The 136,567-nt window shown below is 39.5% G+C and overlaps 1 protein-coding gene across 8 annotated transcripts; it reads left to right on the top strand.

Moving 5' to 3' along the window:
- Positions 1–31,082: 31,082 nt before the first annotated feature.
- Positions 31,083–106,310, top strand: FAR1 (fatty acyl-CoA reductase 1). 8 transcript variants are annotated; one of them, XM_049649698.1, is made up of 13 exons: positions 31,083–31,323; positions 33,111–33,208; positions 71,457–71,652; positions 75,490–75,665; positions 82,594–82,773; positions 84,976–85,153; positions 86,186–86,230; positions 86,344–86,462; positions 87,584–87,651; positions 89,137–89,308; positions 96,986–97,115; positions 103,162–103,289; positions 106,033–106,310. In XM_049649698.1, exons 3-13 carry the CDS (start codon positions 71,464–71,466, stop codon positions 106,193–106,195), a joined length of 1,548 nt encoding a protein of 515 aa, XP_049505655.1. In that variant the 5' UTR covers positions 31,083–31,323; positions 33,111–33,208; positions 71,457–71,463; the 3' UTR covers positions 106,196–106,310. The 8 variants fall into 8 exon arrangements, with proteins under 8 accessions (XP_049505655.1, XP_049505645.1, XP_049505636.1 ...); XM_049649712.1 differs by lacking the exons at positions 31,083–31,323; positions 33,111–33,208 and adding exons at positions 63,607–69,559; positions 69,657–69,822; XM_049649688.1 differs by lacking the exons at positions 33,111–33,208; positions 89,137–89,308 and adding an exon at positions 89,618–89,789.
- The last annotated feature ends 30,257 nt before the right edge of the window (positions 106,311–136,567 follow it).

Below are 136,567 nucleotides of genomic sequence, written 5' to 3'. Positions count from 1 at the left end.
GAGAAGGGTACTTCAGACATATAATAATTAGACAAGGATTGAAATAGAGAAAACAAACCCCACAAACGAAAAATCTTCCTGGAGGTGGAGGTAAAAGGAAAGGATTGCAAAGTCCATCCTCTGGCTCTTGTCCGTTGTCGTCTGTTCAAGCTTAAAAACAAAACAAAGTAAAATAAATTGTAAAATAAAGTCCTGCTAAACCTGGTTCTAAGCCAGATGCGTCCATAGAACAGCTTGTCCCCCTTTCTTCTTTGCAGGCACAAAGGAAACTCAAAGGACCAGATGAAGGGCTATATTGCTAGCGCTGGAGAACCAGTCACCTCACTCCTGCCAAATGACCAAACACCTCTACACTCCCTCACGATTTAGTGAACTCCCTGTTTCACCTGCTCTGTTCTGCTCTTTGGACACTCACTCCTCCTGCAGTACAGCCTATGGCACACACACGGTGCTACCCTGGAGAAGGAGAAACCCCAGTGAGGAACTTGGGTTGCTGCCTGTACTACTGTTTATGGAGGGACAGGGAGAGGTTTTACAACAACTCTTAGCACACTGTGTCATTCTCTGTGTCTGTTCCACCAAGCTCCTTGTTGTGGCTGTGACTTACATGTAACGATGTTGGATACAAGAGAGAGCATTTAACATATGTGCCATGTTCCCAGCCCTATCAATGGCCCATATGGATCGAGTAACCCTGTTTTGTATCATGTGACCACTTCTCCCCATATTCTCTGCTAACTGAGGCCAGTCGTGCCCCTAATTGAAAAACCACCAACACATAGGCTGGCTCATGTCCTGTGCAGTGAAATGGCATGAAATGCTTTACCTTACCTGAAGTAAGGGTTTGCTTACTGAAGATTGAATCTTATAAAAAAATGAGTGCAGTTAAATTTTTACTTTATATATTGCAAGCACTTCCTGCCATCCAGGATGGAAACACAGCTTGCTTTTGGAAGCGGACGAATGGAAATTGACGAATGGAAGCCTAGGGAGGAGAAATTTGTTCAAGCATACTCTAACAAAGAATTGGGCTGCCCTTACCTGGGGGGTAGGATAATTCACAGCTTCTAAACACTGTACCAAGGAAGTGCAGGGCTAGCACTAGGGTAAAGCAAGCAAGGCACCCAGGATGCAACATTTCAGGTGCTCCCTCTCAGGGTTGTGCAAGTGCATGGTTGGTACATAGAGTTGAAAATCTTCTGAAATTTTACACCCTGGGCACTTTGCTTGCTTCACCCTAGTCCTGGGTCCATGTGGCACTCTAGATTATTAGGTAATGAGCTGTGGCAAACAGATTCATAGTCACAGGAGTTTAATGGCAGAATATTTGAAAGATTCAGCAAGTTGAGGCACCTGTGTGGCTCAGTCGGTTGAGTGTCCTACTTTGGTTCAGGTCATGATCTCACGGTTTGTGAGTTTGAGCCCCATGTCGGGCTCTGTGCTGACAGCTCAGATCCTGGAGCCTGCTTCGGAATCTGTGTCTCCCTCTCTGTCTCTCTATGCCCCTCCCCTGCACACCCCTCTCTCTCAAACTAACTAACTAAATAAATAAATAAACATTTTAAAAAGAGAGAGAGAGAGAGAGAGATTCAGCAAATTAAAGATGAGAGCAGACGCTCAAAATTCTGATCTCTGAGAGGATAAGAACATGCCAACCCAAAATATGCCACTTTTGTGTACTGATGATTTTGAGCTGAAGGCAGCTGAGAAACAACAGATTAAGGAAAGGCTCTCTGATCTCCCCCTTCCCACCTAAAAGCAGATCAGAAATTTTCTCTTTAGAAAGGTACTCTACTAGGAAGAGAAGAAGAGTGTCACCATCAGACACTAGGAGTCAATGCCAAGATGGATATGTACAAACAAACCTACTGAAATAACCCTTAGCTTCTATTAGTTTCCCTGTATATCCTAGTCACTTCCTTGCAAACTACCACTCCTGAAAGAGTAAACTCTTCTTTGTCTTGTCACTTCACAAATTTATAATTCTTTGTTTGTTTTTTAAAGTATATAAGCTGTTGGTACTAAACCACTACTTTGGTCTTCGGTTTTCCTATAAAGGCTCCAAGTGCATGTAAAAATATTAAATGAAAACTTTTTACTTTTCTCCTGTTTGATCTTATGCCAGTTAATTAATTAATTAATTAATTAATTTTTGAGGTGTTCTAGAAAATTTTTATTTTTTATACAATTTATTGTCAAATTGGCTTACATGAAACTTACCCAGTACTCATCCCTCCTCAATGCCCATCACTCATTTTCACCTCTTCCCCACCCTCTGATCCCCCCTCAGTTTGTTCTCTGTATTTAAGAGTCTCCTGTGGTTCCCTCCCTCTTATGTCAGTTTAACTCTCAGGTCCAGCTACAGAACATAAGAGGGTAGAGGAAAGATTTTCTTCTGCTATATGGGCCAAGAATATGTTGAAGAGAACAAACGAAATTTTGAGTAATCTGAAAATGCAAGCTGGAAAAAAGATAAAGAGTGAGGAGATCAATGGATAGTAGAGAGAGAAAGAGATCCACAGAGTAGCCGATAGGCAGAGAGTAGTCAGTCATGTCACATTAGACAGATAGTTGTTGAATTTCTACTCCTGAAGGCCCTAGAGCTATTTTGGACCATCTGGCCCTATGGAACCCAGCCCTACCATGGCTTCTGCCACTCATGAGTGAATCTTTCTGTGGCAAGCTGCAGAAAACAGCTCCAACCTTAGCAGAAGAGAATTTATTGAAAAGGCATTGGGATTAGAATCCAACTGACTAGGGGCGCCTGGGTGGCGCAGTCGGTTGGGCCTCCGACTTCAGCCAGGTCACGATCTCGCGGTCTGTGAGTTCGAGCCCCGCGTCAGGCTCTGGGCTGATGGCTCGGAGCCTGGAGCCTGTTTCCGATTCTGTGTCTCCCTCTCTCTCTGCCCCTCCCCCGTTCATGTTCTGTCTCTCTCTGTCCCAAAAATAAATAATAAAAAACGTTGAAAAAAAAAATTAAAAAAAAAAAAAAAAAAAAGAATCCAACTGACTAGAGGTGGGTGAGTCATGCCTGAGAACCAAGACATCCCTGGAGACAACAGCGGTCTCAGTAGCAAGAAAGGTCTGGTCAGAATGTGTAGTACAGACAGAGTAAAACTTGATCATTGATAGCTTTAGTGTGCTTTCCCCCGTGTTAGAGATTCACATTCCAGGGTGGAGGGGAATATACAATGCCCTAGTTTAGCTTGGGTCATAGGCCTGCCCTCCTAGCTTGTGTCACAAGCCAAGTCCCACATAATGGTTCTATTAAATTAAGTGGAAGAGGTGATAGGGGCAAAAGGTAATTGGGCCACAAAGAAGGTTGAAACGATGAATATCGGGAAGCCCAAACAAGAACTGTCCGCTGCCCAACAACATGGCTTTTTGTCCTTCCAGGGGTTCCCACAGACCTTCCCACATGTCCTAGATCCCTATCTTTTATTCCTGTGAGTACCATTACCCCAGCCACCCCATAAATGTTATTTTTGAATGATTCTCTGTTCCTTGCAACCAACACAGCTGAGGCATATTGCTGAGGAAGACAGTGCTTTTCTGTATTTTCCTTTGTCTGTATCCTACAGAAATTATCAAAACTTCTGGAAATACTCCAAACTTCCTTCTTCAGGGGGTATTTTCTTCTGGATACTTTGGTCTTTTCTGTCAGCTTTCTCTTGGAACTTTTTCCACATGGGAAGGTGTGATGAGAAAAATAAATTTTGTTTTTCTAAGTTGCTACCTAGGCATTTTACGGTACGATGACCTTACTCACACTGAGTCTGAACATTTAGATAAGGACTTGAGTTTAGGATTCCCACCATAAATTCCCATTTTGCCGTCCCCAGAGCACCTTTTAAAATAACCACCTAGTGGGGTGCCTGGGTGGCTCATTTGGTTGAGCGTCCAACTCTTGGTTTCAGCTCAGGTCATGATCCCAGGGTCGTGGGATCAAGCCCTGTGTCGGGCTCCACACTGAGTGTGAAGCCTGCTTGGGATTCTCTCTTTCCCTTTCTCTCTGCCACTCTCTCTCACTCATGCTCACTATAAATAAATAAATCATCACTTAGAAATAAACAAATAAAATAACCACAGTTATTAAGGCTGTGAAAAGTTGGTGACCTCTGCCCCAGCCACATTAGTGAGTAATAGGTGCATGCTACCCTATTCTATTTCCTGCTCGTTCATGACCTGACACAGAGGACTGCCCTTCCCCTAGCTCATTGCACACCCACTCCCATTTCTGGGATTTATAAGTAACAAATCTTAGCGCTTTACTTCTTTTGTGAGTGTACTAAACCTGCTTCTTCAGTGAAAACAACCCTGGGGTATTTTACTTGCCCAAAATTGGAACTCCAATGCTTGAGGAGCTATGTGCTGACTCCTGTGGGTGGATTGTGCCCCCTCATGCAGCAGGTCATTTTCTGAATGTTCTTAATTCAATACACCAGCTCCAGTTTTCCAAAACAAAAGGGAAAGGGTCATAATATTATAGCTATTTCCTTTCTCAGTTAATGTCTTAGCCTGGTATTGCTCAGAGATCAGCCCAAGCAGGGGCAATATACATGGGCCCTCCTGCTCCACTGCAAAGGAAACAATCAACAAAACTAAAAGGCAACTGATGGAATGGGAAAAGATATTTGCAAATGACATTCCGGATAAAGGGCTAGTATCCAAAATCTATAAAGAACTCACCAAACTCCACACCCAAAAAACAAATAATCCAGTGAAGAAATGGGCAGAAGACATGAATAGACACTTTTCCAAAGAAGACATCCAGATGGCCAACAGACAGATGAAAAGATGCTCAACATCACTCCTCATCGGGTAAATACAAATCAAAACCACAACGAGATAACACCTCACACTGGTCAGAGTGGCTAAAGTTAACAACTCAGGAAACAACAGATGCTGGAGAGGATGTGGAGAAACGGGAACCCTCTTGCACTGTTGGTGGGAATGCAAACTAGTGCAGTCACTCTGGAAAACAGTGTGGTGGTTCCTCAAAAAATTAAAAATAGAAATACCCTATGACCCAGCAATAGCACTGCTAGGAATTTACCCAAGGGATACAGGAGTGCTGATGCACAGGGGCACTTGTACCCCAATGTTTATAGCAGCACTTTCAACAATAGCTAAATTATGGAAAGAGCCTAAATGTCCACCAACTGACAAATGGATAAAGAAGATGTGGTTTATATATACAATGGAATTCTACTTGGCAATGAGAAAGAATGAAATCTGGCCATTTGCAGCAACATGGATGGAACTGGAGGGTATTATGCTAAGTGAGATGAGTCAGTCACAGAAAGACAGATACCATATGTTTTCACTCATATGTGGATCTTGAGAAAATTAACAAAAGACCATGGGGGGAGGGGAGGGGGAGAAAAGTTACAGAGAGAGAGAGAGAGAGAGAGAGAGAGGCAAACCATAAGAGACTTATATACTGAGAACAAACTGAGGGTTAATGGGGGGTGGGGGAGAGGGGAAAGTGGGTGATGGGCACTGAGGAGTGCACTTGTTGGGATGAGCACTGGGTGTTGTATGGAAACCGATTTGACAATAAATTATATTTTTAAAAAAAGATATAATTCACATGCCATAAAAGTCATCCTTTTAAGGAATATAATTCAATGGTCGTTGTATAGTCACAAAACTGTACAACTATCATTACTATGAAATACAGAATATTTTCATCAGTTACTTCCCATTCTCCCCTTCTCTCAACTCTTGAAAATTACTAATTTAACTTTCAATCTCTGTGAATTTGCTTATTCTAGACATTTCACACAAATGGAATCATATAGTATGTGACATTGTGTGTCTAGCTTCTTTTACCTAGCATAATCTTTTTGAGGTCCATCCACACTGTAACATGTATCAGTACTTACTTCCTTTTATGGCTAAATAATATGCCATTGTATGGATACATCACAATTTATCTTCTCATAATTGATAGATATTTGGGTTGTTTCCACTTTTTGGCAATTATGAATATTGCTGCTATAAAAATCATGTACAAATTTTTGTATCAGCATATTTTCAATTCTATTTGGTATCTATGGTATACAATTACTGTGTCAAATGGTACTTCTATGGATAATATTTTGAGAAACTGACACACTGTTTTTCAGAGTGGCTGCACCATCTACAAAATATGAGGGTTCCATTCTACATCCTCAACAACACTTGTCCATTATTATTTATATTTCAATCATTCTAGTGAGTGTGAAATGGTATCTCATTGTGGTTTAAAATTTTTTCTTTTAACGCTTATTTTATTTTTGAGAGAGAGAGAGAGACAGACTGTGAGCAGAAAAGGAGCAGAGAGAGAGGGAAACATGGAATCTGAAGCAGGCTCCATGCTCTGAGCTGTCAGCACAGAGCCCCATGCAGGGCTTGAACCCACGAACTGTGAGATCATGACCCAAGCCGAAGTCAAACGCTTAACTGACTGAGCCACCCAGGCACCCTTCATTGTGGTTTAGATTTACATTTCCCTAATGGCTGATGATGTTGGGCATCTTTTCATGTGCTTACTGGCCATTTGTGTAACTTCTCTGGAGAAATGTCTATATGCTCATATTTTAATTGGATTATCTTTTTTTTAACATTTATTTTTATTTTGAGAGAGCTCAAGAAGAGGAGGGGCAGAGAGGGAGGGAGAGGGAATCCCAACCAGTGGCAGTGCAGAGCCTGATGCGGGGCTTGAACCCACAAACCGCAAAGTCATGACCTGAGCAGAAAACCACCTGTATTCTGTATTTATGTATTCTGAATACTGGTGTCTTATCTATGAGTTGCAAATATTTCTTCCATTTGGCTTGTTATTTCACTTTCTTGACAATGAAGCACAGATGTTTTTAATTTTGATGAAGTTCAATATATCTATTTTTTATTTGTTTGCTTGTGCTTTGGGTGGTGTATCTAAGAAATCATTGGCTAATCCAAAATAATAAAACCTTACACTCATGTTGTCTTCTAAGAGTTTAATAGTTTCAGCTTTTACATTTATGTCTTTGATTCATTTTGAATTAACTTTTGTATGTGGTGTGAGGTGGGGGTCCAAATTCACTCTTTTGTGTAAGGATGTGTACACTCTTTTGTGTATATCTAGTTGTCCCAGCATCATCTGTAAAAACAGATTATTTTTTCCCCATTGACTTGTTTTGGTAGCCTTGTTGAAAATCAAATGACTGTATATATAAGGGTTTATTTCTGGACTCTCAATTCAGTTTCATTAACCCATATTGCTATCTTTATGCCAGTATCACACTGTCTTGATTACTGAAGCTTTGTAGTGTTTGTCCTCCAACTGTGACCTTTTTCAAAGTTATTTTTGCTATTCTTGGTCCCTTGCTATTCCATGTAGAATTGTAGGATTAACTTGTCAATTTCTGCAAAAGAAAAACTCCTAGGATTTTGATAGGGATTGCACTGAATCTGTAGGTCAATTTGAAGAGTATTGCCATCCTAACAATGTTAAATTTTCCAATCTGTGAACACATCTCTGCATTTATTCGGTCTTCTTTAAGTTCTTTCAAAAATTTAATAATTAAAAAAATTATTTCTAAGTATTTTTGATGCTATCACAAACAGATTTTTTTTCTTAATTTTCTGACTGTACTCAACTGATATTTGTACATTGATTTGGCATGATGAAACTTCAGTAAGTTAATTCATTTCTAGTTTTAATGGATTCCTTAGGTTTTTCTATATACAGGATTATGTTCCCTGAAAGTATAAGTAGTATTACTTCTTCCTTTCCAATTTGGATGCCATTTATTTATATTTTTTGCTTAATTGCCCTGATTAGACTCTCTAGCACTATGTTGAATAGAAGTGGCAAGAGCAAACATCTTATTATTCCTGATCTCAGGAGAAAGCTTTAAATCTTTCACCATTAAGTATGACGTTAGCTGTGGTCTTATCAAATTGAGGAAATTTCCTTTCTATCTTAGTTTGTTGTGAGTGGCTCAGTCGGTTAAGCATCTGAGTTCAGCTCAGTCATGATCTCACGGTTCGTGAGTTCAAGCCCTGAGTCGGTCTCTGTGCTGACAGCTCGGAGTCTGGAGCCTGTTTCTGATTCTGTGTCTCCCTCTCTCTCTATGCCCCTCCCCTGCTCACACTCTGTCTCTCTGTCTCTCTCTCTCTTGAAAATAAACATTAAAAAAATTTAAAAAAAAGAAATATTGAGATGATCATGTGGGTTTTTTCTTTTTAACTTTATTGTATTAATTTGGTGTATTACATTGATTTGTAGATGTTAAACCAACCTTGCATTCTTGGGATAGGTCCCACTTGCTCATGGAATATAATCTTATATGCTACTGGATGTGCTTGCAAATTCACAAACATGCAGCTAGTATTTTACTGAGGATTTTTTTTTTTTGACTATATTCATGAGGGATATTGGTCTGTTCTTTCATTTTTTCCTTGTGATGTCTTTGGTTTTGAGATTAAGCTGATACTGGCCTCACAGAATGAGTTGGGAAGCATTCCTTCCTCTTCTATTTCTTTAGAGAGTTTGGTAAAACCCTTAGCAATAGAACTAAGGCCAAGAAAATGAAAGACTGCTTTGTGCTAAATAATTCTACCCTTCTGGGTTATAATACAAAATACTATATACAAAGATGGATTCTAATGAATAAGGTAATAAATATTTAAGAGATAAAAATCAAGCCAACACATTTTGTCCTAGATAACGTTTACCCATACCTGAATTTTCTAGAGGTAATCTACTTAAGCCATATCATAAATTTATTTTTAGACTAATTTAGTGTTTGTAAAATGGAAATATAGCATATTCCTTGAAAAGCATTCAAGCCACAGAGCAACATATCAATAAATTAAAAAAATAAAATCCTATCACCTAGAAATAAACATCAAACTATTTGGTGAACACCATTTTAGATTATGTTTGATATCGCAGCTATTTATGTATTTCAATGTACTCATTGTTTATCTCCAGTCCTTTTATCTTACCTTCACTATACTTAAATTTCATGGATATATGGATTTTATTGAAAGTAATTTTTTTCTAGGACTCCTGGATACAGTGATTTCTAAGTTTCTTTATGCTTAGGAGTATAAATATGCTTCCTTATATGCAAACAACTTGCCTGTGTAGTATTCTTGTCTTCTATTTCAACTTTCTAGGCGTTGCTCTATCTTCTGGCGCTGAATATTGCTGTGAAAGAATCAAAGCATAATCCAAATTTCCCATTACAGATCACCTTCTTTTTCTGTGTGGATGCCTGAAGAACACTGTTTAATCCTTGAAATTTAACTGAATTTGACATGTTTCATCTCAGTTCAATCACTCATTTCACTTTTTTTCAGAAACAAGATCGCCTTTTAGTTTGCAGATCTAGTTTCTTTTAATACTTTTTTTCCCCCCCTTCTGCACATTTTAGGCTCACTCTTTTAGGGATATTAATTGGACAAGGTTCTCTATAATGCTTTAACATTTGTTTTCTTTTCCTCTTCCATTGTAGTGATTAATTAGGCCTTCTCTTGCGTTAGAAATCTCATTTCAGTTGCTCCTGTTGTTTCTTCATATTTTATATTAATTTGTTAGGTGAAAGTTGGTGTTATTTTGGTCCTTATATTGTCTTCTTAACTCTGAAATCTCCTTTTTCTGTCTCCTATGGTCATTTTATATCGTGTTCAAGCTTTTGCTTTATTAAATTAATATTCTTAGTAAATTTTCTTTAGGTGTAAAGTATCGTGAAATTTTTATTCTGTTCCTTAGTACCTAACATGCATAGTATTTTAAACAGTTATAGATGTTTCTTCTTAAACATTCCCCCATCCCTCTAAACTTTCACCATTCCAGTATGTCACTAGGAAGGGGAGAATGTTTAATGTGTTTTTCTATTTCTACCATATTTTAATTCTATCAGTTAGGATGCTTTTGGCCACAAATAACAAAATCTCTAAAAATGTTTCAAACAAAAACTGTAGTGAAGCCCCCTGATATCCCCCCCTTTTTTGTAATACAAGTGCCTGACTTAAGCTTTGACTGCTGAGACAACCATTACAAAGAGACACCCACTTCAAAGAGGGCTATCTCAAACACAGGTCAGACACACAAATACAGAAACCACCAGGCTCCTTCCCTGTACCAAGGCGCCTTTGTTTCAAAAATCTTGGTAGATTCCCATAACTGACCTTTTGGGCCACTTGTTTTTCCTCTTCCCGTGCTTTAAATCCCTGCTCTTATGTTTTAAATTCACCATTTAATAGTGAGCCCATGAAAGCCTAGGCCCCGGCCCTCAACTCCAATAAAGCAGAACCCCAGGCCAGTGTGCACTCAGTCTATCTGCCTACAACCTTGCTGTGTGGTGCCATGTGTGCTATGTAATTTACAGGTCCTGTAGGTGCTAAGCCTTCATTTTTACAAAGTTTCTTGATGATTATTGCTGAAAGCCATCTTGCAATCATAATAAAAAGCACAAGGGCCCATTCAGCCACAACACTGATTACGGACAGTCTTGGACTGGCACAAAACAAAGACATTCTATCTACTATCTAGAGGTAGTCAGTTCCAAGGCTGGCTCCACAGTTTATGTCATCAAGGATGCAGGCTCTTCCCATCCTTCTCTTCTGCTGTACTCAAAATCACAAGATGGCTGCCACAGCTCCAAAGTTCAAATCCATACATACCAGCATCCCAGGCTGCAAGGTGGGGGAAAGGACTCTGAAGACCTTGTTATTTTTTTAGCTCTCTCTTTTTTTTCAGAAAGGAAAATCTTCCTCAGAACTTTTCTTCTTTATGCCACAACACTTAAACAGACTTCTTCCATTTTGCCAGAAATAGATCGTGTGCCTTCCCTAAATAAGTCCCTGATAAAGAACTGGATTGTCACGATTGGTCTTAAGACAGCGATTCTCAACTGAAGGTGATTTTTGCTTTCTGGCAATCTCTAGAAATAGTTTTGGCTGTTGAAACTTGTGAGAGATGTTACTGGCGTCCAGTGGGTAGAGATCAGGGATGTTGCTAACCATTCTATGAGGCACAGAACAACCCCCCACAACAAACAGGTACCTGGCCCCAAACATCAATAATGGTGAAGTTGAAAAATCCTGGTATGATTATGGTAAGTCATAATTCATCTCATTCTCTGGGGCTTGGCACATTGCCATCCAAACCAAAATCAGGGTTCTATGGGTATAGATGAAGGGGAGAATATCAGTTGAGTATACATACTACCTATCCACACACCATTATCTAGTGAGAGGAAACTGATTTTCAGTTAGAATACTAATCAATAATTTATTTTTCTTACCAAAAGAATTGTTAGACTGTCCTTCCTCTGCCATACAAAGGACAAAATAAAACTCAGAGAGAAGTAAAAGGTCTCAGCTGTATACAGAGAAATGCTTCGGAGGTATGCAGTCAGAAAAAGAGAGAACAATTGGGGTTTAACAAGTGAAAAATACTTTTACAGAGAATTAGAAGAATAAACTTATGAAAAATAAACTAATCAAAGTAGTCCTTAAAGTGAACTTTGTCAATAACTTTATGAATAAAAATAAGGAGTACATAAAATACAAAATAAATTAGGAATAAAAAAGACATTTATGGTAGAGTATCTCAAAAATATCCATTTCCTAATCCTTGGAACCTGTGAATGTTACTTATATGCAAAAAGGTTTTTTTGTTTGTTTGTTTTGTTTTGCTTTTGGATATGATTAAGTTAGATTGTCATTATATGGGGAGATTATTTTGGATTATCCTGGAAAGCCCAATGTAATCACAAAGGTTCTTATAAAACGGAGGTAGGAAGGGTCAGAGTCAAAGTAAGAAATGTGATGACAGAAGCAGAAGGTGAAGTGATGTGATGGGACCATTAACCAACGAAAGCTAGTGGCCTCTCAAAACCAGAAAAGGCAAGGAAATGGATCCTCTCCCTTAAGCCTCCAAAAGCAACATATCCCTGCTGACACCCAATCTGACTCAATCTCCAGAACTGTAAAATAATAAATTTGTGTTTATTTATCATTAAAGCCACAAAGTTTGTCATTAATTGTTATAGCAGCAATGGGACATCCAAGTGCAAAATGACATAGAATAAGAACAGCATGAGACATAGCATAGAAAATCTACAGGACTTGCAAAGACAAGAGGAATTGGAACTGGATCAAAAGAGAAGCAATATGTAAACACTAAGTAAGAGTTTTTACCATTTCTCATAGTGAGAAGGGAACTGGATATTTCTGTGGAAATTCACTGTGTATTTGTTATACTTTGATGTATATATTAACCACAGTTCTCCAGAGAACAGAACCCATTGGAGTTTTATGTCTGTCTGTTGTGTATGTGTTTGTAAGGAACTGTCTCATAAAATTGCGAGTGAGGGTAGGCTGGCAAGTCTGAAATCTGTAAGGTAGGCTGGCAGACTGGAAATTCAGGTAAGAGTTTGAGTTGCAGTTTTGAGAATTCTGTAGGGCAGCAAGCTAGAAACTCAGGCAGGGTTCCTATGTTACAGTTTTGAGGACAATTTCTTCTTCATTAGGAAACCTTAGTCTTTGCTCTTAAGACTTTGAACTGATTAGATGAGGCACACTCACATTTTAGAGGGTAATCTGTTTTTTGTTTTTTTTTTTTTTTTTTTTTTTTTTTTTTTTTTTAGTTTTTTTATTTATTTTGAGAGAGAGAGAGAGAAAGCTCAAGCTGGGGAGGGGCAGAGAGAGAGAGAGAGAGAGACAGAGAGAGAGAGAGAGAGAGAGAGAGAGAGAGCCTGATGCATGATGGGCTCGATCCCATGAACTGTGTGATCATGACCTGAGCTGAAACCAAAAGTTGGATGCTTAACCTACTGAGCCACCTAGGCTCCCCAATGATAAGCTGGTTTATCCAAAGTCTACTAAATTAAATATTAATCATATCTAAAAAATACCCTTACAGAACATCTAGACTAGTGTTTTGACCAAACAATTATGTACTACAGCCTAGCCAAGGTGACACGTAAAATTAACCATCACAATGTATATGTGTACATTTAATTCTATAGTAGAATACACTCATTTATTACCAGCAAATCCTTTGTTATGTTCAACAACTTGCCTTATAGTGTTCAGATCTAGATTCTTAATCTGGAATCCATGGACCCCTGTCGGGTCCCCTATCTTCAGGTTAGGGGAGAGGGTTCATGAATTTTTCTGGGGGAGAGATCCATAGCTTCACATACTCTCAGAAGTCTAAAAGGGTCTGATGCTGGCCCAGAAAGGTACAGAGTCCCTATAGACAGATATCTAAACTGAGTGAAACATTTTTGAAATTTGAAGGCAGGATTCTGGTGTCGAACAAGCAGCACCCTTACAGACTGCTCTGGGAGTTGCTCATTACATAAATACAAAGTCCTCACCAACTGTAAGTAATAGATTAGATACATATCGTTGCTTTCCAATAAGGTTTTTCATATCTTACTCATATTACAAGAGAGATGGAACAGTCCAAAATGAGTCTCTTGGAAGCAAGTTTTTGGTCATTACAGTTTTATGAGCTATTTAGTTAATACATGGCCAGAGTGAGCAGCAGTGAGGAGCTTTCCAAATTCTTAGAGATCAGAAAGAATGCTGACCTCTGAATCCTAAACTTATCAACTCAGCACATATGAGAAGCTAGCAAAATGTCTCCAGCACTCTAAGGACAGCTGTGTCCTTTAAATGAATGAATCAATAGAAGAAACTTAGTATTTTAAAGTAGTTCAGACTGCAAAGGGGCTGCACAAGGGAGTTTCTAGGATGATGGAACTATTCTATATGATACTATGGTTGTAGACCTATGACTTAATGCATTTGTCAAAACCCACAAAATTATACATCACAAATAGTGAACTTTTTTACATGCAAATAAAAAAAAAGTCAACAGGATATCCAAGGATCTCAGGATGGAATGCAGTGACAAATGAATCTGATTGTATTACAAATATATGATATAACCTCACTGAAGGAAGTGGGGAAAACAGAAGCTGACCTAAGGAACTTTGGAAAACCATATTTGGACTGGATACTTTAAGGCTAAAGACAAAAAGGACAGATATAAACACTATAGTTGGTAAGTGTCAGCATTTCTGAAACTGCTTTATTTATCTACTAGGATAAAATAAATAAATTAAAGACAACGGGAGCCAGATTTCTCACTTTAAAGAAAGAAATTAAGAAACAATCAAGGAGAGAAGGCTAGAATGAATTCTGTAGTGCTGTATTAGAATTGGAGATGTCTATATGAACTCATGTTCATTTTAATATATATTCATATAGATACAGAAACAAATATAGATATGTGTTTATATGGGTTAATATCTGTGTGTATGTAAACAAACACACACTTATTTGCTAGCTCTGTTCATTGAGTAGACCTGGAAGCAGTGGCAACTCAGTAGCAATGAGCACGTCCAGCACCCAAATCTTGGTTCCTAAATAACATTCTCCAACAAAAGGACACAGGAAGTAACCTGAAAGAGCTCTCAAATCTGGAAGAATTTGGCCAAAGTTGGAACAATTTGAACCACAAAGTAATAATAGTATTCTATTATAATCCAAAGAATAAATATCCATGAGTCCATACTAATATAAACAATTGAATAAATAAGTAGGTAGGTAAGTGCCAGAGAAGAATCAAATTTTCTTTACAGAAGAATTCAAGACAATATTTGTAGCTACTCCCCTCTCCAGGAAGTTGAGCTGATTCTCCCTTTCCTTGGGGGTGGGCTAGACTTGGTGACTTGCTTCCAAAGCACGGAATAGAGGAAAGAAAAACAGTAATTCCAAGTGGAGAAAACTGGCAAGTACCATCTTAAACAAGTGGGTAAGGTTAACATTATCAGTGATAAGTTACATTGATATCATATATATCTCCTGATACGATGGGAAGAAAAAGCACTTCACCTTTGTTGTAAGCTTCCTCCAAACTTAATAATCTAGTGTGATCATAAGAAAAACCCAAACTGAAGGACATTCTACACAATATCTGACCTGTACTCCTCAAAAATGTCAATGTCACAAAGGACAAGGAAAGACTGAGAAAGTGTGCAAGATTGGAGAGGATTAAGCAAAATATGGTAACTAAATGCAGTGTGGGATCCTGGATTGGATCCTTGAATAGAAAAATGACATTAATGGAAAAACTGGTAGGATTGGAATAAAGTCCATGGTTAATAGCATTATACTAATGTGAGTTTCTTAGTTTTGACAAATGTACCACGATTATGTAAGATGTTAACATTAGGGGGCACTAGATGAATGAAGGTAACCCTCAGTACTAACCTTGCAACTTTTTAGTATATCTAAAATTATTCCAAAAATATAATTAGATTCAGAAAAGCAAAATCTGACAGAGTGTCTAATATAAGAAAAATGTTCTTCCGTTGGTCAGGAATATTTCTCCAGGCCTGAGTGGGCTGAAACACGCCTCAGGTCTGGGTAAGAATTCTCTGTTTATCCAACAACTTTTGGATTGCTGACTCAGCCTAGAGGGGACTGTGGTCCTGTGAAAAGGAAAGCTCTGAAGAGGTCAAATGAGCATACTGTGACAAGAAATATATATCCCCTAATTATAAATCAATCAACTGGCATCCAGGCCAATTGCATCAACCTCAGAAAATTTAGTTATAAATCTCTCACTGAGAACGTGCTCCTCCCAAGGTCCAAACTATACTTTCTGGACTAGCAAATCTCAAATTGGGAGCCTACGATCTGATGGGTTCCCCCTCTAACTCCTACACACCTCCGTCCTTTTATCCACATTGTTGTTCCAGTCCATTAGGCCTCCTGGCAGCCAGCTCTCCTAGCAGACCTCCAGTAACATCATGCTTGCTTTATACAATAAAACCTATTTCTGATACCTTAGCATCCCTGTTACTTTCTTGAATATTATGAATACCAGTTGCAAAAGTAAAATTCCCGGGGTGCCTGGGTGGTGCAGTAGGTTGAGTGTCTAACTCTTGATCTCAGCTCAGGAGCTCACAGTTCATGAGCTGAGCCCCGCATTGGGCTCTGGACTGATATGGAGCCTGCTTGGGATTCTGTCTCTCCTTTTCTCTGCCCCTCCCTCACTTGCGTGGGCGCTCTCACTGCTCTCTCTCGCTTTCAAAATAAATAAACTTAAAAAAAAAATCAAAAGTGAGATTCCCCCAGGCCCTTCGATGTTTTTATTAAGTAAGAGTTGTGCCTGTATTCTGGAAACATTAGGGTACAATACCATTAAACAATTACTCTAAAATCTAGCTTCCACCAGGTTTTTACTGAAACCTGAAAGAAAGAACATGATTCTCTCCCTGATAATACAACATAATACAACTAACTTCTAAGACTTCGCCTTGAACTTCAAGTTCTTCTGGCCAACATTACTCTAACCTGGTTGTCAATAAATTTTAGTAACTATTGCAATGGAGAGCTTTTTACCACTCAAAGCTCACCAAACCCTGTGTATTGAAAACTATAATGTGTTAATGAGTCAACCAAAAGAATGCAGAGCATTTTATTATGTAATAAGCCAGAATGAAAACTAAGGTTTACAAATATTTGTTTCCTCTTTGTTGTCCAAACTTTATCACCCATAGTTTTTTGTGTGATTATTACAGTCTAAACACGTGACTGTAAAGAAACGGGATGAGTAATTTTTGACTGGCAGAATTTTTGTTTTATTACTACAGACACGCCTGTATTTAGACTGTGTGCCTGACTTGTGTGTATTCTCCCCAGGACTAGGTAGAGGGTGGGATATTTCCTTCCCTTTACACTGGGGATGAGCAGTTAATCCCTCCTTACATTCCTCTTCTCTGGGGTCTGATCCTAGTCAGGGTCTCAATGCCTTGACTCAGTTTCCCTTCCATTCTGGTCCCCATTTCTGTGCTGTGCCCATGGTAGTGAGAGAACAGTCACTTGAATTTTGTCATTTACCTTAATAAACCTAAATAAAGTGCATATAATGCAATCTCTTTTTAAAAAAAGTTTTTAAAGTTTGAGAGAGAGAGCACAAGCGCGCACGCAAGAGAGTGGGGGAGAGGAAGAGAGAGAGGGAGAGAGAATCCTAAACAGGCTTCTGTACTGTCAGCACAGAGCCTGACACAGGGCCGATCCTATGAACCGTGAGATCCTGACCTGAGCCGAAATCAAGAGTTGGATGCTCAATCGACTGAGCCACCCAGGCGCCCCTTGATACATCTATTTTATTTACAAATTTATTAACTTCCTACTCTTCCCATCTTTTTCATGTAATCATATACTTTCAAGTAAAGATACATAGTAGGCAGAGTTCAGGGGAGAAGATAAGCCTGGATGTTTACATTTGGGAATTGTCAGCATCCATAATCCATATGACTTCTGAAATTCACCCTGAATGAAGGCACCAGCTTCAATCCTTACACTAAATTTTAGTAAAGCTCAATTTCTTTTTCATTTTTAAATAAATACATTAAAAAATATATATGCAATAAGAAGCTCTTCTATTTTCCTCCTGTACATGCCTGGGGTGCTTGAGTTTGGCTTTGCAAAGCACTGTTCGGGGACAGAGAAATCCAAAGGCTGAGTTCTATGAAATCTCCATTTTCAATTTTATTACAAACTGCCAATTGCTTTTCAAAATGCAATGTACTAATTTATAAGCAATTAATGAAAGAGTTCCTATTTCTTCACATCCTTCCCTAAACTTTATATTATCAGACTTCATACCTGTCAGTCTGTGCACTGACCTCTCCCCTCAGGGACCAGATTTCTGCTCTAACTGGCTAGATGAAGATTCTTCACTCTCACCTTAGCACAAGACTTTTTATCCTTCAAGGTTTGTGAGAGTAAGATATAGTTCTAGAAAAATAAAATTCATTAGTGGACCAATAATTAAATATGAATTTAATAATTTATTCTTTTCTCATCCCTAGCAAATATTTTAAACATAGTCACATAAATAAGTAATAAATATGTAAAAAAAAAAAAAAAGCGTTACAGAGAGGACGCCTTGGAGGCCCAGTTAAAGCCTCCGACTTCAGTTCAGGTCACAATCTCGCAGTCCATGAGTTCCAGCCCCACGTCAGGCTCTGTGCTGACAGCTCAGAGCCTGGAACCTACTTATTTTTCTATTTATTTATTTATTTACATCCAAGTTAGTTAGCTTATAGTGCAACAATGATTTCAGGAGTAGATTCCTTAATGCCCCTTACCCATTTAGCCCATCCCCTGCTCCCACAACCCCTCCAGCAACCCTGCTTGCCTTTCTTTTTAAAAAAAAAAATTTTTTTTTACGTTTATTTATTTTTGAGACAGAGAGAGACAGAGCATGAATGGAGGAGGGTCAGAGAGAAGGAGACACAGAATCTGAAACAGGATCCAGGCTCCGAGCTGTCAGCACAGAGCCTGATGCGGGGCTTGAACTCACGGACCGCGAGATCATGACCTGAGCCGAAGTTGGCCGCTCAACCGACTGAGCCACCCAGGTGCCCCCCTGCTTGCCTTTCTTAAGTCACCAAGGCAGTTGCTCCTCTGAGTTCCCATTGAATATCCTTTTAGTTTTTAAAAACTTCATTTTGAGGGAGAGAGCAGGGGAGGGGCAGAGACAGAGAGAGAGAGAGAGTGTGTGAGTGCAGGGGAAGGGCAGAGAGGGAGAGAGAGAATCTCAAGGAGCCTCTGTGCTGACAGCATGGAGCCCAACACAGGGATCAATCTCACAAACTGTGAGATCATGACCTGAGTCGAAATACATGCTTAACCAACTGAACCACCCAGACACCCCCCCCCCATAGAATATTCTATTGACTGTTCTCATAGCACTTATATTTTATTGTGTTTATCTCTTTTTGCCATCTTGACTGATGCTGTTCAATAGAAACCTACCACAACCCACATGTAGTTTTAACTTTTCTACTAGCCACATTAAAAACAGATGAAAAGATTTTCATATTTTTATTTAACCCATTATATCCCACATATTGTCATTTCAACATGTACCTGATATAAAATTTATTAATGAAGTAGTTTAGCTTACTTTCTGGTACTATGCCTTCAGATTCCTATGTGTTTTTTGAACTAGCATATTGCATATTAGCAGATTGCAATCTGGACTGGCCACATTTCAAGTGCTCAATAGTCACATATATCTAAGTGGCTCCCAGATGGGACAGTTAGTGTGAGCTTCAAAAGGAATCCTATCTTGTTCATTGTTTTATTCCCAGGTACCTGATTTGTAAGAAATGCCTAATAAATGCTTGTTAAATGAATGAATGAACAAATGAACAATGATAAAAATAGCTAGGGTTGATTGCTTGCAATGTGAAAAGTCACTCTGATAAGCAATGTACATAACTTTCCTTATCAGCAAATGCTTGGTTGGCATTCAATGGCTATTTAACAGTTATTAGATAATTATGTAGTCTTGGGAAAGCCACTTAACTTCTTATAATCTCAATTTACCTATTTGTGATAGGACAGAGGGTATGGCCAAAGTGACTCTGAAGACCAGTTCTAAAATAGGGTGGATATAAAAAAAAACTTTAAAAAATTTTTTTTATATTTATTTTTGAGAAAGAGTGAGCCGGGAGGGGCCGAGAGAGAGGGAGACACGGAATGTGAGCTGTCAGCACAGAGCCAGAAACAGGGCTCGAACTCGTGAACTGTGAGATCATGACTTGAGCCAAAGTGGGATGCTTAACCAAATGAGTCAACCAGGCGCCCCCCCCCCAAAAAAACTTTTTTTTTTTTTTTTATGTTTATTTTTGAGAGAGACAGAGCGTGAGCAGGGGAGGGACAGAGAGAAAGGGAGACACAGAATCTGAGGCAGACTCTAGGTTCAGAGCTGTCTGCACAGAGCCTGACTGGGACTCTAACTCACAAAGAGCGAGATCATGACCTGAGCTGAAGTCAGACACCTAACTGACTGAGCCACCCAGGCGTCCTTAAAATAGAGTGGATTATAAATAAATGCAGGAGATGGGTAAGAAGTTTAAGGAAACAATGCTGCACAACAGAAAGGTGCATGCTTTGGAATTAGACACATGATATTAGAATTCCCAACTCTGCTACCTCGTATATGCTCTTAGGCAATTTAATTAGATCCCCTAATCTTCTATTTCCTTATCTGTTAAATGGAGACAGTAAGACCTACCTTGTTGTGAGGTTTGTAAATAATATCTTCAAAGTGTTTGGCACTTAGTAAATCTTCAAAAACTAGAAGATAGGCATTATTATTGGCTCTAGGAAGTCTTTTGCACTTTTTTCAAAGATTTAACAATTTTAAAGGTAAGTGTTTAGATAGGGCTTATCATGTGTTAAGTGCTTTAAAATATTAACTCACTTAGCTTCACAACACCCCCATGAGATAGGTGCTATTATTGTCATTTCCATTTCACCCCTGGGAAACTGAGGTATAGAGGATTAACTTGCCCAAGGTCACTAGGTAAGTGGTGTTGCTAGGATTCTACACCCAGGAGTTCAGTTCTGGTGTCAGGGCTCTTAATCACTATGCCTTCTTATTCTCAAGCCAACCATTGCCTAATTCATGAGAAAAAACCCTGCAATTGGCTGCTCTAATAAATATAACATTAATGAACTGGTTTTGTTTATGGAAAACTAATCTGTGCACTCTGCTCTGGAGAGTAAGAGATTAGAGACTGCATCAAATGTAAATCTTAGTTCCTTGAAGAGTCACACCTTTGTATTTAATGACAAATTCTTATACATAGGTGTGGTTTTCTGCCTGAGGTTCTCCCAGTTTGGGGCCTTTGTTTGCAAATATTTCTGGAAGCAGACCTCTCCTTAGAAGCTCAAGGATGTGACAGCACTTATCTTTAGAGACTTAATGCAGAGTTCTCAAAAAGCACCACCCAAATCCAGGAAGTAGGTGAGTCAGAGTGTATGGCTGACACTTTGGACACATGTGATGCTGGAATACAGATGATCATCTAGTCATCCCCATTTTTGGGCATCTACAGGAGCTCTGTCCTGATTTATGTACAAAGAGAGTTAATCTCCAAGAAAGAAAGAAAGAAAAAGAAAAAAAGGAGACAGGAAAAAGAAAAGAATAGTCTCCAGGTCTCAGGGAGACCCTCATTGCCCCCAAACGAGGTCTGAACAATGACAATGCCACCCACAAAAAAGGGGAAAAACGAGGAAAGAAACTGACCAGCAAGATGGCTTCTTTTTTTTCACAATTATTCTTGCAAAAGATAACAGACAGTGTATCAAGAATATTACAAATACTGTTCCTCTTCTTTCCAACATCTGTGAGCTACCAGGACACTTTAATCAATAGAGGAGATAGTTGAGAATGTAGGGGAGGCAAAATTTTACCTCTACTTTAGCCAGGCCTGAGATTAAACTGATATAAGACAGATTAACAGGAGAAAAGTATATAAACTTAGATGTTTTATATGACATGGGACCTCTCATAAGAAAGACCCACAGAAATGGCAAACCCACACGCTTTTACATTAGCTTGAAAAAAACAAGGCAATTGTGGAAAAGTAACTACACCATACGGGGAGGCTAAAGGAAGATAAGTGTTATTTTAACATGGTCTATTTATACAGGATTCTCTTGGCTTTGATTCCCCCCATTGAAGAATGTTCCTTTTTTCCTGGTATAGGGAGCACACTTTCACACAGGAGTGTTTATCTCCTGCTTTCAGGAAGAACAGGGGAGACTAGACTACCCTTCTTTGCATCTGCTGTTTTTGAAGTGCCTTCAGTTCAAAATAGTCCTTATGCCAAAGTGGCATATTCTGCCTTCTTTCCTTCTCCCCCTTTGACAATTCCCCCAAAAGATTCATGGTCCAGAATCTGAGTTTCTATTCTATTTCTCAGTGATTTAGTCTCTTAGTCTTGAGGATAGGTCCGTTCATTTAAAGAGCTGTCCATTCAGGACGCAGTGGTGCAGATGAGGGTAGCTGTTCATCTCCAGCAATCTCCATACGATATGAGCAATCAGGCATTTACTGAGGGGTATTTTTCACAGAAACTAAAGAAAAACAAATATTAATGGTTAAAAACTTAGTTTCTGAGTCCAGAGGACAGCTTAAGATTTAAGCAAGAAGTTTCTTTATATGGTAGAATGAAGATGTCAGTTGTAATTTGACAAATTTCCTGGTTTGTAGTTTGAATGTCCCTTGTTACATTTACTGGGTGTTCCAGTGAATTTTCTGAGTGGCCCACATGAGTAGACATGAAGGTTGTTTATCTGTGATCTGTTGTGGTGATTTTCTGAAGTTTATATCAGGTCATCCAGCTTTAGCTTGTAGGACTAAGGGAAAAGGGAAAATCATTCTTTGTGATATCAAGTCAGAAGGGTGGGAAAAATGGTAAATGTTAGTTTGGAGAGTTGTGGCCACATACTGGAGGAAACTAGAATTTCAGGATCCAGACCAATTTGTAGTCAGATAACTAAACCTCGAAGACAATAAACAGGGCTAGTCTTTTTATTTATTTATTTTTTTGAGAGAGAGAGGGAATGAGTGAGTGAGGGGGAGAGAGAGAAAGACTCCCAAGAGGGGCAGAGAGAGAGAGAGGGAGAGACAGAAGCAGTGCTCACCCGAAGCAGGGCATGAGCTCACCGGATGCAGGGCTCAAACTCACCAACCGTGAGGTCATGATGGCCTGAGCCGAAGTCAGATGCTTAACGACTGAGATACCCAGGCACTCAGGGCTAGAATCTTCATTGTAAGAGTGGATAGCTTTTCACGGAAATGTAGTTTTCTCTCTAGAGTCAATCCCATTTTTATTAAATATAATTACAGTGAAACTATTTTGTTTGTAAAATAAGTTTAGTCTCATTAAACTTGGCCTGATTATTTACATAAGTGTGGCGAGAATAGTGATTTATCACATAGGTTCTTTTCAAGTCTGTTCTGTTGGAACTTTTAATAAGGAATCTTAGATTGAGCCTTTAAAAGCCATTTAAGGCTAAGATATGAAGCCAAGAATTTGCTAGCACACTTTGCCTGTAGCATACATAGATTTGGGTGAATTCCTCTCTTCTCAAGCACCCAATACATGTTAAGGTTTTTGGGCCTGCCAAGAAGTAACCTTCCTTATTCACCTGTAGGGCTGGGAATCCTGTAAACAAGATATGGGGCTGGTATTTCAAGAGGCTTTATAAGCATTAGCTCCCTAAAGTCAACCTTAGTTCCTTAAATCCATCTGGTCACATTTGAGTCTATGTACATCATTGTCAAATATGACATTACAGTCCAAGCCTTGATAGTGTAATCAATGTTTCCAATCATGTTCTATTATATTGAACCTATGAAAACAACTATATCATCATGAATAAGAATATTTATGAAGAGCCTCTAAATTTTGGAGGGATCAGAGAGAAAAAGATAAATATTTTAAGTTTTGTTCACAAAGGCATAGACTATCAAATTGAGATAAGTTACAGATAGCTTCAGAAAAAGAGAGAAAAAGGTTTTCTTAAATCTGGAAGACAAAATATTAAAGGTCCAACAATGCTTTAAATAAGAAGTCATAAAACTGTAATCATCATCATCAGTTCATTCATGTACTTTCTTTTTTTTTTTTCAAATAAGCTCTATGCCCAAAGTGGGGCTTGAACTCCTATCCCTGAGATCAAGACCTGCATGGTTTACCAACTGAGCCTGCCAGGAGCCCCCATCTATTTACTTTCTGTTTGCTTGATCTTGGGTTAGCAGTTTTATGAACCAATCAGTTTCTCCATTAGAATTCTAGAAATTCTGGAGCCCAGATGGCTCATTGGTTTAAGTGTCTGTCTCCTGATTTCAGCTCAGGTCATGATCCCAGGGCTGTGGGATCAAGCCCTGCATTAGGCTCTGTGCCAAACATTGAGCCTGCTGAAGATTCTCCCTCTCTCTCTTCCTCTCTCCCCTTCTCTGCCCCTCTCACTTGCCCTCTCTCTCTCTCTCTCTCTCTCTCTCTCTCTAAAATAAAAAAAAATTAAAAAAATTTTTAAAAAGAATTCTAGAAATTCATATCCCCTTTAGTGATATAATCTTAGAGTTATCAGAAACCTGTATTTTAGAGTACTTGTCAGCGTCCTTTCCATGATCTCTTTAGAGATGAAGCAGTTTTGCTTGTAGTTGACTATAAGTGTTCTCAGAGAACAATCAAGAGTAAAGCAATAATGATTTATGAATGACAAAAGACTTAAAAATAGCCATGGTTAAAGATCTGCTGAGAGTTCACTATTAAAAAATGATACAATTAACAAAGAACATTTGGTTATTTCTGTGACATGCAATGTTTTCAAGTAATAATTAGAATTATGACTGATTATACAGACAGTAAGGACACTCACAGATTCCTAGGAATTTTGTACAATTTTTGAAATATTGGTAACATACACAAATAAGATCTAAAGAAAGTTAATTATCACTTGTATTTGACAATGTTTCTCATACAATTAACATCTCAAAAAAGCTGATTAGTTTAATCTCATTTCATAAGGGTAGACAACAAATCTTTGAGATCACCTAGGGACCCTTATAGAAATTCCAAAGTTGGTTCCAGGTCAAAAGACTTCATTTTGAATTTGATTTGGGGAAATTTGTCAAAAACACTTAAACGTTTAAAATACTCCATTAAGGGGGCGCCTAGGTGGCTTGGTCGGTTAAGCATTGGACTTCATTCAGCTCAGGTCATGATCTCACGGTCCGTGAGTTCGAGCCCCGCGTCGGGCTCTGTGCTGACAGCTCAGAGCCTGGATCCTGTTTCAGATTCTGTGTCTCCCTCTCTTTCTGCCCCCTCCCCTGTTCATGCTCTGTCTCTCTCTGTTTCAAAAACAAATAAACGTTAAAAAAAAGTAGTTAAAAAAAAATACTCCATTAAGTAGTATCCCAGGGACAAAATGCTTAGCTATTGATCTAATTAAAGTGGCAATTAAAAGATTTTAAAGGTAAATATAGAAAGTCATATAATTGTTAAAAAAACAAACAAACCCTCAGCTCCTTTCGTATCGAAGACTCAGTTTTCCTAAGTAATCAGATCTGACAAAGACAACGTGAAGTACAGGAAATTATTCCGCTAAGTCATAAAATCTTTATTTCCTTGGCAGATAACACAAAAGAAAAACCTTTTATAATCTCTTATTAAAAGCAGACCAATAATCTAAGAAACTGTCATTTTAATGGGGAGAAAATTAAATTCATTTTCTATATTATTGAGGTCATTTTACAAAACTCTTATATTTGATCCATTTAATTTTGGCTAGCTTTGACCTTGTAACATAAAATTTGTTTTCCACAAAACTGCAATTTTCTACATCCATTTAGATTTTGTCTTATTCCTTTTCTCTTTCTTATTCTGGAACACTTAGTCATTTTACTTTAGACAAACTACTCCTTTTTTTTTCCAAAAACACATCCTACATTCATCATACACTCTTTATTTAAAAACACATCCCATTCTCCTCCTATACTTTGTACACAAAGGTTTTTTTCCCTTTGTTATTATTTTTAGTAGTTTTATTTTCATATATAGATTATGAATTTTAACCATTAGTAACCTTTATTTTCCAGTGAAAATCAGGAAGCAAGTAATTGTGAACTATTATATATTAACATCCTGCAATAGGTTAGTAAACTTGTGACTACATAATTATACTTACAAATTATAATTATAAAAATTTATAATTTTTAGAGACTTATGCTTTTTCATAGTACAATTTTTTAAGGTGGTAAAAGATATGTTTACTATCTTAAATATCTTTTTTCTCTCTATAAAAATTAAGAAGCCAAAAGTGTAAAAACTTTTGTTCAGCAATTAATGTTTTAGTATATTTCCTTATTTGAAAATGATCTAGATATTCAATGAATATCCACAATTTAACTTAATATAACTTCAAGGTTTCAAGTTTCCAAAAAGATTTTGGAAACTACTTTTAAGTAGACACAATACTTTGCTTACTGAAACAAAGGTAGCATAATCTTAAGTTATTCTTCTGTAGATAAATCAGCCAAATAAGAAAAAAAAATCATAGAAGGAAAGAACTTAAAAGTGAAAACATATGGCTCTCTCCAAGTTTTATTTTGTACTGCTGTGTTTGACATACATAAAGAATTTATTTTTATTGTACATCTTATTTTTAAACTGAATTTATAATTTTACAATCTTAAACATCTAGTAGAGATAAACTCATTGGATTAGTAAACCCAAGTAGAAAAAGTTGTATGTCTTCATTTATGTTTAATGTTTACAACTCTGAAGACATGATTGTTTTTATTAAACCAACTAGCTTTTATTTACCAAAAATTGTTCTAGATCTTGTGAACTTGAAAAACACTTGGGTTAGTTTCTGTATTTCTGAGTTTTGGGTATACTTAATTTATACAAGTGCTTTTTTTTTTTACCTGACTAAATAGAGCTCTTTTACAGAGTAATTTTGGCAATATCATATGAAGGTAGAAAAATATCATATTACATAACATATATACCTAGACACAGACCTGCAAAAAGAGATCTTAGAGTTTTCATTTTAAATCTCAGCCATAAGTTAGGTATAAACTCAGAAACATAAAACTTACTAACTTATATGAGAGTTATCTTTGCCTTGTTAATTTTTTAATTTGCTCTTCCTATCAGTATCAAGAGGGCGTTTATTTAGGGATGAGAGCTCTGTGAAAAACCTTTTTAAAAAAGATAAAAGTCTAAATATTCAAGAGTATACTGTCTTTTTATTTAAAAAAAATTTTTTTTAACGTTTTATTTATTTTTGAGACAGGGAGAGACAGAGCATTAACAGGGGAGGGTCAGAGAGAGGGAGACACAGAATCTGAAACAGGCTCCAGGCTCTGAGCTGTCAGCACAGAGCCCGACGCGGGGCTCGAACTCACGGACCGAGAGATCATGACCTGAGCCGAAGCCGGCCGCTTAACCGACTGAGCCACCCAGGCACCCCTATACTGTCTTTTTAAAATGAAGTATAATTGACATACAACGTTGTGTTATATTAGTTTCAGAGGTATTTTGATTTAACAATTCTATACATTACTCAGTGCTCACCAACAGTGTAGATACCATCTATCACTATACACTATTACAATATTCCCTATGCTGTATTTTTCATCTCCATGCCTTATTATATAACTGGAAGTTTCTACCTCTTAATCCCTTTTGCCACTCCTACCCCTATCTCCCCTCTGGTAACCACCAGTTTGTTCTCTGTATTGAAGGGTCTGTTCATTTGTTTTGTTTTCTAGATTCCACATATAAGTGAAATCACATGGTACTGTCTTTCTCTGTTTGACTTAATTCAGAAAATATACCTATTTGAATCAAAAAACAGTATTCCTCTTTATGGTTTAAAATCAGTAGGCCTGGGGTGCCTGAGTGGCTCAATAGCTTAAGCATCTGACTTCAGCTCAGGTCATGATCTCATGGTGCATGAGTTCAGGCCCAGTATCAGGCTCTGTGCTGACAGCTCAGAGCCTGGAGCCTGCTTTGGATTCTACGTCTCCCTCTCTCTCTGCCCCTCCCCCACTTGCGTTGTCTCTCTCAAAAATAAACATTAAAAAAATTTTTTTTAAATCAATAAGCCTTTTATCCCTTAACCATAGACATAAGAGGAGTCCCCAAGGAGTGCAAAAGATGCAGCCCTCCCCAAATCCAGTAAGTTCATTCCCAGAGTCAGCTTAAGAACGCAGACTTTCATTGTCACAGGCTTAAGGTAAGAACAGTGTTTATGAACCTGATGTCTCTTGTTATCTGTGGGAAGATGAGATGCTTCCAACTATAGACCAGCTAATTTGTGTATTGGGTGGATGACATTAGGATGAGAGTTTCCTAACACTAATGAAGGTGAGGCAACAAGCCCCCTCATGGACAGGGACCTCTCATTAAGACAACCTTCCTTAGGAGCTGGTAATGTTGGACAAAGAGAATGCTGCTTGTCATGTTGTATCTTGGGTTGCCAGCCTGTTTGTCTGGTTACCTGACTCAAGCCAACACTTGTACCTTCCGGCTGGTGGAGAACTAAAGCCAAACTCTGAAGACAGAACAAGATGAAAGGAATATCCCATCTTACGATTTTTCCCCCTTATGATAAATACCCCAAAAGACAGACAAGGAAAACAAAGACTAGCAACCTATGGATAATACCAATGGGTGGGGCGCCTGGGTGGCTCGGTCGGTTAAGTGTCCGACTTCGGCTCAGGTCATGATCTCTCGGTCCGTGAGTTCGAGCCCCGCGTCGGGCTCTGTGCTGACAGCTCAGAGCCTGGAGCCTGTTTCAGATTCTGTGTGTCTCCCTCTCTCTCTGACCCTCCCCCATTCATGCTCTGTCTCTCTCTGTCTCAAAAATAAATAAACGTTAAAAAAAAAATTAAAAAAACAATACCAATGGGTAACCAGGACCAAACTTACAAGAGTCACAATTCAAAGAACTAATTTTTATAAATGTCTTTATCCTGTCAATCTTCCTTCCTTCCTTCCTTTCTCTTTCTTTTTTTTTTCTTTCTTTCTTTCTTTTTAAGTAATCTCCATATCCAACATGGGGCTTGAACTCACAACCCTGGGATTAAGAGTTGGATGTGCTACTGACTGAGCCAGCCAGGCACCCCTGCCAATCTATATTTAGAGAGAAAAAAAGATGCTTTTATTATTCTTGTTTTGGCTGGGCCTATAGGCAGAGATCTGAGATACTGGTATGTGTAGCATATGTGTTTCTGGGTTTATTCTTACATGTTTTCTCAGTAATACATGGTATTTCTCTTTAGGTTGTAAACTATTTTTTAATAGGTTTAAATTATTTTTGTTTGGTGTAATTTACCTTTGTTTACAGAACGGTGTTTCTATAGCAAGGATCAAAAGCACATACAGTATTTTATATTTGAATAAAATTACAAGGCAGTTGATTCCAATATATATGGCAGCCCAATTCTCAGGCCTCTTGTTGAAAGATGGGGAAAGCATTTGAATGAATGATTACTTTCTTTGGTATTACTATATTTTATAGGTTAGACTCTAGGCAAAATCCTTCATCACCTTTTGTGGAGACTATTACTCACTCTTTGTAGATATATGAATTCTTTGGATCCATTTAAGAATGATGGTGCACTGAGGGACACTGGCCAATCCAACAACATGCCCTCCCGGTGAGTTTGTACCATGTTGGAGAGTGAACCATTGTTTTAATTTTAAGTCCTCCTTCAGAAAGCCCATCTTGGGGGGCCTGTGGTGGGGAGTGTCTCTGCTGGAGGTGCATGTTACATACACAATGACTTTAATCAAATGAGATGCCTTGATGCTCTCAAACCTAGTTATTTTTGAATTTCATAATGTACTCATTCAGCAATTACTTAATTTCTTCATGTGTTTTCCTCAGAACTAAGTAATAGTTTGTATCTATCTATCTATTGAAAAAAATCAAGATGTTTGCACAGAAACTAAAAAATCTGCAATGAAAGTATTCTCCAGAAATAGTGTCTGAATTGCACATGCCGATAAATCTCAGCAGTGGTGGACTTAGTTCTTCTGAGAATATGCCCCTCAATTCCCTAGGCTGGGCTCGATCCTCTATATATATTCCCTCACCCTGAATTATATAGGAATGATCCATTTGAGGTCTTCCTCTTATACCCTATGCTCTATGGAAAAATACTGTCTTACCTGACTTTACATGCCTAGTTCGGGGGCAGGTACTTTAAACCAAGGCATTTATCTGAATTGAACCGCTTAATGACTCAAGTAGTAAATATGAATCATGTAATCTGTTTTGCTGCCGGTGCGTGCTCTTTCACAAGCTAGAATTTGGCCCACAGGTCTTATGTTTGTTCTGGAAAGGTGGTTATTGACCCATTTGTAACAAGTGTTTCACCTTGGCCCGGCGATTTCACAATTCTGCTTCTGGACTGGGTTCTAGGCACACACTATCTGGCGTCACCTATGGGAATGCCTCATCCCTGAGGGCAAGCGGCTTTGTTGGCTTTGTGGTCCTGGGCCCTCCTGCAGGAATGACTGTATCTGGCCCGCTGGGCTGGTCGGTGAGCTCCTCCAGGGCAGAAGCCATGATATGTCAATGAAAATTTCCTGGGTTCGGAGCTCTGGTCGGCCACAAAGTAGGCAGCTAGGTAAATTATTGCAGTTTCCAACTAGGTGAGGCAGAATGGGTGCTTTGGGGCCACTAACGGGGCCAGGCACTGAAACAAGCCCTACACCCTCAAAGAAAAATCACTCGGAACCATCTTCGCGCATCCTGAAGTATCAACCCTTGCGCGCTAAGTCTCTGTGCCCAGAGCTTTCACTCATTTAAAATTCTCAACAATCCTTTTCTTTTTCCTCCTCTGATTTGCAGTTTTTGAACGATGGCTGGCTAAATCCTAGTGAGACTGTTGATACCGCGGGAGTCTCACCGTCATGGGAATGTTATTACAGTTATTCTCACAATCCTTTTATTTTTTTTTTATAAAAGAGGGATTATACAATATTCTATATTAAAGTGTCGTGAGTGCACTAACCTGAACTGTACGGCTGGGTACATTTTTACATACGGATACCACCCAGATCGAGAGACAGAACGTTTCCAGCTCCCCGTAGGTTCCCTTGTGGCCCTGCCATCCCCCTGAGGTAACCGTTATTCAACTTCTCTCACCAGCGGGAAGTTTTGCACTGCGGCCTGATTTGGTCCACGGGGCTGGACGAGGCGCACGCTCTGCTCGCTCCCTACAAAGCATCGCGCCGAGGTTCCGGGAGTCCACCACCGAGCGACAACTCCCCGCTCACAGACCCCGCGTAGGCGGTGCGGGAGCACGCCACAATGGCCGCCCGCGCTCTCCCGCACGGGCCTCGCCGCTTCTCCCACCCTTCCAGCGGGTACCTCTCCCGCGCCACCGCCAGCCGGGTGTGGCCCTGGGCGCGACCCGCCGGAACGCTAGCGGCCAGAGAGGCGCTCCTGAGCCCGGGATGTGGGGCGCGCGCCCATTGGCTGAACTTTCCTGCTTGGGCCGGCCGGCGGCAAGAGCCCGCCTCCCGGCCCTCTTTCGGCGCTCCCATTGGCCGTTCGCGTCCCACCCGCGCCCGCTCCCGCCCCCAGCCCGCCCAGATGGAAACGGGGTTGAGGGGGTGGGAGGGCGAGGCGAGGAGGGGGGGTCGAGGTATCCTCCCGGTAAGGGGGCGCGAGAGACAAGACAGGCCAATCCAGACAAGACGTGGAAAAGAGGCTCCGCGCCAGCCAGTCACATCGCGAGGTCCGGGTCGGGGAGGCTGACGCGAGTGCGGGCCGCAGCCAATGGGCGTGCCACTACCCGTCCGCTCTTCAGCAGCCGGTCGGGGGTGGTGGAGGAGCGAGTGAGGAGAGCGCGACGGCGGCGGAGACATCGCTGGACGGCCAGGGGGAAAGCGAGGCCCGAGCCTCTGAGTCTAGGTGAGAGACAGCGACGCCGGGCGGGAGAGGCGGGCTGCGGGCCCCTCCTCGCCTGGCCCGGGCCGCGGTTGCGGGAGCCGGGGCGGCAGGCCGCCGGAGGCGACACCCGCCGCCCCGCCCCGCCCCCGCCCCCACCCTGGGCCGCCCGCAGCCGGGGGCGCCCGCCTGTCTCTGCCCGGATGGTCTGAGCGCTGCTGGGACGGGGCCGCCGCCTTCCAGACTGCCGGGCTGGCGAGCGGGGACGCAGGGAGGGGCCTGGTTTGCAGCCGCCGAGCCTTGGGGGCTCAGTCTGGTGTGGGGAGGCCGCATAGAAGTGGCGAGGGTGGGGGGGGGGCGGGTAGTTAACGGAGGAGCGGGCTCTTGTGCTCCAGGGGGGCAAAAGAGGCCTGTGATTGAAGGATTTTCTGGTCCGACGAGGAAGAAAGTGATGGGGAAAGGGTGATGCTCAGAAAAGGGTGCCCGGGGAGAAGGTGCGGAACCGGGGAAAGTGACTGGCCTTTTGGAAGTAGGCATTGATAGAGGATGGGGGGAAATCAGCTGGGAGTGAAGGGAGGTAGGGTTTGTTTGTTTCTGTTTTTGTTTTTTGGAAGGTTAAGATCTCTGGACAGACCGGGACACGTGGGTTTGGAGTAAGAGGCACCTACTCCAACCGGAAGGCCCCTGAGAAAAAGGTTTTAGGTGAGGTGTGGATGGAGGCTGTTTGACTAGAAGGCGTTAGGTGGCCAGTTAGGAGAAAGTATACAAGGAGCAGATGAGGTAGGCTTATTATGATAGCTAAAAGGTGTGGATCTTTTATGACTAAGTGAGCAAGAATAACTGCTTTTTGGGAGAGACTGGAGAGTGTCTCAGGTAGGAGTTAGTCAAGCCAGGTTTATAGGTTCATTCACTACTCATCGTGGGCCAAGCACTCAGACTTAACTCTCACTACTACTGACGCTGATTGTGCCCCCCACCCCCACCATCCCGGGACAGTTCATCTGATTGTTTTGCCACAGCAGCACACAAACTCACCCTCTCAAAAGTAAAGGCACAAATATTGTTTGCTTTCGATTGGATGGCAGTGTGGAATCGTTTAATTTCATGTTTAAAAAAAATTAGACCATGTTGGTTTAAAGCATGAAGATACTTTCAGAAAATCTGACCTGTAGGGGAATTTAACTGTCTTGTTGAGCGCATGTAATACAGCATAAAAATGATGCAAGATCTCTTACAGTAACACAGTGACAATTAACACATAAGTACAATTCTGTTACTGTAGGATCAACCAGTTCCACGCAGTAGAATTTGATTACGCATCATGCTTGTTGGGGAGGTTTTTAGCCTTGGGAAGAGTTTTGTACCTAAGTAGGTTCAACGTTTTTTTTCACTTAGAGGAAAGAAACACATGGTATGTGTGTGTCACCTCTGCTACCTTTCTGTTTGATGCCTTTGGGAATTTTTATTTGTGGGATGTGGGCAGAGGTTGGGGGCAGAGAAGAGGTAGAAGAAAAGAAAGCGGCCCACTGCCACATTTCCAGAAAATTTAAACGGCCTCGAGGAGGTGATAAGCACTGAGATGTAGTTTCTGCTTGAGGATAGGTCAGAGGTTTGTGAACAGTTTAGCACTTCTTGACAGACGAGAAGTCCCGAGGACGGAAGCCAAAGAGGGCATATGTTCTATACGATAGTTCCTTCTTAGCCAGCTCAACAAAGCATCATAGCTAATGGACCGTTCTTTAGGAAGTAGAAATAATTTTGTGGAAGAAATTTCTTGGTATTGCTATTCACTGATCACATTTTACCCTTAGGATGACAGAATACCTAAGTGCTGAGGTGCTGAGGTGACTCGGGGCAAAGAAGTAATCTGAGTGGTATGGAGTTAATCAGGGAAGGTTTCCAGGAAGGGGTGAGTTTTGAGACACCTTTTGAAGAGTTTGGATATGGGTTATTGGAAGACTTGAGGATGACATTCAAGAAGTTTGGACAAGCTGTAAGCAACTGTGGATGAGAATGACACATAAAAAATGGATTTTAAGGAGGATGGAACATTTGAATGAAGATTTAAGTGTGGAGATCAATTAAGTCTGTGGTTGTAGCTTAGTTTTATAAATAATGGTTCTGTATGGTGGTTAGGAGAGAAGAATTAGAATAGTTGACGATGGGGGTGCCTGGGTGGCTGAGTCCGTTAAGCTCCTGACTCTCGATTTCGGCTCAGGTCATGATCCCAGGGCAGTGGGATCTAGCCCCGCATCAGGCTCCATGCTGAGTGTGGAGCCTGCTTGGGATTCTCTCTCCCTCTCTCTCTCTCTCTCTCTCTCTCTCTCTCACTCTCACTCACTCCTTCCCTCCCCCGCCTCCCTCTGTCCCCCTCCCCTGCTCGCTCACTCTCTCCAAAAAAACTAAAAAAAAAAAAAAAAAAAAAAAAAAAAAAAAAAAAAAAATAGTTGATGATGGATTGGAGGGGGGGGGGGGGGGAAAGAGGATGAAAATACTTTTTGATTTTTGTGGTAAGAGAATATGTTGAAAATAAGTTGGGTTATTGAGAAGTAGATTTGGTGTTCAACCAAAAAATAATCAGGAACATTTTTGAGTCCTATACTAGATTATGTTGATAATAATAGCAAAATTTAGTGGGTGCTACTTTGTGCCAGACGCTGTTTTGAGCTTTCCGAGTATCATCTTCCTTTGATTATCCCTGTTCTTTAGATGAGGGAACTGAGATTCAGAGAGATTTAATTTGCCTGATGCCACACAGCTAATAAGTGGCAGGTCAGTATTGACAAAGTTAATCAGTAAATTTTAACTGAGCGTATGTTTCATGCCAGGCACTGTGTTAACTGTTGGAGGTTCACAGTTGACAAGCAAATCTAAAGGTCAGGCCTGGGCCATTTTATTTTATTAAAAACAATTTTTTTTTTTTAACATTTATTTAGTTTTGAAAGACAGAGACAGACAGAGTGTGATTGGGGAAGGGGCAGAGAGAGGGAGACACAGAATTTGAAGCAGGCTCTAGGCTCCAAGCTGTCAGCACAGAGCCTGATGCGGGGTTCGAACTCACTGACGGCAAGATCATGACCTGTGCTGAAGTCAGCTGCTTAACCGACTGAGCCACCCAGGCACCCCTGGCCTGAGCCATTTTAAAATAAATTGTCAGGAATTAATAGAAGAGAGACAGTGAAGGGAGAGAAGAAGAGGAGTTGGAGAGACTTTTGTAGATACTGAAGAATATACTGTTTTGGAAAACTTAGGATAGAAATAGAGAAAGTAGTCAACAACAACATGTGTAGCTGAGAGACTCTGACGAACCATTGAGTTAAGTCAGGAAAAAAGTTATGTGAATTTAGTCTCAAAAACCAGAATGGAGATACTAAGGTATAAGCTGGTAGTTACTCATATTTAGTGGCAAGTTACTCATATTTAGTGGCTCTGTACAAACTTAAAATATGGTGTACAGATTCATAGGAAAGATGTTGGTATGTTCCTTTCTAATATTTTAATCTTTGGCTGGTAAGATCATGGGTGGCTTAAAAATGCTCATATTCTTTGTATTTTAAGTATATTAAGTAAATGGGCATTACTTAATATATGGGGGAAAAGTCATTCTACTGAAATGAGCTAATAGGAAATATGTGGGTGAGCTAGTCTGAACTATGTTTCGGATAGAGGAAAAGATGGCCTTATTTCAGTGTATACTGCTGCATGTGAGATACTTTGGTAGATACTTTCCTGTCTTGGAAGTGACTAGACACATCCTGAAACTGTACGTACTGAAAGATGGCATTTGTTTAATCTGAGGGATCAGGTTACTAAATCACCTTGAGGCTTGGAGATATGGTCTTGGCTCTTCTGAACTCTGAATGTTGTTCTTTTAGGGTTTAATACATGAATTTAAGGTTAAACAAAGCAAACCACTCACTTGAGTGAATCATTTCAACTGTGTCTTTTGGACTTTACACCCTTTCCTCTTCGCACACATTGGTTCTGTAGTTCCTCTCTTCTAGTGGGGTTGTAATGGGCTTAGAGTTTCAGTTCAGTAAGACAATATGAAAGTGCTGAATTTACATGTAACCAATTTAACTTAAAATTTGCCATTGTTTTCTGTTCCCAATTTAAAGAAGAAAAGAGATGAATTTCAAGACAATAAAATAAGCTTTTCTTATCAAATAATTATTTAAAAGCAAACTAGTAGGATTTGCCCCAGGATCAGTACAGGTTTATTCCGATCTCTGCAATGGAGATGGAAGAATCTTATAAGTCAAGAAGAACAGGGTCTAGTTTTTAGTTTAATTTGGCCCATAGGGATCATGGGAGGAAATATAATATTTCATCTGGGTATTGTACTGTTCCTTTACATAAATTATTACCTTTAGCTCTCATACAGTTCTCCAAAGTGGATAGCCTGTTACAGATGAGACAATGAGGCTCAGAGAAGTTAGTAAGTAACTTTCCAAAGGTTGGAGAGCTAGGAGGAGAGCTGAGATTCAAACCTTGCTTTGTGAAACTCCAAATCTCATGCATGTAAGATCAAGGGCAAGAAATACTTATTTATATTAATAACTACAATTGAAAAAAATGCCACATAGCCTTAGGTGTTCAGTAACTGTTATGTTAGAAGATGGGACTGTTGCTCTGTGTGTTTGTCCTGTGACACTGGCTCTTAAATGATGGTGATTATTGTGTGTCTTTTAAGGGTGCATTATATTACTTTGAGAGGTGTATGTTTTCATATTTTAGTAGTTTTTTGAAATGAAGGTGTAATTTACAGAGTTTATTTTAAAATGTTTATATGGGGCGCCTGGGTGGCTCAGTCGGTTCAGTGTCCAACTTTGGCTCAGGTCATGATGTCAACAGTTTGAGTTTGATATTTTTGATATCCATGTCAGGCTGTGTGCTCAGAGCCTGGATCCTGCTCCGGATTCTGTGGCTCCCTCTCCCTCTGCCTCTCCGCCACTTGTGCTCTGTCTCTCTCTGTCTCAAAAACAAATAAACGTTAAAAAAAATTAAAAAATAAAATGTTTTGGGGCGCCTGGGTGGCTCAGTCAGTTAAGCGTCTGACTTCAGCTCAGGTCACGATCTCGCGGTCCGTGAGTTCGAGCCCTGCGTCTGGCTCTGGGCTGATGGCTCAGAGCCTCGAGCTTGCTTCCGATTCTGTGTCTCCCTCTCTCTCTGCCCCTCCCCCGTTCATGCTGTGTCTCTCTCTGTCTCAAAAATAAATAAACGTTAAAAAAAAATTAAAAAAAAATAAATAAAATGTTTATGCAATGGATACTATCTTTTTTTTTTTTTAATTTGACGATCTAATTGTCTCTGTTAAATGGTTCATGGGACGCCTGGGTGGCTCAGTTGGTTAAGCATCTGACACTTGATTTTGGCTCAGGTCATGATCTCATGGTTTGTTAGTTTGAGCCCCACATAGGGCTCTGCACTGACAGCACGGAGCCTGTTTGGGATTCTCTGTCTTCTTCTCTCTGCCCCTCCTTCTCTCTCTCTCTCTCTCTCTCTCTCTCTCTCTCAGATTAATAAGCATTTAAAAACAAAACAAACCAAAAAAAACAGAAAAATGATTCATGAATTGGACAGCACTCCATCTAATAAGTAGAGAGGGACTCCCAATGGCTACTGTGTCTTAAAGTCAAATGTGTGTCTCAGAATTAAGGAAGAGTGGTATATGCATGTAGTCTGCATGTATATTGCCTTAGCAGTTTGCTGTGTACAATTTCTTCTCATTTCCTTCCTCTACTTAGCTTATAACCTTTTTTCTTTTTAGTATGATGTAATATATAGAACTCAAGTATATATTAATAATAAAATAGTCATTCTTTTTAGCTAATGAATATTATAGAAGAAAGTTCTTTGATGTGGAAAATTAAAATTGTACTGTGAATCAGCAGATCTGAGTTTTAATTTTGGTTTTGCTAGCAACTTGATGTGTAACTTGAGGCAAGTCATTTCCCCTCTCTGAGCTTTAATTTCCTCATCTGTAAAATGGAGTGGGGAAGGGAACCTTTAGACTTGTCCAGCCTGAACAAACTGTATGCCCTCTGTTTAATTAAAAATGTGGGTGCCTTAGATCTCTTTTTAAAAACTATAGTAGCTTTTTACTATTTTTTCTTTCACTTCATCCCTTTGCATTCTCTCCTTGCCCTTTTTTCCCATGGATCCTTGAGAGTACTATTAGCTTCTCAATGTATTAGAGAGGATGTGTTATTTTTGATATCCTACATTTACTAAGACAGGATATTTGAGAAAGTAGTAGGTACTTAGTAAATAGTTAAAAGTGAATATATGTTTTGTCTGAGTTTAATCAAAGAATTATTTAAATAAAGTATCGCACAAAAGCTGTTAAAGTTTCATTGAAAGTTCTGTGTAAATAATGAAATGTGTTTTGAAGTAAGTTTATCTACTCTCCACTGGGCAGATGTACAAAGATGAAAACTATTGGACGTGTCTTTGTCAAGTGCTGTGTTCTAGTAGAAGAAGGAATCTCCTTTAAACTTTGTATTACGGAAAGTTGCCAACATAAAATGCACATCACCAATTTTAAAAATTATAAACCGATTTTTATTTTGAAGCAAATCCCTACACAACATTTTTACCAGTTATTACTAAACAGCATGATGAGTGTAAAAATAGACATGCTAATCTAAGTGAAGTGGAAATTGTTTGTATAAATTGTTCATATTTTGAGACTTGTATATTATACTGTGCTGAGCAGGGGAAATTATATAAAATAATCTGTAATTCAGGAGTAATGACTGAGTATGTGTATATAAAACAGAATGTGGCAACATGATATCATATACCAAAATTGGTGATAGAGATTCTAAATGAGAGATGACATTATTTCTGAATGAAAGTAGGATTTAGACAAGGAGAAAGAATGTTAGGGGGTGAGATGAGGGTGATCACCTGGAGAAAGCATGTAGTTAGAAAAATCTAACTTTAGCTTCATAGAAAAAGTCCCATCTTTTAAAAAAAATGTTTATTTATTTTGAGAGAGAACGAGAGTGCACGCGTGTGCACGTGTGAGGGGGAGGGGCAGAGAGAGGGAGAGAGAGAGAATCCCAAGCAGGCCCTTCACTCTCAGTGCAGAGCCCAATGTGGGGCTCGATCTCACGACTGAGATCATGACCTAAGCTGAAATCAAGAGTTGGTTGCTTAATTGACTGAACCACCCAGGCGCCCCTAAATCTGTATCTCTTTATATCTTTTAGAACCCTACGGCATGTTATTGACATACTTAGATCTTAAATCAATATTTGAAAAAAGCCAATTTCTGTATTACAAACATGGACACACTTCTTTATGACTGTATCACTGTCTGTCTGGTGAATTATTTGACATGTTCCATTAAAAAGCCTTCTGAGTATCTTAGTACCTCGTGTTAATGGATCCATTTTATCTAGAATGTTTGTGTGTGTGTGGCATCAGCTTTCAAATATAAATCACTTTGAGATTGTAAATGGTGGCTTGTATGTGTGTGTTTAAATGTTAATCGTTTGACAGTTTTTAGATTACTTTGAAATACCTAGTTTATATCATTCTTGTCTTTTATGGAATTTTTGCCAGAAATGTTGGCATGACAGTCATATGAGAAATCCTTGCATTTAAGGAATTTTTACCATTATATATTATTATTTTGGAGTATTGACTTAAATACTTTGAAGTATTAACTGAGAATAAAATCTTAAAATATGTTCCATAATGCGGAGATGTTTAGCCAAAGGTCATGAACCTCTTTGAGCATCTCCTCAAATCTTTGTGCTTTAGCCTCAGAAAAATAAACAGTAATCCCCCCTTGTCCATAGTTTCGCTTTACATGGTTTCAGTTACCCATGGCCAACCTCGGTCTGGAAGCAGATGATCCTCCTTCTGACATATCAGAAAGTCAGTAGCAGCCTAATACTAAGTCACGGTGCCTACACCGTTTACCTCACTGCATCTCATCATGTAGGCATTTTATCATCTCACATCATTAGAAGTATGATAAAATATTTTGAGAGAGACCACGTTCACATAACTTTTGTTACAGTATATTGTTATAATCGTTCTATTTTATCATTATTGTCAGTCTCTTATGTGTCGAATTTATAAATGAAATTTATCATAGGAATATATGTATATATAGGAAAAACCAGTATGTGTAGGGTTTGGTGCCATCTGTAGTTTCAGGCATCCACTGGGGGTCTTGGATGTATCCCCTGCAGGTAAGGGGGGATTACTATGCTATACATGCATACTTAGTTTTTCATATAATTCTAATAAGACTCTCAGAACTCATTCAAATACCCTTACAGGTTTATGGATTCAGTTTAATAAACCATTCTCTAATGTATAGGCAAAAGCATACTGCTAAAATTCAACTCAAATTTGTTTCTGTGTGTATTGCTCACCTTTTACAAGCAAATATTTTTCATATTTGAGTGATAAAAATTGTGAAACTCATTATACATATGCCTAATTAAAAAAAAATAGATCAGTCCCCTTTTTTTTTTTTTTTTAAAGATTTTATTTTTAAGTAATCTCTTCACCCATTGTGGGGCTCAGACTCACAGCTTCGAGATCAAGGGTTGGATGCTCTACCAACTGAGCCAGCCAGGTACCCCCAAAATATACCAATTCTTAGCTGGATTCTTGGGGAAAAATAAACTATCGCCAGCATAATACATATGTTGAATGATTTTACCAAAGATTTTGGAATATGTGTTTGGTACTTCCTATAATAGCTCCTGATGAGGGAAACAAAGGCAGAGAAATGTAGCTTAAATTAAATCCCCTTACAGCTTGCAGTCCACTGATAAACACCTGAAACATGCAGAGCATGATCTTCCTCAAACAACTCATGGCTGCCTTACTTCCTTTATGTTTTTCTTTTATTAAACACTAAAAGTAACCTTGTCTTAATAGTAATTAGCCTCTTAAGATCCTGAAAGCCTTGCTTTCAAATTCCTTAGACACTTGAGCTATCCCTAAACCCCACTAACTTAAAAGTATATAATCAGTTACTCCTCACAACCCCAGTGCATATCTTTCTGCCCACGGGTCCTGTCCCTGTGCTTTCATAAAATCACCTTTTTACACCAAACACATCTCAAGAATTCTTTCTTAGCCATTTGCTCGTGAACTTCAAATTTCATCATCTGGCGCCCAGGGTGGGGCATTGAGTCTTCCCTTCTGGACTCTGAGCCTTGTTGCAAAGTTGGTGAATACTTTCTCTTTTCTTCCTTTACTCCTATTTCAGGGGCTTTTCAAGGAGTATGATCTTATTGGAACACTTTCATGTCGATTGCTCAGGCTGTAATCCTCTAGCCTGTGGAGGAGAAATTCTGCCTTTTGGCTGGAAGTTGGTACTCTGGCCGGGATGGTAATAAGACCCAGATACTTGATGCCCTCTCTTTATTTCTGTCCTTACAAAGTTGTCTGTGCTGGGAACGAGACAGCCACCTAAGTGACTAGCACGACTGCTGATCTTAAAGACTCCTGTGTGAGGTTTCCTCTTTATTGGTCTAATGTGATCCCCTCCACATCCCTGGTCTAGCTGCTTCTGGCTGAGAAACTTCTACTGGGAGCCAGCTGAAACCCAACCGGGAACTGTTTCCTAGGGAAGTTGTCTGTAAAGACTATATGTGTTGGAATGTCACTTACATCATGATGGATTTCTGTCTTTACTATTTTCTGTCACTGTCCTCTACTAACTACAGAATGGTGAAACTTTTCTAGTGTTTTCCGTTGGTTAAAAGTGGCACAGCCTTCAAGGAAACTAAGGCATGACCTTCATGGCATGCTCCTCAAGACAAGGTAAACTAAGGCACAGCCTTTTACAGCACGGCTTTCAAGGCATGGCATGGGCACAGTATTTTGGTCCATATACCAGGCACCCATTTGTAGTATAGGATGCAGTGGGGAAGCTAAGGGACGCTAGCATCCCTTTTCTAGGGCCCCTTAGTGACTGGTTGGTGATCATAACAGTTTTGTTTGAGGGACGCCACTGGTCGCTTTGACGCCAAGAACCTGTGATGTATCCTTCGTGGTATACCCCCTGGAAGTTGAGGGCGGGGATTTTTGGTAATGGACCCTCTCTACTTTTCTAGAAACATGGGATCTTCAATCCCCAGGGACTGTCCCTTGGGATGCCTTTTAACCCACTAGAATCAATTCAAATTGGAAAATTTAGGAAAGGACTGATCTTCTGTAACACTGACTAGCCTTAATGCAATCTATCGGTTAAATCTCTTCTGCAAGAAACAGGGCAAAATGGACTGAGGTATCCTATGTCCAGACTTTCATGGCCCTAAATCAGGATCCGGACCTGAGGGCCACTTGCAGAATGTGTTTGCCCAAATGTGTTTGGCCACTAACCAGGCCGATAAACTTCCTCCTGATAATTGGATGATTGTCTAAACAGGTCTCCTCTGAATGAACCCAGGTTGCTGGAGGAAACACAGGCCATCCCTAATGAAGGGGACACTGACACTCTCTCTTTCACTGTTCCTCCTTTGTCATAGACTCAGGTTACTCTAGCTGTATGTGGGGGCTCTTACTATTCATTTCTTGAGTTAATGACTATGATAATTGGAACCAATTGTCTCTTGTTAGTCTACCTCAGGAAGGAGACTTTTAAGGTATATTCCCAAGCAGCTGCCGTTGTTTCGGGGAAGTTCCCTGTCTCTGGCCTGACATGGACTGCCCATTTCCACTTGTTGGTGGGGAAAAAAAAATAATCTGCATATGCTCATTTGTCCAAGCTGACGGCTTTAGGATTGGGAGACCTCTTTCTCTCTCCATTGGCTTTTATCCACCTCCAGCATTCCTGGAGGCATCTCACTTCTTCTGCATTCCACTCCCCCTTTTCCTGTTTCTGCACAACTTTGGGTGCAACCTGCATCTTCCATGCTTCTGGCACCATTAGCCCCTCCTCCTTCCCTCGCTATCAAGGAGTGAAGAGCACTCCCTTGGACTTAATGCTGCCCACTTCAGATTTCTTCACTGGGACCCCAGGTAAAAATTGACAATGGTGAACAAAGTGATGGACTTCATGAGGGGACCCAAGTGGAACATATTTGGTATTTGAACTAATTTATTAAGCTTGTTGGTTTAATTCAGATGCACATGTCTTTAGAATTATCAGCACTAAATACAAGACTTTTTCTACCTAGGTTTACTGAAGGTCAGATAAGCTCTTGAATATCTCTGTTGCAATTTGTCAGCAAAAAGATGGCTAAAAATGATGGTTAATTTTATCTGTCTCAGGGTTTTCATGGAAAATTGTTAAGTTAGCTTTCAAGGTCTTTGGTAACCCGAAACTTTTGTTTGGATGATAAACTGGATTGAATTCATTGAACATCCAGGTCTTTAACAAATATGATAAAATGCTTAAGCATTATTAAACATAGGTTTATGTTTTTGACTTATTGCAGAGAAACTAAGGATATTTGGGTCTGTTGGAAAAGCTGCTTTGTGCTTAGTTGATTTATAAATTTGCCATCTAAAAAATTCTGGTGTCACAGTTCCCAATTAGTTACCACTTAGTTTTCACTGGAGACTGAAGTTTCTAAGACTTAAAATTCTGCTAGATGTAACTAAGACTGATGGAAATAGGAAAAGGCAACTCTGTATGTAGAAAAGTAGGAGATATGTAAGAAAAATATAAGGAATGAAAATACATTTTTGTTGAAGGTAAAATAAAGTAATTTTGTCCTAAATGAGACTGGTTGTTTGCAGAGAAAGGGCTTGGGACAAAATCTGAATGCAAAGGAAAGTTGTAGAAGGTTCGTGAAGGTAAATCTTGGGAAAGGAATTTTATGTGTGGTTAGGACAGACTAAGGTTGAAATGAATGGATTTTAAAAATACACTGGTATAAGATTAAAATTCTGCTTTTCTCTCTGTTTAAAAGACAAAGTTTTCTTGGATTGTTGATCTGCTCTTGATAAAAATAAATTTGTAAACAAAGGTCTTTTCTCTTTTGTCTGCTGGGAGAACCAAAGCTTATGTTTTGTCTTTTTCAGGTCTTTGATTACTTAAAACTTCAATGTTAAAGGAGCTAGGTTTTGCTAACAACTGTATAACTCCACGTATTTGCCTTTAGAATCTCTTATTGCCACCGTGGTTAAATAAGTAAGATTTGTGATGATCTGTAATCCTATTTAGGATGTGCTTTATAACTTTTTAAGGTTTTAACAAACTTTCCAGGGTTTTAAATTGTAAATGAAATCTTTTTGACCAATTGGATGTTTTTATTTGGTACGTTACTTTGGAAAGCCCTGTCAAACATGATGGTAAGCCTTTGGTTGTATTGCTTGGTAAATGCTATAACTGCTCAAATATATCCATAAAATTCTCAAAGTTTTAATATGTTTCGGCATAGGGTCATCACTTGATATTCCAGTTGTGGAAGTGTTATGTGTCACAGAAATAACGGAGTTTCCTTGTCAGTTGCATCATACTGAACTCTCCTATCAGATTGTTAACCATGTCCATTTTTGAGTCTTTTGTCATTTATAGTTATTGTTCTGATGCTCTTACAAAACGTGTTTCATCTTCAAGGATGTTTATAAAAAGGAATTTTAGGACAAATACATGTATTTGACATCTTTAAGATCATAAAACAAATGGGTAAAAATTTACAGAACTAAAAAGTTGCATTCAAATTGAGCAAGAATTGGTAACATGGGACTAAATAAACGGAGGGAGATTATAGTTTTGTGACTCTTGTTGGAAATATTGTTGGTTCTCTAATGTTTGCCCTTCCAGATTAAGTAAACTTTCTCTTAAGATATCTATGATATACAGAAAACTGATAAAGTATTCATTTGTAAACAAACTAAAGCATTTAACTTTTCTCCCTACCTCAACCCTCTGAAATTCAAAAACTCTCAGTAAGTATTCTTTCTTTCATGGCAATTACAGTTGTTTGCATAAGTTCAATAAGAATCTGTTCTCCTTGTAACAGGTCACCATTGGAAATACTGGTTATTTTACCAAGTCTTTGACTGGAATGTCATATTTGAGAGCAACATACATACACTCAAATATGACCAAACAGTTTTAAGGAACTAAGGTTGACTTTATGAAGCACGAAGCCAGTAAAGCCCCTTGGAAATGTTGGCCTGATACCTTGCTTACAGAGTTCCCAGCAGCCTTGTTAGGTGAGTAAAGATGTCACTTCCTGGCAGGTGCAGCCACCTCAGGATACTTTGGGACCTCTTAGAAGGAATTTGCCCAAATGCAGGCATGTCTGATGGCAAGTACTTGGCATGGCTTCTGGCCTAGAGAGGCTACTGAAAGTTCAATCTAGAGAGAGATTCCTTATAAAAAGTTCCAGCAAAGCTAAATTTGAAAGATCTATATGACCAATCTCTGTTCTTGCTGAGCTTATGTAAATAATTAGGCCTAGTTTGTTAAAACTGGACTTGTTCTACAAATGAATTAGTCTTGATTTGGCTATCACTAGGAATGAAGGTTGTTAGAAAAAATTATGTTTCATGGCAATGCTCCTTAAGACAAGGTAAACTTTATGGATGTTAAATTCGAGTTCTGATTGTCTTTAAATGTTTGCTGTTTTCCTGGACTAGGCAACTTGAGGTAAACTTCAAAGGAATTGTCACAAAACTCAAGTATAGACAATCTTTTTGCCTGTTGCTCTATGGGCCATTCAGAGGGATCACCACAAACATTTGAGTTACAAACCAGCAAAACCCATCTGATTCCCACCGCCTATTCTCACTCCATCTGAGGGTGCTTCAGGCCTGACATCTAAGAATCTTTTCCCTGGCAGCCCTCGAGACTCAGACACTCGGTTTTATAATTTTGCTCTAACCATTAACCTGTATTTTTTTTCTTGTTTCTCTTAGAGTGCCTCCAATTGTTTACTAAACAAAACAGAGTCTGTATGTTGGTTCATACCACCTATTACGCAATCAAAGCCTTAAATGGCTCAAAATAACATTATTAAACACTAAAATAACTCAAATGCATTAAACAGTTCTACAAAATAAAAAAATGGCATTAGCTGTTTTAACTGCTGCACAAAGTGGAACTTGCACTCTCATAAAAACAGAATGCTGTGTATACTTTCCAGATACCACAAAAATATTTCTGAATATCCAACTGACAGATACTCAAATTGGCGCTTTAAATGATCCCTCTCTTTCCTTTAATAATTGTTTAAACTCCTGGACTGAAGAAAGATTTTTGTCAACTATCAAAGGACTCTTATTTGGGCCTCTTTTCCTTCTTGTTATTTTAATCATGTTTTGTTGTTTTCTCCCATGTCTCTCCACCTGGTGCCAAGACGCCTTCACTGCCACAACTTCAAGCCAGCAGATGATCCTTTCTGTTCAAGGACACTCCCATATGTTATCAACTCTAGATATAGCCACCTTAGCCTTTCCTAACTCCTATTAAATTTTCAACTGACCAACCTTGACCCATAGATAGGTACATCTCTACGACTCTATTCAGCAGGAAGAAGCTATGGAAGATGAGACCTTCTACCTTCAGCAACCTTAAAGATTTAAAAGGGTCACAGTTGTTCAGGGAGGAAAATGATGAGGGAAACAAAGGCAAGAGAAACGTAGCTTAAATTAAATCTTACAGCTTGCAGCCCACTGATACACCCCTGAAAACATGCAGAGAGTGACCTTCCTCAAGCAACTCATGGCTGCCTTACTTCCTTAATGTTTTTCTTTTATTAAACACTAAAAGTAACCTTATCTTATAGCCCCTGAAGGTCCTGAAAGCCTTGCTTTCAAATTCCTTAGAGACTTACGCTATTCCTAACCCCCACTAACTTAAAAGTATATAATCAGGGGCGCCTGGCTGGCTCAGTTGGTTAAGTGTCTGACTTCAGTTCAGGTCACGATCTCATGGTTTGTGAGTTCGAGCCCTGCATCTGGCTCTGTGCTGACAGCTCAGAGCCTGGAGCCTGCTTCGGATTCTGTGTCTCCTTCTCTCTCTGCCCCCTCCCCCACTTGTGCTGTCTCTCTTGGTCTTTCAAAAATAAATGTGTAAAAAAAAAAAAAAAAAAAAAAGGTATATAATCAGTCACTCTTCACAATCCCAGTGCAGCTTTTTCTGCCCACAGGTCCTATCCCCGTGTTTTAATAAAATCACCTTTTTGCACCAAAGACGTCTCAAGAATTCTTTCTTAACTGTTTCCTCAAGAACTCCACCAAGTACTGTCCATCCTGAATTAATAGGAGGTAGAATATATGACTTTTAAGTCATATATTAAGTCATATTTATTTATAAATATATAAATACCATTTTTTCAAAGGTAAAAGGAGAAACTACTTTGGCCTAACTTGCCCTTATATAGTTGAGATCTGTGGAGGAAAGGGTTTGTTAAAGTATTTTGAGTTGTACATTTTTAAAAAAGTTTATATATTTTTGAGAGATGGGGGAGAGAATTCCAAGCAGGCTCCGTGCTGTCAGCGTGCATCCTGTCATGGGGTTTGATCCCACGACTTGTGAGATCATGACCTGAGCCAAAATCAAGAGTTGGACAGTTAATCAACTGAGCCATCCAGGTGCCCCTTTATATATATGTTTGTGTTAAAATTAGTCCTACATGTGATAATGGGGTTTAGAATTGTGTTTTGGTCTGAAGGGATTGATTCTCTATTAAGTCCTGAGATTGTGTTTATCATCCATCTAGTTTGAATGATGATCCTAAATAAAGTTCTTAGAAATACATGGTTTTTTTTTTTTTAATTTTTTTTTTTTCAACGTTTTTTATTTATTTTTGGGACAGAGAGAGACAGAGCATGAACGGGGAAGGGTCAGAGAGAGAGGGAGACACAGAATCGGAAACAGGCTCCAGGCTCCGAGCCATCAGCCCAGAGCCTGACGCGGGGCTTGAACTCACGGACCGCGAGATCGTCGCGGGGCTCGAACTCACGGACCGCGAGATCGTGACCTGGCTGAAGTCGGACGCTTAACCGACTGCGCCACCCAGGCGCCCCAATACATGGTTTTAAAAACTTGTAGGTTGCACCTAAAATAAAATCATAATAATGGTTTTTACATTAGGCAGAAGCCTCAGGAGATAGGAACAGTTGAATTAGCCTCTAATGAGACATTGGACTGTTTGAGGATCTAGTGAATTTTAGGCATATTGCTTTAAAGTGATAACCTTTGTGACCTGTTAGAGTTAATAATTCTCTGAGGATCTAATGTACTACTGGGAAACAAGTTAACTCTAATACATAGACTTTGAGAGCTAGAAGAGGAAGCATTTAATCATTAGTGATTTGGCCTCCTTTTCAATGAATTTTATGAAGGATGAGAGCAGTTAATTGACTGGCACAAGGTCAGGTGGTTAGTGGCATTCCCAACAGAGTAGTTACTCATTACTGAGTTTTGGTAGGTCTGTTGTGCTTATTTTGGCTGTTTTCATTCTGGATCTCAGTTTCTAGGAAAGAAAGTATCTTTACAGTAGGGTTTTTAGCATTGTGGCTTTAAGTCTCAGTTGATAAATTGACTAAGAATTACCTGAGTTTTTATACTCTTGGTGTTTTTACTTTGCTGTACATGTTCTCACCCCATCTTTAGCACAATAACCCACGGTTGTTACAGGCTTATTGGGTAGGGTTTTTAGGAGCTTAAATCAGTTTCACAGCTGGAAACAAATACTAAGAATCCACAAAGTCATCAAACACTTCCCTCATGTTTTCTTTTTTCTTTTTCTTTTTTTCACTTGAGAGAGAGTGTGCACATGGGCGAAGAGACAGAGAGAAAGAATCTTAAGCAATCTCCACATTCAGCACAGAGCTGATGTGGGGCTTGATTCTACAGCCCTGGGATCATGACCTGAGCCGAAATGAAGAGTCAGACACTCAACCAACTGAGTCACCCAGGCGCCCCTCTCTCATATTTTTTGTACCTTTCTGGGCTGATTCCTGCCTGACATTTAGTTGCAAGCTATATCTATGAACCTGGCAAAATTTTAAAGGTAAACCAGGAAAGGATTTTTGAGAAGAGGGTTTGTTATGGGATTTAGTCCTTTTGAAGATATTTTTTGATGATTCCCAGAACTAGAGACTGGAGGGATCACTCACATCCAAGTTCAGAGAAGTTGTTCTGTAAAGGGCCTGATTCCAAGTTCTTATATTACATTTGGTTGGTGTAGATTTGATAGGCAGGGAGAGCACCTGCCCCTACATTAGTAGCCCTGTAGTCAGGGTAGGACCCTTAAAACAGTGCTTCTCAAGTTGTTTTAATCCCAGCCATTTAGCTGGGTCATTTTTTAGCTCAATAATTCCCACTTTTGGTGGAAAAAAAAATAATTGTCAATGTCCAGGCATTTTGGAGGGAGAGAGGTTTTCTTCAGCATTTAGGGATATGGATAGTTCCTAGTTGAATTATGAAAAATATATTTGTCTTAAAGTCTAGACTAGTTAGAACGCTGTAGGTCTCAAATCCTCATGATGCAATTGTTTAATACATTCTGCAGGTATAATAAAACAAATAAAATGTATGAAGCTTAACTAATGCAAATTTTTAATTAAAAAGTAAAAATAATGACTCAGACAATACAACTTCACCAACAGTGAGTGCCTCTCTTGAAATTACAGAATTTCACCTTTTGAGTGTGTGTATGTGGTAGGAGCTTTGTAGCATTGGGAGTTGCACCAGCCAGAGTTATTAACTGTATACAGATTGAAGTCTTTGGTACTTTTGAACAACCTGGTCATTTTTGCACCTCTTAATAACTGACTTGATAGTTTATTCATAAGTAGTCTTTTAAAAAACATTAAAAAAAATTTTTTTTAATGTTTATTTATTTTTGAGACAGAGAGAGACAGAGCATGAATGGGGGAGGGCCAGAGAGAGAGGGAGACACAGAATCTGAAGCAGGCTCCAGGCTCTGAGCTGTCAGCACAGAGCCCGACACGGGGCTCAAACTCACGGACCGTGAGATCATGACCTGAGCCAGAGTCAGACGCTTAACCGACTGAGCCACCCAGGCGCCCCTTAAAAAACTTTTTAAGTTTATTTATTTTTGGGGGGGGTTGGGGTAGAGAGAGAGGGGGAGAGAATCCCAAGCAGGCTCTGTGCTGATGTCCGCACAGAGCCTGATGTGGAGCTCAGTGTCACGAAGTGCTTGACCTGAGCCTAATCAAGAGTCAATGCTTAACGGACTGATCGTTAACTGACTGAGCCACCCAGCCACCCCAATTCATAAATAATCTTATGCATCAAAGGAATATCATGCTTAAAAAATTTTTTTTCATGTTTATTTATGAGAGAGTGAGAGAGCTTGTGGGGAAAGGGCAGGGGAGGGAGACACAGAATCCGAAACAGCCCCAGGCTCTGAGCTGTCAGCACAAAGCCCAAAAACTGAGATCAAGACCTGAGCTGAAGGGATGCTCAACTGACTGAGCCACTCAGGCGCCCCAGAAGATCATGCTTTTTAAATCATTGGGATTTAAATCCATGGGACATTTGGCCTATTTTTGGATAAACATTACTTTAGAAGGTAATTTGTGAGCTTTTCAGGAGCGTTGTTTCCCTAGCTGTATTGGGAAATTTATCAAGGCTTCGGGGTCTGTGGCCTGCTTTACCTGGGGACATTTGGTAGTCTTCGATATGCTAATACACTTTATTGATTTCTAGTTGGGATAAAGTATACAGTTTCCCAGCCCCATTTACCATGGTTTGGAAAATGCTGCCTTGGAGGATGTATGTACCTGTTTTTAGGTTCAGCCTTGAGAACAGATTCAAAAGGTGCATAAGAAGGTGACACAAGAGAAACAGGAAATACAGCATAAAGCAGAAGCTTCAAAGCACTTTTCTGCTGTTCAGGGTTGCAAGGCGTTTGCTGTAATAATCAGACGGAGTCTGAACTGCTTCTAAACTGAATCTAAACTACTTTTATAACCAGTGAAATACCTGATTCTGCCAGCTTGTTCTCAAAGATCTTAATCTTCATGAACAGGTTTTGGTAGTTTTAAATTACACCACACAAGATCTGCCTGAGTCCATTTTTGGGAAAATCTATAGGTGGTCAAATGTAATGTTTGTGGTAAATATGATATATTTTCCTCTTAACATTAGGAATTTGAAATATTTTTGTGTTAGTCTTTCGATATATTATGGAGTCAAATGCACAACTTCCATGAATTGCTAAGCACAATTTTAGTTGTGTTGGAAAAGTTCAAGAAGCCCGGTGTTTGGTGGTACACTTAAAGTATTAGTACGCCTATGTATATTTGAATCCTATATTTTCACTTTTCCTTTTAAAAAAAATTTTAGTATTTATTAATTTTGAGAGGGAGAGAGAGAGCACGTGCAAGTCGGGTAGGAGCAGAGAGAGGGAGAGAGAGAGAATCCCAAGCAGGCTCTGTGCAGTCAGTACAGAGCCTGATGCAGGGCTTGAACTCAGGAACCGTGAGTTCATGACCTGAGCCAGAATCAAGAGTCAGACACTTAACCATCTGACCCACTCAGGTGCCCCTGTATTTCACTTTTCTGAGTAAGTATCAGGATAAAAATTTCATGTCTTTAAATGAAAACATTTTCATTAAGGTAAGGAGAAAGCATTGCACAATAGTTTAAGAAAGAATCACGTGGCTTGTGACAACTACTTTGTAAAAATTATTTTCTCCCAGAATAGAATTGAAGATATGGATTTAGTACAAGCAATTAGCAAACTGTTAATCGGAGCTCAACCCTTCTTCGTAGGCTTTACAGTAGAGAAGTTACCCCACTGGTACAGGCCTTGAGGACAGAAACAAAAACAAAGGGAAATGGATATTGCTGAAAACTTTAAATTTTCTTGTCAGCAGATAATCTTAATTCTGTAGAATTGACATTTACTTTCTAACGGAGGAGAACTTGACTTTTTAAGATGTCTTTTGTTTTTTTACATCACTCCAAGGAATTTGGAGTCTGAATTTTGTTAATGGCTAAGACTTTCCAGGATAATGAAGCCTTAGAGCACATGCTTATTGGAGTATGTGTACAAAATAGTTATGTAGTGCCCCTAAAAGAACTAATGAACCTATTGAGATTCCTTACCACCAAGAAGTATCTCAGACACTGAGGAAGATAGGATTCAGAGAGTTAAGTATTCGTATGCCAATGTCTGTGTAGGCAAACAGAGTGCCCATTATATCTCCTTCAATGGGTGCTCACAACAGGGTTGGACACTAGCATCTTTTATTGAAAAAAGAAATGTTAACCAAGATGCTACAGCCATTCTTTTGTTTGTGGAAAAATGCCTCATAAGCCTTAATTTTTGAAAAAGGAGAAAGGAACCCACTATTCTTACCAGCTTGAGTACAGTAAATAGTGTACATTTTGAGTTTGCATTTTGGCCCCTTGTTTGTTGCTTACAGCTTACTTGCAGAGGCAGTTGGTTTTTTTTTTTATGTTGAGTTTTGAAACAGCAAATAATGATTGCAGAGTTATTAAAATATAGCAGAAAGACACAAGACCAGTGGTTCCCAGTATGCCTCCAGATGGAAGACAATCAGAAATCTTAAAGTATATATACTCTTCATAGTCAAACTGAAATGAGTTGGCTTGCTTTTGGCCAGAAGTGTGTCAACTCCAAGTGGTAACTTACTTATTAGAAGTTGACAAGTAAACAAGCAAAAATGAAATTTTTATTCAGTAAATGAGGTTGTTTGGTAAAAGGCAAAATATTTCAAAGTATGAGGCCCATGCAGCCATTTTTTTTAGTTTTGGGTGGCTGAAAATATGTAATAAGAAACAACTCTTTGTTGTTCCCTAGGGCCATGAAATAGGTCCAACACGGATTAAATAGTTGGCAGTCTCAAAAGTAATAAATTTGTCATTATTTCACCATGTTCTTCGTGGCAGGTGGTGTTGTCTGAAGATGGTCTTACCAGTATCTCTCATTGCACATGCTCTTTCATTGTGACCTTGACTCTTCTCTCATCCTGAGGTGGGGTTTATGGCCCCTCCCCTTGAATTTGAGTGGTCTTGTGACTCACTTGTAACCAGTAGAATGCAGGAGTAGTTATACTTGTGTGACTTTCAAGGCAAAGTCAGAAGAGGTTAGAGAGCTTCTGGCCTAGCTCACCAGAATACTGGTTGTGAAGCCTGTAGCAGCTTTGTAAGCAAGCTAGCCTGAGACTGCCATGCTGCAAAGAAGCCCAAACTACTTCATGTGGAGAGATGCAAAGGATCTAAGATCCTGAGCTAGAACTTTTCAGCTAGAACTGTTTAGTTAATCCTTCCCAAATTCTTAACTCAAAAATATCGTGAGAGAGATTAAAATGGTTATTGCTGTTTTAAGGTACTGAGTTTTTTAGTGATTTTGTTACATAGCAGTAGATTATCAGAGTCCTGCTTTTCCTGAATCTGCTACTATATCTTGAGATTTGACAATGTGCCAATGCACAGTAAGGAATACACCCCAATGATTGGTTCTGGGATCTCAGCATTAACTTTATTTTGATCTTTGACTTTTGGAATATAAAACTTTTTTTTTTTTCTGTTTTATCCTGCGCCCATTTGGAAAAGCCATTCCATTTTTACGTATTTAGTAGAGTGTATTTTGGTAACTGAAGCTGTATCATGTGTGTTGGAAAGTGTCCATGATATTATTGCATGAGAGCACATGCATCATCTTTAGAAGATCTTTCCACTGTACCCTAATTTTAGTTGCTATGATATTTGGCTTTCTATTAGTTTCTTAGGACTGCTGTAACAAAGTACCACAAACTGGGTGGCTTTAACCAACAGAAATTTATTGTTTCATGGTTCTGGAGGCTAGAAGTCTGAAATTGAAATCCATGCTCCCTCTGAAACCTGCAGAGGAATCCTTCCTTTCCTCTTCCTAGGTTTTTGGTAGCAATTTTGATGTTCTCTGGCTTGTAGCTGTATAACTTTAATCGCTAGTTTTGTTGTCACATGGGAGTTCTCTGGAGTTCTCCCTGTGTATCTCTGTGTCTTCACATGGCCCTCTTCTTATAAGAACACCGGTGATAATTGGATTAGTGACCCACTCTGCTTTAGTGTGACATCATTTACCTTAACTAATTACATCTTCAAAGATCCTGTTTCCAAATAAGGTCACATGCTGAGGTACTGGGAGTTAGGAATTCAAAAGATCTCTTTTGGGGAACACAGCTCAATCCGTAACAGGCCTCAAGGGAGATTGGTTTTAACCATTTACGCATTTTTACTCCAGATTAGATGTGAAGGGGGTTTTTCACCAGTACCTATGAAGTCTGTTCTCTGCGCATTAAGTTCATCTTTTCGGCATGCACACATAATACACATAAAATTTGATTGTAGTTTTTAATGGTTTAGGCTCATTGACCCTTTGAGAATCTGATAAAAGCACTGGATTCTTTCCCTAGAAAGATGTATGTGTATGCTTGGGAGTGCGTACTTGTGCACATACACAACAACATTTTGTTTTAACGTGTTCTTGGACCTCTACCCCTATCCCTGCTCCCCAAAGCCTGTTCATGAACTTCTGGATTAGAGAGTTAACTAATTTAGGTTACTTAGAGATACCTAATCCCCATCTCTTTTAGTGGAAAAACAAAAGGAAAAACAAGAAGCTGAGGCGATCCCTCATGGTTATTGTAGCTACATGCAGTTTTCTGGAGGATTTTCATTTTTATGTGATATTTATCATGTGCTTAGTCTCTTCCTTCCCTTCCTGCTCCCCACCCCCATATAAAACCTTTAGCTAAGGAAAATTGTAAACAATGTTATACTTTTCTGTAGAGAAGAATAGTCTAGGTTCTTTTAGACGTGGATCAATATATAAACAGACTTTTATATCTTGCTACAGTGTTGGCTTAGCTCATGACCTCTTTAAATTCTCTGTTATTTTTTGATTATTACATCAAAATTATTTTATAAAGGATAGTAATCTAGGGTTTCTGAGTCTGCAACAAGAGTGTATCCTGTGCTCTTCTTCACTTGTAGCCTTTTCTCCAACATAATATTGCCCAAACCTCAGCCCTGAACATTTTAATAGGCTTTCCTTTTAAAAGTAACAGATTTTTTTACACACTTTGAAACAGACTATAGGTTATGTCTTCATTTTGCATTTAGCCTCTGGCGTATTTGTTTCTGAAGCCTGGCATTCATGTATTGGCTTGTTTATGACGATATTACATCAAACAAATATTTACTGTCTGTTTTACATGACACATATGGTAAGTATAGTAGTTGTGAAATCACAGGAGATGAATTTTCAGACCATACTGGTTTCCCTTTGATGCCTTTCTCCTTTGTATTCATTTTTCTGAATATGAAATATTGGAAATCATTGTTTAGAATAGGGGTTGACAAACTGACTTTCACACTACCTTCCTCTTTGTGAATGAAGTTTTACTGGAACATGTCCATACTCATTCATTTACTTAATTATTCATGGTTGATTTTGTGCCCCAAATCGCAGAGTTGAGTAGTTGATATTAAGATTGTATGAATGGCCCACAGAATTGAAAATATTTATTATCTAACCCTTTACAGAAATCTTTGCTAACGGTTTGTTTAGAATATTTTGTAATTCTACCTTCTAAGGATACTTAAAATTTTTTTTTCTACTTTTTAGTTATGGAATCTTAAGGATATTAAAAGACCATTTAGCTCAACTTTTTATCTAGTGTTTGAATTTCCTTTGGTGTTGCTACCACATGGTCGTCCAGATTAAAGGTCTAGGACAGTGAGACAAAACGGGATTAGATATGCTATGTTAAACACAGAATAATAACCCCTGGTTGGAAGTCAGTGACTCCCATTGAAAAGATAAATGGACTATCTTATTCTTTGTCCATTGGCTCTCCCTGCTGTCTCCATTGGTAGGTTTTTACTTTGGGTTTGTTTATGTGGTGAGGGCACAGAGGAGCCAGATTTTAATAGGAGGACCGCTAAATGGACCCTTATTTCAAGATAATAGCTATTAAGTGGTAGAAATTTATAGGAAGATTGATTGAATGGTGAGACATTAACTTGAGACTTTCATATTCAGTGCTTAGTTTTCCTAAATAAATTGATAACTGCTAAAACATAGAACTAAGTCCTTACAAATATACTTTGTCAGATTTTACTGTTTGTGTTAAAAAATGCTGGTGCAGAAAGAAACATATACAGGTAGAACAAGTCCAGACTTCACTGCAGAACTGTATTTGGTAGTTCTGTGTACTTGACAACTTAGTGAACATGGTGAACGTAGATGAGCTCTCGGGAGATGGAAGAGAGGTGCATCTGATCCCAAGGTCAAGGTTATCCTAAAGAGGAATGAATTTCTCACATTGCATTCAGGAAATCCAGTCTGTTAGAGTCTAGTTCTTCAACAGTTTCTTAGTTAACATCTGGTTTTTAATCTAATCTAATAATTTTCCATCTAATAAAGAGAAGGAATGAAAATGTAAGTTATAAAGATTAGCAGAAGATAATATCCCCCCTGCCTTTTTTTTTTTTTTAACACTACCCTTTTTACTTTTACGACGATTTGTCAAGTGCAGCTCAGTCTCTCTGTCTCTGTCCCTGTTTCTTGGTCTGTCTCTCTCTTGCCCACTGTCATATCTCGAGAGTGTTCTTTTTGCTGTAATACACTTTCCTGCTTCTGTCGCACAAGAAAAAAAGATTTGTCAAACTTTTTTCCTAACAGTGAAAATGAGTTTGTAAATAGAAGACAGAATATAGTGGAGACTGAGAAGAAAGAAAATTTGTGCTTTCGTATATTTTTTGGTACCCTCTGATTTTTCTATTTTATAAAAAGTGCTTTAAAAAATATATAACACAATGCACCTAGTACATAATTTAACAATGTACAAAAGGATATGTAGTGCAAAGTAAATGCTTTTCATCTCTGTTCCCCACTTACCAAGTTATCCCTCCCAGAGATAACCATCATTACCAATTTTTTGCCTTTTTTTTTTTTTTGCCAGAAATAATCTATGTATTTATAAGCATGTGCATACTTTTTTTCATTCCTTTTCTGTGTCATAAAGGGTGGTGTATCATATAGGATATTACTTCTTGGCTTTTAAAATTTATCTTGAGTGCTATTTCTTATCAGTATACATATGTTGAACCGCCTCATTACTTTTTGAGATGCAGAATATGCCATTATAGGGATATGCCACTTTGCTCATTCACCTGTTGGTGGACATTTAGGTTTTCAGTCTTTTGCTATCTATGTTGCATTAAATACATCATTGCACACACTTGTAAGAATAGCTGCAGGATGAACTTTTAGAAATAGAACTGCAAAGGTAATGAACATGTAAAATTTGATAGATATTGTCAGATTCCCTCCCATGGTTTGCACTAGTTTATATTCCTACCAGCACATAAGAGAGGCTGTTACTTGTGGGGGCACCTGGCTGGCTCAGTTGGTAGAGCATGTGACTCTTGATCTTGGGGTCATGAGTTCAAGCCCCACGTTGGACGCGGAGCATACTTAAAAAAAAAGAGAAGAAAAGAGTGTTTTACTTGTGTAAAAACTCTATCAATTTTTTGGTCTTTGTGAGTCTCATAAGTAATTGAAAAAATAAATCTTGTAGTATTCATTTGCATTTTTCAGAATGAGTAAGATTGAGCATTGGTTATAGATGGAACGTCACATTTTATGTTAAAGACCATGGATATGTAATGTAAAGGTGTGTGTGCATGTGAAAGTGGGGGAATAGTCTTGATATTTTCTTTGTTCCTTTTTGTCTTGTTAAGTAAAACAGATTATTACAGATTGTTAAATAGTCTTGGCACTCAGGATCACTGGGTCTAGTACAGTCTTATCAGTCAGTGTGGTTCCTGGCATCACTTAGGAACTATTAGCAATGAGGAATCTCCGGCTCATCCTAGACCTGTTGAATCAGAATCTGTGTGTTAACAAGGTCTCCAGGTCATTTGTGTGCCCATTAAAGTTAGGGAAGCACTAATAGAGAGATTCACCTGGCCTAAAAATAAGGCTGGAGCCTCCCAAAGAGGGTATACAAATTAACCTTTTGGCTGGGCAGGGGGTGGTGGGGGGGGGGGGGGGGGCAGTGGCTCATGAACTTGGTTCTAAATTTGACTGGTAAAAATATTTAAGGTGTGAAATTTTGTGCCTTGAGAAACGGGAGCAGGGGTCTTTGGATACAACTTTGTCACTAGAATGTTTCATTTCCACAGGGTCCAGAGGGTCCAGAATTTATTAGGATTGAAATAAAATTTTGAAATAGGGGCTCTAGGTTTAGGGCCAGGTTCTGGGGAGAGGTAACTGGTAAGAAAGAGCTAGGTCGGCTAAGGAGTTCTAAGCGTCTGACTAGATTTCAGCTCCGGTCATGTTCTTATTTATGGTTTGTGAGTTCGAGCCCCAGGTCGGGCTTTGTACTGATGGTGTGGAGAGCCTGCTTGGATTCTCTCTCTCTCTGCCCCTTCCCCATTTGCACTCTTTCCCTCTCTCAAAAATAAATAAATAAACTTAAAAAAAAAAAAAACAACAACAACTGGGAATCGGGGAGATTTGGCCTGGGGCAGAAGTTGCCACCTTCTGGTCTAGACTCATTCTGTGAGTACAGGGAATTATGCAGCTTTTTGAGCAGGTGGATGTGTCGTCTCAGAGGCTCTTGTGGAATTATTTAAACTGATAGTGAGATCTGGGAAAAAGGCATGAAAAAACAAAGCACCTTTTAATGATGTAGGAAAAAAGCATCTGGAAAATAAACTTTTTTTGAAGTCTAATACAGAGAAATTCACAAGTACAGTTTAATCCGTGGTTAATCATAAAATGAATTCACTTATGTAATCATACTCAGGGCAAGAAATAGAATATTAGAGCCCCAGAAGACCACTGTGCCTCCTCCCTTCTCCCTAGCAGTGACCACAATAGCTTGACTTCTGACCCCTAGATTAATTTGCTTTTATTTGAATTTTGTATGAACGGAATCACACTAGCTGTATTATTTTGGCATCTGGGTTCTTTGACTAGTATTGAGAACTCTTTCGGTTTCATTGCTATATAGAATTTTTCTGTTAGAGTATGCCAGTATTTATCTATTTTGTTAATGAGTATTTGAGTTTTTCCCACTTTTAGGATGTTGCAAGTAATACTTCTTTAATCTTCTTGTTCTTCACATCTTTTGGTGTTCGTTAGTAAATGTCGCCAGTTTTCCAAAGTAATTGTATCCACTCTTGCTGTACTACTAGTGTTGGGAGTGCTCTAGTTGTTCTGTACCACCGTCTGCAAGTTTGAGACCCTCCAGGGTAGAGGGATTACCTGGGTTGCTCCTAATAAAGCTGCCTTGGGACTATAGCCTGATTTCCTACCTTAGGAAGCATTTGATGGTTTGTTAACCCTGTTAGCCAGTAAGTAGGCATGTCTTGTCAGTTGTTGTCAGGCCCTCAGAGGTTTGGTTTAAGCCTGCTTCTGCTAAAATCATTCATTTCCTTCCCCAATTAAAAAAAAAAAATGGGTATATGTACATGTGAATATACCAGTGTCCTGTCCAGAGATAAAATAGCTGTTAGTCTTACTTTGGTAATAAAATTTTTTTCTACTCTAAAAATTAAACTCATAATTAAGTGATTTTTTTTTTTTTTTTTTTTCCGGAAAAGACCCCTAACACATTTCTAGACTAAAATATTGTAGTTTGGACTGACTGCCAAGGGATCGTACTGAGAATCACTGCCAAAGAATATGGGGAAGATGAATAAGAAAATATAATTACGTTTCTCATCATTTGTGTATTACATTTAATCCTTACACAGATGCTGTGAAGTAAAGGGAGGGTTGGGTATGCTATCTGTATCTTAGAAATGAGAAAACCAAAGAACCAAATAGGTTAAGTAAGTTCACCCCCAAGATAAATGGGTGAAACTGGATTGCAACCCAGCTCTGTTAGACTCAAAGCCCAGGGGTTCCAACCATATCAGGGTCATCTGAAAGTCGTTTCCACAAAGGGCCTACATTATTTAGCAGGAAGCAGTTTATAGCAGAGCCTGATTTCATACAGTACTGAAAATGGGTTCACTAGAGATTAGTTTCCTACTCATTGTAGGGGAGGAAAAACTTTCCTTCTCCCCTCTTGAGTTCTATGGCTGGTGCCTGTTAATTAAACTGACAAGAGCCAGATTAACAGGAGGAGAGGGGTGTGTGTGTGTGTGTGTGTGTATTTATATATTATATAAATAAACACTTTTTTTTTTATGTGGGCTAGGGCTTCACAGAAAAGACATGAAAAACCAAAAAGAGGTGGTTAGACTTGAGAGCTTATATACCATATTAACAAAGGGTGATAAATTATGAAGTGATGGTGGGAGAATGGGTGAAATAGGTAATGGGAATTAAAGAGTACACTTATTGTGATGAGCACTGAGCAATGTATATAATTGTTGAATCACTGTGTTGTACACTTGAAACTAATATGACACTGTATGTTAACTGTGCTGGAATTAAAATAAAAAAGCAAATGAAGTTAATTAAAAGTGCAAAAACATTATGAAGAAGTGACTAGACAAAGGAAAAGGAGTTTGGGCTTCTAAAAGCAGTAAATTGTAGGAAGGTAAATATATGAGAAAAGTAATAGAAGATAAGGGTTATTTTAGTAACGTTTGTTGGTGCTGACTCATCTCAGTGCTAACTTTACATCTTCTTCATGACCATAAAACTCCCTCAGAGTCTTCATGGCAGTCCTCATTTCTCAGAAGTTTCTGCTTTTAATCAGATAGGGGAAGTTCAGGGAAGACTTGTTTCTGTATCTGTTAAATCTCGATTGCTCACAGTAATCCATATGGCAAAGTGACATATTTAAGTGTATATTCTGATCCACCATGCTCCCTCACACAACACTACTATTATTCATAGGCAGTTAAGTACAATACATGTTTTCAAAGTTCACTGATCCATAGGATTACTTTGGTATAGATACCTGCAGAAACATGCTTGAATTTGTTGCTTATCTTAAGACAGACCCCAGAGCATCTTGTCTTCTACCCTGTCTTACCACCTCTACTGACCTGGGTTTTTTGTTTCTAACATTCCAATGAACGATTTTATCTAGTAAGGTCTTGGCAGTGGGCTGGGTGCAGTGGAGTTGGAAATAAATCCACTAACCTTTGATAAGGGCATATTTCTATTTTTTAAAAATACTTATTTATTTTTGAGGGGCAAAAGAGAGGGGGGACAGAGGATTCGAAGTGGGCTCAGCACTGACAGCAGTGAGCCCGATGCGGGGCTCGAATTTATGAACTGCAAGATCGTGACCTGAGCCAAAGTCAGGTGCTCAACATACTGAACCACACAGGCGCCTGATAAACGAGTATTTCTGAGGATAATGTCTTTTTATTCAGACTGATAGTGAAAATAATTAAGCCCATCTAGATGGTCTTTGAGTCAAATTCTGTTTGATGGACCAACTTATGTTCTCTTTGTTGGCTGCCCTCAGGGAAATCCTGGTAAATCTAATTGCCTTTAAATTTTAATTAAGAGTCTACCTGACCAGTTAATAGTTACATTTCTATTTGTGTTGCTGGTTTGGCCCATCAACTTTTTAATGTATGTGTGAGTTTATGAATGAATTAATGAGAGTACGAGCAGTGGAGAGGGGCAGAGGAAGAGGGAGACAGAATCCTAAGCAGGATCCCATGACTCTGGGATCATGACCTGAGTGGAAATCAAGAGTGGACTGATCCACCCAGGTGGATGGGTGCTTTTATTGTCTATTCTGCTTTTATTGTCAAATGATTTGGAATTTTAAGAATTCTTCTACCAGAATTTGCCTTTTTTCATGTTAACATTTTCTGTGAAGCAGATTTGTGTCTATCATATGTCTGAAGGCCCTGTAGGGGAAAATGCAGTTCTGTTTACTCCTGTAGTGAATTGTGCAAAATGAAACAGACCTTCAAGACCATCTTTTCCAACTTTATACTTTTTCTGAACCTCTTTTCCAGTGCTGTGCACTCAGTCTTTATCAGTGAGCTGATGCCTTTACCTCACCACTAAGGGCAAGTAGAAACTTTATTCCCCCCTGCAAAATGTGGGATTTAGTGTGAAGATATTGCTTCAAATTTGGCTCTGCCCATGGGTGTGCTGAGTGACCTAAGGCAAGAAAATTATTAAGGAGGCTTGTGGAAAATTATATCTGAAAACATGAGAGATACAACTTTTTGTGCTTAATAGATTTTCCTTTTCCTTTATTTTTATTATGTATTTTTGTCATCACTGGTGAGTCTTCTGTCAAACTTTGGCTTCAAGCCCTTGGAATTGCCTCTCATTCCTTCTTCCTACCTTGCCCTGCTCTCCACATAATTGTTCACATTTGTCTTTCTTCTAAGCAAGTGTCTGAAACAACTAGTTGACAGAATATTAAGACTTTTAATTACAGTTTTCAGCTCTAATTCAAGGAAAGGAATTCCTATTTCTTGGTACTGAAGAGCTGCTTTTTTTTTTTTCTTTGCTAGATTTTTGTGGCTTTCTGAATATTCTAATACCCTAATCTCTCACTTTAATAGCTTTATCTATTGAAAGAACTCCTTTAAAAAAAAAAAAAAGTTGAAATCGGAGGTGTAGGATCTGCTCTTTACTTGTTTATCTTAACCAAGTTTCTAAAACTAATGAGACAGCATGATTAGCTTTCCACTAATATTAAGACATTTATTATGAGAGTACTGTTATGTTGCAAGGGTGCAGTTTATATTGACTGAGTGAGTGCTATCTTGAAAGTTCTCTATGGTTTCTCCATTTGTGGCCATTTCAGGCTCTTTTTGCCCATAAGACCTATTTCACGTTCCCTTTTTACAGATAAGGAAACAGGTTCAGAGTAGTAATTTTATCTTAGGATCTCATGGCTTCAAAGTGGTACCATCTGGACTTCAAGTGAGTGAACGTAGGAAGTGAGTGAATGTATCTTCATTTAAGTACATTTGTAATATGTTTTCTTAATGTAAATATAAATACATAATATAAAAGCACCAGGAAAACCCACTTTGGCAAGAATACCTTGAAAGATTAGAAACATTTGGTACCCAGCATTTTTACTGGTCTTTTGAAAGATTTCTGCCTCTTTAACTTTTGAACCATAAGAGAAGGTTTGTTTGTTTTTTAATTTTAGTTGACACACAATGTTAAATTAGTTTCAGGTGTACAGCATAGTGATTCAGTAACTTTATACATTATCTTCTGCTTACCCCAAATGTAGCTACCAACTGTCACCATACAACTCTATTACAGTACCATTGATTAAATCCCTTATTCTGTACTTTTCATCCCTGTGACTTATTCATTCCATGACTGGAAGCCTGTACCTCTCACTCTTGCTTCACCTGTTTTTGCCTATCACCCCACCCCTCTTCTCTGGCAACCACTAGTTTGTTTTCTGTGTGTATGGGCCTGTTTCTACTTTTTGTTTGTTTGTTTTGTTTTTTAGATTCTACATATGAGTGAAATCATATGGTATTTGTCTTTTTCTGTCTGACTTATTTCACTTAGCATAATACTCTCTAGCCAAGATATGCTGAGTAATGTTCCATTGTATACGTATATCACATCTTCTTTACCCATTCATCTATGGAGACTTAGGTTGTTTCCATATCTTGGTTATTGTAAATAATGCTGCAAAGAACATAGAAGTGCATTATCTTTTTGAATTAGCGTTTTTGTTTTCTTTGGGTAAATATCCAGTAGTGGAATTACTGAATCATAGGATAATTTTGTTTTAATTTTTTGAGGAGCCTCCGTACTGTTTTCCATAGTGGTTGCACCAATTTACATTCCCATCAGCTGTGCAGGAGGGTTCCTTTTCTTCCATATCCTCACAAACGTTGTTTGTGTTTTTTGTCTTTTTGCTGCTAACCATTCTGACAGGTATGGGGTGATATTTCACTGTGGCTTTGATTTGCATTTCTCTGACAATTAGTGATGTTGAGCATCTTCTCACATGCCTGTTGGCCATTTCTGTATCTTTGGAGAAATATCTATTCAGGTGCTCTGCCCATTTTGGAACAGATTGTTTTGTTTGTTTGTTTGTTTGTTTGTTTGTTTCATTGTATAAGTTCTTTATGTATTTTGGATATTAGCCCCTTACTGGATATATCATTTGCAAGTACCTTCTCCCATTCAGTAGGTTGCCTTTTCATTTTGTTGATGGTTTCCTTTGCTGTGCAAAAGCTTTTTATTTTGGTGTAATTCCAGTAGTTTATTTTTGCTTTTGTTTCCCTTGCCTGAGGAGACATGTAGAAAAATATGGCTAAGGTTGAAGTCAACGAGATTACTGCTCATGTTTTCTTCTTCTAGGAGTTTTATGGTTTCAGGTCTCATATTTAGATCTTTTTTTTTTTTTTTTAATTTTTTTTTTAACGTTCATTTATTTTTGAGACAGAGAGAGATAGAGCATGAACAGGGGAGGGGCAGAGAGAGAGGGAGACACAGAATCGGAAGCAGGCTCCAGGCTCTGAGCCATCAGCCCAGAGCCCGACGCGGGGCTCGAACTCACGGACTCACAGACCGTGAGATCGTGACCTGAGCTGAAGTCGGACGCTTAACCGACTGAGCCACCCAGGCGCCCCTCATATTTAGATCTTTAATCCGTTTTGAGTTGAGTTTTGTGTATGATATAAGAAAGTGGCCCAGTTTCATTCTTTTGTCCAGTTTTTTCAACACCATTTGTTCAAGAGACTGTCTTTCGCCATTGTATGTTCTCGCTTCCTTTGTCATAGATTAATTGGCCATATGAGCATGGGTTTATTCCTGGGCTCTCTATCCTGTTCCACTGACCTGTGTGTCTGTTTTTGTGCCAGTACCATACTGTTTGGATTACTGCAGCTTTGTGGTGTGTCCTAAAATCTGTTGATTGTGCTAGCTCCAACTTTTTTCTTCTTTCTCAAGATTGCTTTGGCTATTTGGGGTCTTAAGTGATTCCATACAGATTTTAGTACTATTTGTTGTAGTTCTGTGAGGATAAGGTATTTTTTTAAAGAAAATACTCAGCTGCCACCGTTAAGTCATGTTTTCTTGAAGGCATCTCAAGAACAGTAAAAATAAATATGAGTCACATTTTATAGCCCCTCCGCCCCAGCACGCAGGAATGATAATGTTGCGGTTTTTCCTCAGCATTGCAGTGCTGCAGCTGTTTTTCAGCAGATGATAGCTTTTGATGTCTTGCTATGTAGAACTCACACAGTCGAAATTGAAACAGCATGCTGTAGGATTGGCAGCATTTTCTTTCCTGGCATTTTCTAGTAGCTTCTGGCTACATTGGCAGGGCTATGTGGAAGATGTTACAAGTCTGGACTTGCCTTAAAAGAATTCTCATTTGTGCTGGCTTTGTCAATAAGTTAGCAGTAGGGTGAAATAAATGTATTGGTGGATGGGGGGAGTCAAGGATACTTAGAGTTTGAAAATGCCTATGCTTGTAAAGTTTTGGTGACATTGTGATAAAGTGGGAGATTTATGGGAATTCTGTTCTTTCTTCCATGAAGAAAACCGTGTAACTCACATGTAAACAGTACCTGAAACTGGTAAGAAGCAGTTTCATCCTGAAACTGTCTTAGCAAGCAGCCTTTCTACTGCTACGCTTGAGGAGAAAGAATTAAGTTTGGTAAAAATTTTCTATTTACAGATTTGCTTTTGAGGCTTTAGAGGAAAGACGTCATTGTAGATGAGGGAAAAAACATGTAGTTGTGTTAGTTTAGGGTTGAGCCAATCACATGTTCAGGCTATAAACCCTCAATTATTAAAGGAAAAACTGCCTGATATTTTTTCTGTTTTAAATGCATATGTACACCTGTGGAAAACTTTCTTGTGCCTGGTATCTAATAGGTACTTAAGAAATGTTTATTGAATACATTTTTACATATGAAGAAAATGAAGCTCAGAGAGGGAATTAGATGACTTGTTCTAGGTCATATTCTCAGCACACTGTGGTTAACATTTGTAATCAGCATATAGTTGTTATCAATACCTACTGGATTTATTAGGTATATTGATGCAGTTTTTTTCATATCTCCCGTCAGTGGGCTATAGTTTTAATTAGGCTTTCGGTCACTGAAATCTTGAAATAGTCTTGCTTAGACCTGAAGCAGGTTATAACTAGAGTAGCCATATAATTTACTGTGCAAACTAAAACACTTCAGAGGGCTATACTCAAAATTCAGGTGGGATAGCATGTACAAACCAGCTTTGTTCCAGGCAAACTAAGACCTATGGTCACACGAGGTTTTTATTTTTTAAAGTAAACTTTTTATTGGCATGTAGCATACATTCAGAAAGTCCATAAATCTGAGTGTACAGCTTAATGAATTTTTAAAAACTGAGCCAACCTGCATCAAGAAATAGAACATTACTAGTCTCCCAGAAGCCCCCTCCCACCCTCTTCTGGTCACTGCCTCTTCTTTGCAAGATAACCATTCTTTTAACTGATGAGTTTTTGTCTGTTTTTGAACTTTATGTAAGTGGCATTATGTAGTATGCACTGTTTGTGTCTGGCCTCTTTGGCTCAGCATTCTTGTGGGCCTCATCCATGTTGTATGTAGTGATTGTTCCTTCATTTCATTGGTTTTTTAATATTCCATTGTGTGAATATGCTATAATTTATACAACATACTATTGACAAACATTGGGGTTGTTTTAATTTGGGGCTAACAGGAATAGTGCTCCCATGAACATACTTGTTGATGAGTCTTTTGGTGAATGTATATACTCATTTCTCTTGGGTATATAATTAGAAGTGGAATTGTGAAGTATGATATATGAATGTTCAGCCTTAGTAGGAATGCCACTTTTGCTAAGTGTTAAACCTGTCTGTACTTCCTCTAGCAGTAGGTGAGCGCTCCAGTTTCTCTGCATCCTTACCGATACTGTGTATTGTCTGTCTTTTTCATTTTAGCCATATTGGGGACAGTGTAGTGGGATCACATTGTGATTTTAACTCGATAACTACAGATGGTGAGTTCCTTTTCATGTGCTGATTGACCATTTGGATCTTCTTTGGTAATGCCATTTGGATTCTCCTTTATGTTTGCCTCAAGCCTTTCCCATTTTTCTATCAGTTTATCTCTTCTCCTTGTTGAGTTGTAGTTGTTTATATATTCTGGGTGGTAATCAGTTGTTATTATACATACCACAAATATCTTTTCCTCTAATTTGTCTTTTCTGCTTATTACAGTGTTATGGGATGAACTTAATTTTAGTGTCCTCCAGTTTATCGATATTTTTCTTTTGTGGTTAGCACTTCTTGTGTCCTATCTAAGAAATGTTTGCCTACCCCAATATCATGGAGATGTTCTTTGTCATTTTCTAGGCCTGTAATTATCTTACCTTTCACATTTAAGTGTATAGTCAATCTAGAGTTCATTTTTTGTGTGTAGTGTGAGGTAGAAGTCAAGATTCATTTTCTTTTAAGTTTCTATTTATTTATTTTTTTAGTGATCTCTACACCCAACATGGGGCTTGAACTCATGACCCTGAGATCAAGCGTCACACGCTCTTCCGACTGAGCCAGTAAGGGACCCCCAAAATTCATTTTCTATATGGATAGCAAATTGACTGCATTATTCTTTGCCCTAGTACCACATTCCTGCAGCTTTATAATACATCTTGATATACGGTAATGAAGTTCCCCAGCTTTGTTGTTCTTAGTACTTATCTTGGCTATTATTGGCCCATCGTATTTCCGTAACATTTTAGGATCTTAGTTTCCATCCACAAAAACAGCTTAGGTTTTGATTGGGATTGTATGGACCCTAAGGATGGTGAGTTGACATTTCATTTATTTAGAAGTTGTCTTCTAATCCAGGCATGTAGTAAATCTCTTCATTTATTTAGGTATTGTTTAATTTCTCTCAGTGTTTTGTAGTTTTCAGAATAGAGGTCTCAAATATCTTTCAGATTTACTTCTACCTTCTGGTAGTTTAAAAACATATAATTCACCGAGGTAAAATTTACACAATATAATGAACCATTTTAAAGTGAACAATTTAGGGGTGCCTGGGTGGCTCAGTAGGTTAAGCGTCCGACTTCGGCTCAGGTCATGATCTCGCAGTTCGAGCCCTGCATCGGGCTCTGTGCTGACAGTTCAGAGCCTGGAGCCTGTTTCAGATTCTTTGTCTCCTTCTCTCTCTGCCCCTCCCCTGTTCATGCTCTGTCTCTCTCTGTCTCAAAAATAAATAAACGTTAAAAAAAAAAATTTAAAGTGAACAATTTAGTACAGTTCAGTGTTGTGCAGTCACCACCTCCGTCTAGTTCCAAAACATTTCCATCACTGCAGAGTAAAGCTCCTTAAGCATTTTGTCTCCACTGCCCACTCTCCCACCCCTCAGCCCCTGCCAACCACCTGTATGCATTCTGTCTCTATGGATTTATTTATTCTGGATATTTCATATAAATGAAATCCTGTAGTATTGGTGTTTTGTATCTGACTTATTTAACTTAGTATGTTTAAAAAAAATTTTTTTTTTACATTTTTATTTATTTTTGAGAGAGAGAAAGAGAGAGAGAGAAGGAGAGCAAGCGCATACTTGGGGGAGGGGCAGAGAGAAAATGAGACAGAATCCGAAGCAGGATCCAGGCTCTGAGCTGTCAGCACCAGAGCCTGATGTGGGGCTCAAACTCACAAACTGTGAGATCATGACCTGAGTCGAAGTTGAATGCTTAACCAACTGAGCCACCTAGGCGCCCCTCACCTAGTATGTTTTTGAGGCTCATTCCTCGATTGTAGTGTGTGTCAGGTCTTCATTCCTTTTTATGGCCGAATAGTATTCTGCTGTAGGTATATACCATAATTTGTTTATCCATTCATCTGTTAATGGACGTTTTGAGCTGTTTGTACTATTTGGCTGTTGTGAACAGTGTACTATAAACACGCATGTACTTGTTCGAGTACCTGTTGGCAGTTTTTGGGGCATATGCCTCAGAATGGAACTGCAAGGTTGTATAATTCTGTTTAACTTTTTAAGGTGCCACTACCTTTCCCATAGCAGCTGAACCATTTCACGTTCCCACAAGTGATGTGCACGGGTTTTAGTTTCTCTGTGTCTTCCTTAATACTTGCTGTTTTCCATAGTGTTTTGGTGTTTGGGATGGTATCTTAAGTGGTTCCAGTTTTTTGTTACTTCATTTTCCGTGTCGCTGATGTATAGAAATACATTTGCTTTTTTCCATATAAACTTCGTATTTAGCGACCTTCTTAACTTCATTTAATTCTAATAGTTTATTTATGTGTTTATTGGATTTTCTCTATACATCTGGATTTTGGATTTTCAAGTGCTTTCTTATTCTTCTGTTCCTTTTTCATGTACTTTGCTATTTTATGGATGCAATATTTTTGTGAATGGCTTGGAGAATTTCTTTAGAATTTAAATTCTGTTTAAAATTTTATTGCCCTTGTTTCCTTGGTTGATTCTGTTGCTTTTCATTTTGGTTCTTCTTATTTTGTTAGGTATTTCTTAAATATCTGGTGATCTTTGGTTATCTAGTCATGTTTATGAAGGATCAGGGTGGTTGGTTTTGGGGGCTGATACTGGCTGGCTTCCTCTCAGTTTTTTGCGGTCTGTTTTTCCAAAAGAGCTTTTCTCTGAATGAGATTACTGATGCAGAATTCTGTGTGAGTTTATTTGTTTTTTTAAATTTTTTAATGTTACTCATTTTTGAGAGACAGAGACAGAGCATGAGTGGGGGAGGGGCAGAGAGAAAGGGAGATACAGAATCCGAAGCAGGCTCCAGGCTCTGAGCTGTTAGCACAGCGCCCGAAGTGGGGCTCAAACTCACAGACTGCGAGATCTTGACCTGAGCCGAAGTTGGATACCTAACCAACTGAGCTACCCAGTCGCCTGAAGTTTTATAGTAACTTTATTTTTTATTTTTTTAAATGTTTATTTATTTTTGAGAGAGAAAGAGACAGAGCACCAGCAGGGGAGGGGCATAGAGAGAGGGAGACACAGACAGGCTCCAGGCTCTGAGCTGTCAGCACAGAGCCTGTCAGCACAGAGCCTGATGTGAGGCTCGAACCCATGGACTGTGAGATCATGACCTGAGCTGTAGTCGGATGCTTACTTGACTGAGTCACTTAGGCGCCCCTTTGTGAATTTGTTTTAAGGGCCAACAGCAGCCAGATAGATAGGCTTAGGACCTAAAATTTATTCTAGGGGTCAAGTACTTTGAGACTTTTTTCTTTCGTTGGTTTAGTTTCCTCTCTCTTGATTCTCCACCTCCCCCGTCATTTGTGGATGTCTGGAGCAATGTCAGGCTCAGCCCTACTTTTCTTTTGTCCCTAACACCCATGCTGGATGTTCTTCTCAGCAGATCTGGATACTAAGCCTTGGGAGCTCAAGTTTATACCGGAAGTAAGGCTGTCTTGAGTGGCTCTGCTGTTCTGTGAGCAATCCTTTAATTCCCTTGATTTCCCTATGACTTTTTTTTAATTTTATTTTTTTATTTTAGAAACAGAGTGTGCACAAGCGGGGGAGAGGGAGAGGGAGAGAGAGAGAATCTTAAGCAGTCTCTACATTCAGCACAGAACCCCAACGCGGTGCTCAATCCCAGGACCCTGGGACCATGAGCTGAGCCAAAATCAAGAGTTGGACACTCAACCGACTCAGCCACCCAGGTGCCCCTGATTTCCCTATGCTTTAATTCAGTTTATTTATCTTTTTATTATTTAAAACTTTATTATTATGTTTATTTATTTTGAGAGAGAGAGAGAGACAGAGTGTGAGTGGGGGAGGGGAAGAGAGAGAGGGAGACAGAATACAAAGCAGACTCCAGGCTCTTGAGCTATCAGCGCAGAGCCCCACATGGGGATCAAACCCACGAGTGTGAGATCATGACCTGAACCGAAGTTGATGCTCAACTGACTGAGCCCCCCAGGCACCCTTTTAATTCAGTTTCTTGATTCTGGGCTTGGTGTTCTCTGTTCAGGGAATTGGGACATTTCTTGCCTCCTCATAAGTCCTTTCCTATGCTTGCTTTGCTTGGGTTGCTATTTCTTCTGCTATGGCTTTTCTGTCAACTTAGTCTTATCTTTTTCTTCTAGAAACTCTTTCCTTCTCTCCATTCTGCTTTTTATTTTATTTTATTATTTTTTTTATTAAAAAAATTTTTTTTACATTTATTTTTGAGAGACAAAGAGAGACAGAGCACAAGTTGGAGAGGGGCAGAGAGAGAATGAGACACAGAATTCGAAGCAGGCTCCAGGCTCTGAGCTGTCAGCACAGAGCCCCACACGGGGCTCGAGAACCATGAGATCATGACCTGGGCCAAAGTCGGATGCCCAACTGGCTGAGCCACCTAGGCACCTCCCTTCTGCTCTTTAATGGGTCTTTTTCTTATCTTTAGATGTTATGAATTTATTATTTTTTTAATTATGAAAGTTAGAACATAAAACACGTGTATCTACTCCCTAACTTAAAGAAAACATAAATTGAAGTTCCTATTCTCTGATTGTATTGCACTCCCTCTCATGCATCTGTTAATATCATCTTGTGTGTGCATTTCTGAACAACAAAGAGCATTGTTTTGAAAGGGTTTGAGCTTTGAATAGTGACAGACTGCATGAATCCTTCTGCATCTTGTTTTTTTCCATTCATCATGGTTCTTTTGTTTGTTCAGTCTCTTAGTATACTATCTTTTCTGCTGTTTTAGTGGAATTTGGACAAAGGGGATAATTCAGCTCACGTATTTCTTACTATGACTTATTTAAAAGGGAGATTTAAGCACCTTTTGGATATATTGTCACTACAGACATGGAAGAGAAAGGACTTGATGTTACCTCTTCTTGTTTCAACTGGTGATGATAGGCGAATATGATACCCCGCCATGTTATACAAGCTAGACAGTTGAGTCTTGCTGCTGACCTCTATTTGGTGTTATAAATCCTTTTGGAGACAGTGAAATAGAATTCATTTGTGTGTAGGGTTTAACTGAGGTTTAAGTGAAGATTTGAGTTCTTATTGCTGGAAGGAATTTTTAGAAGTCATTTAGTACGTACTGGACTAAAGAAACCTAGGCCCAGAGAAGGTGAGTGACTTGTCTGAGGTGATCCAGGTGGAAAACACAGGGGCCAGAAATCACTTTTGCAGTTCGTTATTCTTTCCACTTTACTACAGTTCACCAGAGGTTAAAGTCCCCTTTTACTAATATTCAACTTTGACTTTTGCCTGTTTATTTGAATAGCAAGAGATTTTTAGTGCATAAGAAGTAACAAATCTTTGAACTGATCTTTATTTGCTGTGTTTTCCTTAGGATCAGAATGGTTTCAATCCCAGAGTACTATGAAGGCAAGAATGTCCTCCTCACTGGAGCTACCGGTTTCCTAGGGAAGGTACTTCTGGAAAAGTTGCTGAGGTCTTGTCCTAAGGTGAATTCAGTATATGTTTTGGTGAGGCAGAAAGCGGGACAGACACCCCAAGAGCGAGTAGAAGAAGTTATTAGTGGCAAGGTAAGTGTAGAAAATGATCACTTGGAAGAAAGAAAAGAACGTGTGTATGTATAATTACTGTAATCATCAACAGTTCAGTTTATTTCTTCAGTGTCCTGAAAAAATTAGTACCAAAAAAAAAGTCGTGCAGGATGGTAATAAATGGGATATGACTTGTGATCAGTAGGAGAAAGGAAGGTTTCCTCTGTGATGGGCAAAATTGTATAACAAGTTCTAAAATAGCTATATGGTACATACTTAATGTGTTTTCAGAATATTTGGAACATATTGTTTGTAATTACTAGATATTTTAAATAGTATTCAGAATAATAATAACGAAGACGTAGTTTCTAACTACCTAATGTGCTGTGAAACACTGTGCTGTGATAACACTTAAAAATTTGTAAGCACTGATTGCTTCCCATAACAGTATTAGGAAGTAGAAAAGTCACATATTATTATTGGACAAATAACATGATGACAGAGGGGTAATATAGGATATGAGAATATGTCATGTATTTTGAACCTTTAGAAAAATATTGCTAAGAAGAAAATGGAAATGAGCTGGAGTAAAATTATTTCATAATCCTAAGCTTTGAATTCTCTCAGAATGAATGAATTAGATTATCTGACATTCATTGATAGTAAGTTTAGTACAGTAGCTATGTAAGTTTTTAGTTATTAGGTATTATCTAGTACCTTTTAATCACTTGTAATTAGTATGCTTTAATTCCCTTCTTGATTACTCCCTCCCCTAGTGGGAGGTGATTCATTGTTACTCATTTTTTATATTTCAGAAAACATTTACTATGCATATTCAGTGCTGGGAACTTGATTGATGTAGGGGGTTGAATGGAGGGATAAATAAGATAGAATCCTTGCCATAATGAAGATTGCCTACAAGTTAGAGAGTTTTTAAGAGAGAAGAGAGGGTATAGAAGTGTCAAGAGAGACCAAATAGGAACAGTTATTGAAGTTAATGTCTTGGTTGGAATTGGGGCTCGGGTAAAATGTCAAAGATTTGGGCATCTCCTCTGGGACCTCCAGGGCAGTGGATCTAAAGACTTTTCTCCACAATAAGTCTAATTTGTAAAGAGAAAGCATACCTTACACTTATTAAAGCCTGCAATTTATTGAACTTATGTGACTTAACCAAAACATATGACCATTATTTTCAATATAAAGATACTTTGTCCTCATATATTTGTCTAAATTTTGACTAAAGTAATCCATAAAATTGTGTCATTTTATCTATGCCTTTAATTCCTTCCTGGTCCGTCCTGCCACTTAATCCTAGGCTACTCATTCCCCATTATGTGTATAGCATTGCTAGTAAATCAATAAGATGAGTTTTTTTTTATGTCAAGTATCAATGAATGCGCACTTGAAGTTAGTAAGAAACTTAAAGGTAAAGCCTGCTATGATTTTGAAACAGGAGTAAAGAGCATAGGCTAGGAGCATATGCTGTAGTGGGACATTATCTTATAGTACAGTTTCTCAAACTATTGACATTTTGGACAGGATAATTTTTCATTATCAGGAGTTGTCCTGTGCATTGTAGGGTGATCAGCAGCATTCTTGACTCCACCTGCTAGATGCCAGAAGCCCCTTCCCCCCACACTCCCAGTCGTGACAATCAAAAATGTCTCCAGATGTCACCAGATGTTCCCTGGGGGGTACAATTTCCCCAAGGTGAGAACCACTGATGAATGTCTCTGGGAAAGGAAACTCCATTAAGATGGTGATGATTAACTAAAATAATTAACCACAAAATAAATTCTAGAAAGGGAATAAAGTATATCAAAGAGGGCATTAGTGAACATAGTAAAGGAGGAACTAATTAGGGTACCGGTGAATTAAAAGCACCGGAAGACATAGTATTGAATAAATAGCTAGAAAGGGAAGAGTATCAGGTTTGAGATGTAACTTGTGAAACAGCATGAGCCTGTCTTGGTGGTGGAGATATCTGATACGATGGGGAGTTAAAAGGTCCTTGGCAATCTGGGAGAATGAAAAATGTAAATTCAAGGTGTTAAAAGTACTTTTCTGATCATTCCTCAGGTTGATTTTTTTCTGCTTGCCCCTTAAATATTGATATTCTCCAGAGTTCTGTCCTAGGCCTTGATCTCGTCTAGATCCAGTTAGGTGATTACTCAGCACCTTCTGTTTTATGTGAGACAAATGGTTGTATTTTAAATTAGATTTGGAAAAAGCTTCATCTAGTCTGGACCTTGGGTGCTCATCACTGCTGCTACCTGGGTGGTCTTCTATTCCCAGGGCTACCTGTGTGGGGGTAGTAAAGTCTATTTGGGTGGCCTGGCTCTTCTCTCCCCTAAACTCCCAGACCCACGGAGCCAGTTGTTTCTACTAGACCTGTCTTCTGGATGCCACATGGGCACTTCACACCCATCCTTCAGAAAACTGAACTTGTATCTCCATAACTGTACTTCTTGCTCTTCCAGTATTTTCCACCTAATGAATTTATTCACTTAACAAGTGTTCATCATGTCCGCATCTTGCCAGGCGCTCGGCTATTTACGACCTGTGTGCTGAGCAAAGTAGATGTGGTCCCTGTCCTTGTGGAGTTCACATTTCCTTATCCCTCATGTTGAGTCATTGGCCAAGTCATACTGACTTCTTTTTAACTCCCCAAACATAAATGCTGTCTCACTTTCAGGTGGTTATACATGCTGCTTTCTGTGCCTGGAACACTGTTCTTCAACTTTATAATCTCTGGTCCTTCCCCAGCTCGGTTAGTTGTTTCTCCCATACAGTCCCATAGCACTGTAATATTACCCTATTTTATTACCTTTAACACTGTATATTAATTGTTCGTTTGTCTGATTTTTCCAATCAGACTCTAAAGAGCTTGAGGCAAAGATTATTGCTTTGTTTTCTCAGTGTCTAGAAGGTGCCTGGCTCATATGAAGTACTTGGTAGATATGTAATAATTAATATAAGAACACATTAATATTGAAGTCACTAGCTAACAGTAGTAGAAGGGAAGTGAAAGTGAAAATTATATGTGCTGTCTATAGACTTTCTTTCCAGATCGAGAATCTCTGCTTAAACTGCAAGTATGGACTTGAAATGAAATGGAGAGTCAAAGTGTAATAGAGGAGGGATCTGGAGATAGCATCAGTGCTCTTCTGTGAAATCTGGGATGAAAAATTAAATTTGACTCACAACTGAATGTGCCTTTACACTGTAATCATTTTGGGATCTAACTGAATCTTTAGTTAATTCATTCCTTCTGGAATACTTAAATAATATTGAATTTTTGGGTTAGAATCCTGTATATATGCTATTTCTCAAGTTTGTCCCAGAGTCTAATCTGCATATTTGCTTACCAGTATTTTTTTTCCTTCAACGTACTTTTTTTTCCCCTTAAACTTTGGTCTCAGATTTTATGTAGACTACGAATAATGGTATTGTACTGTAATCAACTGAAATGGAATAAAACCAAAAATAAAATGAAGTGATATATTAAGATCTGGATTTTAGAAATTTGAATGGTCATTTTAAACATTGTCCTAATGTTTGTACTGTTTAAGTCTGAGGGACAATATAATCTAGTCAGCAAAGGCGTGAACAGTTCAGATTTAACTCTGCACACTACCAGCTCTGTGTCCTTGGCAAGTTACTTAACCTCTGTATATCTCAGATTCCTCATCTGTAAAATGGGGATAATAATGTGGGCTTCATAGGGTGTTTTATATACAGAATGATGGCAATTAAGAATAGAAATTTTAGGATGAACTTAGTTGGCATTTTAAGAATAGCGATCCTTGGTGGGGTGCTAATGGGTTTTAGAAAGTTGAAAAATACTGCCTTAAAATACTTTTTCCCCTTGGATAGCTCTTTGACAGATTGAGAGATGAAAATCCAGATTTTAGAGAGAAAGTTATAGCGATCAACAGTGAACTCACCCAACCTAAACTGGCTCTTAGTGAAGAAGATAAAGAGATCATCATAGATTCTATCAATATTATATTCCACTGTGCAGCTACAGTAAGGTTTAATGAAAATTTAAGGTAAGTAAAGATACTATATGATATGTGAACTTCAACATAGTTAAAAGATCTATTTGAATTCTTTTTAGTCAAATTGTTTTGAAAGTGATTTGAAACTGTTTGCCCTGTGTCAATTGTAGCTTTTGGTGACCTAAAGAGTGTTAAAGGAGTTTTTCTCCTTGTTATCAATTTAAAAACATTGGATAGCTAGTGTCTGTGTATTAGAAGAAGTTGCCATGAATTTAAGTGTAGGGCAGGGAAACACAGAGTAGAAGAAAGAGAAATTTACCTTCAGTAGGAGTGTTAGTTTTAACAACTAATAGTGTTTGTTTCCTCTTCCTCCACTTTTTCAGAAACCTATACCCCAGCAGATTTATTTTTCCACTCCACACATACCCATCTGAAAATTAGAAAAAAATTAGGCTCAGGTTTTGTAGCATAAGATAAAATGGCTTATAAACTTAAGTCATACCTTGTGTTTTTTTAAAAAACTTGGTAGCAGTGTTAGGGATAGGCTACATTGGACATGAGTTTAATTAGAAAAATAACCTGGACTTCTGTCCAGATGCCTTTTCTTTTTAAAAAAAAAAAAAAATTTTTTTTTAACATTTATTCATTTTTGAGAGACAGAGAGAGACGGAGCATGAGCAGGGAAGGGGCAGAGAGAGGGAGACACAGAATCTGAAACAGGCTCCAGGCTCTGAGCTGTCAGCACAGAGCCCGATGCGGGGCTCAAACTCACGGACTGCGAGATCATGACCTGAGCCGAATTCGGATGCTCAACCGACTGAGCCACCCAGGCGCCCCTGTCCAGATGCCTTTTCAAGAAAAAAGCTTTTTAAATGTTTACTTTTTTAAAAAAAAGTCTAACAAATATGTACTTCGAAAAATGGTGCTTATTCAAAGGATTCTTTTTGATGGTATGTTCAAAAATACCATTTTATAATGTTAATCTAATTGTATGGTCGATTGTATGCCAGTTAAAGTGGTGCAGATTATTTTAGGTTTCACAATTACTTGAAGGCCTTCCTAGAATGTTTTTAAGTTAAATTTTGATTATAAAGGGTTTTGAGATTATTTCTCATCAAGTCTTCTATATAGAAGTATAAACCTTAATTGATACTATATATATATAATGTAACAGTTCAGTGCCAAAGCATTAAAATATGTTTTGCCTATGTTCCAGGTGAGGGCACTGTAGTAGTCACTTACATTTCTTTAATTGTACTTTATAGTTTTCAGGGTATTTTCTCATGCATTATTTTATTCTGTGCTAATGTTACCACTGTGATATCGTGGGCAAGTCCATTTTATACTTGAGTGTACCAGAAAGGACATGAGCTTTGGAATTACATACCTTAGTTTTAACTTTGACTTTATCTTTTATTATCTGGTGATAATAATTTATTTATTTTTAGTTGTTTCTCTGCAGCCGTTATGTGTTCATGATTCAAAAGTGACAAAAGAATCTTAGTAGAGGTATGGTAGAATCTCACTTTCATAAAAGATGTGTGTACATATATGTGTATTTAGATAACATCTTTCGATACTTGCCACTTATCTTTGGATAGTGTGATTACAGGTAGGTTTTTAGTATTAAATAGTCAACCTAACAGATATTTCCCCCCATAGTTCTAGCTTTCATTATTTTTCATAACCAACAGAAAATTCACACAGCCTTATGAAACTGTTTTCAAGAAAAACAGGTATATGTTTATTGGATAATTGTGCTGTAGGTGCTTTTAAATGGGAAATTGATTTGCAGACTGGCAACATTAATTAGGATGAAACTCCCCAAAGTGACTTACGAACCAAATTTTCAAGGAACCTTCTCCCTCTGTCTATCCTCCTCAGGGTACACGGGGCTACCATTAACGAAAGGGAAATCTTTACATTATTCTCTCTTTTACTAACGATCTCATAGTGGAATGGGCATTATAGATGAATTATAAACTCTGTTGCCTTGTCAAGGCATCTATATTTACTGACCTAACCTTAGTCATTACATTGAAATTATTGTTTTCTGGTAAGCAGTTTTAATGGATATTAACATGTAAGTGGGAATATTGCAACATTAGATTTGGGCCATACATTCTAAAATACCATAGTTTAGGGGGGCGCTTAGGTGACTCAGTTGGTTGAGCATCCGACTTTGGCTCAGGTCATGATCTCACAGTCGTGAGCTTGAGCCCCGTGTCAGGCTCTGTGCTGATGGCTCGGAGCCTGGAGCCTGCTTCGCATCCTGTGTCTCCCTCTCTCTCTGCTCCTTCTCTGCCTCACACGTTGTCTCTCTCTCAAAAATAAATAAAGATTAAATTTTTTTTTTTAAATACCGTAGGTTGGTATATAATAACTGTTTAAAAAACAGTTACTCTTTATAATCATTTTTTAAGTTAACCCACAAATAAAAAATGGCACAAAGCCTTTATTGCCAGGGCAAAAAATAACCCAGATTATACTTCCAATATTATACCCAGTATTTTGGGAGAACCCAAGATAAATTGCACAGAGATCCTGTTTGCAAAGTCCATATAGTCTAATAAGGGAGATAGATTGCTTACATAACCATAATAAAGCGTAGAAAATAAGGAGTTACTGAAGAGCATACATTAAGTGCTGTGAGAATTGAGAGGCAGTAGAGCTCATTTAGTTTTAGATATGGTGGTTTATAAACCTTGAGGTGGGAAAAAGTGGGTATCAAGATTATGCATTATAAAGAAATACTGACCTGAGAAAGATGAGGAGAGAGTGATTTTGAGGATAATGAAGGGAGTTTCTTAAATAGTTGATCCTGGGTTTTGGTGCCCCTAAGGTAATAAGGAAAGTGAAGGTCGGACAGGGCCTGTGGAGTTGAGAGTAGGAGAGTATCAAGAAACTAGTGTGAGATGTCAGAGATGTAGCAATTGGAACATGAGAATATGTGACTATGAACTTTATGAATAGGAGAGTAGGTGTCAAGAAAGGAGTAGAAGTGAAGATGGATGATGAGAAGAGATCAAGAAGCTAAGTTGAGTCTAAGGGCATCAACTCTCCACTTAAGAATGCATTATGAATCTTAGGAATTCCTGGAAAATGTGTTAAAAATGCAGAATCTTAGACTATACTTGCAAAATTCAGACCCTCTGGTTTGGGATAGTACCCGGGAATCTTAATTTGTAGCAAGACCTCTGGGTATGATTTTAAATTATAGACGTCTGGGTCTCTTACCTTAAGATTGATTAATTGGTCCCTAGACATCTGTGTCTGCATCTTCATTAAATTAAGAAAAAAAAATCAGCAGTAGTAGTGGTGAGATCTCACTTAGGAAGCATTTTCTCAGAAGTGGGGAAGGAGGAAAGAGATATCAGAATGGCCTGGGGAGCTTATTTAAAATATAGTTTTCTAGGCTTCAATTCAGACATTACAAGGTGTCTGAGGGTGAGGTCCAACAATCTACATTTTTTCTTTTCTTTTTTAAATGTTCATTTATTTTGAGAGGGAGTGTGAGTGAGCATGAGCAGGGAAGGGGCAGAGAGAGAGGGAGAATCCCAAGCAGGCTCTGTGCTATCGGCACAGAACCCAATGTGGGGCGTGATCTCATGGAACTGTGAGGTCATGGACCTGAGCCAATCAAGACTCTTAACCGACTTAACTACCCAGGTGCCCCAGTCTACATTTTTAATAAGCTCTCAGGTGTCTGTCATGGCAAGCATGAGATCTCTGGTATAAGGTCTTAGTATTATCAACACATATTTTGTATAATTTTTTTTAATGTTTAGTTTTGAGAGAGAGACAGACAGAATGCCGCGGGGAAGGGGCAGAGAGAGACACACTCACAGATCCAAAGCAGGCTTCAGGCTCTGAGCTGTCAGTACAGAGCCTGACTTGGGACTCAAACTCATGAACCATGATATCATGACCTGAGCTGAAGTCGGACGCTTAACAGACGAGCCACTCAGGCGCCCCTATCAATGCAAATTTTGAACAGTCCAGAATGTCTGTACAAGATAGATGAACAAGAACATTTATTGGCAGTTAAAGTTGAATTCTTCCTTTTTTTTTGGAATGGCTTCTGTGTCCGTGTTAATGATAGGGATCATAATTATAAAGATTTGTTCATTTTGCCCCATCTTCCAAAAGCTAATGTTATTTAAGATGCATTTATGACTCCATATAATCAAACCGTGAGAATATTTTATACACACACACACACACACACACACATATATTTTTAGTATTAAATGCTTTCTGATCTAACATGTCAGGGTCTCAGCCTGAAGTTCAATGGAGTAGAAATTGAATGGTGGTAAAATAGAGCGAGATTATTAGCGTTGCAGAGATACTAAAAGTTATTTATGGGGGCATAATATGCCTTCAGGTTTGGGCTCTCAGGTACAGGAGTAGTAGACAGGTACACAAGTGTTCTCTCTGAAGTTATTCCTTATTTTCAGTGACCCAGAAATTCTGTCACCGTCCTCAGAAACCTGTAACAGAATATCCTTTGTGTACTGCTCCCAAAACACTATTCTCCCCAGCTTCATTGTTTTGCAAATGCAAAAGAAAATAGCTTATTGCCTTACAGTCCAGTGGACTGTATCTTCTCTGTGAAATGTCTTTTTTGCTGGAATTCCATTTGAACAGATTCCCTCCCACCTCACTTGAGGTAAGGAAGAAAAAAGCTATACTCCTGGTTGTAAATCTCAAACCAATTATTTCATAAAAAAAAAAAAAAATCCTTCTAGTATGTTTTCATGAACCCTCGGATTCTATTAAATTTAAAGAAAAAATAATGCACAGGAGTTTTTCTCTCATGAATTATTTCTTGTTCTTGGTGACCCAGAACTTGTTGTCCCGTCCTCAGGAACCCGTAACAGAATATTCTCTGTACACCTCTTCCAAATCAGTACCCTCCCCATCCCCACTGTTGTGCAAAGGTGATAGACATCAAAGCCCTGCTTTAGAGTCAAGTGGACCAGATTCTATCAGTGACCTATCCTGGCCTTTTAAAAGAATAATTGGGTTTTTTTTTCTTCTTAAGTACTGAAAATGTAAGAATTCTGGAAAGTACTTAAAACCACCGATTGTTATTTTAAAACAAATTCTTTTGTTGTCTCTCTTTGAACATAAAACGTAAACGTAGGATTTCTGATTTAGGGAAACAATTTCCACATTTCTAATTTCTTTCATTGTTAAAATTTTTGTGATGTGCTGGTATTCCACCATGTTGATATGCCATAATTTATGTATTGTTCCCTAGATATAGAAAATTTAGGGAATTTTTATTTCTTTCTTTGAAAAATTAGTGTTAGGTCAAGATTTTCCTCCAAGATAATTTCAGTAGGTTAACTAGATGAGTAATTATATCCTTTTTATACTTCCTGCTACTACTTTGTCTTAATCTCTTTTGGATCAGTTTTATCAGTGTAGTTATCGACAATGTATTACTTTGCCAGTTTTAGCACAGTATTACTGGTATTATATCAACTTTTCCCCCCTTTCAAGTAACAAGCTATAAATCTTAATAGAAAAGGTTAATAGAAAGCAAAACTATCCACCATCTCATTACCTTTAGTAATATTTACTGAATGCCTGTTTCAGTGCCTATTGAGGAATAATGCTAATTACTTGCAAGCTTTTCATTTCATTTAATTTTATGCAAATCTTAGTAGGTAGACTCTGTTATAGTTCCCATTTACTGGTGAGGAAACTGAGGCCTGAGTGCTTGACTGATGATGCAAGGTCACCCAGTGCTAGCTGATAGGTAGGCCAAGTCAGAATTTGAAGCCAGGTCTTACTCTAGAGTCTTGTTCTTAATCCTGCTTTACTTTTTATAATGTGTATATTTAAAAAATATCCATGCAGATATCCCATGTTTTTATAGTTGTCATATAATTATTTTAAATGACTCTTTTCTTTGATTGTGATAAAATACTACTTTGTTGAAGTTTATTCATTTCATTCATAGTGAATATCCGGGCTCTCTAGGCTTTCACTATTACTAGATGATGCTTCATTGATTAATTTTCTACATATTTACTTTTGCATTTGTGAAATTATTTATTTTGAATAAATTTCAAGAATAGAATAATACATGGATCATTTTTGAATCTTGTGACAAAATGTACCCATTTTATTATAATACCCCTTTGAATTTTATAAGCTAGTCTTTAAAGTGTTTGGATTAATTACTACACAGGGAAACAAACGTATTCTGGATTATATGTTATAATATAACTTCATGTGTCTGAGTTTTCTTTGACTGTTTTAGCCTTACTGGTGACTCTGCCTTAGAATTTTAAAATTACTTAACCATTCTGCTTTCTTCTCTTTTGTAATTCCACATCCTGAAACAGTATACTTCTAAAAATCAAAGTGCAAGAGAAGTCTAACATGGCTTCAAAATGTATGTATAAAAGCCAAAGACTGAAGTTTTCTGTTTTTATTTCTGGGTTATTTAAAAATTTTAATTTGTACTTTTATTTTTTAAATACTACTATAAGATTTATTTTATAATCAGAAAATCTTTCTTTTTAAAGAGCGGATAGAATGGATGCTCTTTCTATTGAAATAAAATACACAAAATCAGACCTAAGGGATCAGTTGTTTTTTTTTTTAATTTTTTTTTTTCAACGTTTTTAATTTATTCCTGGGACAGAGAGAGACAGAGCATGAACGGGGGAGGGGCAGAGAGAGAGGGAGACACAGAATCGGAAACAGGCTCCAGGCTCCGAGCCATCAGCCCAGAGCCTGACGCGGGGCTCGAACTCACGGACCGCGAGATCGTGACCTGGCTGAAGTCGGACGCTTAACCGACTGCGCCACCCAGGCGCCCCTGGATCAGTTGTAAAGAAACAAAAATCTCTGTCTTCCTAATGGAAATTAATTTTTTTTTAGCAGGTGAAATCAGTTCCTTTCGAATTTTTCACTGGGAAAGCTTCCCAATTTTTCATTGTCACTTTTTCTTTTACAGAGATGCTGTTCAGTTAAATGTGATTGCTACACGTCAGCTTATTCTCCTTGCACAACAAATGAAGAATCTGGAAGTATTCATGCATGTATCAACAGCATATGCCTACTGCAATCGAAAGCATATTGATGAAGTAGTCTATCCACCTCCTGTGGATCCCAAGAAACTGATTGATTCTTTAGAGTATGTTTGTTTTAAATTTATACACACTTGCTTTGATCCCCAAACTTTGGAGCCAAAGTTTTATCTATTTATATGTGTCTCTTGGTCTATTTCAGTTTCTCTCTCTTTCTTTCCACTTCTCTTCTCTCTCTCCACCTACGCGTATGTGTACATTTATCTGTTTCTTATTCAACAAATTATTACATACCTACTCTGTGCTGCTTATTGTATAGATTTATATCTGCATGACTGATGGTGAAGTCAGTGTTGAGCTTGAACTTTTGACCAGGTGTGATGGTTGGAGGAAGGTCTCTGAACAGCTCATCCACGATAAAGTCTGCATGGCCAGGATTTCATTTGTTTCAGGCTGCGCTTTCTCATAAAGTGAAACAAACAAACAGAATCAGAGCAAAAACAAAAAGTAGGGTCTTTTCTTCTTTAATGGACTAGAATTATAGAAAATTCCCGTGTACATCATATCTAAACATAATTGTTAATCCTCATATAATAGCCCTGTGGGCTTCTTTTTTTTTCTTGTCTGTTTCCCTTAGGCCTTCTTTCGTTCCCCAAATCCTATCCACTTTCAGTTATTGTCCCCTGCTTTCTCATATTATCTTCTTCCAAAGGGCACTATAGAGTATTCATTGCTTCTCCAGGTTTTCTCCTAAAATAAGCACATAATAAGTCTTTTTCTTTAAGGCTTTCCTGCTGATCAGTGTGAGGAAACAGACAGATTGTAAGAAAATAAGTAAAATAAGAATGAGAGCTTACCAAGACGTTCTTGTAATTCCCTGGTTTCTGTTTTCTAACTCCATTTCTTAGATGGTCCCAGATGTTTACCTCATGGTCTCAACAGGTCAGTAGTCAGAAGTGTTTAATATCTCTGGGAGAAGTTGAATGTAGAAGTTAATGAAGCTTTTTACTTTTTCTCTTTTTAGCAATTGGTGTATCCAAACATCTAAGTTTCTGAGAAAGAGCTTGTAACCTTCTAATTCTGCACCTCCTTTCTTTGTTTACAAAGAAATGTAGCTAACAGATAATTTTAGAGTAACTCATGGATTGGCTTTATGAACTCAACTCCCAGTGATAAGTCTTCCTGCCTAATGTCTCCTTGGTTTAGCCAGTTTGTTGTTGTTATTGTTGTTGTTGTAATGTAGCAACTGTTCCATTTTTCAAGGCTCCTCTCCACTGTGGAATTGTTCCTAAGTTGAGTAGCAGCCTCCCTTCAATTTTGTTAGGTTCTTTTTCTTCCACACACAAAAAGTACTTCCACATACAGAAGAAAGCTTACCTTAATAATTTCTGTTTTGTGCTTCCTCATCAGTTAGTAGGGTATCTTTTGAGTGTGATAATACACTAAGTGTACAAGTCTGTGTAACATTATAAACAGTAAGGAAGAGTATTTGCAGACAGGTACATACATAATGGAATTGGAAATGGAGAATTGGAAAGACCATGGGTATCACCTAGTGTATCACCCTCCTTTTATATAGGATCAGAGTGGACCTTTTCTTCAGAGATATTGAGAGAATTGGAGGAATTTTGTGACTTCATAGTAGGTTGCTAGTTGAATTTTTATAGCATGGTTCAGTTTATTTTGATCATTTACTTTAGTATTTGTTAGTCTCGCTGGTGAGAACATAATAGTTTTTAGTGCTTTACATGAACTACTTAGACCACTAGATCTTTTATATTAATTGTAAATGTATGTTCATTGCAACTGTTTATTGCAACATATTATGTATGCTGTTTTGGTCATTATATACAGGCCTATAATTCTTAATATGAAATCTAAATTTTGGAATTTATTTGGACTTCAGAAAGGAAATATAATCTCTGTGTATTATGCAATATGAAATAATGAGATCTGGGATAGTACCCCTGATTAAACATATTTGAAGTGTATGAATATTTACCCTAAGTGGTATTTTTTACAAGGCCACAGATCAGTTGAGATCAGTTATTGCTACCTACCATATTATTTATGAAAGAACTCGTGGCTTTCAGACCTTTTTGGATATAGAAATTGTATATAGGAGATGTGGACTTGTAGTTGATGTTTAATGAAAGTAAGATTAACTTCCATTTATTTTTTTTTAGTAAAAGTTGTCAAATCAATTGAGTCAGAGCAACAGATACGTTTGAATATGCAAAGTTAAGTGGTTTTGATTTTATAGTAAAACATCTGAAAATATTTTTGCATGCAATTTCCTTGTTAACCAGGTGGATGGATGATGGCCTGGTAAATGATATCACACCAAAATTGATAGGAGACAGACCTAATACATACATATACACGAAAGCATTGGCAGAATATGTTGTACAACAAGAAGGAGCAAAGCTAAATGTGGCGATTGTAAGGCCATCGATTGTTGGTGCCAGTTGGAAAGAACCTTTTCCAGTAAGTTGTTAGAAATCTTTGTAAATAATGGAATTGAGAATTATAAGTTTTGTCTCTGTTTAAAAAGAGTTGGTGGTTGTTTGATATAAGAGCAGGTGTTATTTACTGTGCGTGGCTTACTGTGGCAAAATTGTTCTCATAGAGACACTTCTCTTGGTACTTTTATTTGTAATGTAATGCCACGGATATAGAAATGCAGGTAAACATTTTAAAAATCTTAACTAAAAATTAAATCAAAGGCTGTGATATTGTCTGGAGTCAAAGCATACCTTGCCTTACGCGTTTTCTTTGTGACTGACAAGATACTGGCCTCTGACACATCAACATTTGTTGGCTTTTAAAATTATTTACTGATTAGTTTCCCTTGTGGAGGTGAAGGGAATAGAACTGAAAATATTCAGGACCTTATTTTATTTCATTTGCTTTTTAGTACCAAAAAGAGGAAAGCCTTCCAACGTGTAGGCTTCTCCCTGTATAGATCACAAGCTAAGAAAGGTATAAGACATTTCTATGATAATTTGCTGTGGAAAAGCAGGACATTACGGTATTTATGAATCCCTGGAGTAAGATGATATAAACTAACAGATGAATTGATTTAGGAAAAATCTGGGTCTCTATAATTATAGGAAGTATAGTCTCTTTTGTTGCTTTGACAAGTGTTCACTTTTCCTCTGTTTTATTCTGAGGAGGATTTCCCTTTTCCCCCTAATCTCGCGATGCTGCCTCAGTAAATAGCACAGAATCAAACTTGTGCAAGTTTAATTTAGCTAAAATGTTTGACAGGTATAAACTCCTTTTTATAAAATTCTCTTTGTAGAGAGTTAATTAATGGAAGAGGAGGTAACTCTCTGAAAATGACTTCAGGGCAGACTGCTTTTGTTTAGGAAGGAGAGAGAGATTCTGGCCTGAATCTAGTCTTTTAGTTTTTAGAAGAAAACTGCTAAGTATACATATGGGGTTGTAGATTTCAAATAATAAATCTCTAGTTTTATAATATTTCTAAGCTCACTCTATTTTTAACTTTTGTATTAGGGATGGATTGATAACTTTAATGGACCAAGTGGTCTCTTTATTGCGGTAAGTAAATCTTTTGATTGATTTAATATTCTACATATTTTTCTGTTTTCTGTATGTCTTATATATGCATTCTGGCTTATATATCTTAAGGTGTTTTTTTAATTTCAACAAAGGCAGGGAAAGGAATTCTTCGAACAATGCGTGCCTCCAACAATGCCCTTGCAGATCTTGTTCCTGTAGATGTAGTTGTCAACACGAGTCTTGCGGCAGCCTGGTATTCCGGAGTTAATAGGTATATGAGGTGACAATGTCACTTGTTAAATATGTAGTAACTGTACAGGGAAAATGGAGCTAATGACTAATGTTAATTAATCCTTACTGATATGTATAGGTATTACCACTTCCAATTGCAAGAACTGGTTTAATCACAGGTAATATAGCAAGTAGTTCCATTAGCTATAATTAAGAATTAATGTTAATTTTCATATACTACCTACAGGATGGGACAAGTTCATTCGGGATTAAAAATGAGAAAACCCCCAAACCCTACCACCCACCCCCTGTTGCTTTTTAAATCCAAACTAAAACTTGGTGTAAACTCAATGTATAAAAAATCTGAAACTCTCGGAGATGGCACACTAGAGCAGCTTGAATCAACTCAGGCCTCTTTTTAAAAGGGAGTAGTAGCATTTACAGGTAACTCTTAATATATTTTTTCCCTAATCAATAAACTGCCTTGGGGCGCCTGGGTGGCTCAGTCAGTTAAGCGTCCGACTTCAGCTCAGGTCACGATCTCACGGTCCGGGAGTTCAAGCCCCGCGTCGGGCTCTGGGCTGATGGCTCAGAGCCTGGAGTCTGCTTCCGATTCTGTGTCTCCCTCTCTCTCTGCCCCTCCCCCGTTCATGCTCTGTCTCTGTCCCAAAAATAAACAAACATTAAAAAAATTAAAAAAAATAAAAAAATAAAATAAAATAAACTGCCTTATTTTTTTTAAGCCCGTATTTTATATTCCAGAAAAAGAGAGATATAATTATATGTGTATATTGTTTCTGGTAAAAGAGAACTCAGCCCATAAGTTTTTTAAACTAGAGCCTCTGAGATAGGACGAGCTGTAGTTGTTTGTCATTTTTGTTACATTTAAAAACAGATAGTCCTGCTAGTATAAGCAAGAAAAACATGAAAAGAAAAACAATTTTTTTAAATAATTTTTTTTGGTAGGGGAGGGAAAAAAGGGTAGTTTTATATAGTCCTTCAGACATAAAAATTAATCCTTTAAGGTTAATTTTTAAAATAATCAATGTAGAAAAGGTACCCAGCATCCTTATTTCTTCCTACTTGAATATTGTATAAGATTTCGATTGGATAAGTCCAGCCTCTTTTTATGTTTCATTGCTTTGATCTTTGTCTTTGCAGACCAAGAAACATCATGGTGTATAACTGCACAACAGGCAGCACTAATCCTTTCCACTGGGGTGAAGTTGGTATGATTTTACCTGTGTTTTTGAATGTTAGAATAAATCTTAAAGAACTTCAAATGTTCACTGAGTTGTTATGTTAGAATACACCCGCGAGGCATTAAAGCCACTGAGTTACCAATTTATTCTTATTTTAGTCGCCACATTAGCCAGTACTGCTTTGTGATCCTTAGCAGTACTTCACAAATTAACAAATATCCTTTAGTATATTCCCTCCTTGGCCCACCCTTGTCTGTTTTTCTGCTGCTGTCTGTGGCAACCCTGACAGATGCCCATGGCAATGAAACAGGGCTTCTTTTCCTCCCTTGTGGGTGCTCTCAATCCTGATGTTGTTGATCCAAAGGCAATATCCCTTCCAACTACAAGAGTTGTTATATCACAGGAGCTAGCTGGCTGCCCCAAGAGTAATGAATTAAGGAGTTAGCAAGAAGGATACGTTTTGTCAGAATATTTTCTATGACATTTATTAATCTGTTTAAATTCACAAATCCACGGAGTATGTATGCTGTGTTGCTTGTTCTAAATTAGGAATAATATAACTTAAAGCCTGTTGAAATTGAATAATGTTTTAGTTGTTTATGTTTTCAAATTTAAAGTAAAATATATTTTTGGCATCGATTTAGTAATAGGTCTTATTTTACCTCTCATTGAACGATTTTTGTTACCCTTGCAGAACAATTTTGATTTTAAAGTAAGTCTTTATGTCATTTGTCCTAGGGTTTTTCCGTGGCATTTTTATTTCAATGTAAAGATTGACCATTAGGGCATATGAGGAAAAAAAAAACTAGGGCGATTTTAACTTTTGGATAATTATTTAAATAGTATTCTTTTAAGAATTTTAAAACACTGAAATGAGTTAGGTTTTTTTGGTAATCTCTCATTGTGTTGTAAAAGTTTAGTAAAAATCAAGTTGAACGTTATTTTTAAGTGGATATCTCAATATACACTTCTATTAAAGTATTAACATAGATCATAGATTTGATTGTGTTGATAATGTATTAACTAAATAAATTACAGCAGAAGTTAATTTTGGGTTGTTTTAAGCTTGTTGATGTATGTTAATTTGAGCAACTTAATTATTCATAAGCAAAGGATGATGATTTTCCTTTTCTTTTTTAAGTAAGTACAGTAATAAGAATCTGGAAAGAGGAACAGAAAGAAAGAAGCTATCGTGAGAGGTGAAATATAGAAAGTGACATTGTAAACTGACATAGGTAAAACATTAAAAGGATTTTTAAGAGTGAATTTTAGCAAAAATTCATTCATCTAATTAAAATTCATAAATAGCGGCAGTCCTAAAACCACCCGAGCTCAGCAGTCTGATACCCATATTCTCTTAGTTATTATCGAGAGTAGAAAAGTTTGTTTTTTAATTGAGTGAACTCTGACATCTTTGGTAAAATATTTTGCTTTGTAAAAACATGATTTTTGTTTTTCAAAACTTCATTACATGGTTATTATCAAAGCTGTTACACAACTTTTCTTCCTCAGAATACCATGTAATTTCCACTTTCAAGAGGAATCCTCTCGAACAGGCCTTCAGACGGCCCAATGTAAATCTAACCTCCAATCACCTTTTATATCATTACTGGATTGCTGTAAGCCATAAGGCCCCAGCATTCCTGTATGATATCTACCTCAGGATGACTGGAAGAAGCCCAAGGTAATGGTGACTGGCTCTGTCTTATCTGTTCCTCTGACTGTTAAACAACCCATGCTTACACTAAAATGCATATGAATTAACTCTGTATTTGTTTATGCTTATGATAAGGCTTAATGGCCTTTTGTGAATGAGAAAACTCTTGAATTTAAGACTTTGTCAGAAAAGCGAAGGTAGTGTTGTCACTCTAATTTATTCTAAAGTTTGGATAATAAATTATTGTCGTGTGCTGAATTTTAGGTCTAACTTTAGGTCTTTTTTTCTGAATAGCAAATAACATTCAAAATGCTCTGACGCTTATTTTTCCTACAGGATATTATCTAAATCATTCCTTCAAGATGAATCCTTTAAACCAAGTATTCAGGCGCCCCAATATTAAGTTGTATTCCAACAACTTATTGCTTCATTATTGGAAGGGTGTCAGACATACAGTACCTGCATTATTGCTCGATCTTGCACTCAGGTTGACAGGTCAGAAACCGTGGTAAGAGGAGTAGCAGTGAATACACCTATGTATTGGTAAGGTGGTGGAAGCTTGCTGGAGAGACGAAAAGTCTGCTAGCATGAGCTTTACCTTTAGAATTACTAACCTGAATAATCACAATCACAATCAGGACGCTAGGACATTTCTTAGAAATTGAGGATATTTGGGGAGACTGTGGATCTCATTTTATTGGGCCATTGATCCTCCAAAATCCCATAATAGAGGAAATGTCCAGCATCAAGGTTGTCATTGTTATTATAAGCTGAAATTGAGCCCGTCTCTCCCCCTTAAAAACTTAGAGGTGAGTCTATAGGGGATTAAGGGTGAAATATTTTGCTCTGAGTGGATTGTGGAGTTTTATATGAAAAAAACGTAGAATGCTTCTAAAAATTTAATTGCTCGAAATATCTCAGCTGCCCATTCAGCTTATAATATGGTAATTACAGTTTTTGACTAATTTTCCAGGTTGAGAATGTCATAGTTTAAAACAAAAGTTAACAAATGAAAAACTTTCTATGTTCTTATGGTTGTTATATAGCCTTTCTTTCTTCTTTTCTTTCTTATTGAAACCCCACAGACTTAAAGTCCTCCCCTCCCACTGTCTTTACCAGAATTATAGTGAAATGTACCACAAATATATTTATTTTTTTTAACTACATTGGCATTACAGTGGAGCCTTTGATTGGAGAGTTCAGGATTTGAGTATTTATGTATAAAGAAGATGCTGATTCCAGATCTTCCATCAACTGTCAAAAAATAAAAGTGAGGTATCTGCCAGTTATAGTGTATCAGGATCTGAGTTACTTGTAGGGCTTTTCTGTGGATTCAGTTGTCCGTTACGTTCCTAACCCAGTATGTTAAGTATTGAAATATGTGAGAGGTGTTGAACAACTTTAGACTAGATAAAGAAATACTTCATGGAAAAAAGATCCAAAGTGTATCAAAATTATTTTCACGTTTTTCTAGAATGATCTGTGAAATGCAGTATTTATGATTGGCATCATTCTTTCCTGGCTAAAAAGCAAATGTAAAATTTATGAGAGATGGCATTGCATGCTTGCTTGATATTAATAAGGTTATTGCACGTTAGAGCAGAAAAGTCAAAACTACGTCCACAAAAGTACAACAGGGTAAAAACAAAGCCTGCCTGATACAGTAAAAGGGGCTTAGTAAACTTGAAAAATGAATGAATAGCCAAAATTTATTAAATCCTTTATAGTAGGTGTTGCTACATAACATATCATCTCAAACTTAGTGGCTCAGAACAACAAAAGTTATTTTTTATTTAAAAAAATTTTTTTTTGACGTTTATTTATTTTTGAGACAGAGAGACAGAGTATGAATGGGGGAGGGTCCGAGAGAGAGGGAGACATAGAATCTGAAACAGGCTCCAGGCTCTGAGCTGTCAGCACAGAGCCCCACACGGGGCTCGAACTCACGGTCTGCAAGATCATGACCTGAGCCGAAGTCGGACACTCAACCGACTGGGCCACCCAGGCGCCGCAGAACAGCAGAAGTTATTTTATCATTTCTTTCAGTTCATTGTTTCTCTCAGGATCAGGAATTCAGGAGGGAATCCGCAGGACAGTTTTGGCTTGGGAGACTTTCACAGGATTGTCAGATTCAGATGGGGCTGAAAGGGGGCAGGCAGCAGAGCACCTTGTATCACTGTCTCTTCTTAAAGTGGCGGCAGGATCTCTTCCTATAGTGTCTTTTCAAGGACTGGTGGTAGCCTTAGGGGAAATGAACTGTTTATCTGGTGACCGAAGGCTTCAAGGAGAAGCATTTCAGCAGGCTGGCGAAGCCGTGTGCTTCTGACCTACCTACGGAAATGATACAGCACCACTACCTACCAACTTATTCTTGAAGTCACAAGCCAGTCACATGTCCTCTGAGAGTCAAGGAAAGGGAATGTAGAGAATGTTCAAGATCATGTAAAATTGAGCAAGTGAGTTGAAAGGTATTGTTGAAGCCATTTTGGAAAGTGCAATTGGCTGTGGTCAGCCTCCTGGCCACGACAGTTCATGTTCCTCCCTTGTGGAGGATACACTTATTTCTTCCCCCCTACCAAGACCTTCCTTGCATCAGCTTGAAGCCACTGTTGGGTCTGCTGAATCTGGCACAGTTGCAGATGAGGCTGTTTAGGAGTGGTTTTGCAGGTACAGTTCCTCAAGTGTTGGTCTGAAAACCAATGAATGAAAGTGATAAGTTACCTGCTGCCTGCACACCCAACATGGATAAGCATAGGAAAATGACTGGACGATTTTGCACAATCACTGGTCTGTAACAGTTTTGAATTTCAGCTAGGCATGTTTGATGGTTTCTTAATTAGGGTTCAGTCCTACTCTCTGGTTGTTCTCTGAGGCTCTTGGCTCTGCCCTCTGAGTCATCCTTCTTTTTTCATTAAAAAAAAAAAAAAAAGGCCTGTGTTTGCAACTGAATCATCTTCTTACCCTACTTCCTTGCCCATAAAAGGTTGTGAGTCCCTAGGGCTGGGATCAGCAAACTTTTTCTGTAAAGGGCCATGTAGTTTCTGTTGCTGTTACTCGCTTCTGCTGTTAAATGTAGCTTCCAGCTTGCAACTACTCAACTCTGCAGCCATAAACAATATGTAAATGAATAAGCATGACTATATTCCAATAAAACTTTATTTATAAAAACAGATGGCTTTGGCCCCTAAGCTCTGGTTTGCTGAGTCTTGATCCAGAGGCCTCTATTCACTTAGTACGGTCTCTGTCCCTTTAAGTGTAAACTGATAGGATTCTTTTTCAAACTGTACACATTTCCTGTATATCTAATTTTAAAGCCGTCTACTCCATTACATCAAAGCCATACCCACAGAACTCTTTAGGACATGCCTTTTTCTATCTTGAGTTCCTTATGAGGTTGCTATGGAACAATACTCTTATATTCTGCCTCTTCAACAGTAGAGTTTCTATGAGACATGTCTTTAAGATTTGGAGTGAGTTTTTGTTTATCTGAAAGGTTCTGTGAGGTACAATTTTAGATCTTTCTGAGATCTTAAAGAGTCTTACATCTACTTTCTGGATTTGATCTATGCTCAGAAGCCTTTTTCTTTTTCTTTTTTTTTTTTTGAGAGTGAGTGCAAGCAGGGGAGGGGCAGAGAGAGAATCCCAAGCACGCTCTGCACTGACAGTGCAGGGCCTGATGCAGGGGTCAAACTCATAAACAGTGAAATCGTGACCTGAGCCGAAATCAAGAGTCGGAGTCTTAACTGACTGACCTACCCAGGAGCCCCTTGGAAGCTCTTTCTTAACTGATTCCTGGCTGATATTTTACATTCCTTCCCAGATTCTACTCAGTTCATTTTTTTAAATGATCATCTTTGTTCTTTTTGAGGAAACCTTCTCGGCTAGATCAGGTTTATTAGGTACAGTTTTTATTTTTCATGTTACCGCAAGTGACACTTTCGTTCTTCTAACTTCCAACAATATTTTCCTCACTTTCCTTTAAGCCCTCACCAGCATCTTCCTTTAAGCTCTTTGAAGTTCCCACTAACATTCTTTTCTTGGTCCTTCCAGGTTTCATTAGTGGTCTCCTCAAGGGCCTTCGGATTCTGTTACGACTTGATCCTAAAGCCAATACTACATGTTTTAGATGTTTATTATAGTAGCCCCTCATTCCCAGTACTGATTGTATTGATACTTTCCTGGTACTCATATCTATTCTGTTACCTGTGCTGCATGACAAATCACCTCAAACTTCGAATCTTTTTTTTTTTTTTTCATTTGAAGTATAATTGACATCAGACTTAGTGTCTTAAAACAACAATCATTTTATTTCTCTCATGATTTCTGTGGGTCAGAAATTCTAGAAGGCTTTATGTAGGTGGTTCTAGCTCAGGGTCTTTCAAGAGATAGAGGCTGGTTCAGGTACACTGTGGGAGTAGTAAAGAAAAGGGATTGTTCAGAGCAGCTAGAGTGGCTGGGCATCTTTCTCACATCATGTGGTTTCAGAGCCTTTCTGTGCGGTCTTTCCACATGCACTAATTTGGACTTCCTACAACACAGCACCCTTAGAGGGAGTTGAATGGTATATATGGCAACTGAAGTCCTCAAGCGTGAGTATTCCAGTGAACAAGGCAGAAAGCTCTCTCACTTTTTCTTACCCACCCTTGGAGGTTACATAGTGTCATTCCTACCTCATTCTGTTGGTTATACGTTACCTTTACCTCTTGATGGAGCGATAGTCAAGGTGATACTGTAGGTGAGCGTGTAGGATAGGAGGTAATATAATCACCTTTGGAAGTTAAAGTCTGCTCCAAATAGAAAACATCAAGTGAAGAATCTTCTTAACTGAGGTTTGTCCCGTGCAAGACTAAGTATCAAAGCAGGAATGATCCTTGACCTCTAGGAGCTTATAGTCTAAAAGTAACAAGAGCCAGAAAGGTTTTTTATTTAGGCAGTTTTATAAATGTTAAGTACAAAGTCTTATAATTCATATTATGTAATTTGTTCAGATATTTACTGAGCAAGGCAGTGGGCTTTATATCTTATATTGGGGCCTTAATATAGTGCCTCCTTCTTTATTACAGTAATGTTAATCATGTCATTCGTGGTGTCTACTTGTTTACATTATTCTGCATGTCAGCTAGATAAAAATCTAACTTACATATATATCTTAACATAATTATAAAAAGTACAAATCAAACATGCATCTTAAGGCTTCCTGGTTAATAGTCATTGGGGAGTAGGATGCATGACATTATTGCAGATAGAAGCAGTATAAATTATTCACTGTAGCTCTTGAAATGCAGTAGATATTTCATCACTCTTAGAAATGATATTAAAAAAATGGTTCCATAGCCTTATTTTTTTGGTTATTTATTTTAACTCTCTCTAGCTTAACTTCATTGAGTCTGATATTTTTCATCTTTGTGATTCTTTTTTTAATTTTTTTAATGTTTATTTATTTTTGAGAGAGAGAGAGAGAGAGAGAGAGCGAGCGAGCATGAGTGGGGGAGGGGCAGAGAGAGAGGCAGACACAGAATCGGAAGCAGGCTCCAGGCTCAGAGCTGTCAGCACAGAGCCTGATGCGGGGCTCAAACTCGTGAACCATGTGATCATGACCTGAGCCGAAGTCGGATGCTCAACCGACTGAGGTACCCAGGCGCCCCACATCTTTGTGATTCTTAATAGAGGGCAGTATCTCCATCAAGGAACATTTGAAAATATTTGGAGACGTTTTTTGTTACTATACCTAGGGGAGGGATGCTACTGGTATCTAATGGGTAGAGGCCATTAGATGCTGAACAGGACAGCCCCCCACAAAGAATTATTTGGCCCAAGATGTGTGTAATGGTGAAGTTGAGAAATCCTGGACTAGATGACCATGAAGAGCTAGCCCTACCCTAAAGGACTGTGACTAGTTTTTGCAGGTTGCCATAATAAAGAATACATACTCAGAACATACATGGTGATGTAGTCCCAGGCATCTATCTGCTCATAGGGCATTTTAACCAGAGTGACTATGCAAGGTTTCAAGTTTCTTTTTATCCCCATAGTATTCAATCCAGTACTTTTATTGCTTGATAAATATTCTGTGAACTTTACACATATATGGCCTTTCAGATTTCCTTCTCCCTCTCCCAATTTTTTATCATAATTATGTTTTGAATGGCTGAATGGTTGCAGGGTAATTTGTCACTTGAGTGAAACTGAAGATAAGACTAGGTGAGAATTGTCAGTGACAAAGAAATTAGGAAGAAAAACTTGTTAATAAGATGTATGTTGGAAAATGATGTTAAGTAAAATGTGTATGTGTGTTATTCAAGTATACTACACTGGTTGTAATGGTAGATATTGATTTAATTACAGATCTGTTACATCTTTTTGTTTTGTTTTTTAGGGAAAAAAGAAAAGGTCTAATCTTTTCTAAAAGCAGCATGTCTTGTTTTTTCCCCCCGCCATGTGCTTTCTATCTGTCTGAGCTATCCCTGTCCAAATACAACCTTCAATGCCCAATAATTCTTTTTTGTGTTTGATGGAGGTTTTATTTTGGAATTCTTTTCTTGCATGAACCAGTTTTTCTCTGCATAGTCCATGTTGTCTCAATTTCTCTTAGTATTCTGGATTCAGGGTTTCTTTCTAAATGTATTGAATATGTCATCAGAATTGCTTAGCTAATATTGCTGTTTTGACTTTCCCTCCATTTCTGGTGGTCTAATTTTCTCCCACTTTCTCCATTTCTAAAACCCCTAATTTTGGGACTTTCTAAACTATGTAAATGCTAATCCTTATTGTGGGAATATAAACAATTCTTTTATTTTTCCACAAACTATTTTTCTGTTTATCAGAGGTCAGGAATTTTTGGTGTGTGTTTTGTTTCAAAAAGTTCTTTCTTCCCTTTTCCTACTTACCATAGGTAATTATTACTGTATAGATGTTACTGCTCTGGGTAGTGTTGTGATATCAGTGACTTACAGTGAGCCATGATCTATAAAATGACAGATTTAAAGATTAAGGTCCCTCATCCTTTTTAAAAAGGAACAAACAAGAAATATCAAACAAAAATATTTCTGTAAGGATGAATAATGGGGGATTTGGGGAGGTAAGTGAATATCTTGAATATCTATTTCAGAAAGTTTTCAGCATCAGTCATTGATTTCACAGCACATTCAGACAATCAAGAGTGATACCTGTCTGTGTTAAAGAGAAAATTACTCTAAAAATGTATGTAGAGAGAGATGATTAAATGGCAAACGAATATTTCTGTATACTTTGCCTCCATGATGCTGAAGAGTGGAGATCACAATATAACTCCTTATGTTATAAATTCACAGGAAATCTTAGTAATTTTAGCCAAACTAAAATGTGATTTAAGGAACAAAGAACAAGGGAATACTAATTGAATCCATTTATTTGCTTAGGATTATAGAAGAAAATTTGACCTTAAAGTATTGTATTTCCTATGAAAATTTTATATATCAATAGAACTCTGTTTAGGCAGTATTAAATTCATTTGCTGCTGCTTAAAATTTTTTTTTCATTTTGGATTTATAAAATGTTCTTCCAAGATGCAGAAATATTCTCTGGTGATTTGGTCACTTACTGAATGAATTACAGAATTATAATTTTATTGCTACTATCTCAATATAGAAACTGCATCTTGGGTGGTGATGAGATTTTTCCTAATCTATGCGAATTATGAATCTGTCAATTTTTCTCATAATACAGGATGATGAAAACAATAACTCGTCTTCACAAAGCTATGGTGTTTCTTGAATATTTCACAAGTAATTCTTGGGTTTGGAATACTGACAATGTCAATATGTTGATGAATCAACTAAACCCTGAAGATAAAAAGGCAAGTATTTTCTGTTTTATTTTAGAAAACATAGCATATTAATTGGACAGCCGTTAGCAACCTGAGAAATAATTGGATATTTTCCAGTCATTAATGCAAAAAGAAAGACATTTGACCTACTTATATGTGTTTCATTAAAGCTTCAATCATAATTGTTGGTGGTAAAATAAAATTGCTTTATCTTAGAATTTATAACGTAAGTACTTGAGAGTGGCAGAGATGTTTTCAAAGTATGATTGAAATGTTGGTTCTTTTTTTCCCTTTAGTGAGATTCAAAGAGAAACTAGAATTCTTTATGCATTTTTCCTTCAGTTTGTTTTCTTTGAATTTTGAGAAAAAAACCTTCCCTCTGAAATTGTTTTACCTCATATATTCTTTAATTTCTTATCATTCTACATTTCGCCCTCTGTTCGTTTGAAACTTAAATTCTTTGTGTGTGTTCTTTTTGAGGTTACCTTAGGTATTTTAACATACATATCTAACAAAGTCTAAATTAAGCAATTTCTATAGCCTCTTTTTAATGATATTTAGGACCTTAAAATGTTTAAACTGTGATTACCACCCCACTAATTTACATAGTTATACATTACTTTAGCTCTCTATTGAAACCCTGTAATTAGATATGACTTTGTTTAGTTGTATTTAGATTTAACTAAATATTTACCAGTAGCTTTGCTATTCGATCTTCTCTTTAGGACCCTTTTCTTTCAGTTTGAAATGTATCCAGAATCCCAGAATATGATTTAGTAGGCGGTCTGTTAGTAGTGAGCTCTCAGTTTGTGATTGCCTGGCATGTCTTTATTTCACTGTTTCTGTAACATGATTTCAGTACATGAAGGATAACTTTCTTTTTATATTCCTTTAATATTTCACTTATGTTGTTGCTGTTGAAAAATCAGTCTAATTTGCTGCTGCATTACAGGTGCTCTCTTATTCCTGTCTGTTTTTCAGAGTTTTTCTTTCGTGTCCTGCAGTTTCACTGTGAATGTGTCTAGGTTTAATTTTTAAAAATGTATCCTGTTTCACAAGTGGGCTTTCCGGATCTGAAGTTTGAAGTGTTTTAGCAGTTCAGGACAATACTTAGCTATTGTTTCTTCAAATATGGCCTCTTTTGGGATGCCTGGGTAGCTCAGCCAGTTAAACATCCAACTCTTGATTTCAGCTCAGGTGATCAACTCACGGTTCCTGAGTTTGAGCCCCGCATCGAGTTCTGCGCTGTCAGAGAAGAGTCCGCTTGGGTTCTCTCCTTCTCTCCCTGTTCCTCGCCTGCTCACGCATGCATGATCTCTTTCTCTCTCTCTTTCTCAAAAATAAATAAACTTAAAAAAAAAAAAAAAAATATATATATATATATATATATATACACACACACCTCTTCACCATTCTCTTCTTGTGAAATTTTAATATATTTTACATCATTCTTTCTTTCCTCTTTTAAGTTTTATCTTGTATTTTATCTCTTTGTTTCTGGCTGGAAAGCTAATGGTTAATAAAAGGTCTGTGGCAGTCTTTCAGCCCTGTCTGCGCCACCCAGTTGAATAAGGGGGTTCAGTTATTTTCATGTTTAGAAATTCAATTTGTTTTTCAGATCTTACAGATGTTCCTTTATTTCTCTTTTTTATTTTTTGATTTTTATTTTAGAGCAAGCGGGGGAGAGGGGCAGAATCTTTTTTTTTTAATTAAAAAAAAATGTTTATTTTAGAGGGAGAGCTCATGTAAGCCGGGGAGGGGTAGAAAGAGGGGGACAGACAGCAGATCTGAAGTGGGCTCTGTGCTGACAGCAGAAAGCCTGATGTAGGGCTCAAATTCGTGAACCATGAGATCATGACCAGAGCTGAAGTTGTATGCTTTACCAACTGAGCAACCTAGGTGCCAGAGAGAGAGAGAGAGAGAGAGAGAGAGAAAATCCTAAGCAGGCTCCACACTCAGTACAGAGCCTGATGCAGGACTTGATCCCACAACCCTGGAATCATGACCTGAGCCAAAATCAAGAGTCGGACACTCAACTGACTGAGCCACCCAGACACCCCTCTTACAGACATGTCTTGAAACATGGTGAACATAATTGTTTTAAATTCTGTGTCTGATAATTCAAACTTCTAAAGGCTGTGCAGTGGTAACACCTGATCGTCTTTTGTTTATGCTGGGTCTCACTCATGGCACCTTGTTTTTTTTTCTTATTGTTTGACTGTATATTCATATTCCTTGAGGATTTCTGTGGAAATATTTTGAAGCATATGTTGAAATTGCACTTTTCCAATAAGGATTCGCCTTTGCTTCTGCCAGTAGCCCAGTGAGTGATTATTAGCATTAACTAGCCAGGTGGCATTAACAGGCCAGGACCACCTTAAGATATCTGATTAAGTTTTTAGCCTAACTCAAGTGAATGTGGGCCTTAAATAGGCTGGTTCATGCTTATAGTTTCTCAAAGGAGATTTCTTTTTCATCTTCCCAGGGGCAGTTTCCTTTCTCTTTCCACGTCTTTCTTTAAAAATTTTAGTACTTTGGGGCGCCTGGCTGGCTTAGTCGGTTAAGTGTCTGACTTCAGCTCAGGTCATGATCTCTTATCTCATGCGTTTAGGCCCCACGTCGGGCTCTGGGCTGACAGCTCAGAGCCTGGAGCCTGCTTTGGATTCTGTGTTTCCGTCTGTCTCTGCTCTATCTCTCTCTCTCTCTCAAAAATAAACATTAAAAAATTTTAATGTTTTATTTAATATATCCAAAATAATATATAATTTAAACAGAAATTTAAAAATCACTGAAAATTTAAACAACTGTTTATATGATATTATACTTTCAATTTTTTTATACTGAGCTTTTGAAACCCTGTGTGCATTTTATACTCCACGGCAAATCTCAGTTCAGACCAATCACTTTCAAAGTTCCCAGACATGCATGTGGCTTGTGGCTACCATATTAGATAGTGCAGATTTAGTACATGTTACTGGTCGTGCGTGATAAAGGCATTGAGTGTGCACTTTTTTTTTGCCCACTTCTGTGTGTGGTGGGTTTACTTCTTTTTTTCACCCTTGCTCTGAGGATACAGCTTTGGGAATTTTTATCTTTTTGCAGCAGTATTCTGTAATCAATCTTCATCCTTGCCTGCAGCATCAAAACAGAAGGTCCCAGTTACCAGGGTTCTGCAGAGAATCCCAGGTTAAAAGATTTGTGGCTTCTACTGATTCCTTATGTTCTCCCTTCCCATCTTCCTTGTCCCCATCCCAGTGCACAACACATACTGCCCAGTGGATTATTAGAAAGTGACCATCCAGGTGAAGAAATAGAATATTTTTGTCCCCAGAAGATCCCCTTGTGCCCCCTCCCAATAACTACCTTCCAAAAGTAACAACTATCTTGAATTCTGACATTAAATAGTATACTCATTTTTGACTTTATACAAATGGTATCATACAGTATTTTTTCATTTCTTTTGTTGATAACATATTTGGGTTATTTCCAGTTTTTGGCTGTTGGGAATAATTCTTCTTTGAGCCATGTGCACACATTTATATAGGATATATATCTAGAAATAGAATAGCTCAGTCAAAGGGTATTTGTATGTTCAACGTAGTTGATAATGCTAAACAGTTTTCCAAAGTAGTTGTACTGATTGACATTTTGTGTGGCAGTGTACAAGAGTTCCTGTTAATATGCATCCTCCCAACAGTTGACCTTTCATTTTAATTTTTAATTTTAGACACTTTGGTGGGTATATGGTGGTATCGCAATGTGATGTTAACGTGCATTTCGTATTACATAAAAAGTTTGTGTAGAAATTGCAAAAAACATCAGTCCTACTGAAAATGGGCTAGAGATGAACAGTTTACAGAGAAGTAAATGCAAATGATTAACCATTGGAAAAGATACTCAACCTCACTCATAAAAATGGAGATGCCAACTGAAATTAGACTGAGATATTTACTCAACAGTTTGCAAAAATGCAAAACTTGACAGCCTACCCTTCTGGTAAGGCGTTGGCCAGTGGGAGTTCCTATATACATTGTTGGTAGAAATATATCTTTCTCTGTCCTTGTATTTCCAACTTTCTGTATCCTTAGCTATCAGATATTCCTCTTATAAGCAGCATATAGTTTTGCTGTATTTTACTTTTTTCAGTTTGACAATTTTGGACCCTTATTTGGAGGATTTAATCCATAATTTAATTTTTGATAACAGATTTAAATCTAACGCTTAGTGCATTCTATTTGTCTTACTTGTCTTAAGTTTTTGTTTGTTTTCTTTGAGGTTATTTTTTACAGTTTTGTATTTTCCCCATCTGTATTAGTTACATAAAATATATTCTTTTTCAGTTGTATTACTAGGTTTCTCTAAAGATTACAGCATCCTTCCTCACTTCATCAAAGACTAATATAATATTGATACTTCTTTTGTTTTGGAGAATGCAAGGCCTAATACTTTTCTGCTGTTGTTATATATTTTAATTCTGTATGTGTGTTGTATGCCTCACCACCATTATTCTTAATTGCACTCTACTAAGTATTCACATAGATTTACCAGCATAATTGGCCTTTTGTGGCTCTTCATTTCTTCTTCCGTCTCCAGACTTCAATCCAGAATCCTATTCATTTGGCTTAAAGAATACCCTCTGGTGTGCTTCTTCCTCTAGTGTGAGTCATCTGCTGATATCACATTGTCTCAGTTTTTATTCTTCTGCAAACATCTTTATTTTTCAAAGATGTTTATACTGTATAGAACTGTGTGTTAGCAGTTTTCTCTGAGCACTGGAAGACATCTTCTCATAGTCTCTTGGCTTCTATTATTTCTTTTGGGAAGTCAAGTGTCAGTTTAATAGTTGTCCCTTCGGAGGTAACCCATAACATCTTTTTCTGATGTCTTCAAAATTTTCATCTTTGACTTTCAACAGTTTTATTCTTGATATGCTCAGGTACTTGCATGTGTATGGTGTATGTGTGTTTTGAATCTGTGGCTTAATGTATCATCATTTTGGAAATAAAAATTCCTAGCTGTTGTCTTCTCAGATGGTGTCTCTGTTCCATTCTTTTTCACTCTTCCTGTGGGAGTCCAGTTAACATAGTCTCATAATCTCTCCCATCTTAAATCGAGCCTCCATTTATTTTTTTTTTAATTTTTTTTTTTTAACATTTATTTATTTTTGAGACAGAGAGAGACAGAGCATGAACAGGGGAGGGGCAGAGAGAGAGGGAGACACAGAATCTGAAACAGGCTCCAGGCTCTGAGCTGTCAGCACAGAGCCCGACGCGGGGCTCGAACTCACGGACCGTGAGATCATGACCTGAGCCGAAGTCAGAGGCTTAACCGACCAAGCCACCCAGGCGCCCCAAATCGAGCCTCCATTTAGTGCAGTGTTACTTTAGTGATTTATTTATGGTAGTTGTTTTTGGTCTGCAACTTGATATTTTCAGATAAGTGATGATAAATAGTGAATAATCTGTTTCTCACTCTGAAAAATAATCTGATCGTGTATGGAGAAGCACTGAGCGTGCATAGCCTTCTTATTTTGTCACAAAGTAACATTTTTGTAAAGCTTTTTTTTCTAGATTCATCTATCCTTTTCATCAGATGGGCTCCTTACTGTTACCTAAACTCCTAAGCTAGCTTACATAAAGTCTTTTTTTCTCTTGATGTCATTACTGTTCTATAGGAAAGGTAATACATGTGGTTTGCAGGATGTTCAGGAAGAAATACTGGAAATATATTAATATGTGTATAAAGTGGTGAGGAACACATAGATTATTTGGACAATGGGATTTAATTTTTTTAGTGTAAAAAGAAGGTTGCTTTTTCCTTACACTTCATATATACTTCTCTTTGAATGTTGACATGAGCTTTCAGATTATCTCCTGAAATGTTTCTGTGTTTCATGGGAGGTATAAAATAGGGATTAAGAACTTCTTTGTGAACAGCAGTAAGATTTTAAAAGTTAATACTATAAACATTTTGTAATCTTGTCATGTGGAATTAGCCTTTAAAAAAAGTATGAATTTTTGACCAGTTGTGAAAAAGTTATTCAAGAGAAAAACTGATAGTTGTTTTGTTTCTATAGACCTTTAATATTGATGTACGGCAGTTACATTGGGCAGAATATATAGAGAACTACTGCATGGGAACTAAGAAATATGTATTGAATGAAGAAATGTCTGGCCTCCCTGCAGCTAGAAAACATCTGAACAAGTAAGTTTTTTACATGGGCTTGATTGCATCGTGTCTTCCTTATGAATTATCACACAGTTTTTTATTTTATTTTGTTTTATTTTTTGGTGAGCTGGTATATTGCTAGTGTAATATTTTATTTAGGAAAAGTGCTTACGTTAGCACTGGAACTATGGTAGTATTTAGCCTAAGGTTGTTCAAACTTACTGTCTTTATCCTGTTCCTTAGCACTAAGTTCAGGTGGAATTTAGTTTTGAAAATCACTATTTTCCTTTGTACTTCCTTCCTTTGTATTGCTACTGAAGAAGTAAAGATATTAGGAGAAAATAAAAATGTATTTTAAACTAGAGGTAGTTTATTTGAAGTGTTGTGTTTTTTCTTTTGTTTTTTTTCCCTTTGTCAAATACATCTTTGGAAGAGGAAAAGCGATATAATAATACATCATTCAGCATAGAATTTTTTCTTTGTTTTTAAAACAAGAGTTATAATTATTCCTTTAGTCTCATTATAAAAGTAATATATACTGATTGTTTAAAAAAACTCAAAACACAGGAAAAATCACTGTTACCCATAATTCAGAGATGTAGTTAATTTCAATAGTAACCTCTTTTATTTGTAGTGTTTTTATAAAACAGCTTTCAAGACTTTCACATTATTCCTCTTGGTCTTCTGACTTTATGAGGCTTTGCAGGGCAGCTAGTTAAATAGTTGAGGAAATGGAGGTTTAGGGAAGTTGTGTTTGCAGGTCATATGCATTAGGCAGCAGAGCAAACTAGAATACTGATTTTTGACTCCTAATTCAAAGCTCTTTTATTTTTGAGAGAAAGAGACAGACACGCAGAGTGTGATTGGGGGAGGGGCAGAGAGAGAGAGGGAGACATAGAATCCAAAGCAGGCTCCAGGTTCTGAGCTGTCAGCAGAGAACCCAATGCAGCGACTTGAACTCACAGACTGGCGAGATCATGACCTGAGCCCAGGTCAGACGCTTAACTGACTGAGTCACCCAGGTGCCCCATGAGCTCTTTTGTCTATACCATCATTTGTATATTATAGTCCTATCTTGGATTGTCTATTGAAGGTAATGGAATTTATGTAAATTGTTATGTACCTGAACATTTGTATTCCTTTCTAACACCATTGAAAATATAAAAAAGGTTTTGAAATATGAGTACAGTAACATTAATGTTACTCTTTGAGACTGGGAGGGCCCTTCTATATGGACCCATGCCATGCTTCTTTCATAGATGAGGATTTGTCCAGTTGGCCTTTGATAATGTGACTGTCAGCTGTAAGTGAAGGAGTGAATTTGCATGTCTGACAGCTTAGAAGTACCTAAAGATGTTTAAAAATATTTTATTTTTTTGTCTGTAGGATGATGTATATAATGCCCAAACCTTTTTAGATTAGATGGGAAGCTCCAGAAGGGGCATGTCTGTTTTACCTACAGTATACCTCGTCCTGGTCATACAGAAAGATGCTCAGTAATACTTGTTGAATGAATAAATTTGTGTCCCAAATTTTTTTGTTCTAAAAAATCTTTGTTTTATTCATGGTTGATAGAGGTAAAGTGGTGTTTGATGGACTGCATGGTCAGGTTTGTTTGACTTTTGCAGACTTTCTAATTTAAGGGCTTCTAGTTAATTTTAAATAAGTTTCACATTAGTAATGGATTTGAACTCTTTTTTTCTTTGGTCTAAATATCAAAGTTTATTGAAATAAAATATAACCTATCATAAAAAATACTAATATCACTGGTTACAGTTTTAAGTATATTAACAAAAAATCCGACATTTTAATCCTAGAATGACACTATCTATACTTGTGGTACAATAACAAACATGAAGTTAAATATGGAATAATGAAGAATTCTATCAGAATATTTTACACTTTCCCATCCATGTTCAGTATGCCTTTTTTAAGGAATATCCTCTGAAAGTGAAACTTTTGGAATATGTTTAAAGACATAGTTTTTAGGGGCGCTTGGGTGGCTCAGTCGGTTAAGCGTCCGACTTCAGCTCAGGCCACGATCTCGCGGTCTGTGAGTTCGAGCCCCGTGTCACGCTCTGGGCTGATGGCTCGGAGCCTGGAGCCTGCTTCCGATTCTGTGTCTCCCTCGCTCTCTGCCCCTCCCCTGTTCTGTCTCTCTCTGTCTCAAAAATAAATAAACGTTAAAAAAAAATTTTTTTTTAAAAAAGACATAGTTTCTAGAATTAAATAGTTTTAACATAATTAGCATTTAAAATAATAACTTTCTTTCATAGAAATTCAGTTCAGTTCTAAGCTGGGTGGATGATTTTAGGCGTCATCATTTGAAAAAAGTATTTCAATGCTGTTTTGTATCAATCTCTAGGGTTGCTATTATTTTCGGACTGGAATTAAAGCTGGTCATAAAGCAAAATGGATGAATTGTTCCACAAGTAGAAAGGGCATTAAGGTAGTAAAGAAAAGGAGAAACGAATAGGTGCTCATACACAATCCGTATATTTAAACTCTTTGAGAACTCTTTTTCAATTGGCCAATCTTAGCCTAGCACAAGGAGACCTATATGTCATAGCAACTTCCCGGACCAAATAGTTGGACAGTAGAGTGGAGGAAGAAAACTTGTTTCTTCTTGCTACATTTCAAAATGACTTGCTCTGCAGTCATTATACCGTAATGGATTTGAGCTTTGATGAGATCAGCAACGGGGCATTGATTATCTGCCATCCAACAATATTTTATTCTAGAAAACATTGTCTGATATGTCTCTTGATTTGCTTTTCAGGTTGAGGAACATACGGTATGGTTTCAATACTATCCTTGTGATCCTGATTTGGCGCATTTTTATTGCAAGATCACAAATGGCAAGAAACATCTGGTACTTTGTGGTTAGTCTGTGTTACAAGTTTCTGTCATACTTCCGGGCATCCAGCACTATGAGATACTGAAGACGAGAATTTAGCATTAGAACATCTATGCATATGGTGGTCTAAATGCACAAAATGTAAAATGTACTTAAGTCATCTCACCTTTTGTCAAGACATTAAACCATCTTAGATCAGAGTGTGGAGTACAGTATGGTACATTTTATGTAACATTTTAATGTTTATGCTTACAAAAATCTAGTGAACACACTGTGGTTATGCCAGCTCAAATCTACAATAGCCACCAAAACCATGACTTAACATTTTGATCCCTGGGGACAAGGGGTGGGGTGAGGGTAGGAATGGGGAAATAGGAACACTGACCAGTATAACTGTGCAATTGTGGAACATATTGATTAAAATATGCCTTAACATATAGTGAGTTTCTAATTCTAATATATAGTGCAGTGGAAAGCATTTATTTGGACAGGAATACATAGCTAAGTTGGTAGATATTTAATTCTTCGGTGTTTGGTTTTTTTCATCAGTTGAAGTGGGTTTTAGTTTTGTTAAAATTATAGCCAAACTATTTTTACATCATTTCGTAAGTTATTAAGTGGTCTCCAACGTGAAAGACATGTTCTCATTTTCCTTCAAAAAATACATAGCATATGGTGGTATGGATTCTCAAACTCATTAGATCCAGTAGGGCCTTTAGAATAACATATAGCCTTCTGATAATGGAAGCAACTGATTGCTTACAAAAAAATGATGTGCATCAGACCACTAATCAGAGAAAGGAAAATGAGAACGAATTCAATAAGACTATTAGTGTCAAAAAGAAGACGAATACAGTTTTCTTCTCCACATTATGACCAAATAAAAATCAGTCCTGTGAAATTGTGTTCATGTTTTGAAGCTGGAGGATTTCTTGAGACTGGCAAAGAAGGGTGCAGGTGGGGAGGGATTCACCATATTTGTGCTCTCTTCCCTGTGTACATTATATTAATAGGACTTTTAAGGCTTATACAGTCTTTCCAGTGAAAACTGATAATGCTTTATTATGGAAGAATATATTTGCAGATAGTCCTAACATTAAGAAAATGTTCTCACATGTGTGTAAACACATACTAACTTTTGACCTTGAGAGCTGAATTCCTTCAAGAAAAATAAAATAGTGCATAAAATAACGTGTATAAAATTAAATAAAGGACTTTATTTACATACCACCTAAAGTAGCAAACTGTTGAATGAGATATCATTTATTTTTTCTGCATGTAGTTTTAAAGAGATGCATTATAGAAACAAGTAATAGCAAGAAAATTAATGTGTATTTTAATGATACATTATTATTCCCTTTAAACCTTTAAACCTTAATAGTAGTAAACTGTCCTTACTGTTTTAACATACGTTTGGTTTAACAGATTGATCAGCATAACATGTTCGAATTTAGCTGATCAAGTTGTACTATATTTAAATCAACAGTATATCTTGAATGTGTTTAATGAGGTCAGTTCACAGTACAAAAAGTTACATAGAACTTTACATCTTACTTTCTCTGTCAATTTAAATGCAAGAAGTTTATTTTGTTATTGTGAAAACCTAAATGTAAAGGAAACCACCTTCTTCCATGCAGGTGTGTAATCTTGAGAAGGAAAAATGCTTCCATGGTGAAGCCAGATTTTCTGTAGTAAAACTTTTAAACATTATTTTAAAAGAAATATGTATGTATGTGTATATATATATATATATATACACACATATATATGTTCATATTCTTTGAAACGATACTAAGTCTCTGGTCTAGGACCATACCTTGTGTAAGGCGTGAGAGACCATGACAGTGTCTAAAAATGGAATAAATGATGATGCCTTTAATTTAAAGTGGCCCATAATTAACTCTAGATGCTCTATACATTGAGTACTCCATCTCTCCAAATACATTTCCGTAATGGGTTCAAAACATGCTAACATTTGTATGATGTTTGTGCTCTGCCAGATATACTTAGAATCAGATGAAGTGTCTTTGTATCTTGCAAAAGAATCAGGTCCAACTTTGACAGGCATGTGAAGTACAGAGGGGGGTATGTCTTCTGAACCATGGCATTGTTCTTGTAATCCAGTGTAGGGAAATGCTAGCTAGGCGGGTGCTGAGGCCACTGCATTAATTTTGTGTGTTTAGAATTCTGTTGTCAGAAGAAACTCATGAATGAATTAATAAATCATTGTAGAACTTAGTTCTGAAATTAGTGTGAAGAATACATAGGTTGTTAATCCCCACCAGCTAGACTTAAGCTTAACTCAAAGATTTTGGAAATCATTTTTGTTGATGTCGTTTGTCAGAGTTTTAGTTTTGTTTGATTATATTTTCACACGAGCTCCATTTTTAACATGATAGCCTAGTAAATTTGACATTTCATGTAATTCATTTGATAAAAAGCTATATTGTAAAACATTTGGGCCTTTCCCCTCTCTTCACTCTTGATTCTTATAATTCTGTGCGTTTGTCAATTGTGACATCATTTGTGGCTATATTTAAATTTGACTTGGCAACATTAATATGTTTTAAAAGTCAACAAAGAAGCATGGCAATGTGTTCTTTGACTTAAGAATGGTATAAACATGGTATAAAAATGGTAATAAAGATTGGAAGTAGGGAGGAAAATAATCTTATTTCTCCCCTTTTTTTGTGTGTGTCTATAGGAACTGGTTCAGGGTTTTTTTGCTTTTTGTTTTAAATGTAAATTGATAATCTTTTATAAGAAGTAAATAGAAGCATTATTGGGTGCCTTTGTTTGTAAACCAAAAAGTAATAAATGAATCCCTATATTTCCATTATAGTATTTATTGTATTTTTACGATAATTATCCTGAAAATTACCCGTGAGATGACGTGGTTAGAACTCCAGGAAGCAGGCCTCACGTATGCTACTTACCTTTTTTTATGTGCACTTATTACCTCTTGTATCTTAATGTTATTTAATTCTGAGTTTTTTACAAGCATTTTAGGGGAAGCATATGGACAGGATGAATGCCTTTCATTAAAGTATTATTTTCATGTATTTGTCTGGAATGAGGTAGTTTTTACCAGGAGACTGTCAGTGTCTCATTGCGCTCCAGCCACTCTCCTCCACGTTGAATGATACCGTTTTAATTTATGGGTACATTTGTAGTAATTTATCTGTTGAGGGAGGATGAGGGATCACTCACTGGTAATAGAGACTAACTGTAAAAAAGAAGGTGTTGGGCTGGGTTCGGGTGAGTGTAAATGGCCTTTTTCCAGGCCACCTCCAAGCCCTGACTCGAAACCATTAGCACTGATTTGCTCTACTCGGAGAAAAACTCTCTAACCATTTGCATGAGAAACTAGAGACAGGAAGGTATGCTGCATAACTTGATAGAGAAATGAGTTCGTTAAACTTACAGTCTCTGTGATAAAAGACATATGAAATATTTTCTTATTGAATAATTAATGTTTTTATCTTACAGCATTTTCTAGTCATAGAATGAATTTATCTTTTTTTTTTTATGGTGGTATGTTCTTCTATTTCTGTTACTCTTAAGATTCCTAAGCAAATCATCTTTGTCAATTAAGCATAGTTGTGTCTAATTGTTAAATAATTCCTTGATTTTTCTTTATTAAAGACAAGTTTGAGTAACATTAAGTTTGACGTGCTCCTTTTGCAAGTTGATGGCTGTAAAATACATTTATGTAGAAAAACACAAAGTGAGAAGTATGAATTTAATATCTTTACTGTAGGCCTGAAATGAAAGGAATAAGGCTAGAATTGTTTTTCTTTCTTTCTTTCTTTCTTTCTTTCTTTCTTTCTTTCTTTGTCACAGATCACAGACACTGCCTTTAATTTTATACAAGAAGAAAAGAGGCACTGGAGATTTTTCTGAATTCATTAAAATATACAAATATTCATAGTTACTGTCTTCGAAATATTTACCTTAAGATTCTCTACTAGATGTTTAACTTCATTTTCATATTACAGCTTCATGGGGTTGAAGTAGGTGTCCTCCAAAGATGCTTTGGAGACAAAATTGCTTTATTTTCCGCTGGTTGTACAGAAAACCTAATACATTCTCGCTGTCTGTGTCTCTCTCATGCGTAAATCTGTTTGATCTTGAGATTTGGTGACCAAGTATAGCTAGAACGTTTTAGTCTGAACCGTGTAAAAATGCTAATATTTGATCATCTTAGACCTATAAAGGTCTAAGGCTTTCATATGACTCAACCTAGTATTAGAGCTGTTTTGGTTTTATTTTTTTAAAACATCTGAACCTAAACATACAGAAGAATGTGGTTTCATTTAAAATAGTCATCCTGGGAGATTGTAGATCAGTACTTAATTTTTTTGACATTTAATACCTAATTTTCTGCTTTATGTTGTATCTTTCATAGATTCTTGTCATTTCTCCCCACCTGGTTGTTGGTTTCTTGAAAGGCAAACCAGCCTTGTACCCTTCATGTAGTAGAAGTAACACTAGCGAACATTTGTTGAGCATTTATGCTGTGTATCAGCCAGTACTGTAAACATTTTACATATATCAACCCACTTAGGCCTTTTAGCAACCCTTTGAGGAGGGTCCCTCTATCACCTGTGATTTATAGGTGGGTAACTGAGGCAAATGGTATAACTGTTTACCCATGTTACCAGTTCTAGTGGCAGAGCGTAGGTGTGAACTTAGGTAAAGCCCTGCTCCACAATGCCCAAGACAATACTGTAGGAACATAAATGTTTCTGGACTATTCAGAGAATTTCCTGACATGCTGTTGTTCTAAATGTCTTTATTGGCTTCTTCCTTTTATTTTATTTTTAAAGTTTATTATTTTGAGAGAGAGCATGTATGTGAGTGGGGGTGGGGGAAGAGGTGGGCAGAGAGGGGAAGAGAGAGAACCCCAAGCAGGCCCGCATTGTTTGGAGCAGAGTCGGATGCAGGGCTTGAACTCACGAACCGTGAGATTATGACCCGAGTTGAAATCAAGAGTCAGACCCTCAGTCGACTGAGCCACCCACACGCCCCTTTATTGGCTTCTTCATTTTAAAACCCAGCACTCATCAAAATATTGAGAACTTACTATGGGTCTGGTGCTATGTTTTATACTGCAGTTATCTGTTTATCCATTCGTATCACTTACCACACTATAAGCTTCTCAGTGGTCCAGACATGAATATAACACACTGCCTACCCTTTAGGATTTGGTGATTTAACATACATAAGTACACAATTTTAAACAGGCTTTTTGTTTATTTATTTATTTTTGAGAGAGAGCGAGCGAGCAGGGGAGGGACAGAGAGAGAGGAAGACACAGAATCTGAAGCAGGTTCCAGGCTCTGAGCTGTCAGTGCAGAGCCTGACGTGGGGGCTCAAACTCACAAACTGCGAGATCATGACCTGAGCAGAAGTTGGATGCTTAACCAACTGAGCCATCCAGGTGCCCCAAGTAAACATAATTTTAATACAACATACAAGGAAAGGAAAAGACGAGATACTAAAAACACTAAAAACACTGCTGGGTGTTTCAGGGAAGAGCTTATACAAACACCTGACATTTAAGTCGTGGTTGTAAGTCTGATTGGGACAAGGCTGGGATCGAGATGCATTCCATGTATAGAGCAGAGCACATGTTAAGGCTGGGCAGTGCGGTGCAATGAGGAAATATTTTGGTGCTACAGGGGAAGACGACGAAGGGAAGATGAAGAAGTTAGGGGCCAACGAGGGCCTGTGCGTGGTCAGTGCACTCTAGGCTGTGGAATACCTCTTGTCTAAAACACTCCGTTTCCCTAGCCAAAGCCCACCTATTAAATATCAATAGATTTGTGACTTTAAATGTACTGACCCATTACATTTATAAATGAAATTAGTTTGAGAGAAAAAAGTCTACTCCTACCGTGTCCCTAAGTACTTTTGAGAATACAAACCACAAGAGTATTTAAACAACTAGTTTCTGGTCTTCAGTTTTTTGATTCTCCAAGTAGGATCCCTAGACCAGCAGCATCTGCGTCTCCTGGGAACTCCATAGGAATGCAGCTTTCCAAACCATCCCAGACTTAGTCAGAAATGGGTGGGCCCGGCAGTCTGTTTCACAAACTCCCAAGTGACTGTAAAGTGCACTGAAGGTGGAGAAGCTCTGGGCTCTATAGTCAGTCTTTGTGAGGTACCAGCAAGGTCCAGGCAGAGTGCTGTTCTAGGATCTGGGACAAAGTCAGGAAAGTTCTACTTGAAACTAAAAATCACTATAGAAAACACCATACAAAACACATAGTAATTAATACATAGAAAAGGGTCTGGCCTGGCAGGGATAATGCCAAAACATTCAAGTTAGCCTTGTGTGGTGGAGTTATGGTTGGTTTGGCTTTTTGTCCTTTATTCTCATATTTTCTAAGTTTTCTGCCGTGAGCCGGAGTTTTCTTTTTCTTTCTTTCTTTTTTTTTTTTTTTAACCAAAGCAGAGTTTTTATTTTAAAATAACTTTACAGATGTGGGTGCATGGAATTTGGAAAAGTAACAAAAATGTAAAAATGTGTCTTTTCTCCAATAAAGAGTCAAGGTCCATTCATTCTGGATTTTTAACTCCAAATCTTGAGGTGGAATTCAATCTCACAATTAAGGAATGACAACTTACTAGACAGCAATGACCCTTGAAACCAGGTCTTTGTTCATATTCTACATTGGTTAATTGTGATTTGACAGAGAATCTGCTCCCATTCAGCTCTTGGTAGACTGAGAAGGTGTTCCTCGTTCTTAAAGCGGAGTTCTGGAACCAGCTCCGTGGGGATCTCTCTTAACTACCATAACATGGTGCAGGCAGTTGAAAGTGTTGCTAATTTGAGAATGTCATCTTTGAGGAAATCTGAAATGATCAGAGTTCTGTGGCCTTAAGCTTTATGAAAACAGGACTTGCCCCACCTCCCCCATTAGATTGAAAATACCTCTTCACTTTGATTTCTGCATTTGATTGTGAGCTCTCCCTTAGAGCAGGGCCTGTTAAAGTACCTGGCACATAGAAGTTACTCAGTAAGCCTTCCAACTTACTGATAACGTGAAGTTTGTTTTGTTCTTCCTTCTGTGAGTCACAAGATTTTAAGCTCCCTCCTCATGTACAAGATTTTGCAATTGAGGAGACTTTGCCGAAAAGGATGTGAAAGTGGTTTACACTGTTAACCATTTATTTATCTTTTTAATAAAGCTAGAGATGCTAACAAAACAGACAGTGCACTTGCCCCAAGTTAGAAACTCCACAATTGACAAATTTTACCAAGTCTTTTATTCAACAAGACTTTTTATCCACTAATGTAAAATCATGCTTAAATTCTATCTTCTAAACTCTTAGCAGGTTATAATCAAAATAATAACTCTGATGACTGTATTACCTCCAGAGTCTTTCTTGATAAAGATATCTATTCAAAGAAGCCTAGTTGAAGGGCGAGTTGATTTCTGGAACGTGGTGATTCCTAATGGTGTGTGCTTTAGATTAGAAAAAACTCGGGGTGAGCTTTATGAATATTTAGCAGTGCTAAAGCCATTGGGAGGGTGGGCTGTGTGTAACATCTAACAACATTGTAGAATGACCTAATGGAACACTTTTACCTGACTACATCATCTGCCTTCCCCACTATGCCAGAATCCATCTTACAGGCCTGGGCCAATTTTTGAATTGTTTTCCAGTTCATAGTGCGCAATGCACTGTGAGAATTGCCCACCCTGCTCTGATGTCTTCAACCCTCAATTCCTTCATTCGTATAATATCAGTATTGTCCTAACTCCTGTCATGTTAGGACCATCCTTCTACCTCTTCCTGTATTGTCAGATGCACTTTACCTGCAAGTACACTTTGTATATCCACACTTGGTTGTCTTCACAGACCATCAAATTCTACCTATCTGTGACCATCCCAGAGCAAATGGGACTGTTTCTTGAAGAAATGTCAATACTGGGGTCCCGGACCCTTCCCTTTAGCATGATCATATCCAGAGACCCTCCTCCTTGGCATAAGGGCAGACATTTTAGCGTCTTCTCAAAAAGACACGTACACAAAACCATCCCCATCATTTTACCATTTTTCCCTTGGCAAGAACTTTCTAGTTATTCCATTTGAGTTGAGTTTCTAATTCTGATGCACAGTCCCCCGTTTGCCCCTAAGACGAAGGTTCCTATGTGCAGTGTTCTTCCTTCACCCCTGCAGACCTATTCTTTGCAACTGATTTCCATGCCTTGTCTGGTTCCTCTTCAGAGCATGCTCTTCCAGCAGCTGAGTGATCTTCCTAAATCACAAATCTGTTCATATTTACCCCTATATACTTAAAACCCTAAGGGGCTCCCCTTTTGCACACTGTCCCCAGGACCAAGCCCATACTTCATGACATGGTTTCAATAGCTCATCATGATCTGGACAACTTCTTGGCTCTCACATTCTTCCTATTCCTCATGTCCAAACCACTTGGTGTTTTACCAAATCTCTCTAGTCTCTCTTGCCTTGATCACGATATCCCTCTACCTGCAAAATTGTGTCTACTCTCTCCAACTTTCTCATTTCAGTTTAGACATCAAGTCCACATCAGGGATGCCTTCAACTGCAAATAGCCAAGAAAGCCAGATGGCAGCTAATTTTTTGTGAGCATTGATTTACTGTCACCATCAGCATTATTGGTATTATTTATAATCATAAGTTCAGTCTTCCAACCTATTCTTAAGTGATCCAGTGGCTGTGATAAAACTCCATTCCACATTCCCATTCCCCTGGTTCCAAACCGGGGATCACAAACAGGTTTTATCTTAGCTATTGTTGCCAATTGGTTAATAACTGATAACTGTGTTGAAAAAATTTTGAGACTCAAGAGACACTCAGCAGAAGAGAATGCCTTGTGTGATCTGTCGTGGGTGCATAAAACAAGCGTGGTATGTGTGCAATGTGTCTGCCGTCTTTTGCCAAACTTGTGCATCTCTAAATGGCTTGGAATAAAAACGGTTTCACAGTTAGCTTGTTGGGATGAAAAAGCACAATTCTAGATGAAGAAAAGCATTATGATTACTTTTTCTCTAATTTGCATACCTGGTGCATTGTTCCACTTTAAATGATAAAACAGCCTCACTTTTCTAGGATTAAACCCAATTTAGTTCTAGTATAGTTATTATTTTTTGTGTACATTACTCAGCTCAGCTTGCTAGTATTTCTACTCATCAGTCAACTTTGAATTGTTACAACACTTAACACATAAGAACCTTACAGCAGTAGTTACATTTATCTCTTTCCCATTTTTCATGCCTTTGTTGTCAAATATTCTTTTTTTTCAACTTTTCCAAGTATTACAAACTGCAGAAACATTTTTGCTTCAAATAGTCAACTGTTTTTCGTGCCAATGAACTTAAGAAAACAAAACGTAGTTAGCATTTATGGAGTTCTTTACTCCTTCATGTAGATCCATATTTCCAACTGGTACCATTTCCCCTTGGCCTGAAAACATGAACATTTCTGGTAGTGTAGGTCTGCTGGTGGTGAATTCTTTAGCTTTTGTTTATCTGGAAATGTCTTTTTTTTATCTTCATTTTGTAGGATATTTTCCCTGGAAAAAGAAGTCTATGTTGGCAGCTTTTCTTCTTTAGCATTTCAAATATATCATTTTAAGTACATCATTGTCTTTTGCTCTCCATTGCTTCTCATGGGAAGTCGGTGATTATTCTTATATTGCCCCCTTTTAGGTAAACATGCACGTTTTCTTCTGGCTACTTTTATTTTGTTTTCAGCAGTTTGACTATCATAGATATGTTGAGTTGTTTGGTGTTTTTTTTTTTTTTAATGTTTATTCTGCTTATGTTTTACTGAGTTTTGTCTGGGGTCTGTGGGTTAATAATAGTTTTCATCAAATTTAGAAAATGTTGGCCATTATTACTTCAAAATTTTTTCTGTGTCACTCGCACGTTCTTTTCCTCTAAGACTCCACATATATATGTATTAGACTGCTTAATATTGTCTTATAGACACTGAGGCTATATTTAATTTTTCAGTCCCTTTTTCACTCTGTATTTCAGTTTGGATCATTTATATTGACTTGTTTCCAAGTATACTGATTTTTTTTTTCTTTTTGTAATGTCTAATTTACTGTTAAACCCATCTAGTAAAATTTCATGTCAGATATGACCATTTTTAGTTCTACAATTTCCATTTAGCTGTCTTTTTGTAGTTTTCATTTCTCTACCGACATTTCTTACATCAATCTTTTCCTTTAAATCTTCCATACACTCATAATAGCTCTTTTCAAGTCCTTAGCTATTAATTCCAATGTCTGTGTCCTCTCAGAGTGTGGTTTTTTAGGGAGCCATTATGTTGTTGTTGCTGCTGCTGTTCCTGGTTGTAGGTCACATTTTCCTGTTCCTCCTTCTCCTATCTAATAATTTTTATTGCTTGCTGAACCATGTGGATATGACAGTATTGAGAGTCTGGACTTTGTTTTCTTCCTTTAAAGAACATTGAGTTCTGGTTTTGTAGGAGTTAATTTGTTGGTAGATCAGCTTAAAGGAGTAGGGCTTTCATGTAGCCCTTATTCTAAGGCTAGAACAGATCTACTTCTACGTACAGCCCTTCTGAGCTCTTCCACTCAGTGCCTGGGGGCCACTTTATTGTGTCCAATTAGAATATAAACACTTCGGATTGTGTAACATTCAGAATCTCCATTTGGCTTACACAGACCCCGAAGGATAACTCTTTTCCTGATTAGTATTCGGTCAAAGACCCAAGGGGGTCCATATGCAATTTCAGGAGCTACTGCCCTGAAGAACCTCCCCCCCTCTGGTATCCTGAATTTCAATTTCCAAGCACCTCAGCAGCTCCAGACTCTGATCTTTATTTCTTTCATATAGCAAGGCTACACTCAATCCTAGGTTCCCCAAGGTTCTGGAAACCCCTCCTGAGAGAGCCAGGTGACCTTGGTATTTCTGGCTGTCTGATTAGGGATGTGCCTGATATTCAGGAAGAAGCCTGCAGCTCCCTTTGTCCCACTAGATCCAGCGGAGGCAACCAGCTCCCTGTCCACCCCCCCACCCCTTGCTAAATCCATCTGCACTCTCATGCCTTCCAAACCACCGAACACCAGAGGTTAGTGTCAGTGAAAAGGAAAGTCAGAGGTCAGTGTCAGTGTCAGTGGAGGGGATTTAGTTCCTCCATCATCCCCACCAATACCCCCTAGCCATTGCATGGTATTCTTTGATAGGGATAATTTGTCTCAAAGCTATGGAAAGCTTGAATATAAGAATCTTTCAATTCTGAGCCTGGGTGGCTCCGTCGGTTAAGCGTCCAGCTCTTGATTTCGGCTCAGGTAATGACCTCACAGTTTGTGAGATTGGGCCCCATGTCGGGCTGTGTGCTGACAGTGCAGAGCCTGCTTGGGATTCTTTCCCTCCCTCTTTCTCCCTCTCTGCCCCTCCCCTGCTCACTTGCGTGCACTCGCTCTCTCAACATAAATAAAGAAACATTAAATAAATAAAATATTGCTGCCTTTATCTGTAGATTTAAAAAATTAATGAGGCCACTTGGGTTCTTGGGAACAGACTCTGAGTTGGGGTTTCAGAATCAAGCTGTTTACTAGGGATTGACACCTGTGAGAAGAAGGAACTGAAAACAGGTTGGCAGAGGAGGAAATTAAACTCTGTTGGAGGCCTGCTGAGGCTTCAGCCCTCTAGCAGGGAGCTTGGGAGTCACTATTGCCTGTTAGGTGCTTTGCATCAAGCCGAATGACTGAACCTAGATATCCCACCCCTCTCACTCAGTCACCGGATCTGTGTTGCTCCAGTTAGGGCAGAACTTTGGGTATGGCAACTCTCAGAGCAAGACAGACCCTGCAGGAGCTGTCTCAGAGGCTGTCTGCTGACCACGCTCTGCATTTGAGCAGCACGTCCTCCCTGGAAGGAGAATGTGGTGGTATATCTCTCAGGGCTACCACAAAAAAAGGTGCTTGCTGTGGAAATGCAGCTTTAGGACAAATACTCTTGCTGATCTTCCCAACCCGATTGTCACTCCTAAACTCCATCTGGTCAGAAAATCTGGAGCCAGCTAGTCTCATCTTTTGAGATACCAGGAAGTAGTGAGGACTGGACTGTCATGGAGCCTCACTGGGGTAAAGTTGGGGCAGGGGCCACCCGGCAGCCTCGAACATGCATTGATCCACACATCCATCCATCTGTCCATCTCTCCATGTGTCCGCCCACAAATGTTCCCTGTGTTAGGCTCTTGGTCAGGTGTTGGGAAGGGACCTGTGGCTACAACCCCTTCCCTGCCCTCAAGGAACTCAGAGGCAGTGGGGGTGACATCACAGGGGCACAGCAGTCATCACTGTGACCCAGGCAGATGATTGGACCTACAGTAAGAGGGCCTCAGCAGTGGGTCGGTCATTCCCACTGCTTCTGGGCTCAGAAGCCAATGTCAGGTGAGTGGGAGGCACTGAGAAGTCAGCCCATGGGGAGAAGTACCAGCATGAGGCCATGGGCAGGACTGAGCTGGCAATAGCTGCCAAAGGAAGAGTCAGGCCTGGGCCTGGGCTGCATGAGGTGGGCACAGGCAATGGGCTTTAGGGGAGACTCAAAGGCATGTGGGCACAGGACACAGCTGAGCTTTGAGGGACCAGCGAAAGTGCAGCGGATCCAGAAATGGAGGAGTGAAGAAACAGGCTGGGCAGATGTAGGAGTGGAGTAGGGGTGAGGCACCAGCGGTGTCTGTGACCAGCAGGAGGGGAACAGATTCAAGTGCAGAGAGAAGGTCAACTTCCGCTGGGGTGGGAGGGTACTGTTGCTCAATGTTCTTTCTCGGATGTGCTTACTTGGTGCTTCCCTACTCTCTCCCTGTTGCTCTGTTGCCTTCTCCCTGACCCAGGGCTGACCTAGGAGGCTGGGTTAAGGGTTGACCAGGGAGCCTGTGCATCAGCATCTTCAAAGAGAGAAAGTCACAGTGTGAGAAAGAAAGGGAGATCAGCTCTGAAGGGGGCACCTGCCTGGAGCCTCTCACTTGGCCAACTCTCACTTTCCCCGGATAGACCTCATTTCTCAGGCCTCTGCTATTTGGGGAGCTTGAGACAAGCCCAGGACTCTTCAACCTGAAATATTGTCTCTGTCTGCTACAGAGACACAGCTCCCACACTGGAAACATACACGATTATTCTCATTCAGGCAGGTCCAGCCAAGCTATGAGGAGAGAGACCCCTCCGGGAGGTCTAGCCAGTATCCCAATAGGCATGGCTGACAGGGGCCTGAGGAGGCAGACCCCCAGAAGGCCTGGGGAGGCCTTTGGGAAACTTGAACAGTAACATTATATCAGGGCAATTTCCGACCTTCCACCAAAGCCCTGGCACTAGCTGAATCAATGACATGAAAAAGGTAGCTTAATGTTGCACAAGATAACTTGCTTTTTGGAGAAAAGAAAACGGAAAGAAAGGAATAGCATGGATGCTCAGGCTGTTGTTTTTCTACCAGGGCAAATAATCTCGCTCCTAGGCCGGAGGGAAAATCAACACATGCGTGTTCTGGGCATTGCTGGTGGGATGCTTTGCCCACTGCTCATGTGATCATGGAGTGCCTTCTTCACTCTTCCCAAGTTCCCACATCAGTCCAGATTCCTCCCCGCAAAGGTCAGAGCCTCAGGCAGGGGCCCCTCTGCTCCCAGGCTTACCTCTCAGTGTGGCCACCCTCCCCCGGGTCTCAGGAGCTGCACCCCTTGTTCAAGTGAGGAGCCCCCCACTTCAGGTGCCCTTCTCCCCACGACTGTTCCAGAATACCTAGTTATCAATCACTATTGCTCCCCCTGCTTCCTTCTCCTGCTCAAATGGACCCCACTGACCGGCAGGCACTCGCTCCACTGGCTCCTTCTCACTGGTGCCTTCTTACTTCTCCCTGTCCCCTCCAATCTTGGCAGAGTGGCCTGTTTTCTTCGCTTGGCTCTCTCCCTTACCACCAGCACTTCAGCACCTTGCACTCTAGCTGGTCACACCCAGCGGGCGCTTATCAGCAGGTGGTTATCTCATGTGCCCTCCTGTCTGCACCAGCTGGCACCACTGGCCACCCTATCATCCTTGACTCTCTCCCCTCCCCGGCTTTCCCTAACAGTTATATCCTGCGTTTCCCCAATCTCCTTTATGGATGTCGCTGGGGACTAAGCTGCAGACACCTCTCTTGAGCTTCAGACCCCTGTTTCCAGAGTCTTCCGGTCACCCCTCAAGGATGTACACAGACACCTTCACGGTCATCTTCCCAACTTCCAATTCTTCCCTCTCCTGTGTCGTCCGTCTTAGCCAACGGCCTCAGTGTGCTTGCCCTGCCTGTAACTTGGGAGTCCTCCCTGTTCCACGACTCATGAACTTGCCTCGATCCACCTCCTCTTCCTCCTTACCCTCCTTCCTTCCCCCTCTTCCCTCTCCTGCTCTTCCCTATCCTCCTCCTCCTCCTGTTCCTCTGCTCAACTCTGGTCCTCATCACCTCTTAGCCCAAGGACTTCAACACCCCCACTCTCTGGTAGATCCACCCCCTCCCCTCTGGTACTCCTCAAATTCATTCTAGGTAACGAGAGCCATCTTTTTAAAGCACACAACTGATCATTTCGCTCTCTGCTAGATACCTTTGATACCCTTCCCTTGCCTTAAAGCAAAGTATGGTCCAGTCCCCTCAATAGAGTCTATAAAACCATCCTTGATCTGGCTCCTGTTGGCTCCTCCAGTTGGCTTCCCCACTCCCTCCCTGCCTGGCACTTTATCCTCCAACAACACCAAGCTGAAGCCTCTGCTGCTTTGCCCAGGCTGTTCCTTCTGTCTGCAATGTCATCCCTAACTTTAACTTTCCCTACTCATTGTTTAAGGCTTGATTCAAGTGTTCCTTCTTTGAGACACCCTTGTCTGGTCCACAGACAGATCTATGATAGCTTTTGGCATAAATGCCTTGTAGTTATGCACAAAGAGTGTTCTAGCTGAGCCTAGAATGGGGGTCAGAATTGGTGGACAGGATGCCTTCTTGGATTCTGCTTGCATGAGCAGATAAGCATGAGGGTTGTTTGGGGAGATGCACTGAGTGTGGGATCGGAACTCAGAAAGATGGCAGATAGAAACACATTAGGGCTGTTCACAGGAGGCGTTTATTCTCTGCCAAGCCCCTGGAAATGTTGGTGAATCTTGGGGGGGGGGGCAGTGAGTCACATAGTCTGGGCTCAGACAACACAAATTCAGGGTCCCCTGGTGACAAGGACCAATGCAAATGTGAGGAGAGGCCATCCTCTCCTTCTTGGCAAGGAGCCCAGTATCACTTTAGCACCTTCAGGCCTAGAGGTTTGGTGGGGGGGGGGGGGGGGGGGGGGGGCAGCCTTGGCTCCCAGCCCTACCATGTATGGCTGGCACAGGTTGTGCCTTGCACATGCACACCCAGACAAAGGGTTGGGAATGGGACTCAAGTCCACCCAAAGCAAGGAAGAGCTTCCTCTACTTTGCACAGAGGCTTTGTGTTCTTGTAGCAACCATATTGGAGTAGCTATGGCTTTTTCAGAAAGGGCACTGTCATTTCTTGGTGTGCAGAAGCTCCCCTTTGTAGCTGTGAGGCTGGAGGACATTGACAAGGAAGAAACTTGGGCGGGCTTTAGAGTGAGGGTTAAGTGTTGGTTAAACTGATGGATTGGTTCATGATTACGTGTGAAACATTCTTTGGGAACTTTGAGAAATATTTGAGGGACCCTTCACAGGGAATTAACTCTGAGTGAGTTTATTTGAATGAATGGGCCCCCGTTTGTACTCGCAAGTTATTGTGGAGTGGGAAAATTGAGTTTATATTTTCAGTTTCCCCACAGTGGCCCCCAAAAGCTGATGATTGGACTATTCTTATTCCTTTTTTGCTCCCTGGGCCTAAGCACAGTGCCTGGTGCTCAGTGGATAGACAGATGGATGAAAAGACTGTTCTGTCGATTCCTTGTTCCAAGTTGAAGGAATTTGGTGAGGGGCACAGCAACCCTGCACGGGTCAGTCCTAAAAGCAATTAATATCTCTCGTTTCTTCATGCAGGATAGTCGCGCTCTGACAATGAGGCTTGACCCTCACCCAGGAAGATGCAAAGAAAAGGAAACAGTGGTGGATGTGGCTTGTGCTCTGGTTCTAGTGGCTGTGAGCAGTGGGCCTTTATGGTGCTCTGGGGAGCGAGGGGTGGCTCTGTGAGGTGTTGTGTCCACAGGCACAGGCTTCTCTTCCTCCACGAGCAGCCACCATCTTGTGCAGCCACGATGCCAGCCCAAAGCGAGAAATTGGTAGAGTCCACCTTGGGCAGCCCTGGAAGGTGATGCCCCACGCAAGCTCTGTTCCCCTTCCTGCTTCCGTTCCGTAGCTCTCCTGGGCCCCATTCTGAATTGAGCGAGGGCCAAGAGAGCCCTCTGTGGACCATGTACTGCCGCGTGGCTGAAAGAAGATGCCTGTCTTCATTGCCTGTGGGTTATCTGGATTTAGGTCCCTTTTCCTCCCTTCCAACAAACCACCATTTTCTCATGACAGAGGAACAGGCTGATGTTAGGGAAGGAACCAAGACCTTTAGAGTCAAGCAGACCTAGGCTCAAGGCCTGGCTCTGACACCTGAGCACCCTAGGCAACTCATTTAGTGTCTGAGTCTCAGTTTTCTCACCTGTGAAATGGGCCACTGTGGATGAAATGTGATCAGGTATGTAATGTACCCTGGGCAATGCCCAGCCCACAGTTAACGTGCTTCGTAAATGCTAGCCACAATCATCAACAGGCAAGCCAGCTCTTTGGCCTGCTCCTGGAATGAAGACCTTCCTACAGGCTCAGAGCAGAGATTCTGACAACCCAGTGGTGCCACCTTTTACTCAACCTAAATATGCACAAACGACAAGGAACAGCAAGGAACATGGGTTTTCTTTCACTGAGCTGGTACACCAGGTCTGGGCAGTGAATTCAATTTGGCAAATACGGCTTTAAGGACCTGTTTGTGTCCATACTTAGTCTGGAGTTTCAAAGGGAGGCCGCCGGGGACAGGACCACTGGGAAATCTGAGCAGGAGGCCCAGGGTGAGGGATGGGGCAGGGGTGGGGTGGGGTGGGGAAGCAGCCTGGGGGGGGGGGGGGCACAGGTGGGTTGGAGGTCTGAGTACCCCCACTTAGGCTTCTCCTTCCAGAGCCCTGCAGGGACGTCTGCTGGGGTTTAGAAACGGGAGAGTGTCCCTGCAGATGGGAAGGCTGCTCAGTAGCTTGCCTGATTCAGTAGCTCTGCCTCACCTGCCAGAGGCCCCCACACCAGAGTCTAGCCATGAGGCCCTTCTGAGCTTGGCCCCATTTTATCGTTCCACCCACCGTGCGCTCTGACTCAACGCTTCCCCTTTCCAGCCCCGCCGATCAGTTTCTCAACACAGCTGCTACTGTCCGCTGGGGCAGTACAATTCTTCCTGACGCAGGACTATCTTGAACATTCCTGGACGTTTGACTTCGCCGGCCTCCACTCACTGAGTGCCTGTAGCCCTCACCCCCCCCCCCCCCCCAAGATTCATTTCCAGATGCCTTCCCCCTTTTCCAAGTGCACCCGGCCCTGGGCACGCACTCGGAACGTCCCTCCGCACCCCGCCCACCCCGCCGCCTCTCCACCTAGCCCTCCGGAAACACCCGAGTCAGATCCCACGTGTGAGGAAGCGCCCCCTTATTCCCCGAGGCCCAGTCACAGCTCGGTCCCTCCCCACTCCGCAGCAGATCTCCGCTCTTGGAGGGCTGTCCGGAGGTCGATTTCCTTCCTTCCCCCGCAGCAGCTCCCCAAGGGCAGGAGCACATCTTAGAAGCAGCTGTGGGCTTCTCACATCCCGCCCTCATCTGAGCCGGAGAAGCAAAAGGTGCCTCACGCAGGGGTCCTGGGGGAAAGCGGCGTGGTCCAGGGCGGGGCGGCACTAAGGGGGACCCGGCAGGGACGCAGCTCGGCTTCCCCTGCCACCTGGCGGCGATCCCGCGCCCCGCGATGAGCCGGGCCCGGGGTGGGGGGGGCAGCCTGCCAGTGCCCTGGGCCCCTGGGGCCGCTTAGGGCAGCGCTCCTGGCGGGGGCCCGGGTATTCCAGCAACTATCGTGATTGTCATCACTGCGACAGCCTGTGTTTGTGCAGCTATTTACAGTTTAAGGAGCTTTCATTTCACCCACACTCTGCCACTCAAACCACACAGCAACCCTGTGAGGTCGGCAGAGCCGCAATTGTTATTTTACAGGTGGGTAAAGGGAGGTGAGTAATATCGATAACACCATCAGCTAACAGCATCACTTCTCCCACCTCCAGTCTTTTCCCTGCCCTAATTATTGAGTGGTTCACACGTGCCAGGCAGCGGCCTAAGGAATTCTACCAACCTCGCATAACAGACTCCTGAGAGTGGCTTTTCCTGTCTCAGAGTTTGGGCAAGGTCCTAAAGCCATGTGCCCACACATTTCAAAGCAGCGCTGTTCCCAGAAATAGAGTCACATATGTATTTTAAATTTTCTAGGAGCCACATTTAAAAAAAAGAAGGAAAAGGGGTGAAATCAATTTTAATGAGATATTAACTCACCCAATATATCAAAAATATTATTCCAACATGTAATCAATATAAAGAATATTAGTGAGGTATTTTCATATTGCTTTATTCACACTGAGTCTTTGAAAGCTGGTGTGTCCATTATACTTCCAGGACATCTCAGATTGGACCAGCCATATTTCAAGTGCTCAGTAGCTGTATGTGGCCAGTGGCTGCCATATTGGATAGTGTGGTTCTAAACAAAGGAATTTGGCTAAGAAAGGCTCAGCTGACTGGAAGTCTCTTACCAGCTTTTGACCCTTATCCTACCATCAATGTCTGGATCATTTATAAGAGGAGGTAGGGGGTTGGAGGGTAGGTAGAAGTGAGGATTGAGCATTTCTTTGAAAAGAATTGTTGGCATGCTGTGTGATACCCGTCCCCTGTCTGTGAAGGAGAGGAGGTTAGACCCCCTCTTCCAATTTAAGCCATGTAAGGGAAGCTTCTGTACAGTACACAGGCTGATGGCTGAGCAGTGCCTGGAGAAGCCAAGGAATGCACCTGGCTGGAGTTGACCCTGATGTCAGAGCAAGGAGAGAAGGCTGTGGAGTGAATAGGTGGGTTGTGCATATGGTAGGGCAAGGGGCATGTTCTCCCTGGGACATTTGTCACCTTGAGAGAGCCACTGCATTGTAGTCCTGCCAGTACAGAGAGGCTGCAGGGACTGAGGGGCCACTTGTGAGCAGTCAGCCAGAGCTTTCATCACTCACAGCAGAGGATGGTGCAATGGGAAGGGCTTGGGAAACCCATAAAAGTATTCCATGAGAGAAAGAGCCTGTACCTTGGGACCTGCCACCCAGAGGGTCCTGAGGCTACATCACAACATTACCTATGGAGGGCCTTGCCCTTTTCCTCAAATCTTCTGCGCATCTCTGCGTATGACCTGGAAGATGCCCCAAAATGGCAGCTTGGTGAGTGGAAGGCAATGGAGTAAGGAAGAGGGAAGAAACTGACCGTGAGCTTCTTTTCCTTCTGTGGCTTCTCCAGTAGTGGCAGGCATTATGGTGGGATAGGGCGGGCAGGAACTGAAGTTCCTAGAGAAGGACACAGGCTGGGCCCCCATGTCTTGCTTTTTGGCAAGGCTTTTGCTTACTTCTGGGACAATCATTCATCCCACGAATATTTACTGAGCACTCAATAGTAGTTGTTATTATCACTATACTAGCCTTTTATATTTGGATTAAAATTTTTTCTAATAATTGGTGATGACACTATCAGCTATGATTAATTATGAGGTTAATGTTGAAGGCTTTACAATACAGGTAATCAGAGATCTCTGTTATATGCAAAATAAATCCAGCTCAGAGTAGCAAAAATGAAAAAAGTAGTGGAGTGGATCATGTAAGTTAGAAATTTAGAGGGTGATTGACCTCAGGAATGTTTAAAAAACTCAGAGAGGGGCGCCTGGGTAGTTCAGTTGGTTAAGCGTCCGACTTTGGCTCAGGTCATGATCTCGTAGTTCATAGGTTCAAGCCCCGTGTCAGGCTCTGTGCTGACAGCTCAGAGCCTGGAGCCTGCTTCGGATTCTGTGTCTCCCCCTCTCTCTGCCCCTCCCCTGCTCGTACTCTGTCTCTCTCTCTCTCTCTCTCTCTCTCTCTCAAAAAATAAAAACAAGTGTGAAGAAACTCAGAGAATATTTGTTCATCTTTTAGAATTTCTTCCTTGCTTTCTTTGTGTGAGAATCACAAACTCTCATACTATAAACAGCTTCTTCTGCCAAGCTAGGGAAGATGGCTGTCCAGTGATCCAAACCTGCGTCTTTCCAGCACTGTAGCCCAAAGGCAAGATAGCATCATTCTCACTAGTTCCAGCCGTGATGTCCCTAGGACTCTGGTCTGACGGACGCAGATGCCCACCATTTGGAGCTGGGGATTAGGGAAAGATAAAGCGTGGCAGTTGATTACATCTCAAACACAAGGACTGGGGGCAAGTTTCTTTGAGAATGTTGGCAGAAATGAGATGGGGAAGCATGCCAAGAAGATGAAACCATAGTTACCACTGCCAACTCTGGGGCATATGTGCAAAGAGCTATGCAGTAGAGAAGAGGGTGTGACCAGTATTGCTTCCTTAAGGAATTCCTAACAACCTTTGTCAAATACCTCGCTCAAGTCCAGATATGTTACATATTAATTTTCCTAATAATCTTGGCCGGATATCTCCTATCTGCCCCTCCAGATCTGCTCTCCACCCTTCTCCTCTACCCTGCTTTCCACCTGCTCTTTGCCCCAGGAGGTTGACTTATCTGGACTATATCAACAGTTCCTTTGCCCTCTGGTTGGATTTTCAGTTGAGGTTGGCCAATAGAGACAGGGAATTGGACAGAAAGAGAAAGACAAATAGAGATATTTATTTTCCAAGCTCCCTTAATGTCAGATTACTTCAGGCCGCCCAGGTTCCTCCACCAAAGGGGGTGTGGCTCTGCTATAGTAGCTCTGTCTTCAGGTTCGCACCCACCTTCAGGCTCAGGGGGGTGACATCCCCCCTGTTGTAGCCCGGGGTACTGTACTACCCCTTGGGTTTTCCTACATCCTGTTCATCTTTGTATATAATTCCTTTATAAAATTCTAAGGCCATCCTAATTTGAGTACACTATCAGTTACCTGACAAAACCCTTCTCTGCAAAGTAAATGAAAATTGGTTGCTTGTGATTGTCTTTAAGCCATATCGACTCCTTACGGTCTCTGCTTTCTTTTCGAAGCGTTCACACACCATTCTTTGTGCCTATTCCTTGACTCTTGTAAAGAGTCAGTGTCAAGTTTGGCGGCCTGTTGGTTTTTGGAACGCTCTCTTGAAAAAGTATCGCTGCCTTTGCTGTTATGAGTTCTTTAATACCCTCCCCTATGCTCTAGCATACTCTGGACATTTGGCCACTTCACCCTTTTAGTGTTTCAGTCAGAATAACCCAGGCCATGCCCTGGTAACAAACAACCTCCAACACTCACTGGCTTAAGTAAAAACAGGTTGATTTCTTGTTCCTGCTAAGCGTCCATCATGGGTTGGCATAGGGCTCTGCTCATAGTGAACACTTAGGGACCCAAAATGACACCAACAGATGGTGTCGATCATTGTGCCGGGGGAAAGAGAGTTCTGGAGTGTCTTGCATGGACAATTAAATGTTTGCCCTGAACATGAGACCAAACTTGTCACAAGGCCTCATATCTCCACATGCCTCCAAAAGGGCCAGGAAGGCAGTCCTACTGTTTGCCTGGAAGGTGCCTGTCCCTTTTGGAGGGCATTTAATGGTTTCAAATGTATCTCTTATCTGTCCAGTTGGGGCATAATACCTCTCGGGACAGAGTTGTTTTGCACTGCTTCTTTCTAGCATATGTCTGGACCACGATCACACTCAGTGATTACCCACTTGGCTTGTCCGACCATGATTTTAAGGGTGAATGACATTTGAGGGGCACCTGGGTGCCTCAGTCGGTTAAGTGTCTGACTCTCGACTTCAGCTCAGCTCATGATCTCACGGTTCATGAGTTCGAGCCCAGCTTCAGGCTCTGCACTGACAGCACAGAGCTTGCTTGGGATTCTGTCTCTCTCTCTCCCTGCCTCTCCCCCACTTGCTCTCTCTCTCAAATTAAAAAAAAAAAAAAAAACTTAAAAAAAAGAAGAGTGAATGATATTTGAAAACAGGTGTGCTGGGTGTTATGCTATTTAGCCAGCAGTTGCTAAGAGGTGTGTGTGCAGGTGTGTGTGTATTTCAACGTCAATGGTAAATGCTAGTTCTTACAATAGCAAAATCTCATGTAAACAGTAAAATCCATACAGAAGGACAAATGTCGCTTCTAGATGTGCCAGTTCTACCATCAGGGTTTATTCTGAAGTAAGCATACGGTTCAGTATGGAACCAACACAATACCTGGCACATATTGGGCTACTTTTTTTTTGAGTGGATGCATGAGTATCGTCATCTTATTCACCTAGCCTCGTATCCCAGCTTTTGTCGTGTTGCCGGGCAACAGAGAACATATGTTCACTTTAAGCAAGATGTAGCATGGAAGGGCTGAGCTACAAGATCGTACCAATGAGGTAAAATACTGAGGGTTCTGACTCTAGCACAAAAACAGTAGAATCTGGGGGGACTTTTATTGGAAAGAGGACAAGGCACGGGTGGGGAACCACGTAGGCCATATCCACTCTTTGCTGGCCACTGCCAGCCTCACCTGTGTAAATCTACCTGGCTTTGCCAGCCTGAGAGTATAAGACATGGTTGAACGAACTTTGAATTTCACATCTTAATCGAGGTGGGGCCCATCTGCTTACAAAAGGCTCCAGGTGGTCTCAAAGTCACCCCCAGGTATTTCTGCTTCCGAGGACTCAGGCTGAGTCCATTCATGCTCTTCCACTCCTTGATGCAGGTCAGTGTCTGCAAACCATTCTGTCCCTGCTAATGGTGCCCCTGGGTTATTACACAGCCCTGTCCGGCATGCTGGCCTCTGTTGGTGGTGCCCCAAGCCTTCAGTGGGGAGTCAGGTGTGGTGTGACCATCTCCTCCCCAACTCTGAGTCACCTTAAAACAGCTCGCAAGTCCTTCAAGAACAGAGTGTCCTCCGTTTCTGACTTTGTCCTCTTTCCTCTTCACCTTCACCCTACTCCCCACCCTAAGCTGACTCTATTCTCACCCTCCCCACCCCTACCACTTCCTGCCCTCCATCCTCCACCCCTGGTGGGGATGGCTCAAAACTGGTTCCTCAGGCTGGGCCAGGGATCTGTCAGCATTTCCGTGTGGTCACCTTGGTCCTCATCATGGCCAAATAAGGAGTGGGGGGTAGAGCCAGGATTGAAACCCTCGTCCACCCTTGCACTCACTCTCCCCTAAAAGCACACACTGAGACCCTAAGATAAAAATGAAATGCAGAGATTATCTGTTGCAAGTCAAAACTCTTTAGTTCTCCTCTCCCCGGATTTGTCCCTCTCCAGGCATTCCTTCGCTCAATAAATGGCATCACACCGCATCTAGCCTGCTCAGAAAGTGCGAGTAGTGCTACTTGCAAAACGGAGCTCACAGTCACCACATTGCCCCTGTCCTCACCCTGGTCCAAACCATTATGTTATCCTCCACCTGGTCAACCGTCAGTGACCTCCTACCTGGTCTCATTGCTTCCAGGCTCAGCCCACTTATTTCTCCATTAAACGATTCCACTCAATTCTCCATAAATAGATCCCTCATTGCTGGGTCTCCTCCACCATGCTAGTCTTCCTTGTGTTTGTTGATCATATTTCAAAATAATTCACGTGCGTGTTTCTCCCCCCACCCCCCCCCCCCCCCCCGAGCTCACTGACCTCCTTGACTTCCCCCGCAACAGGCAGATAGAAGTCCCCTACTGTGGAATGAGTTGCAAAACCCTGCAGATATTTAACTGTAAGCAAAGAAGAGAGTGTTGCTTTTCTAAGCACAAGACTGAATATTCCAGCACAAACTTGCAGGGTGACTGTTCTTTTCCTTCCGGGAGAGACGATAAGGGGCGAGAACGGATTTAAAACACCTGTCATCCACTACGGACATGCCCCCGTTCTATGCCTCAGCACCCTCATGAATACCTAGGATGTAAGGTGGGGGTCTTGATGATGAGGGATGCAAGAATCAAGGAGGGAACCTTTTCCCTGTCCAAGGGAGAGCTGGATAGAACCAGTTTGTAATTGCCACTGAGCTGGGGCAGCAGTGAAACACAGCTCCATCATCACACTTGTGAGACTGTTTGGTTAATATTTATCTCCCTGGCTAGACTATAAGCTCTGTGAGGACAGGCAGGGGCTAATTTTTGCTGCCAATTCAGCAGTGTCAGACACATGGTAAGTGCTCAATACATATCTGCTATTCAAAAAATGAACCAAGTATATGTTTATGTGCAGGTGGATATTTACAAACACACATGGGGCATGTAAGTGTATATGTATGTGTGCACATATTGATACACACAAGGTTGAGGCTTCAGGTGCTCAGTGTTCACACTTGTTTTTCAAATGCAACATTAGCCAGTAGAATTTTATTGAAGCGTGGTAAGGACGTAAAAAGGTGCTAAAACTCATAAAACCTCTGTGTGCTGCGATATGGAGTCCTTTTTTTAATTTAAATTTTTTTTAAGTTTATTTATTTTGAGAGAGAGAGAGGGAATAAGTAGGGGATGGGCAGAGACAGAGGATCGAAGTAGGCTCTGTGCTGACAGCAGAGAGCCCAACACAGGACTCGAACTCCCGAATCGTGAGATCATGACCTGAACTGAAGTCATATGTTTAACCAACCAAGCCACCCAGTCGCCCTTTAAATTTTTTTGACTAGAGATAGATAGTATTGGTTAGGGAGCCAATTCTCTCTAACAAAAATGAAGGTGCTTTTTGAAGGGATGTAACCATCTCCTTTGGGCAGATTAGAATGAGATTGTAACTAGCCAGGGCTGTGTGGTACACAGCTTTAATGCCAGCTGTGGCCAGTGAGATGTGGTGCCTGGTGACCAAGGGACCCTAGAGAGAGTTGACGTAGAGCAGACAGAAGAAGCAAGAGGAGAATGGAGTGGAATACAGTTGTGCTCACTCAGAAACTGCAGGAACGAGACAGTAGATCAGAGACAAAAAGTTTACATGATGAATGTAAATGAATTTATTATGGTTATTTGGGTGTTAGAAACATCACACTCCAAAACGGATTTGGCTTAGTCCTTTATCTGTCGGAATTAGTGGCAAAGCAAAGTCTATCACTACATGTGCCTCTGTGTGTGTGTGTGTGTGTGTGTGTGTGTGTGTGTGCATGTGTGTGTACATGTGCATGCCTACATGGCACAACTTTCCTGCCTGCTAATTGTGCAAGAGCCCTGGGGGCTTATGGGCAACCCCTAAAGAAGGCTCCTTGCAGGTGGATACACCTCTTCGTTCTGCTTGCCCATGTTCTGTTGGATCCATTCAGAAGCAGTGACCCCCTTGCATGTTATAACACGCTTTAACACAGAGATCTTGGCTAAGATTCCTAAGCCCTTGTGCCCGGTGGCCAGGGTCCTTAGTCATTTCTGTTCGGAGTCTCTCGTAGTTTTTTGCTACTCAGCATCCAACCCCTGCTTCCTTCAGTTATAATACCCAATTTTCTAAGTTTCACAGAAGAAGCATGTGACTGGCTAATTCGAGTACTATGTCTCATCGATTTAGTGATTGGCCGAGTAACTGACATATATTCTATTGAAAAGCCAATATGATTTTTTGGAGACAGCTTCTGGAGAACATTACATGGATCCTGCCAATGAAATCAACAGAGAGAGGGAAATACAATATTGAGAGATGGATAAAAACAGTTCTCATGATATATTTTAGATCCCTGGATCAAGCCATACCTGATGTTAGTTACCCACGCACTATTTAGTAACCAACCAATAAATCGCCCAACTTCCATTGTCTTTTTCCCCCTTAAGCCTGGTTTACCTGTGTTTTCCATCATTTGCAATAGAAGGTATCCCAACAGATACTGAGTCCTGCTCCTGGGAACTTTAAGTGAGGCAAAGGTCATGGCTATTTATGAATCCAGCATCTCCCCTCTATCCTTCAAGTCTCCAAGAATATAGTTCTTTTCTGGTTTGGGTGTTTTCCCTATTTTCAGCCCCTGGAAGACTTTCCATTCTGGAGCAATCCAGCTCAAGGTTCTATATGACTAGGCCCTTGAAAATAAACAAACAAAACCTGTTAATTCTCCCACAAGGCAAAGGTTACTTAGATCTCCTGGACACAAATGCTTGGCTGATCTTCTAGAAGGGGGGGGAGGGAAAATCTACCTTTTCATTTGCTTATAGATGGGAGAATAAGCTAGAATAGATATCTCAATAACTTACCTGCTAGTTAACTTTAAAGGTCTAATGCTAAGACAGCAAAGTCCTAGTAATAGAGCACCTGACCACTCACTTTCAGGCTTGTTTGAAACACCATAAGGACAAGACAGCAGAGCAAGACACGAGGCACCTGACCCGGTGCTCCCTGACTAGAGAATTCTGGCCAACTGGCTAGGTGACCAGAGCTGCACTTACATGGCAAATTACAAATTTAGATGCCTCCAGGGCCAGGTGGGTAACAAAACTAGTGATCTGGGGGAGGGTGGAGGAGCACAGGCAGCAGTGGGGACCACCCAGAACAGGGGAGGACTGTTCAATAAAGAGGCAGCCGATACTCAGCTCAGCCTGTTGTCACCATGTGGGAAAATGGGCAGTGTGGCTCCAGTTTAAGAGAAGCCCTAAATTTTGCAATTTCTAAATGTTGGCAGCTAATTAAAGAAATAAATTAAAAAAAAAAAAGGCAAACAGCACCATCCAGCCAAACAAAATACATAAGCTGGCAAGATCCACACTTTTCTGTTTCTTTGTTTAAGTCCAAGATAAATAGCCTCTCAGATATCATCAGAAACCAGATTCTCCAAATGTCACAAGCTACTAGATGGGTTCCTGGCTTGGACCACCATGCGTGGTGGTCTGAGTTGACCTGTTCCCCCTTTTCCAGGTACTGGATCTGGCTCTCCTTTGGTGGGTGCTTCTCTCCCTCCATGTCCGTGTGGTTAAGGTGAGGCTGACTCAACCTCTGAGTGTTAGGGTCAGCCCACAACCCTGTCCTGGCCAGAAATCTCATCCTCCTGCCACGGTGGACTAGGGCAGTAAGGCAATTCCTGGATTTCTTTTTAAAAAATTATTGGGAAAGAGAAGCTCTGTTTCCTCTGAGATTGCTAGCTAGCTACAAGGATTATGCATCTGGAGGGTTCATGTACCATCCATGGGCGAGGCCTGGAAAAGAACTGCCCTATCACCAAGAAAGCAGCAAATAAGGAGGGTGAAGGTGGGAAAGAGAAGTATACAGGGACCAAATGTGAGCTCCTGGATCCAGCTACACCTGAAGCCATATCTACATCTGGAGTTTGAGTAGCTTAGCACAATTTCCTCCTTAAGACAGTTTTAGCTTACATGCTGCCACTAGTAATCAAAATAAGCTCGTCAAATAATAGTGTGTTACTCACTTCCTGATAGCTCTTCAGACATAACTGAAGCCCAGAGCCTTGGCTGGGCCCCCGTGCCTGGGAGATGGGGATATCTGTGAATCCAACATTGAAATTGTAGGGAGAAGGCCAGAAGAAGAAGTGGGGCTGACAGATCCACCCTTTCTGCAGGGGTTAGAGTCAAATGTGTGCTAGGGAAGCATCCCACGTTCAGTCTGTTTTGCTATAACACTTGTGTGTTGTGAGTGATTTTAACACAAATTAGCTCAGATGTGTTGGATGAGCGGTGGGAACGATGTCCGTGAAATGTGGAAGGTGGCACTGGTTCTTGTGTGACGCTGCCAGCCGGCCAGGAGCTGAGGGCGCAGCACAGGAACACAGCTCGCTGCAGCAAGCAGAGTGGGGAGGCGGGAGGAAGTAACACACAGTTGTCCCTTGCTTCGTGTCACTTTAGTTGAGCCACAGTCTCTGTCTCAGGAGTGCTTCCTGCTCAGTGGTCCCTGATCCTGGGCATCAGTTCCTTATCTCCATGACTCCATTACAGCTTCTCTTACATTGCCTTCTATCAGTCCTTTCCTTCTTTCTTCCTTTTCAAGTCAAAGTCCTTCATTTTCTGTAGAATTTTTTTTTAATGTATTAGGAGCTGAGCATTCTTTTTAAAACTCTGCTGGCATTTAAAAAAAAATTCAGATTGTTATTGCTTTGGTTACTGCTCTGGTTGCAAACTTGTGTATGTTTTGAATTGTCTGCCTCAATCCTATTTTCCCATAAGTCTTATTATTTTTAGTGTGCAATTTTACAGAAAGTGTTTTCTCCCTCCCCCAGGAACGCACGTATCTTGTTATTGCAGAAACAACGGCATTTTTTACAAAAGAGCAGAATGATAGATGGGCATCGGTATGCTGACCTTGGACCACGTTGCTTCAGTTCTCATTCATTTCCTTGCTTTTATATGGTATTATCAAGGTTCAACGTGTCTTTTAATCTTTTGTTTGTTTATTTCTTTAGTATTGAAATATAAAGAGACTTACACCTGAATCTCAGGTCCTAATAGGGTGAACCTGGAAGATTTTTGTGGATCTCTGAATTTAATTGTCAAACCAGGAAGGCCTCGCTGTGCCCCCTCAGCATCTAGGAAGGGCCTTTAAGCAAAACCATATGCACCAACAACACAGCATAAGCAGATGCTATATGCTGTAAAGGACGTGAGATTCAGGCAGCTGGAAAATTGTGCTACAAAAATAAACACCCACTTTCTGCAAATTGGGCAACTCTCATTAGCCCTGGGAAGCTCATTTTCATGGTTAAGTAGTTAAGCTGCTGATTAAAGGCACAAGACCATTTAGGCACCTGCTTATTCTTTCATTTGCTAGTTTCAACTTTGACCAGGAGATGGCGCTCTTGAATATAATTTGGCAGAGGGCTCCGTGTTGGCTCTACCAGGCCAATTCAGCACCTGCAAATACTTCCTTCTTAAACTAAGCAAATGACTTGGATTTTCCGATGGGGAGAGGAATGCAATTGTAAAACCAGCTAGAAGCCTGAGTGGCTAAGAACATAATAACACCACCTGTCATGTTTTCATTTGAATTTAAAAATTCAATTAATGCTGATTAGTGTTAGGGGGGCGGGGGGGGGGCAGGAATAGCCCCTAGTGCTGTGATGTTAAACCAGGAAGTAATAATACTTTGAAGGAAAAAAATAAGCCATTTGAGGAAGAACTCGTTTTTGATTTGACCACATTAGAATAAAGACAGCTTGGTGCACTGGAGTCTGGTAGACCTGGCTTTCTATCTTCTATACAAATGCTGCATATACTGGCCTGTATCTTCCAGACTTGCCTTTGCATGCTACCAGATGACTTCAAAGCCATTATTCCCAGTACTGAGTAAACCAGGAGGTTTTGGAGCCAATTTACATCTCTTCAAACATTGCTTTTTAGGCAGCGCCCACCAGTATTTGAAGAGCAAGTTCTAGAATGTGGTGGCTTGAGGTCTGAATCTTAGTTTGCACTGAGATGTGGGTCCAAGAGAATGATGTCCTAAAATAGGATCATAACGTGGCTTCCCAGGTGCCCTGTATGAGGCGCTCTGAATGCAGTATCTCTTTTAATCCTTACAACATCAAGAGGTGTTTCCTCTTGATGATCTTTGTTCACAGATGAGCCTCACAGAGGCTTAAAGAAGCTAAATAACTTGCCCAAGATTAAGCAGGTAACAACTATTACAACTAGGAAATTGTTCAGCTGGTTCCAGAATCCACACTCATTACTGTGCTGTTGATATCCCCCAGAACGGCTACAGTTTCTTTCCTACTTAAGACTTTCTTGACTTTCTTATTTTTAATGTTTTTTTTTTTTTTTTTGAGAGAGAGAATGAGTGGGGAAAGGGCAGAGAGAGGGAGACACAGAATCCGAAGGAGGCTCCAGGCTCTGAGCTGTCAGCACAGAGCCCAAGGTGGGGCTCGAACTCACGAATCATGAGATCATGCCCTGAGCCGAGGTCGGACGCTTAACTGACTGAACCGCCCCGGTGCGCCTATTTCTAATTTTAAAGAAATTCTAAATAATGCCTCATATTTCCTTCCTGTACTCTGATGGAAGGTCTTGTTCGTCCCTTGCAGCCCATTCCCCCTGCACACTTTGGAAACCGCCAGCTTAAGGTGAGACCGGCCAGTTCTGGCTCTCTGCTCTGAGACAGAGATTCTCTTCTGTCAGCGTTCAGGAGAGCTCAGGTCTTCAGCGGTATCAGGGCTGGTATACGTGTGCTGAAGAGCCAGCCTATCCTTTCCCTGGGCTGGGGAGGGAATGAGTATCAAAATGATCTCTAACTTGGTGAGGCTGAAACAAAGGGAAATTATAGGGACTGAACGATGCCCATGCCTGGGGGTCCAGGGTGTGCAAAGTCCATTTGCCAAGGCATTGTCAAATGGTGTGTCGGTTAGTCAGGG

Source organism: Panthera uncia, chromosome D1 (genome assembly GCF_023721935.1).
Source record: "Panthera uncia isolate 11264 chromosome D1, Puncia_PCG_1.0, whole genome shotgun sequence".
Taxonomy (NCBI): domain Eukaryota; kingdom Metazoa; phylum Chordata; class Mammalia; order Carnivora; family Felidae; genus Panthera; species Panthera uncia.
The sequence above is the reverse complement of the archived record's forward strand: the minus strand, read 5'-3'. Positions and strand labels throughout refer to the sequence as shown.

Coding starts and splice junctions, on each gene's coding strand:
- FAR1 (XM_049649688.1), top strand. CDS start 71,464: ATGGTTTCAATCCCAGAGTACTATGAAGGCAAGAATGTCCTCCTCACT. Junction 75,666..82,593: donor AGGTTTAATGAAAATTTAAG/GTAAGTAAAGAT, acceptor TTTCTTTTACAG/AGATGCTGTTCAGTTAAATG. Junction 97,116..103,161: donor TAAACCCTGAAGATAAAAAG/GCAAGTATTTTC, acceptor TTGTTTCTATAG/ACCTTTAATATTGATGTACG.